A 144179-nucleotide genomic window follows, 5' to 3' on the forward strand; every position below is an offset into this window, starting at 1 on the left:
TATCTCATATGTGATAATGTATTACAAGTTCCATTTGGTTGTGGGTCAAGATAAAATAGCACAGTGTAATTTCAATGAAAGGATGTTTGCTTGGGGAATGGCAGACTCATTTAACACTTGCTTTTCTTTTTATGCACTTTAGTTGTGCACACCCCAAGTTACACAGACCCAGCCTTCCTACCATCTAGCTTACGGGAAGAGGCAGTTGAGCAAGCTGTTTGGCAATCCAGTTCGACTTCTGAAAAAAACCAGGAACCAAAGTGGCCCCTCAAACGGCCACCTTGCCTGACAGTCTTTGAATAACAGTGGGTCTTTTGACAGCCACCTCGGATGTTCTGAAAAGGGGGCAGGTATTCACCACCTGGTTACTTCTCAGAAGCAGCTCCAGGGGCCAAAGCAGAGGACTGAGCTTAGAGAGGTGGTGTTCCCCTTCAACAGACAACCTTCAAAAGGTGGGTAGCATCTCACGCCCACCTGTGTTAACTGTCAGCTGGCCACAAGAGAGAGTGCAGCGGTGGGAATGCCCCTGTTATCTCCAGCTTTCATCGCCTGTGGTAGAGAGAAGCTGCTCTTGTGGGCTGAAAAGGATGGGTTTCAAGGTTTTCTTGGCCTTTGATGTCAACTCTTCACCGCCACAAGATAAGCATGTTCCATCTGTTGTGCAGCAAGGTGTCTAAAAGGTGAGCGAGACAGACATATACAGGTATTTGTCATTGGCACTACATAATGGAGATGAACCTGCTCTCTCCAAAAGAACATTGAGCTCACCTTCTAGAAAGTATAAAGAAAGGCTATTTACTTCTCTTAGTTATAAAAGGTAAATACTTAATTGAGGCAATGGGTCAAACGAGTGTTTTCTTGGATCACCACTGAGTTCCTTGAGGTATTGCATTGACTTCTTTTCCTTGTGCCAAAATCTGCCTCTCCGTGATGTTATAAAGTATTCCTTTTTCCTGCTCCCACATCTCACCTAAGTTGTTGCTGAACATGTGGTAGACCTCAATTGATACTTTGTATTTTCTTACTACTTTCTATTTTGACCAATGATTGTTTTTAAATGTAATGACTATGCTATTTGGAGAAAATGAACATGTGGGCACACTTTTTGCAAAATTTATTTCATCTCTCATTCTAAACTCTTGTAAAGGCATTGAACGGATTATTTATTTGATATAGAGCATATTCGAGCTTAATTTCAGCACAATGAGAAGTAAGCACTTTGGGTGCCATCTGTGTGAAACTCTTTATGAACCTTGCAAATTGAGGACAATAGCTAAATAAGATATAATAGACTTGTTCAGGAGTCATTATGTCAGTGAAGACATTTTCAGAAAACAAACATTATGACCAGCACTGTACATTGTCCCTGACATATAAGGGACTCACATGTCCTTACTTGTTTTTGAACACAGAAGCATCTTAAGTCCAGCACCCAAACCTTCATCTGCAACTAGCACATATCCTTATTTTTTTTTTATCTTAAATTAAAACCCCTGCTCCTGAGCTCTGTGCACCTGCACATGAGAGACCAGATGTTCGGCTGTTTGAACACAAAACAACAACCAACACAGACCTCTATATGTTACACTTACACTTAGTGGATCAGTAAATGGGGAAAGCAGAAGCAGGTGCTATAGGCAAAGCCCACAGGCCAGAACGATAAAAAGGAATAAACAGTGGAGTTAAGACAAATTCTGTATGTTCTTCCCCTGAGAAAGGTCAGCAAACTCAACTTCAGAAAAACAAAAAGGCAACCCAGACTAATCTGTTGAACTTTTTGACATTCGGAAATAGCTGTCTTCACAGCCAGGCACGGTGGCTCACGCCTGTAATCACAACACTTTGGGAGGCCGAAGCAGGTGGATCACCTGAGGTCAGGAGTTCAAGACCAGCCTGACCAACATGATGAAACCCTGTCTCTACTAAAAATGCAAAAATTAGCCAGGCATGGTGGCAAGCACTTGTAATCTCAGCTACTAGGGAGCTGAGTCAGGAGAATCCCTTGAACCTGGGAGACAGAGGTTGCAGTGAGCGAGATTGTGCCACTGCACTCCAGCCTGGGTGACAGAGCGAGACTCTGTCTAAAAAAAGAAAAAAGAAAATAGCTGGCTTCACTACAAAAAATATATATGTACACACATACTATATATGTAGTTTGTATATATGTATTATATATATATATGTACAAAAACACTGAGTCATCAGAAATCATTGGAGTCAATATGTCAAAAACAGGATGACATTCTAACCAAAAATTTAAAGAAAGGCATAAAATATTTTTCAGGAACTGAAGCCTCTTCAGAAACCAGTTGACTTTCATTTTCCAAGGCTACATCCTCTATAAGTGCAAGACACCAACCCTCTTAAACCCAAAGGACTTAAGAAACCATTTTTCCAAAGACATCTGATACAGTGATTTTTTTTTAATGCCTCAATCTGTATATGATTCAAATGGTTTCAAGGCTCTCCCATCCTTGGGCAGGGAGTCGCCTGGAGGAGAGAAGAAAACAAGAATAATTAGTGGCTTATTTCTACCTGGTTGTTAAACACCCTAATTATTTCAGGCATCATTACCACCACTGCTCATAAGCCATCCTTTGAAAATACTTTTCAATCTAAATGAAAATTGATGTGAATTTCTTTTTGAGAATATAGCCAATATTAACACAATTTGGAGAGCTATTGGATTTACTTTTTCAGTCTTAAGAGGGATGTCAATATTCTATGTGCACATGATGGAGGTAAAAATCTACTATCATCTGAACTGGAACCAACCAAAAAATTTCTTCAGAAAGACTATACAATTTTGCAGACATAAAAACACTATAATTACATATCATGTACCATAACCTTCATTACCAACTTGACATTATTCTGACACTAAAATGTCTTCCTGTATTCCTCATGCAAAATGTACTTACACTAGAATTATATTTTTGGGTCTTTTCTTTTCCACTTTTGTACTAGTTAGAATAACTTTTTCTGATTGTTATCTCTATAGAACAACATTCTGGTGCAGCCTGTGCAGACATTTTTCATTAGTTTCTTTACTGTAAATTCAATGGATTAATAAATCATGACATTAATTATCTGTTTCTATAACAAAATGTTAACAAAGAAACCAGACACCAGATAAATATTAGTTGAAAGAATATAAATTTTAATGTGATCCATTTCTGCAGTACTCAACCTGGGTTTTCTAAGTAAATGAAGTCAGAGATGAAAACCACAATGTGCAAGACCCAGAGCTTACTAAGGGGCAAGAGTGAATGAGATTTCGCCTTTGCCCTTGAGGTTGAGAGAAAACATGTACACAAATTACTGCAATACAAAGTGGAATGTGATGAGTGCCAAGAGTGTTACAAAATCATACCAAGGCTCTGCAGAGGATGAAACGACATCTGGTTGGGAGAATCTGAAAGGTTCATGAAGGAAATGACCCCTGGGATGCATCTTAAAGGATGAGCAGAAATTCCCTGGGCAGAAATGAGGGGTGACCATCCAGAAAGAGAGAACAATAAGAAGAAAGGCATTAGGTGGAAGGAAACACTCAGGAGCCACGTGTAGTCAGGTTTGTTGGTATCTTGCGGTGCATGAGAATGAGTCCTTGAATGCTAAATTGATACTTTTTAATAATTCAATAGAGAATAAGCAGCTAGTGGCAGTTTTTTTCTAAAAAAAAAAAAAAAAAAAAGGATAGCTACACAAAGATTCATATAGAACATGCTAGAATTTAGAGAATAGAGGCATTTAGAGACTAATTAGAAAATAAGAAGGCTTCCAAAGGAGATAAGTAAAACCAGGCTGGGCGCAGTGGCTCACGCCTGTAATCCCAGCACTTGGGAGGCCAAGGCAGGCAGATCACGATGTAGGAGTTCGAAACCATCCTGACCAACATGATGAAATCCCGTCTCTACTAAAAATACAAAAATTAGCCAGGTGTGGTGGCATGCACCTGTAATCCCAGCTACTCAGGAGGCTGAAGAAACGCTTGAACCTGGGAGACAGAGGCTGCAGTGAGCCGAGGTCGTGCCACTGCACTCCAGCCTGGGCAACAGAGCAAGACTCCATCCCTGCCGCCCCTCCCCCCCACAAAAAAAAAACACTAGAATTGAGAGAACAGAGGCATTCAGAAACTAATTAGAAAATAAGAGGGCTTCCAAAAAAGGTAAGTAAAAATAAAGGCCTGAATCATGGCAGGCGGAATACAAAGGAGAGATTGAAATCAAAAGGTTATTTTTGCCCCTGCAAAATGGCTCTGGCCACCAATGTGGTGCTATAAACAGGATGGAGGAATATCTGGGTGAGAAAGAGGTGCTGCTTTAGAGTACAATGTTCCGAACATATGAGTGACTTGTGCATGCACAAGGGAGCCCGCTCCAGAGAAGACCCAACACACTCATGCATTTCTTCCCTTTCTCAGTGTCAGAGATCCTAGAACTTACCTAACTACAACTGGGTCATACCTGAGGCTTTCTCCAGCATGATAAGAATACCCAAGACCCTCTTTCAATGCACCCAGTCTCTATTGCTCATTTATTCAGCATCGTAAACTCATGTGCTTTCCATCAATATGCTCAACATTATAAAGGATAAAGCACTGTGTTCATCTCCATGTTCTGATAGTCTAGTCCTGATGCAACTCTGGCAGAGAAGGATGTGTCTGCTTGGTGTTTACCTCTTTTAAAAAAAGGAAATGACTTTTTCTGCAAAGTTAAAATAAGAAGAAATTTAACAAAGAAAATATTACACACATTGCAATAAAAATACACAAGATAAAGTTGAGGCAATCTCAGAAAATAGAGCAAGGAAATCAAAATAGGAAAACATTACAGTAGCAACATAAGAAGTTCAACATCTAAAAAGTGGACATTCTGGAAAGATAATAAAGAGGAAGTGGAAGGAAGAAAAAATTTCAAGAAAATTTCCCAAAACTGAAAGATCTAAATTTCCAGGCTAAGAGGCTACTGAGTACTTTGCACAAAGGATGAAAATAGACCTATGTCAACACATATCACCATAATCAGAATACGGAGAATATAAAATTGAGATCATATAAAATTCCAAAGAGAAAAAGCCAAAAAGCCCTGTGCAATCTGGCCCTGCACACCCCTCTAGGTTCACCTCTTCTCAATCACCTCCTCCTAAGGCCAGTTCCCTTTCCACCCATATTCCCTCAAGTATAAGTCAAAATCACATATCTCTTCTGTTTAAAACCCTCTCATGGCTTACACTGCACTCAGAATACATAAAATACAAAGAAAACAGGGGAATTAGGCTTTAAATCTGCCTCTAAAGTTTGATAACTCTTACGAGCATTAACATTCTTGATGAATGGATAAAGGATTCTGTTTCACAGACAGCTACAAAAATGAAATTGTTCTTCCTACCTACTTCATTTTCCCTTTCTAGTTCTCCTTTGGTCCTAAGTCCACATGTTTTAGTGCACAATGTTGGCAATATTGAAATGGCTCCATTGTCTGGGGAATATACCCTGGCTCTTGGTCTCAGTTGAGAAAAAATTTAGGACACATGAGGAGTGGGTTCAGGAGCAGAAAGTTTAATAGAAAAAGAAAAGAGAGAGAAAATGCTTCCTCATGTTGAGAAAGCAGGTTGAAGAGGGTCTCTTTTGTGGCAGAATGCAATCGGTTTTGTACAGAGGGCTGAAGAGGAAGTGACTGATTTACATAGGCCTCAGGGGATTGGGTTGACCAGGTGTGCCATTTACTTAGCTTAGGAAAAGACTGGCCCACCCACCCTAGTCTTTTATTATGCAAATGCGGTCTGGTGGCAGCCACGATGGTTGTACATATGGTTTTATCTGGAGGCTGCTATGACACCTGGCACATGTGGTGACAGAGAAAAGAGGGTGGGAGATGCCATATTGGGTGGACCTGGCTTTTAGCCATAGGCATTGGCATATCAATGCTCGCAGGTCTGATTTTTCAAGCCACTTTTTGTTAGAAAAGAAATGTTTTAGGGGTTGCTTTTTATTAAAGGAAAATTCCAAGAACGTTCACCCTGTCTAGCTGCCTAAAAATAATTTCTTTTTTTTTAATTTTATTTTTATTATACTTTAAGTTCTAGGGTACATGTGCACAACGTGCAGCTTTGTCACATATGTATACATGTGCCATGTTGCTGTGCTGTACCCATTAACTCGTCATTTACATTAAATATTTCTCCTAATGCTAGCCTTCCCCCTGCCCGCTACCCCATGACAGGCCCCGGTGTGTGATGTTCCCCACCCTGTGTCCAAGTGTTCTCATTGTTCAATTCCCACCTATGAGTGAGAACACGTGGTGTTTGGTTTTCTGTCCTTGCAATAGCTTGCTCAGAATAATGGTTTCCAGCTTCATCCACGTCCCTACAAAGGACATGAACTCATCCTTTCTTAAGGCTGCATAGTATTCCATGGTGTATATGTGCCACATTTTCTTAATCCAGTCTGTCACTGATGGAAATTTGGGTTGATTCCAAGTCTTTGCTATTGTGAACAGTGCTGCAGTAAACACACATGTGAATGTGTCTTTATAGCAGCATGATTTATAATCCTTTGGGTATATACCCAGTAATGGGATGGCTGGTTCGAATGGTATTTATAGTTCTAGATCCTTGAGGCATCACCACACGGTCTTCCACAATGGTTGAACTAGATTATAGTCCCACCAATAGTGTAAAATTTCCTATTTCTCCATGTCCTCTCTGGGCACCTGTTGTTTTCTGACTTTCTACTGATCACCATTCTAACTGGTGTGAGATGGTATCTCATTGTGGTTTGATTTGCAGTTCTCTGATGGTGAGTGATGATGAGCATTTTTTCTTCTGTCTGTTGGCTGCATAAATGTCTTCTGTTGAGGAGTGTCTGTTCACATCCTTTGCCCACTTTTTGATGGGGTTGTTTTATTTTTTTCTTGTAAATGTGTTTAAGTTCTTCGCAGATTCTGGATATTAGCCTTTTGTCAGATGGGTAGATTGTAAAAATTTTCTCCCATTCTGTAGGTTGCCCGTTCACTCTGATGGCAGTTTCTTTTGCTGTGCAGAAGCTCTTTAGTTTAATTAGATCCCATTTGTCAATTTTGGCTTTTGCTGCTGTTGCTTTTGGTGTTTTAGGCATGAAGCCCTTGCCCATGCCTATATCCTGAATAATATTGCCTAAGTTTTCTTCTAGGGTTTTTATGGTTTTAGGTCTAACATTTAAGTCTTTAATCCATCTTGAATTAATTTTTGTATAAGGTGTAAGGAAGGGATCTAGTTTCAGCTTTCTACATATGACTAGCCAGTTTTCCCAGCACTATTTATTAAATAGGGAATCCTTTCCCCATTTCTTGTTTTTGTCAGGTTTGTCAAAAACCTGGTTGTAAATGTGTGGTATCATTTCTGAGGGCTCTGTTCTGTTCCATTGGTCTATATCTCTATTTTCGTACCAGTATCATGCTGTTTTGGTCACTGTAGCCTTGTAGTATAGTTTGAAGTCAGGTAGCATGATGCCTCCAGCTTTGTTCTTTTGGCTAAGGATTGTCTTGGCAATGCAGGCTGTTTTTCGGTTCTGTATGAACTTTAAAGTAGTTTTTTCCAATTCTGTGAAGAAAGTCATTGGTAGCTTGATGGGGATGGCATTGAATCTATAAACTACCTTGGGCAGTATGGCCATTTTCACGATATTGATTTTTCCTATCCATGTGCATGGAACGTTCTTCCATTTGTTTGTGTCCTCTTTTATTTTGTTGAGCAGTGGTTTGTAGTTCTCCTTGAAGAAGTCCTTCACATCCCTTGTAAGTTGGATTCCTAGGTATTTTATTCTCTTTGAAGCAATTGTGAATGGGAGTTCATTCATGATTTGGCTCTCTGTTTGTCTGTTATTGGTGTATAAGAATGCTTGTAATTTTGCACATTGATTTTGTATCCTGAAACTTTGCTGAAGTTGCTTATCAGCTTAAAGAGATTTTGAGCTGAGATGATGGGGTTTTCTAAATATACAATCATATCATCTGCAAACAGGGACAATTTGATTTCCTCAATTCCTAATTGAATACCCTTTATTTCTTTCTCTTGCCTGATTGCCCTGGCCAGAACTTCCAACACTATGTTGAAGAGGAGTGGTGAGACAGGGCATCCCTGTCTTGTGCCAGTGGTCAATGGGTGTGCTTCCAGTTTTTGCCCATTTAGTATGATACTGGCTGTGGGTTTGTCATAAATAGCTCATTATTTTGAGATATGTCCCATCAATACCTAGTTTATTGAGAGTTTTTAGCATGAAGGGCTGTTGAATTTTGTCAAAGGCCTTTTCTGCATCTATTGAGACAATCATGTGGTTTTTGTGTTTCGTTCTGTTTATATGCTGGATTACATTTACTGATTTGCGTATGTTGAACCAGCCTTGCATCCCAGGGATGAAGCCAAGTTGATCATGGTGAATAAGCTTTTTTTTTTTTTTTTTTTGAGACTGAGTCTTGCACTGTCGCCCAGGCTGGAGTGCAGTGGCCAGATCTCAGCTCACTGTAAGCTCTGCCTCCCGGGTTCACAGCATTCTCCTGCCTCAGCCTCCCGAGTAGCTGGGACTACAGGCGCCCACCACCACACCCAGCTAATTTTTTGTATTTTTTAGTAGAGACGGGTTTCACCTTGTTAGCCAGGATGGTCTTGATCTCCTGACCTCGTGATCTGCCCATCTCGGCCTCCCAAAGGTGAATAAGCTTTTTGATGTGCTGCTGGATTCGGTTTGCCAGTATTTTATTGAGGATTTTTGCATCGATATTCATCAGGGATATTGATCTAAGATTCTCTTTATTGCTGTGTCTCTGCCAGGCTTTGGTATCAGGATGATGTTTGCCTCATAAAATGAGTTAGGAAGGATTCCCTCTTTTTCTATTGATTGGAATAGTTTCAGAAGGAATGGTACCTCTGGTAGAATTCAGCTGTGAATCCGTCTGGTCCTGGACTTTTTTTGGTTGGTAGGCTATTAATTATTGCCTGAATTTTAGAGCCTGTTATTGGTCTATTCAGAGATTCAACTTCTTCCTGGTTTAGTCTTGGGAGGGTGTATGTGTCCAGGAATTTATCCATTTCTTCTAGATTTTAGAGTTTATTTGCATAGAGGTGTTTATAGTAGTCTCTGATGGTAGTTTATATTTCTCTGGGATCTGTGGTGATATCCCCTTTATCATTTTTTATTGCATCTATTTGATTCTTCTCTCTTTTCTTCTTTATTAGTCTTGCTAGGGGTCTATCAATTTTGTGGATCTTTTCAATAAATCAGCTCCTGGATTCATTGATTTTTGAAGGGTTTTTGTGTCTCTATCTCCTTCAGTTCTGCTCTGATCTTAGTTATTTCTTGCCTTCTGCTAGCTTTTGAATGTGTTTGCTCTTGCTTCTCTAGTTCTTTTAATTGTGATGTTAGGGTGTCAATTTTAGATCTTTCCTGCTTTCCTTTGTGGGCATTTAGTGGAAAATGGAATCAAGTTGGAAACCACTCGGCAGGATATTATCCAGAAGAACTTCCCCAACCTAGCAAGGCAGGCTAACATTCAAATTTTGGAAATACAGAGAATGCCACAAAGATACTCCTTGAGAAGAGCAACTTCAAGACATGTAATGGTCAGATAAACCAAAGTTGAAATGAAGGAAAAAATGTTAAGGGCAGCCAGAAAGGTCAGGTTACACACAAAGGGAAGCCCATCAGACTAACAGCAGATCTCTCGGCAGAAACTCTATAAGCAAGAAGAGAGTGGGAGCCAATATTCAACATTCTTAAAGAAAAGAAATTTCAACCCAGAATTTCATATCCAGCCAAACTAAGTTTCATAAGAGAAGGAGAAATTAAATCCTTTACAGACAAGGAAATGCTTAGAGATTTTGTCACCACCAGGCCTGCCTTACAAGAGATCCTGAAGGAAGTACTAAACATGGAAAGGAACAACCAGTACCAGCCATTGCAAAAACATGCCAAAATGTAAAGACCATCGATGCTAGGAAGAAACTGCATCAACTAATGAGCAAAATCACCAGCTAATAATGACAGGATTAAGTTCACACATAACAATATTAACCTTAAATGTAAATGGACTAAATGCCCCAATTAAAAGACACAGACTGGCAAAATGGATAAAGAGTCAAGACCCATCAGTGTGCTGTATTCAGGAGACCCATCTCATATGCAGAGACACATACAGGCTCAAAATAAAGGGAGGGAGGAAGATCTACCAAGCAAATGGAAAAAAAAAAAGGCAGGGGTTGCAATCCTAGTCTCTGATAAAACAGACTTTAAACAACAAAGATCAATAAAGACAAAGAAGGCCATTACATAATGGTAAAGGCATCAATTCAACAAGAAGAGCTAACTATCCTAAATATATATGCACCCAATACAGGAGCACCCAGATTCATAAAGCAAGTCCTTAGAGACTTACAAAGGGACTTAAATTCCCATACAATAATAATGGGAGACTTTAACACTCCACTGTCAACATTAGATGGATAAATGAGAAAGTTAACAAGGATATCCAGGAATTGAACTCAACTCTGCACCAAGCAAACCTAATAGACATCTACTCTCCACCCCAAATCAACAGAATATACATTCTTCTCGGCACTGCATCACACTTATTCCAAAATTGACCACATAGTTGGAAGTAAAGCACTCCTCAGCAAATGTAAAAGAACAGAAATTATAACAGTGCAATCAAACTAGAACTCAGGACTAAGAAACTCAATCAAAACTGCTCAATTACATAGAAACTGAACAACCTGCTCCTGAATGACTACTGGGTACATAACGAAATGAAGGCAGAAATAAAGATGTTCTTTGAAATCAATGAGAACAAAGATACAACATACCAGAATCTCTGGGACACATTTAAAGCAGTGTGTAGAGGGAAATTATAGCACTAAATGCCCACAAGAGAAAGCAGGAAAGATCTAAAATTGACACCCTGACATCACAATTAAAAGAACTAGAAAAGCAAGAGCAAACACATTCAAAAGCTAGCAGAAAGCAAGAAATAACTAAGATCAGAGCAGAACTGAAGGAGAGAGAGACACAAAAAGACTTTCAAGAAATCAATGAATCCAGGAGCTGATTTTTGAAAAGATCAACAAAATTGATAGACCACTAGCAAGACTAATACAGAAGAAAAGAGAGAAGAATCAAATAGATGCAATAAAAAATGATAAAAGGGATATCACCACTAACCTCACAGAAATACAAACTATCATCAGAGGCTAATATAAACACCTCTATGAAAATAAACTAGAAAACCTAGAAGAAATGGATAAATTCCTGGACACATACACTCTCCCAAGACTAAACCAGGAAGAAGTGAAATCCCGGAATACACCAATAGCAGGCTTTGAAATTGAGGCAATAATTAATAGCCTACCAACCAAAAGAAGTCCAGGACCAGACAGATTCACAGCCAAATTCTACCAGAAGTACAAAGAGGAGCTGGTACCATTCCTTCTGAAACTATTCCAATCAATAGAAAAAGAGGGAATCCTCCCTAACTCATTTTGTGAGGCCAGAATCATCCCGATACCAAAGCCTGGCAAAGACACAAGAAAAAAAGAAAATTTTAGACCAATATCCCTGATAAACATCAATGCAAAAATCCTCAATAAAATACTGGCAAACTGAAACCAGCAGCACATCAAAAAGTTTATCCACCATGATCAAGTGGGCTTTATCCCTGGGATGCAAGACTGGTTCAACATACGCAAACTAATAAATGTAATCCACCATATAAACAGAACCAAAGACAAAAACCACATGGTTATCTCAATAGATGTAGAAAAGGCCTTTGACAAAATTCAACAGCCCTTCATACTAAAAGCTCTCAATAAATTTGGTATTGATGGAATGTATCTCAAAATAATAAGAGCTATTTATGAAAACCCACAGCCAATATCATACTGAATGGGCAAAAACTGGAAGCACACCCATTGAAAACCGGCACAAGACAGGGATGCCTTGTCTCACCACTCCTGTTCAACAGTGTTGGAAGTTCTGGCCAGGGCAATCAGGCAGGAGAAAGAAATAAAGGGTATTCAATTACGAAAAGAGGAGGTCAAATTGTCCCTGTTTGCAGATGACATGATTGTATATTTAGAAAACCCCATCGTCTCAGCCCAAAATCTCCTTAAGCTGATAAGCAACTTCAGCAAAGTCTCAGGATACAAAATCAATGTGCAAAAATCACAAGCATTCTTATACACCAATAACAGACAAACAGAGAGCCAAATCATGAATGAACTCCCATTCACAATTGTTTCAAAGAGAATAAAATACCTAGGAATCCAGCTTACAAGGGATATGAAGGACGTTTTCAAGGAGAACTACAAACCATTGCTCAGTGAAATAGAAGGGGACACAAACAAATGGAAGAAGATTCCGTGCTCATGGATAGGAAGAATCAATGTTGTGAAAATGGTCATACTGCCCAAGGTAATTTATAGATCCTATGCCATCCATTAAGCTACCAATAACTTTCTTCACAGAATTGGAAAAAACTGCTTTAAAGTTCTTATGGAACCAAAAAAGACTCCGCATTGCCAAGACAATCCTAAGCCAAAAGAACAAAGCTGGAGGCATCACGCTACCTGACTTCAAGCTATACTACAAAGCTACAGTGACCAAAACAGCATGGTACTGGTACCAAAACAGAGATATAGACCAATGGAACAGAACAGAGCCCTCAGAAATAATACCACACATATACAGCCATCTGATCTTTGACAAACCTGACAAAAACAAGAAATGGGGAAAGGATTCACTATTTAATAATGGTGCTGGGAAAATTGGCTAGCCATAAGTAGAAAGCTGAAACTGGATCCTGTCTTTACTCCTTATACGAAAATTAATTTGAGATGGATTAGGGACCTAAATGTTAGACCTAAAAGCATAAAAACCCTAGAAGAAATCCTAGGCAATATCATTCAAGACATAGGCATGGGCAAGGATTTCATGCCTAAAACACCAAAAGCAACAGCAACAAAAGCCAAAATTGACAAATGGGATCTAATTAAACTAAAGAGCTTCTGCACAGCAAAAGAAACTAACATCAGAGTGAACAGGTAACCTACAGAATGGGAGAAAATTTGTACAATCTACTTATCTGACAAAGGGCTAATATCCAGAACCTACAAATAACTCAAACAAATGTACAAGAAAAAAACAAACAACCCCATCAAAAAGTGGGCAAAGGATATGAGCAGACACTTCTCAAAAGAAAATATTTATACAGCCAACAGACACATGAAAAAATACTCATCACTCGCCATCAAAGAAATGCAAATCAAAGTCACAATGAGATACCATCTCACACCAGTTAGAATGGCAATCATTAAAAATTCAGGAAGCAACAAGTGCTGGAGAGGATGTGGAGAAATAGGAACACTTTTACACTGTTGGTGGGACTGTAAAATAGTTCAACCATTGTGGAAAACAGTGTGGTGAATCCTCAAGGATCTAGAACTAGAAATATCATTTGATCCAGCCATTCCATTACTGAGTATATATCCAAAGGATTAAAAATCATGCTTCTATAAAGACACATGCACAGGTATGTTTATTGTGGCACTATTCACAATAGCAAAGACTTGGAATCAACCCAAATGTTCATCAGTGGCAGACTGGATTAAGAAAATGTGGCATATATACACCATGGAATATTATGCAGCCATAAAAAAGGATGAGTTCATGTCCTTTGTAGGGACATGGATAAAGCTGGAAACCTATCATTCTCAGCAAACTATCGCAAGAACAGAAAACCAAACACCGCATGTTCTCACTCATAGGTGGGAACTGAACAATGAGATCCCTTGGACACAGGAAGGGGAACATTACACACAGGGGCCTATTGTGGGGAGCAGGGAGTGGGGGAGGGATAGCATTAGGAGATATACCTAATTAAATGATGAGTTAATGGGTGCAGCACACCAACATGGCATATGTATGCATATGTAACAAACCGCACGTTGTGCACATGTACCCTAGAACTCAAAGTATAGTTAAAAACGAAAAAAATAAAGTTTACATATGACCTTCCCATGCCACATTTTGGATGAATATAATTTATGCTGATTAAATGTTATGTAACTGATCCTTAGGGTGATTGTGATGGCACAACATTCATTTTCCCAAGTGAAAAAAAAAGAAAGAAAGAAAAAAAAAGAAATACCATGCGCTCACCAGAGAAATGGAAGAGAGATGCTTATTGAGTTACTGCCTGCCACGTTTGCCCATCTTTTCTAACAGACCTGTTTCCCTGAGCTGTAAAAATTTCCACACATCACATACACAGAGAACAGTCGTAGCAACCGTGGATAGAAAAGAAAGGAAAATTTAGCAACAGGATAGCTGGAAGAGAGCTGTGAGATTAAAGGACGGATTTGAGATTCCCTCCATACTCACCACTCCAATGGGTCTATCTTCTGTTCTGATCCAGATCCTGGGCGAGAACCCAAAATGAAATGACTTCATTGTCTGGGGTATATATCCTGGCTCTTGGTCCCGGTCAAGAAAGAATTCAGGACACAGACACATGTGAGGATTGGGCTCAGGAGCGGAAAGTTTAATAGAAGAAGAAAAGAGAGAGAAAATGCTTCCTCGTGTTGAGAAAGCAGGTGGAAGAGAGCCTCATTTGTGGCGGAACAATTGGTTTGTACAGAAGGTTGAGGGGGCGGTGGCTGATTTACATAGCCCTCAGGGGATTGGGTTGACCAGGTGTGCCATTTACATAGTCCCTGAAAAGACTGGCCCTCCCACCCTAGTCTTTTGTTATGCAAATGCAGTCTCCTTCTGTTGGCGGCCATGATGCTAGTACACATGGTTTTATCTGGAGGCTGCCATGACAGCTGGCACACATGATGACAAGGAAAAGAGGGCAGGAGATGCCGTATTGGGTGGACCTGCTGGCATGTCAATGCTTGTAGGTCTGGGTTTTCAAGCCACTTTTTGCTAGAAAAGAAATATTTTGGGAGTAGCTTTTTATTAAAAAAAAAATTCCACTGAGAACTTTCACCCTTTCTAGCTGCCTAAAAATAATTGATTACTGATATTAATACAGTATTACATCACATGAATTGCTCCTGAATAGGATTTTCAATTTAGGACGTCATAACAATGTTTCAAAAGAGCAATTGAGGAGTGGGTAAAGTTCCCATGAGAACCATGCTTCTTGGAAGTTGATGGTAAGTGAACACAGTAACATGTGAAATAATGTGACAGAGACAACCTTACTGAGAATTTTCTCAATTCTCTATGGGATTCTGATGAATAAAAGAAAGAAACTTGTTGAACATGGAACGGTTCTGTACAACAGGCCATGCTTTCCAAATTTGCATTGGTCATCAGATTTCATCAGTCTAGGAAGTGAAAAGCTTGTGTATGCCTTGAATACAAAAAGTGCTCAATATACATCCAACCAAATTGAATTGATGAAATGGACCTCCAAATTCTTCAGGCTACTAAGCTTATATTTTTAGGTTTGATTCATTTAGTAAATATTTATTGAACCCCTACTTTACTGCAGGATCTTTTCAGGGGTTGGGTCAGCTGCAATGTAAAGGCAGACTGGGTTCATGCCTTCTTGTAGCTCTTGTTCTAAAGGGAGAGTCGAATAATAAACAAAACAAGGGTGCACAGTGATAGGGATGGAGGCTTGTGGGAAAAAGATTAAACAGGGCTGTCAGAGAGAGACTCTGGGAAGATATATTTCACCTGCGGTCTGAATAATAACAAGGATCCAGTCAAATGAAGACCAGGGAAGACCAATCAGAAGGAAAAACAAGAGTGAAAGCCCTAAGGTGGAAAGAAGGCAGAGTGTTTGAAAAACAAAAAAAATACAAACTGGCCAGAACACAGTAAAAACTGAGGAAGATGGTGCTAGATGAGATTGGAGAGTCACGTAAGGGCTATATGACATAAAGCTGGGTAAGCCATGGTGAGGAGCATGGAATGCTTTTTGCATATGGAGCAATATTTTTCTAGAAAATTCTCAGTAAGGTTGTCTCTGTCACATTATTTCACATGTTACTGTGTTCACTTACCATCAACTTCCAAGAAGCAAGCAAATGAAATGAAAATGTGTTTTTCCTTAACTTTTTCGTATGTTTATTCAACCACAGTAACTTAACACATAGGGAAAAGTTCTTTTTTAAAAGAACTTTTAAAGAAAGAGGATACTGTTCAGGAGCACTACCTCACACCTGTAATCCCAGTGCTTTGGGGGGCCAAGGTGGGAGGATCACTTGAGCCTAGGGGTTCAAGACCAGTCTGGGCAACATAGTGAGACCCTGTCTCCACAAAAAAATTAAAAATTAGCTCGATATGGTGGCATGCACCTGTGTTACCACCTACTCAGGAGCCTGAAGTGGGAGGATCGCTTGAGGCCAGAAGTTCGAGGCTGCAGTGAGTTATAATCATGCCACTGCACTCTAGTCTGGGTGACAGAGGGAGATTTGTGTCTAAATAAATAAATAAACAAAATGAGAATATAGTTGTATGTGTTTGGAGGAAAATAAAAGAGAATTATTGACAAAGGAAATTGAGGAAATTCAATATTGGAGCAGAATTTTTCTTCTTCTTCTTATGCTATGCCACACAAGATGGATCCTGAAAGTAGAAAGATCACTCAGTGTGTCACCATGCTGAACAAGCCAGGACTGGTGCTATAGGCTTGAAGTGATATTTTCCACTTCTATTTAGTTCGTGTTGCAATGGTCACATTATTTAAAGGTACTTTTAAAATTTTTGTGTTCTTCCCTCCCATTTTGGTGTATACACCCAGATGCTTCTCCTTATCTTCTACTCTTTATTAATCTTATTTTCGTTGCCACAACCTAATCCATGTAAGCATTTTCCATCCTTACAAGTACAGGATTACTTGGTTAGGGTTTGCCAACGAGTGTAAAACATACCATTTCCATCAATTTAAGGGACTGCTAAGACTGAAAGGCGGTCATGAAGAAGTATTTGCTAGTTAGGGACAGGGTAATGGTACAATGGAGACAAAACAATTTCATTCAAATGCTTTAAGGGACTCATTTTCCACTGTCACTTTTGCCATAATACACAATTTCCCCTCAAATAATTCAGGGATCAAAAATTGTCAAGAGGAATGAAGCCAAGACATAATATACCAACCCTACAGATAGAAATGTTCCACCTGCCATCTTCTCTGCCTAGTTAAGTAATTAACTACTTCACTGAAATGTAGTTCTTTGTAAACACTTAAAAAGGTGGTTTTGTTTCTTCTATTATAAAACTATTTAAGTCCATAAAATGGAGATGTTGTAAAAAATGATGAAGTCTTGGCCAGGTGCAGTGGTTCACACTTGTAATCCCAGCACTTTGGGAGGCCAAAACAGGAGGATCACTTGAGGCCAGGAGTTAGAGACCAGTCTGGGAAACATAGGGAGACCCTGTCTCTATGGAAAAAAAAAAACAGTTTTAAAAATTTCCAGACATGGTGGCTCACACCTGTAGTCCTAGCTATTCAGCAGGCTGAGGTGGGAAGATTGCTTGAGGTCAGGAGTTCAAGGCTGCTATGATTGTGCCACTGAACAACAGCCTGAGTGACAGAACTTTTGTCTCTTAAAAAAAAATAAAGTCTTTTTTATTGAAACTACCAAAATGCTATATATAGAGAACCAAAAGAGTATCCAATCCTGTGAACAATTATATAACAAGGTTATCTCAAGTCAAAGAGGACACAGATTGCACACTAAGATCTTGTCTTAACCTCACAATTCCTCTCTCATTTCCACATTGCACTAGTCAAAAATCCTTGCTACTTCTGCTCCCAGATCTCATCAAATCTATGCCCTCCACTTTTACCCACACAAACTATCCTTTGAACTTGTCTCCCTATTGACCTATATTCATTTTACCTCTCACATTCACGCTGAAGTTATCTTTCTGAAATATGTTTGATTGTGTTATTCCTCTCATGAAAACATTAAATAGCTCCATATCAACTAGAGAATAAAGTCTACAGTACACAAGGCCTGCAGAATCTGGCTCCAATCTACATTTCTAACTTCCTTTCCTGCAGTTATCCTGTTTATCCCATAAACTAGAAAACTATGGTTTTACTTTAACCAAGCAATAGTTTGTCACACTCCATTACACCTCTGTGCACTATTCCCTTGGACTGGAATGCTTTTCCCCCTCTACTGCCTCAAAAAATCCTACTAATTCTTTACAGCCAAGCTTAAACATCAGCTTCTCTGTAAGGAGTCCCTAGTTCTCCAAAACATAATTTTAAAACTCCAATATGCTTTGTCCCAGTAGCTCTTGGTATACACCAGTCTCACAACAAAGATTACCCTCAACTATGGTGTTGTCAAATACAAATATGCATGCCACATGTGTAATTCAGATTTCCTAGTGGTCTCATGATAAAGGAAAAAAGAAATTGGTGAATTTTAATAATATATTTTATTTAACTATTTAATCAAAAATAGTACCATTTCAACATATAGTAATACAAAAAATATAACAAGAAATTCACAATTTTTTCACTACTAATTCTTTGAAATCCAACACATATTTTGTACTTGCAGCATATTTTAAATTCAGACACTAAGCTGTGATAGTTAATACTGAGTGTCAACTTGATTGAAGGATGCAAAGTATCGTTCCTGGGTGTGTCCGTGAGGGTGTTGCCAAAGGAGATTAACATTTGAGTCAGTGAACTGGGAGAGACAGACCCACCCTTAATCTAGATGGGCACCATCTAATCAGCTGCCAGCGTGGCTAGAATAAAGCAGGCAGGAGATGGAAGAGCAGACTTGCTGAGTCATCTGGCCTTCATCTTTCTCCTGTGCTGGGTGCTTCCTGCCCTCAAACACCGGACTCCAAGTTCTTCTGCTTTTGGACTCTTGGACTTACACTAGTGATTTGCCAGGGGCTTTCAGGCCTTCGGCCACAGACTGAAGGGTGTACTGCCAGCTTCCCTACTTTTGAGGTATCGGGACTCTGACTGGCTTCCTTGCTCCTCAGCTTGCAGATGGCCTATTGTGGGACTTCACCTTGTGATCCTATGAGTCAATTCTCCTAATAAGCTTCTATATTTATATATATATATATGTACATCTTATTAGTTCTGTCCCTCTAGAGGACCCTAATACACTAAGCTGTTTTCCAAAATAAGTGATCTGCATTTACATTTCATAAAATTTATAATTGAAAAAGTAGATTCACATACCCAAATTGTTCTAAATGTACTTGAAAGTTTTCTAATAACTGAATCAAATATCATTTATTCTGAATTAAAATAAAAATTAAATAGCTGAAAATCAGTTTCTCAGTCATAATATTGCAAGTACTCTAGTTACTAAAATGCCGCTAGTGGCTATTACATTGAACAACATAGCTCTATTATAACTATTTGTGTACACATCTCTCTTCCCTACTTAATTGGACCATGTCTAACTTGCCTGTATCCTCCCCACTGCCTAAAGCTTGAACACACAAATGGAGCTTTATGAAAGCTTGTTGAATAAGTAAAAATAAATGTGGAAGTCACTTGACCCTAGGGCAACATGAAATCAAGAGCATTCTTTTGTAAATAACATAAATGGCATTTTTATGAATACTTACACACATTCACACACACACACACACATAAGCACAAGTACATGCATACAAGCACAGGCCTGCAGCATTATTCACAATAGCCAAGATATGGAAACAACCTAAATGTTCATTGATGGATGGATAAAGAAAATGTAGTATATACATAAAATGGAATACTACTCAGCCTAAAAAAGGAAATCCTGCTATATGCGACAACATGGGCAAACCTGAAGGGCATTATGCTAAGTGAAATAAGCCAATCACAGAAGGACGAATGCTCCATGTCCACTTACATGAGTGTAAGTCAAACTCATAGAAGCAGAAAGGAGGACGGAGGTTGCCATGGTTTAGGGGAAGGGGGAAATGGAGAGTTGCTGTTCAGTGGGTATAGTTTCAATTATACATGAATACATTCCAGAGATCTGCTGTACAATACTGTGCATATAGGTAACAAGATTATATTGTACACTTAAACATTTAAGAGAGTAGAGCTCATGTTAAATGTTCTTACCACAAAAAAAAAAAAAAAAAAAGAAAGAAAAGAAAAGAAAAAGAAAACTAATAGTGAAAAACAAAACAAAAAAAATGACTCTGGTGTGGGATACTGATAGCAAAGGAGTCTACGTCAGGGAGACGCAGTGAATGTATGAAAACAGTGCTGTCCTCCTCAATTTTTCTGTGAACATAAAACTGCTCTGAAAAACAAAGTGTACTTAAAGAAGAAAAGAAAATCAGTTAAGTTTAAGTACATTCAATTTGTTACTAATTCCTACAATAATAAAAATTACTTGAAACATATTACTCCCCCTTCCTCTGGGCCTTCATCTCTCTTTTCTCCTTCCCTTAATGCATTTATGGGTATGTTACATAATTAGCATTTCATAATGCATTTTTATATTCTCTAGTTGTTTTGCCTTCTCAAGTTGTATTTTAAGCTTCTGGAGATAGAGCTCATTCCTTGTGTTGTGGGAAGTCAGGGACCCCAAACAGAGGGACCAGCTGGAGCCGTGGCAGAGTAACAATTGTGAAGATTTCATGGACATTTATCATTTCCCTAATAATACTCTTATAATTTCTTATGCTGTCTTTACTTCAATCTCTGAACATAAATTGTGAAGATTTCATGGACATTTATCAGTTCCCAAATAATGCTCTCATAATTTCTTATGCCTGTCTTACATCTCTTAATCCTGTTATCTTCGTAAGCTGAGGATGTACATCACCTCAGGACCACTATTGTACAAATTGATTGTAAAACATGTGTGTTTGAACAATATGAAATCAGTGCACCTTGAAAAAAAAACAGAATAACAGCGATTTTAGGGAACAAGGGAAGACAACCATAAGGTCTGACTGCCTGCGGGGTCGGGCAGAATACAGCCATATTCTTCTGCTTGCAGAGAGCCTATAAACAAACATGCAAGTAGGGAAGATATAGCTGAATTATTTTCCTAGCAAGGAATATTAATAATTAAGATATTGGGAAAGGAATGCATTCCTGGGGGGATGTCTATAAATGGCCTCTCTCGGAGTGTCTGTCTTATGCAGTTGAGATAAGGACTGAAATACGCCCTGGTCTCCTGCAGTACCCTCAGGTTTATTAGGGTGGAGAAAAAATCCTGCCCTGGTAAATCTGAGGTCAGACTGGTTCTCTGCTCTCAAACCCTGTTTTCTGTTGTTTAAGATGTTTATCAAGACAATACATGCACAGCTGAACACAGACCCTTATCAGGAGTTTTTGACTTTGTCCTTTGCCTTGTGATCTTGCTTTACCCTTTGCCTTGTGATCTTTATTGGCCTCAGAAGCATGTGATCTTTGTTCTCCCTTTTGCCCTTTGAAGCATGTGATCTTCATGACCTACTCCCTGTTCATATGCCCCCTCCCCTTTTGAAATCCTTAATAAAACTTGCTGGTTTTGCGGCTCAGGGGGGCATCATGGTCCTACCGATATGTGATGTCACCCCCAGAGGCCCAGCTGTAAAATTCCTCTCTCTGTACTCTTTCTTTTTGTTTCTCAGCCAGCTGACACTTAGGGAAAATAGAAAGAACCTATGTTGAAATACTGGGGACAGGTTCTCCCAATATCCTTGTATTTTGTAACCATTATCACACATGGTTTAATGGTAATAAAGAAATGCAATAATTTAATGTATGACATATCATCAATTCTCAATGCCTTTTTTCAGTAAAGCCTTTCCCAATCAATTCCAGAAGCCAAATCTCTCAACAACACTCACATTGATAGCACTATCTCTGGACCTACCTAGGATCCAGACCTACTTCATATTAGCAATTTTTCTCTAATGTGCTACAATGTGTTTTCATGTGCAATTGTCCTTTATTCTCAAGGAAGTAGGATCATGTTTCTGACCTTTGGTACAGCACCCCACATCACCTAGTGCAATGCTTTCATCAAAATGGATCCTTCCATAGATACTGCTTCCTGTTCCCATTTCCCACTCCCATCTCCTCCAACCAGCCACAAGATGCAACAACAACATGGCAAGAGAGAATTCTGTAAGGGCTGCAATCTCCTTGGCCTTATTGCTCTATATCCCTAATAATAGGTAACTCTGATAAATGAGTGCACATATGTAAATTTCCACAAAGGGAATTATAGTAGGTTTATCTTTTATTCTCATGTTGCTTGAATACGAACACAATTAAAATAAGCACATACACACAAAAAATGCCTCTGTGAATCAGTCACAGGGTTCCTCTAAGTCTGGGCTGGTGTCCTTTCTCTTCTGCTTGCATAACTCTTTGATGGCCTCTATCTCTGCAGAACTAAACTTGGAGGTTAGTGTCACATTGTCATAGTCAAATTCTTCATCAAGTGAGAAGGGTTGAACTTCATCTCCAAGTATCTATAAAAGGTAACAAAGGAGGAAAAAACATACACAATCATTGTAAATGAAGATAAAGTTGAGAAAATTAACTCCCTAGTAATATTTAATTAAACCTTTTTTCAGACTTCAGCACTCTCAGCTGATTAAGCTGTTTTTAAGTAAAGGAATAAATTCAATTATTCAGTTTGACCTAATTTAAGCCTCTTAATATGCCCCATTTATACCATGCTGTATCTGAAAGAATATCATTAACCAGTGCTGCCCAAGGCAAGAATCAGAAAGTCTCCCTTGCATATACTCATTATACATTTTACCACTTGTAGTGTCAGGACTAGAGAAGCATACAGAAAAACCAACAGTTATATTAAAATGTGAGAAAAATATACACTAAGATATTTTATCAACCTTAAATAGATTTTCACCATTTGCCAAAAAAGATCTATATTAATAAAACATAATTTTTTAAAGATAAAAGTACACTACATTGAATATACTTCTTCAGATAATACCTATAACTCTTGGCTAATAACAGTAAAACTTGAAACATAGTTTAAATTTAAAAGTCCAGGATCTCTTTTTTCCTGCCAAGAATTTAAAAATATTAGTTTATCTATAAGTAAAGTAGTTACAAAGAAATGTAATAATTTTGAATCTATTCATAATTTGTGAGTTTTAAAGACTTCCTAAAGGAAGGCAGATAAAAAAGCATATTTTCCAATAAACCAAGAGTATGCCTTAAATCTCTTGTATCACGCCCTAAAAAGCCTCTCCAAAAACAAATGGTGTGTGAGACAATGAAATCATCCAGTGCTTCTATGTAGCTCTACAATATGTATAGTGATGCTGAAAAAATTGAAAACTATGGTTTATGCAAGAATGAAAAAATGTCCCAAAGCTATAATCAGCTTTAAATATTCTTGCATGGAAGATGATCTCATTGAGTGGCTTATGCAATGTTAGTAAAAATGTAGCATGTAGCTCAGAAACTATCTGCTGTTACTAAAAGTGAAAGAAAAAATAATGAGTAGTTATCTCCTACCTGTTCTGCAAGTTATGTTTTGAAGTTAGGTGTGCAGTGCTAATAGCAAACGCTCAGCCATTCATCATCCTTTCTTAGTAAAATCAGCAGGAGAACAACTTCTGGAGATGTGCTCATTTCCTCTTTATTAGAAAGGACCTTAGTGCTTTCCTGACAAAACTGCCACTGAGTTTCCATGGTGAGTTTCCACCATGTGCCAGCCCTGATACTAGGAACCACGTAGCATCAGCAGTGATATTCAAACAACCCTACCGGTAGTCACTGTTACCCCTACTTTATAAAGCTCTGAAAGGTTAAGTAACTTGCCCAAATACAGAGTTAGTAAGGGAGAGAAGCAATATTTGAATCCAGGGTAATCTGCTTCAAATAAAGCATTAGCTGCTCAACAGAAACACCAGCAAGAATTAACCTTGAAGTTTTCACTAAGCCAAGTCATAGCTCTTTGGAGAGAAGACCTTTTCTAAATAAGATGATCAATTCTCACAGCCTACCATTAGAAAACCGTACCCAAGGCTACGTGTAATACCATGACTAGCTTTTAAAACCCAGCTGTATACAAAAAGCAAATCAGTCCGCAAGGCTGATCAGTCCATTTTGATCACTTTCTGAGATCAAATTTATCATCATCACAGCCAAAGTGACAGTGGGACAGTCTTGCTTAGATGGCTCAAATGCAGAAACACACACACACAATGACACAAGATGTTCATTTCCTGAATATTAAGTGTTCTTGCTATCTCCAGCTCTACTCAGCAGTAAGTACTGAGGCCTGCAGGCTTGGTTGGCCACAACCCCATCTGGAGTCGATTCTAGCTGATCCTGGCAAAGCATAAGGAGGAGAACCTGTTTCCACCAATATATTCAGTCTGATGGGAATTTTGCTGCTTTTTCATGCCTGGGCATCACATGTCTATTAAGCTTCAAGCTGCCTATACCAGCGTATGTCCCCTATACTAGGTCTTTAAATTCTACCTTGAAACCTCTAAAACTTGCCTACACCTTACTAGCCATCCTTACTAGATGCAGTCACTTTGTCTTCACCCACCTCTCACTTAGGGGGTAGGAATACAATTTCAAATTAGACAAATCCCTTTGCCATGTTAAAATCTCAGTGACACCATACCATGCCCCCAGCTCCCTCTACAGAACACAAATAACCTCAGTTCCCACCTCCCTCCCCTTACCTCTTCACTCAATAAACATCTATTATATAGCAGATTCTGAGAACATAAAGTGATTATAGCAAAATCTGTGTCTACGTGGTTTCATAACTTCAAGGAGAAGACAGAAATGTAGGAATGATTTCAGTATCACGTGCTGTGCTCTCCAATACAGGAATGCAAAAAAGGGAAACAGAAGCACAGAGAGGAAAGTGCAGAAGCTTCATTTACTCTTCAATTTTTTTATTTTATTTTATTATTTTTTTTTTTTGAGACAGAGACTCCCTCTGTCACCCAGGCTGGAGTGCAGTGGCACGATCTCAGCTCTCTGCAACCTTCGGCCCCCAGGTTCAAGCAATTCTCCTGCCTCAGCCTCCTGAGTTACTGGGACAACTGGCGCATACCACCAGACCTGGCTAATTTTTGCATTTTTAGTAGAGACAGGGTTTCACCACGTTGGCCAGGCAGGTTTCAAACTCCTGGCCTCAAGTGATGCACCCACTGCAGCCTCCCACAGTGCTGGGATTATAGGCATGAGCACCGCACCTGGCCTCTTACTCTTGATTGAGTTTTGCCACTCTCCAGAAAATCCCACTTGCCTCCCCACACATCACTTCACTTATTACCTACCTCATCCTAGCAACCCAGATAAAGTACGTCCGGTATTTTGGACTTGCTTCTAAACTTTGATCAGGGTTCCCATGGCCAAGTTAGTTCTAGATACGGCCCAACCCATTGCCTTCCTAAGATTCTCCCTTCCCTGAGGTCTCAAACTACCCTGTGGCTATAATATCCAGACTTACGGTACTAGAGATATAGAAATGTATTCTTAAATGGAAACATCTTATTTTCCTTTAAGTTTTTTTAAAATACATCTACATTGTTCTCTGTTATGGATGATGATTCTCTTCATCAGTCACTTGGTACCAACCATAACAATAACATGGAATAAAGTTTTCAGCAAGTCAGTAAAGATAATGTCAACACAAAGATTATTCATTTATAATATCCTTCAATGTATAAAAATATACTTAAAATATAAATTTCTTCACTAAGAAATTAAGGGTTATTAACAGCAGCTATTGTTAGATTTTCTAGGCAATCAGTTAGATACTGAGATATTAAAGCAATAAATAAAGAATAGTAATAATGTCACATTTGCAATGCCAAAACATGACATTCAGGACACTCTGAACCATTTTCGGGATATACTGTAATGTGGCCAGTACATCATGTCAGAGGAATAGCCTCCTGCAATCATTCAGATATTGTACATTCTTTCCACAAACTCTACATTCCTATTAAATTCTAGTCACTGTGTTAGGTGCTGGGGATACAAAGATGAAGACCTATGTGAAATCACAAACAAATGAGATGAACTCATAAATCATTAGAGTAAAATGTGGTAAGAACAGGGTGATGGGAACACAGAAGGAATACCTGACCCAGACTAAGTTGGAGGGGATTGGGAAGGAATCATAGAAGGCTTCTTGGAAGAGGTGATATCTAAGCCGACTCTTAAAGGGTAAACATTAGTTTACAAGTTGACAGAGAAGAGCTTTGCTGACGGGGAGTTTCCATGAGCAGACCATGGAAATAAGATGCAGAATTTCACATTTGTGAATCTGAAAGTAGGTCAGCATTGTCAGAGCACAAAGTGTAAGTTGGAGAGTGGCAAGAGACAAATATGGTGCCAAATCATCCTAGAGATGATGAAAAGTCACTGAAGAATTTTTTGAAGGCAGGGAAGACACTCCTTCATCCATTTAATTTTTATTAAGCACCTACAATGAGACAGGTGCTGGAGTAAAAAAAAAAAAAAAAAAAGCCCTGCCCTGTTGGAAATTATATGAGACAGATCACTATGAAGGTTAAATAGAAGGTAGATTTGAGTGGGATAAGCCTGGAGCCAGAAGAGTACTCAAGAACCTGCTAGAGCAGTTCAATAAGACATCAGGAGAAGAGGGGACTAGTAGCAGAGACTTGAAAAATCCGTAGAAAGTGAAATTGGCAGCACTCGATAAGTGACTGAATATGGAAATGTAAGAAAAGGAAGAATGCAGAAAGGGAAGCAGGTAAAGCACAGTTTAATTTGAATGTACCTGAAGGAATCTAGATGAATTGAATATACAAACTTGAAACTGAAAAAAAAAAAAAAGGTCTGAAGCTAGAGATGCCAGTTTGAAGATGAAGACGGATTCAAGTATGTAGGCTGTGAAGAACTGTATGTTAAGCACCGAACCCTAAGGCACACCAACTCATAAGTGATGGATGGAGAGAAAACCCAAAGGAGTCAGGGAAAACACAATTTGAGAAATACGTAAAGAATCACAGAAGAAAAGTGAAGTGAGAACCAATGAAGCAAGAGTGCCAGAGGAAGGTCAATGGTGTCAAACATGGTAGAGAGATCCATTAAAAGGAAGACTGGAAAGTGTCCACTGGATTTGGCAATCATAAAGCAATTGGTGCCTTCATTCTGAAAACATCCAGGCAGGTGACTGGAGCCAAGGATATTTTACAGTATACTGAAGAGTCTAATAACTTTTCAATTCTGGATGAAAAGAGAGAAAAAAGAACAGACAGTAGCCAAAGAGGGGTCCAAGATTAAGGGAAGCTTGTTTTCCTTATTTTGTTTAATTTTGTTAAGGATAGGAAAGACTTAAACCTGTTTACATGTTGATGGGAATGAACAAATAGAAAAGAGAGAATGACCCCAACCATGTTATTACTGTATACCAGAAAATCACTTCCCATTTAGTGGTGAGGTTTGTTTATTTATTTGTTCATTTAATAAATTTTTACTGTATGTCTACTATATGCATGGCACTGTGCTCGGCACTAGTTCTGACTCTGCATGTTAATTACGTAAGCTTATGATGACATGCATGAGTGAATTTAGTCTTCCAAAACAGGAGACACATAAGTAATTCAAAGTGAGCCCAGGTAGGTGCACACTGCAATTCACAAGATATCACTGTGATCTTCTAAATGATAGCTTTGTTTGTTTGTTTGTTTGTTTGTTTTCTTGAGATGGAGTCTTGCTCTGCCGCCCAGGCTGGAGTGCAGCGGCGCGATCTCGGCTCACTGCAAGCTCCACCTCCCGGGTTCACGCCATTCTCCTGCCTCAGCCTCCCGAGTAGCTGGGACTACAGGCGCCCGCCACCGCGCCTGGCTAATTTTTTTGTATTTTTTTTAGTAGAGATGGGGTTTCACCGTGTTAGCCAGGATGGGACAGCTTTTCAAATACAGAAAGGTTGCATTTCTATGTATATATTTCAGTTATTGGCTGTTGTGGCATACTTTGGAAATTCTCTTCTTTCAAATTCAGTTCGTGTTAGGGTTCAAAGCCAAGGTTTTTAGATTACAAACTGAAATTATGATTTACTTCAGTGAAGACTTTGTGCAATGGAGCACTAAGTCCCCTGTTGCCAAACAAAAAACAACTATGAATTAAGTTATTAACTTGTTATTTTTGCCTAAGGAGCTGAAAGAAATATGTGGATTTCAGGTGTCTAATTTCAAATCTAATTGAAACCTTTTTGTAGCCTCTCACGGAATAAAATTTGTGGAGTATTGGAAAACTTTCAGTCCCCTTAAAATTGTTCATGTGACTTATTCTAATAGAGGCACCGCTGATGGAGAGATTGTTTTCATTCATAGTACCACATAGGCAAATTAAAGAAAATAGAACTAATGCTTAAATCAATAATGGCAGCATTTAGCTGTAGGCTACCATACAAAGTAATATGGTAAATAAACTGTCTTTATAGGAGAAAATTTTTAGAGTACCATTATGAATTAGACAAACAGGAGAGCTCCTATTAAAATACTACACAAGTTTCTTCTATGACCTCTTCTACAGTTTTCAGGGGGAGGGGGTGGGTAACACAATTTTTTATCCTCCTAGTAACAACTCTCTTTGTTCTGTAGAGCAGCTTCAGACTTCCAAAGTTCATCAAAATGGAGTAACTAAGGCAAGATAATTCTATACACATAATTCTATACACAATTATGCATGTGTGTAGAACCAGTGGTAAAATTAGGGAAAAAATCTGAACCAAAAAAATGTTAAATGTTTGAAGTGATGGATATGCTAACTACCCTGATTTGATCATACACATATATATGTACTAAAATATCACACTATACCCCATAAATATATACAATTATTATATGTTAATTTAAAAATAAAAAAACTAAATTAGGTAAAACATTGAGTTGGTCCAATTCGTATCAGAAAGTTGATGGATTCTTAATAGGCGATTAAGAGAAAATTAGGAAGGACATCCAGAATATATTTTCAGCTTTTCAGATTGAAATCACAGAAAGAAACTATCATCTCTAATCCCAAAATGGTCTTTCATTAAGCCCTTCAGAACCCATTTGCTATAAATTAATGATTATGCTCTTTTACTAGCTCTGGGTGCTTTAAAATAAGATGAATGTTATCAAACCAAGGCAGAGTTGGTACAGTACAGGTTGAGTATCTCTTATCCAAAATGCTTGGGATGAAGTATTTTGGGTTTCAGATTTTGGAATATTTGCAGAACATATACCAGTTGAGCATCCCTAATCCCAAAATCTGAAATCCAAAATGCTCCAATGAGCATTGCCTTTGAGCATCAGGTTGGCACTCAAAAAGTTTCAAATTTTGGAGCATTTTGGATTTTCCCATTAGGAATGTTCAACCTATACTGTGATTCTAGATGGTTGTGAAAAGTTACTCTAAAAAATAGTAATTAGAAATAAAAATTCCCAACCAAGATATTACTTCAGATATTCAAAAAACAGCAAAAGTTATTCATCTGTGGCTTGTATCATTTTGATTCCAACATTTTTAAATGTCCACATTTCTGGTAAGAAATTTATATTCCTCTTAACACACCATCATATATGGGGTCTCAACTTGAATTATACTGCTATTTGATAGATTCTGTTTTCATTCATAGTACCACATAGGCAAATTAAAGAAAATAGAAGTAATGCTTAATCATTCAGTTTTTTTAACCCATTAACTAAAATCACTTTGTAACAATTTCAATAATTGTACTAGATTCTATATATTCTCTAATTGTACTGAAATAAAATTGTATTTCTATAAAAGTACAAGGTGCCATGTCTACTGGCTGGTCCAATAACTTGTATGGCCACAAGTGAAGTCAACAGCATGAACAAATCTTAAAAAAAAAAACTGATTCCTTCTAGAAATAGCCTTATAATTTTAGCTTTTTACAACTCAGAGAGAGCAATCTATAATTCAAAAAGCATATTGAAAAGTGACTGTCCCTAACAGTTTAGCTGGTAATCAATTTGGGAGTTTATTATAAGCCTGCATGCATCCTGGATACACTTTCATGATGTCAGTGAACAAAAGTACTTATTAGAAAGTGGTAATTTAAAAGTGAAATGTGTGGATTATTTCTGACTGAATGGCTAATTCTATAACAGAATATCTTCTAGTAACAAGACTAGTACCTCATGATTAAATAATCCAAAAAGACCCTAAGGATTTTATTAGAAAGCAATAATAAAGAGCCCTTAACAACTTATTGTGCCTGAACCTGCTTTGTGTTCCAGTAAGGAGGGTAAGAAAGGTCACTACCAGTGCTAGCAACAGCCTCTATTGATACAAGTTTATTAAGCATATGTAGAAGAGCTGCAAAATGATAGCAAAAGATGACTTACAAGTTGCACATTTGCGAAAGATATGCCATAGATTCCATTTTCATAGCTAGGTGACATTTCTCAGCCTCCCCTGTGGCTAGCAGGAACATGTGACTAAGTGGTCACCAATGAAATGTGAGCAGAAATTAAGGACCTTGAGTCCTAAGCCTTGGGGAAACATGCTGTCCCCATGCTCCTCTATTCTGCCCTCCAGGTGTGATGATGACCTGACCTGGAATACGCAGGTGAGGACGATGTCCTAAAATATAATGGACATCCAGAATAGAAGGAACCTGGGTCCCTGATGACCCCCCAAAAAGGAGCCACCTGCTCATTTTAAGGGCTCTATATAGGCTGTTAAATAAGAGAAATAAACATCTATCGCTTTTCAGCCATTGAATTATTATTGGGATTCTCTGTTATAGAAGCCTGGCCTTTCCTTAACTAATTCAAAAGTTTATAGAACCTTATCAATAATAATAATAACAGCCTGTTCAGACTAAAAAGGGCAAGAAAACTGTCTATCCCTTCTATTGTGTAGTCCTTGGGTAGCACAGATCTGTAGCATGGCATACACTGTAAAACAAAAATGGTTTCCACATAAAAACATAATTGTGCTATGTGTTTAAAAAGAAATGTATGCATTTGAGATAGATGGCTGTGAGAGGGACCAATTAAGCAACTTGAATTTTATATTTTCCCAAATCTTAGAAAAATACAAAAGTATACAGCATTTCTTTGAAGGGATGAATTACAAAATCAAGGCAGTGTAGAGAATGACTGAATTCCCTGTAGAGTACCTCTTCCGTCTGTTTGTCCATTCTTTTTACAGCGGGCTTTGGCTTCACTTCACAGGTAGGAGGCTGGGCCACAGAAGGGATACAGAGAGGAATGCTGGTGCTTGCAGCCTGCTCCACTTCTCCTGGAAGAAGCAGCAAATCTGTTGGATACAAAACATTTCAATTGAGCCTTTCGCCAAGTTCACAATTTACCTAAATCGTTTAAATGCCCAAAAGTCAAAGAAAATGAAGCAAATATGCTCATGTAAAGTAGGTCCATTTCACAATGCCTGTCCCCCTTTGGGAACTGGACTCAAAGGTTTGCCCTTTCCTCATAATAGAAGCCATTAGTGCATTTACTTTTATTTTATCATTGCAAACTTACGAGTCCCCCCAAAATGTCTGGAGAAGTACTGCTTTTGGAGTAACCTGACTGTCCCTTTTCCTCTTAACTCAATTTCTACTTTTATATGAAAATAAGGTGGTAAGATGTTACTTTTGCTTCATTTTCCCATATTTTCCTGGAGGGATAAAGAGAAAGAAAATGGAGTGCTGATTTCATCCTGTAACAATATGGCAATATTTCAAAAATATATATTAAAAAACAGTAACGCCAGAAGGAAAGTACTTTAACTTTCAGCAGAAAAATGAAATACTCTGTCATATTCAGAATGCATGGTCTAATTTTCAACACTTGCAAAGAACAACAGCAATGTGTTTCCTCCTTGTTAAGCACAATCTCAAGAATTCAATAACCAATCTTGGAGTTCTGATTGACCCATTATAAGCGGATATGTCTCCTGATTTTTGCATGTGTGACAGTACATGGATGCATCACAGACAACTGATGATCTTCCACAGCTTTCTTCAAGGAGGACAAAAAAACAAATAGAAGCACAACAGGTTTCCTCCTCAGTCTGTTTTCATAGGACCAGAAGGTCTTGCTAGAACTAGCCAATAACTTGGAGCTGACTCTGGATGATGCTGCCCACTTCTCAAGGATGTTCCTAATTAAGGCACCAATTAAGTTCTCAATGGAAGTGATTAATTAATAACAGGCATGACTTGACTGCTGCAAATGGTAGCATGCATAGGGAGATAATTGAGTAGGTATTGCTGTTCAAAAACTGAAACTTATTTGAAATGAATCTCTCAACACTATAGATATCCCCTTCACACACACAAAAATATAATTACAAAATTCTTATGACTCCAGCAACAGAGAAAACAGTCTGGAAATAGAATTGTGGAGGGGAAATGGCAAAGAAGGTAATTCTGCTATGGCTAATTATTGAAATTCTAGACTATGATTTCATTAATTAGCAGAAATAAAAACAATAATAATAGCCAACACTTACATACTCATCATTTTGTATGCTTTAGCTCAGCTAATACTCCCAAAGCTCTATTATTTCCTGTTTTACAGGCAATGAGCTCTAAACACTGACAGCAGCCTCACTCAAGATCCCACAGCTAAAAAGGGCAGAGCTGGGCAGTCTATCTACAGAGCCCATGCTCTTATCCTACAATGCCACATTACGAACTTCTTTTAAATAAGCATTTTCATTACATATTTTATTTTACTGGATCAAATTAAACACTCAAACTCAGAACCAAGAAGTGTCATTAATATAACACATTAGCATGGTTAGGCAACATTAAGTACATTTCCCAAACATTTCATACCCAGAGAAACAACATTTTAAAATTCAATGAGGTTAGTTGGAAGACTGGTTTTCTAATGCACCTATTTATGAGTTCAAAGCCAAACCCACTGAGCGTCCTTGTGTAATAGCCCAGGACTGGTACCAATCTGGTGAGGGACCCACCAACAAGGAAAGCAACAAGAGAAAGGCTTGGGCCTCTCAACATGAAAACCATTATCTACCTGACCCACTGGCTGACAGAGCAAACATCAGTTCAAATGTGAAATCAAAATCAATTCTGCTTTCAGGGCTATTTAAAATCATTGTTCTGGCTGACAGTATTGTGAAGCGAGGAGGATAACTGCAATTTCTTTACTGAAACTTCACTTCTCTAACCTATTTGCCAAGAAAGTAGGATTTTCAACAAAAATGGCTTCTTTCATAATAATTCTACCGCCATGGGAACAATTCTTTCAAAATAACAAGACTCAGTATTCTCCATGTCTTAAATTCTTGTCATTTGTTTCTTCAGAGTAAAAGCGAAATGCACCAATGCATATCTATTAGTGCCTAACATAGCACCTCATACATAGTGAATTCTCAGCAAATACTTGGAGATAGAAAATGAATTTTGTACACCTCAACTTTTAAACTGAACAGCAAGTATCAAGAGTCTGCCTGCCAATAAGATGTTGTGGATGATGTAAAATGAGTATAGCCCTTACCCTCAAAAACTAAACGTTACAGGAATAAGACTTTCATATATAAAATCAAAAAATAATCAAGAAAAAATTGAATGGCTCTAACTCTAAAGATGACAGATTAATAAAAGGGCAAAAACAATATGAATGAGAAGAGCCTGGCAAGGCATATGTTATAAAGAAAACTACTGCAATCATTTAGCCATTTTACAATCATGGGTGGGTTATATATATATTTATATTCTCTCGGGAGAAAAAAATACTGTATTCAATCATGGTAGGAAATGAAATTTCTGAAGTTCTCTGTATAACCTTCTAAAACAGAAATGCTTTAAGAGACTTAATCTGATCATATTAGTTGTTTCTGAAACAACCAAAGGCTTTGTTTCCATCTTAATGAAATGCCACCATCTTGGCATTATAGAGTCAGGGACACTTTCAAAAATGAATCTTGAGGTTGGACGGCAAGACTGGTTGAAGTATTTTAATCTCTTCTTTCTCAACCATATGTTTAGAAATTCTACTATTTAAAAAGTAGCTATTCATGCCATTTGTCTCTGTATTTTGTCAATGATCAGAAAGTCAAAGACTACAGCCATGTAATCAGTATTACAAAGTGAGCAATCTACTTGACATCTGAAATTTTACATACAATAATATTTAATCTGCCTGGCATATTTATAAAATTAACCAATCTGTTCATTTGTTACCACATAAAACAGCCAAAATTTCTTGAAAGTTTGGGCATCCTAACACAAAAAGGATATAGATAAAAAATACTTTAGCCATCCAGGCCACTTCTAAATAGAGCTTCCAGCTATGATAGTCTCGTTCAGTAGCTCTTATTCTTAAAAATTATTGAAGATCCCAAAGAACTTTTGTTTATGTGGGTTATGTCTATCAACACTCACCATATTAGAAATTAAAACTGACAAGTGTTCTAATATTTGTATATTAGAATCATTACAGATAATCAAGTTATGTATTAAAATAAGTATTTTTATTAAAAGTCTATTTTCTAAAAACAGAAAATATTGAGAAGAGAAGCATTATTTTACATTTTTTCAAATCTGTTATAATATCTGGCTGAACAGAAGAAAGTTGGATTCCCTATTTGTTTCTGCATTCAATTTTTGAAACATGCTGTTTTTTAGTTGAAGTAAGACAATCCAGACTCACACAGATAGGCAGTTGGAAAGGGGAGGAGTATTTTAATAGTCTTTTTATATAGTTGTGGATATTTTTCTTTGATACTATACCACCATCTGAAAAATGATAAAGTTTTTCAAAAGTTATTTTCAATGAGCATTCTGAAAACATGTCAGTGAACTTTTTGTACTGCCACATTAAAATCCATTGGTCTATCCTGCACACTGAATGGATCTTTCTCCTATGTATAATTTTGTAAACATTATTAATTGGTCATTTGGAAAATACTGGTTCACTGTGTTATGTAGATCTTTCAAATTTTGACATATTTCATTATACAGTATAAAAATCACATTAGTTAATATCACCAATTTTGCCAGAGAAGCCTTTAAATATTGAGAAGCTGTCAAGCTCACAGTACTAGATACAAATTCTCTAAAAATCTAATTTTCACTTGATCCATTGCCAATTTTATCATTGGCAACGAATACCATTAGTTATTAGCCTTGAAGAGACAGGCTCACTTTATTCATTTTTGAGAAATATAGTTTGTCAGTCATTCTTTCAAATAAAAATGGTGATTCATGAAAGAGAAAAATAAACTAGTTCAGCACACCACTCAATCACCCAAGTGTTTTTCCACAACCACTGTATTTCAGTATGTAACAGAAGTGCCGTATGAACACTTACTATTTTGGCACAAAAATAATTAAAAAGAGGTATACTTAAGAATCAAGATTTAATAAAATTAATAATTTTTACTACATCAAGAAATTTTCAATGAAAACTGGCATTTGTTTTTGATTATAAATTTATAACAGTGAAGATGAAAACTGCTAGTATAACTTGGTGCCACAAACTTGATTCAGACTAAGGTGCCAGCATCTTCACCCGTCATTGTTTTTTCAACTTCAATGCAAACATCAACACATGACCTGCCAACCTCAGGGTTTCTGAGGGATTCCCAGACCACATCCTCAGGAGTCTGCTGGTCTAGCTAATGTCAGTCCAACCCTCCCACCATCAACAACTAGAAAAGCTAGATAAATTACAAAAATCAACTATTTAAAGGCATTGGAGAAGGATGAGGAACCAAGATTTCAGCCACAGTTCTTAAATATTTGTTGAGTAAGCGTCCCTAGTCATTCAGGGGTAGCCTAAAGCTGCTTAAAGTTGCAAATTAAGAAATACCTCTTTAAAAAAAAAAAAAAAAAAAAAGAGGTAACCAATGTCATCATTTGTATGCACTTGCTCATTAATGGCAATTAATCCCATTAATGGACTAAAAATGACTGGACATTGCTATGGTTAGGATATGGTTTGTTTGGCCTTAGCAAGTCTCATGTTGAAATTTGATCCCCAATGTTGGAGGGTAGGGACTGGAGGGAGGTGCTTGGTTTGAGAGTAGATCCCTCAGGAATGGCTTGGTGCCATTCTCTCCTGAGTGAGTGAGTTTTCACTGAGTTCTCACTCTTAGTTCCCAAGAAAACTGACTGTTGAAAAGAGCCTGGCACCTCTTTCCCTCTCTCTCAGTTCCTCTCTAGTCATGCAGTTTCTGCACATGTGACTACCCTTTGACTTCCCCAGAAGCACATGCTGGCTCCATGCTTCTTGCACAGCCTGAAGAAGCACGAGCCAAATAAATCTCTTTTCTTTACTCAGCCTCAGGTATTCTTTTACAGCAACATAAATGGACTAAGGCAGAAGTACAGCACTGGAGAACCTGAAAATAAAAATCAAACAAGGCTGCCAACCTTTGAGCAGGAATCAGTGCCCATTCTCAAGCAATACAATCAGTCACAGCATAAGTACACCCACTGGCCAAGAGATGTGTATAAGACAGCATGAATCTCAGAAGTAGATTAAAAAAAAAAAAAAAAGTCTCTTGAGCTACTTGGGCTGGGCCCACTGAGGAAGCATAAAAATAAAGATGAACAGAAAATCTTCCTATTCTAATGGTCTCAGCACAATAACTAATAACTGATCCAAACAATAATCGTGCCGGGTAAAAGTTTGGGCCAGTTTGTCTGAGGCCTGACAGTCACCAGGTTAACTACCTTATCTCAAATTCAAAAAAGGAAGAATAGGTTAACTTGATATCAAATAAATACAATGCACAAAACTTTGTGGCAGACGCTAACCTCAGAAAACTGCTTAATACCATTGCTTAACAGAACTGACTCCACTGAAAAACCGTCTTCAATCTTTCCACCTGGGCTGCCAAATGATAAAACAAATATCAGAAAAGAATCATGCTCCTAAATCTTGGAGAATATTTATGAGAGTGAATGGGGTGAACAAATAAAGTCAGTGGTAGAAAAACAATATGCAAACCACTTCCTTGTTGCCCCAGGCAAATCTGTTGCTTAAACAATAACAACAGAATCTAATCAGTAAACCTCCCAGCTGCCAAAATTATACAAGCAACTTGACTATTTAAAATGTCACATTTCCCATCTGATATAAATATTTGCCTTCTGCTCACATTCCTGAAGTGTAATACAAATTAGGCCCAAAATAAAATTCACCTTGGCACAAACTATTTAATTTCTTTTTCCTTTAAATGACCCAGATTGTGCATTATGAAAGTTGTAAAGCCCTGGTGGCCTTTTCAGTAATTAGAATAGATTGCTGAAGCCTAGTTTGATTTTCAGCATAGGCTTCGCACATCATTCTATGTGTGGGAAGGTCTTGACTAGTTTATTCAAGTCTTGGTTCAGCCTCAGTAATCTTTTATACACAAATATAAGAAGGCTGTTATCTGATTTCTGGAAAAATCATATTAGTAAGATGTTTTTATCAATATTTTAAAATAAATCTGCTAATTGAAAAATGCAACTTGAAAAAAATATTTAAAGAAAGCAATGTGAAAATACTGGAGAAGGTAAAAAGGCTAATTTAAAAGATTGACGGGCTGGGCACGGGGACTCACGCCTGTAATCCTAGCACTCAGGGAGGCCGAGGCAGGTGGATTGCCTGAGCCCAGGAGTTCAAGACCGGCCTGGGCAACGCAGTGAAATCGTGTCCCTACTAAAATACAAAAAAATTAGCCGGGCGTGGCGGCATGCACCTGTAATCTCAGCTACTTGGGAGGCTGAGGCAGGAGAATTGCTTGAACCTGAGAGGCAGAGGTTGCAGTGAGCTGAGATCATGCCATTGCGCTCCACCCTGGGCGACAGAGTGAGACTCCGTCTCAAAAAACAAAGATTGACATAAGAAAAATCAGATCTCTTGGCTATGTTGGTTTATGTCTATATACAGACTTCTCATATTGGCAAGAAGTGAAAAACTTAAACCATTCACAAAACCACTCAAAACATGTACTTTTGTGCCCTCTTATGAAATTTATTTTATATTGCATATGTATTACATGCAGACTGGAACCATTTGTATCCACGTGTTATCCTCAAATTAATTATATTAATATATATTTTATATTATATATAACATAGATTATATATGTTTATATATTATATATGTTATATATAAACATAATATATTAACACATTATATAATACATAATTATGTTATATTAATATTAACTTATTAATAATATATTATAAAATTATTATATTTTATTATGTATTATTATATTATATTATTATATATAATATAGGAATTCAGGAATTGAACTCAACTTGCACCAAGCGGACCTAATAGACATCTACAGAACTCTCCACCCCAAATCAACAGAATATACATTCTTCTCAGCACCACATTGTACTTATTCCAAAATTGACCACATAATTGGAAGTAAAGCACTCCTCAGCAAATGTAAAAGAACAGAAGTTATAACAAACTGTCTCTCAGACCACAGTGCAATCAAACTAGAACTCAGGACTAAGAAACTCAATCAAAACCGCCCAACTACATGGAAACTGAACAACCTGCTCCTGAATGACTACTGGGTACATAATGAAATGAAGGCAGAAATAAAGATGTTCTTCGAAACCAATGAAAACAAAGATACAACATACCAGAATCTCTGGGACACATTTAAAGCAATGTATAGAGGGAAATTTATAGCACTAAATGCCCACAAGAGAAAGCAGGAAAGATCTAAAATTGACACCCTAATATCACAATTAAAAGAACTAGAGAAGCAAGAGCAAACACATTCAAAAGCTAGCAGAAGGCAAGAAATAACTAAGATCAGAGCAGAACTGAAGGAGAGAGAGACACAAAAACCCTCCAAAAAATCAATGAATCCAGGAGTTGGTTTTTTGAAAAGATCAACAAAATTGACAGACCGCTAGCAAGGCTAATAAAGAAGAAAAGAGAGAGGAATCAAATAGATGCAATAAAAAATGATAAAGGGGATATCACCACAGACCCCACAGAAATACAATCTACCATCAGAGAACACTATAAACACCTCCATGCAAATAAATTAGAAAACTTAGAAGAAATGGATAATTTCCTGGACACTTACACTTTTCCAAGACTAAACCAGGAAGAAGTTGAATCCCTGAATAGACCAATAGCAGGCTCTGAAATTGAGACAATAATTAATAGCCTACCAACCAAAAAAAGTCCAGGACCAGAAGGATTCACAGCCGAATTCTACCAGAGGAACAAGGAGGAGTTGGTACCATTCCTTCTGAAACTATTCTAATCAATAGAAAAACAGGGAATCCTCCCTAACTCATTTTACGAGGCCAACATCATCCTGATACCAAAGCCTGGCAGAGATACAAGAAAAAAAGAGAATTTTAGAGCAATATCCCTGATAAACATCGATGCAAAAATCCTCAATAAAATACTGGCAAACCGAACCTAACAGCACATCAAAAAGCTTATCCACCATGATCAAGTGAGCTTCATCCCTGGGATGCAAGGCTGGTTCAACATACACAAATCAATAAACGTAATCCAGCATATAAACAGAACCAAAGACAAAAACCACATGATTATCTCAACAGATGCAGAAAAGGCCTTTGACAAAATTCAACAGCCCTTCATGCTAAAAAACTCTCAATAAGTTAGGTATTGATGGGATGTATCTCAAAATAATAAGAGCTATTTATGACAAATCCACAGCCAATATCATACTGAATGGGCAAAAACTGGAAGCACACCCATTGACAACTGGCACAAGACAGGGATGCCCTCTCTCACCACTCCTATTCAACATAGTGTTGGAAGTTCTGGCCAGGGCAATCAGCCAGGAGAAAGAAATAAAGGTATTCAATTAGGAAAAGAGGAGGTCAAATTGTCCCTGTTTGCAGATGACATGATTGTATATTCAGAAAACCCCATCATCTCAGCCCAAAATCTCCTTAAGCTGATAAGCAACTTGTGCAAAGTTTCAGGATACAAAATCAGTGTGCAAAAATCACAAGCATTCTTATACACCAATAACAGACAGAGAGCCAAATCATGAATGAACTCCCATTCACAATTGCTTCAAAGAGAATAAAATACCTAGGAATCCAACTTACAAGGGATGTGAAGCACCTCTTCAAGGAGAACTACAAACCACTGCTGAGTGAAATAAAAGAGAACACAAACAAATGGAAGAAGATTCCGTGCTCATGGATAGGAAGAATCAGTATCATGAAAATGGCCATACTGCCCAAGGTAATTTATAGATTCAATGCCATCCCCATTAAGCTACCAATGACTTTCGTCACAGAATTGGAAAAAACTACTTTAAAGTTCATATGGAACGAAAAAGAGCCCATATTGCCAGGACAATCCTAAGCCAGAAGAACAAAGCTGGAGGCATCATGCTACCTGACTTCAAACTATACTACAAGGCTACAGTAACCAAAGCAGCATGGTACTGGTACCAAAACAGAGATATAGACCAATAGAACAGAACAGAGCCTTCAGAAATAGTGCCACACATCTACAAATTTCTGATCTTTGACAAACCTGACAAAAACAAGAAATGGGGAAAGGATTCCCTATTTAATAAATGGTGCTGGGAAAACTGGCTAGCCATATGTAGAAAGCTGAAACTGAATTGCTTCCTTATACTTTATACACAAATTAATTCAAGATGGATTAGACTTAAATGTTGGACCTAAAACCATAAAAACCCTAGAAGAAAACCTACACAATACCATTCAGGACATAGGCATGGGCAAAGACTTCATGACTAAAACACCAAAAGCAATGGCAACAAAAGCCAAAATAGACAAATGAGGTCTAATTAAACTAAAGAGCTTCTGCACAGCAAAAGAAACTACCATCAGAGTGCACAGGTGACCTATAGAATGGGAGAAAATTTTTACAATCTATCCATCTGACAAAGGGCTAATATCCAGAAACTACAAAGAACTTAAACAAATTTACAAGAAAAAAAAACCCTATCAAAAAGTGGGTGAAGGATATGAACAGACACTTCTCAAAAGAAGACATTTATGCAGCCAAAAGACACATGTGGCAATTCCTCAAGGATCTAGAACTAGAAATACCATTTGACTCAGCCATCCCATTACTAAGTATATACCTAAAGGATTATAAATCATGCTGCTATAAAGACACATGCACACATATGTTTACTGCAGCACTATTCACAATAGCAAATACTTGGAACCAACCCAAATGTCCATCAATGATAGACTGGATTAAGAAAATGTGGCACATATACACCATGGAATACTATGCAGCCATAAAAAAGGATGAGTTCATGTCCTTTGTAGGGACATGGATGAAGCTGGAAACCATCATTCTCAGCAAACTATCGCAAGGACAGAAAACCAAACACCACATGTTCTCACTCATAGGTGAGAAACGAACAATGAGATCACTTGGACACAGGAAGGGGAACATCACACACAGGGTCCTATTGTGGGGAGGGGGTGGGGGGAGGGATAGCATTAGGAGATATACCTAATGTAAATGACGAGTTAATGGGTGCAGCACACCAACATGGCACATGTATACATATGTAACAAACCTGCACGTTGTGCACATGTACCCTAGAACTTAAAGGATAATAATATTATTATTATTTATTATTATGCATTCTTATATTAGTATATATTATTATATGCAATGTAATATATTAATATTATATCAATATTAATGTTGATTATTAATAGTGTATTGATATCAATATTAATATTAATATAATATCAATATTGTATATTATTTATTATATATTATATTATATTAATTAATAATATTATATTATATTAATATTATTATAATATTAATTATATATACACCAGTATATATACCAGTATATATATACCAGTATATATAATTATATTAATTAATATTATATTATAATATAAAATGTTAATTATATTAATAATATAGAATATTAACTGGCAATCTGGGGTGTGGGTTAAAATGCAGATCACCAGATGCCACCAAAGACCTTCTGAATTAGATTCTCTATTGGGAGGGAGATCCAGAAATCTGCATTTTTAACAAGGTTCCCTCTCCCAAATCACCCAAAACCCAAAACAGTGTGCTTCCTCTACAAATGTAGCTTCCTAACAAGTCCTTAGTTCTCCCTTCTAATCCAACTGGAGTCCCTATGCTGCTCTTATAGAAATTCAGAGCCACTCAGCGTATTAAAGTTAGAGAACCTCTCCCTAGAGGATGTGATCCCTCTAGACCTCTGATTTCACTTAAACCAAGAAAGTAATTAAAAAATCTGCAACATCTACTGGTTAATAGTGTGTTTGAGAAGCAATCCCTTCATGGAGTCGTGTGATGTTTGAAAGCAGAATAAAAATGTTCATTGCTTCCAATTACCAAAGCCTCTCAAATTCAAGCAGCTGAAGAAGCTAGAGTCAAGGTTTATACAACCAATGTATAGATAGTCACCATCCCCAAACCAACTTTACCCAGTCACTTTAACTTCTGTCTGATTATAAATAAGCCATCCTTCCAACACTAATGACCATAAATCATGTTTATGACTACCTAAAGACAGTAAACAATAGTTAAACATCGACAACCAAACCTCCATGGAAACTGCTCCTTCTGTAAAATTAGGCATTGACTTTGATATATTCTGGCATATTAAATCAGGAATGAGTGTTTAAAAATAAAAACCTCCTGATTTTGAACATATTTCAAACGTCCTTTGAGAAACAAAGAATATCTATGCCTATCCAGAAATGTTAACTAGAAAGAAAAAAGTTTTCCTCTAAATAGACATCAACAGACTAGCATGAAGTCTTTTTCAATCCAGCCCATGTGGAAAAATGCCTCAGAAGAAACATTTACAATATATCTTTAGTATTAAGGGTTTAATTTACATAATAAATATTTTTAAAAGCAAAAAAAAATGGATTTTCTTTTATTTTCTTTCAACTAGCTCACTGAAGCCTGCGTAGATTTTCTGTCTAGGCTTGGCATGTTATTCTACATGTGGGACGGTCTTGACATTAGTTCACTCAAGTCCACTGAAACTTGGTTCAACCTCAGTAACCTTTAATATCAGGCAAGACAGCCTTATTTTTGTGATCAATTCTGATATTTTTATGATTTTTATGATCAATAGGTATTTCATGTGTCCCTCAAAAATAATCTCAGATTACAAGACTGTACTTCTAAGAAATAAAGAGTTGACTTACAATGGCTCCACTTGAGACAATTACCTAAGAATCCTGTGATGAATTGTTAGTGCAAGGGCACACCTTTATTTCATTTAAGACCAAAGATTTCACAATCTTCAAAAAGCTTTGACCTTTCGGCTGAAATTTTTGTTATTGAAAAAAATAGCTCACAACTTTAGTTTTTCCTATCTTAGGAGAGGTGGAGGTAAGAATTGCCAAAAACAGGAAAGCTGTCTAAAGCCTTATTTGTAGTTTCTAGAAAGAGGTCATATAGAAAGGAAATAGAAAGCATACCCTCACTCATTTGGGGTTTAGTCTCTTCATCCATGTCCAAATCTTCTAAATCTAGGAAATTGTCTACCTAGAAAAAAAAGAATTAACATCATTTTTAAGCAGAGCTAAAGAAAAACTGCAATGAAAAGTCAATGAATCCACTTCCACAACACCTAACTGAGCAGCTGAATCCACTTTTCTCATTAACTCTTGAGTCCCAGTTCAAGGCTTTTGTGTTCACTGTGCTTTCCCAAGAGACATCTGAAAGAAGTAGTAAATTTGAAAGCTGGCCTGGATTTTGTAGGCACCATAGTCAGACCTCTGCACTGAATGGGAAAAAAGTAGTCTGAGACTTTTTTAAAAGGGACTTTGTTCCAGATTCTATCCCAGAATATATACCACCATCATGACAGTCAAAAACAGTGTTTCTGGGTTTTGTTTTCATTTTATTGCTTTTGCCTCTCAAGCAAATGGTGGTGGTGGCTCTGGCTACTGTCATAACAGCAGGCTTTCTTACAGCACTCTGAAGAGCCAGAGAGAAGAAACTAAAGAAAACAGGAGAGAAAAGTTCATTCAAAACAAAATCACAAGAGAGGTGAGCAGGGCAAAAACTCAAGTGTTTTCTCTTTTGAGCAAATAAAACTGAAAATTACTTCAAAGGCAAAAAGCAGGGCAAATGACCTTTACAGACACAATAGCAGCATTTAAATGAAAAACTATTCCACATGGAATACTGCTTTCCACTGCAAGCTGACAATGAGACATTTTAGATTAACAAAATGGTAAGATTTAGACAGGAACTAATTCATCTCAAGTGAATATCAAAGAGTGTAAATAAGAAAATGATCTCACCACTGGCACGAATGAGACCTAGTGAAGGAATAAGGTGGCAATGCCTTTTATGCTCATGACCTAAACATGTGCATAACAAAATACCATAAAATTACAAATTTACATTTCATAATTGTAATTCAAAAGACAGGCTGGGTCTTTCTTCCCTCAGCTCTACCTGTGAGACCATAGCTATTACATAGGAATTTTAAATGGTACTTCCATTGCTTTTAAGTACATACCTGCAGTTATTATCTGGCATCCAAGAGAAGCAAAAATTTATCTTCCATATAATAGTTTCACTACTGAATTTTGAAATTCTCTCATATTATATTGTTATTTACTTAGTGGTGTGTGCTAAGGGGGACTAGAGTCATGTTCCTGTATCAAAGCACCCCTTTCATTTATTAAGCTCTAAGGAAAAAAGATCCAGAACCCAGCTGACCAAGAATAGTTTAAGATATTCAAACACCAATGAATCAAAACAAAACAAAACAAAACTTGCAAGGACAAAATCTGCTGAATTCTCCAACTTTGTATAAGGGACAATAAATGAGTCCTGTGTTTTTAGTTTGTTATGTTTTTGGTTTTTGCCAAGAAAATTGAATCATGCCTTACCTTCACCTTTTCTGCCCAATTCAGATCACCTTGAAAAGAACTGCCAACTTTTTGGCCTTCATCCATCACTATCTGAAAAAATACTTTTTGGCCTTCATCTGTCACATATTGATGGAAAAATGAAACAACCGAAAATAAAGCTGATCTTGTAGCCCTTCAGATGACGAAACTCCCCTTCCTGTTTGTTAATTAGCTAAGCATAACAGACCAAATTCAGTAAGCCATAGCAGAGGTCAGGGAATAGGTTTCAGGAGCTCTGATTCTACTTCTGTCCTACAGACTCATCCACAGTGTAAGCTACAATAGACTGCTTAACCTCAGTCTTCTCATGAGTAAAACAGGAATACTTCCCACTCCTATCCCATCCCAATGAACCTCTGATGAACAAATCAGAGAATGCTAACACAACATTTTCAAGTTACTAGAACACAATGTCATTCAACCATTCTTTTTTTCTCACATGCTGGTTAAAGACTCTCTATATAATATAATCCCAATGGTCAGTCATTGCCAGTAAAGAGTGAAAAAAGTTCATATCCCACAATTATCTCTCTGGAAGCAAGTTCTGGAAATAAAGAATTATAGGCATCTGCTGTATATAAACGTATTTCTAACACAGAGATTTTTGTTCCCTTGTAAAAAAAAAAAAAAGAACACAATATACAATTCTGTCTACGATATTGCAAGGAAGACATGACGAAGCAGATATTAGAAACTTAAATGGCTTAAAAAGCAGAACAGTTTCCACTATAATTCCTTGATAATTAAAAACCATAGCTGAGGAGAATGTGAAGAGTCTATAAAGTCTTCAAGATTGGAAAAAGAGTATCTAACATTTACTGACCAAATCTTAGAGAAAAACAAAATAACCAATTCCACCTTGAGTTTGAAAGAGATGAATCTAGGAGAGGTGAAAGAAAGCCCCATTTTACGCAGGTAATTATAGAAAGGAACTCTTTTGTCCCAAATAGAAGAAGATAAGCTAAAAGAAATAATTTCAATAATTTATAGATGGCAGATCCTTAAGAACTTTTTAATAAAACTTGGGGATAACCAATTATCATCATAAACAATAGCTGTCAAAATCATGAAATACATGTAATGATGACCTTCAATAAAGTGGCCCAATGGTACTCCTTCTAGAATTAGGAGTTACAGATCTAACAACTATCTGTGTTTAGTAGGGTCTCTTTTTTTTTTTTTTTTGATTCATGAAGAATTCTTTTCTTCTGAGATTGTTTCTATAAATGTACTGTGTTGGCATTACCTGTTCTTCCAAACACTGTGATGAAGTACAAAGAAAGATGGTTTTATTTCTAAGATGGCAGTTATTTGCTTCATTTTTGTGAGTAACTTTGGCTGAGGTAAAAACGTTTTCTGAAGAATCAGTTCCAAACACTCCCCTTTTGGACACACGATCCTCTGAAATAAGAAGTTATGCACTATTAGAAAACATCCACAACACCCAGTCTGGTTTATTTTGTGTATATTGAGAAAGTTCCTTGCAACAAAAAAGAATACTTTTCAAAGAATTCTACAAACCGAACCCTTGAGGCATTACGCACTCTGAACTGTTAAAATTGATTTCTAAAATTGGATAGAAAGATAACATTATGTCACTCAACATATATTTACTGAGTGCCTATTACATATCTAGCACTGTTCTTGGGCGGTGTTAAAAAGTTAATAAAATACGGTATTTGCAAGACTCTTAGACATGACCTATCCCATCTTTTTCTAAATTTGAGGGATTTTTTCTTTATACGAAAGCAATTTATGGATGATTTTAGAAAACTTGTGAGGGAAAAAAGTAAAATATGAAAATCACTCATAATCCTACAAGCCGGAAAGGCCATAACAAAGTTTTTTCAGTGGCTATCTAAAATTTTTTATGTATCCATACACTTCTAAAAATCCAAATTCAATCATACTGTACATAACTCAACTTGCCAGCAGTATCTCTTTTCAGGTTATTGAACATTCCATGTAATTTTAATAGTTATCAAGAACTCCTTTATATAAATGTAAGATAGTTTATTTAACCAATTCCTTATTCTTGACTGTTTAAAATTATAAACATGAACATATTTGTACTAAATATATATATAAATCCATGTACATTCATAATTATCTACTTAGGCTGAGGAAATCATCTAAGAGTAATCCTAAATTAAGAGACTAAGACAATTATATCATGATGCTATTAAAAGAAACGTGGGGGAAAATAAAATGAAATAATTTTGGTAAAAGATAATGAATCTAGCTTTGGCCATGTGGCATTTGAAGTGCCAGTTGAAACTGTAGTGGAAATGACCGAACAGCAGCTGCAAATGTAGGTTAAAATCTGAGACAGATTTCACAGGAGGTAAATATCTGGTCATCAGTTACACTGAGGTAATAGTTTAAGCCATAACATTATATTAATAGTAATATTAAAATTAATAATCAGGGTTAACATTCATTGAGTGTCTGGCACTCTTTTGTGAGCATCTCATGAATCATTTCATTTAATCCTCAGAATACCACTAAAAGTAGACACTGTTACTATCCTAACTTTACAGATTAGAGAACTAAGGCCTGCAGTGAAAGAGTAACTCACTCAAGGCTATACAGATGGTTAAGCAGCAGAGTGGGGATCTGAACACTGCTTTTTGACTCTAGAACCTATCCTTCTAACCACTGTGTCTTGCTACCTGCATTAATGCAGCAAATGAAAAGAAAAGGTCTTTAGAGAATAGAAGAAAAAAGAAGCAGAAAGGGCAGGGGGTGGCAGGAAGCCAGAAAGGAGACAAAGAAAAATGGCTTACAATAGTCAAAGAAGAACTAAGGGTGCAGGGTACATTCCCAAACTGAAACTTGCTTCTTCTGATAATAGCAAGTACAGGAACCTACGTCAATGATCACTAACAGAGCGATAAAGGAATTCAAAAGAAGTCAAGTGGCAGAAATCAAGCCATTGTTGGATTGGGCAATCCTACTCCATCCCCTTCCTAGCCTCTACTATAAAAATGTTCCAGAGACCCAGCAATTGTTTTATCTGTGAGTTCCTTAGGAACATCCCTAACTGAAGGAATTACAGATAGCCTAACCCAGCACAATGCCCATGTTTGTTTCTCTTGACCGGTCAGTGCATGGCATCAAAATCAGTGAGATTCATGTTGTTGTAATGATCACAACCTGGTACAAATCCAGTTAGCATCATTTGTTTGCTTCTGAATACCCTATCATTGGTAGAATTAAGACTTGTGAAGATATCTTTAGGACATAACACAGATATGCTGAGAGGAAACAGAGATAAGGTGACCTAATCTAAAATACATCATTAATAAGCCAGAGAGGGAAAACACAAATATGAAATGCATCACACTCTCTTTAAAAAGGTCATATCCATAAATAACACCAGTTCAGGCCAGCTCTCTACTACTGCCTACTGCACCAGCACCAGTGACTTCAAACTAGCTACTAGCGGGAGAGGTGGCCCCTGCCTTTTGCCTCAACAAATCCTTGGAAATTCTGGTGTGAAGCACTCAACCTTGGCTTCTGTGGGTGGAGGGCTGGGGGGTGCTGAGCAAAGTGTGGGGAGGGTTGCTAAGAATATGCTGGAGTAACCAGCCCTATACAAGATGAGATAAATGAGGAAGAAATGATCTTAGGCCTTAGTCTCCCTGACTTCTTCTACTTTTACAGCCACAGAGATGTCCTGAATCAGTCCTAGGGCAAAAAGCATTGGTAGCAGAGTAGAGCAAGATAGGCACGGAGACACTTGGAAATAGGAGTTAACTGAGGGATGAAAGGGTTCCTCAAACTTCATCAATGTTGAAAGGAAAGCAGACTTCCTGTGGCTACTGCCATGCCTTAGTGCCCTATTCTAATAAAAGGTGAAACAGTTTCCGTTTTCCCTGCTCATCCTTTAAATCAAGTATAACCTAAATCTAGTAATTACTAAGAAAATACTACGTACCCAGCACAACACTATTGTAATAATCTATTGACTTAAATACTTGAAAAGCACAGCGATGTCTGAAAATCAAAGATGTTCTACAAGGACGAGTTCTATTTGTTCTCACAATCACTCAGTGTACTCTCTACTATTTCCAGTAAAACACCCAGGTTATGTGACAGGTAACCAGATGAAACTCCTCTGAAATAAAGAACAAAATATAATGAAGTCTCGGCTTCTGATCCTGATGTTGGACTATTGTTGGGATCTCAGATCTAACAAAAATTATTTCACTCTTTTAAAAATTCTCCTTTTATAAACACAAAGTTTTCATTTTTAAAAGACTGGATGATGTAGAAAAGAACTTGTTCGCTCTCTGACAAAAGCTGCAGTTTAAGGCTCCTTTCTAAACTTCAAAATTGGTTTCACAAGAATATATGCTATATCCCTCCTAAGACCCAGAAGTGCTCCTTCTAAAGGTTTTTATCATTGTTTTTAAAATCCAGCAAATAATAAATACCTTGGCACAATGAGAAAGGAAAAAAAAGTTATTTTTCAATATGATAATGTCAAAATGGCAGATGCTGGCATAGCCCAGAATCCGAAGTGGCTGAAAGCCTGATTAAAGAGCCAGATGCCGCTTCCTATAGCAATCCTGGTGCAATCCAAAAGTGCCACCCAAGTGTTTGACTCATCTTCTTCTGTTTCTGTTTTTCATCAGGGTCCTCTTCCACCCTTTCATCTTATCCCTAATGTTTCTTGCTTTGAAATAAATGTCAGACATAATACGGTTTAGAAATCTAACAGCAATATTTCGGAGAACAAGTAGGTTATTGAGACCTGAAAAAGCGTTTCTTTGGGCATTTCTGAGTCAAAACTTCAATACAGATGAGACAAAAGTTTTTTTCTAAAGGTTTTTCGAGGTTTCATTATTCTGAAGCAATGGAATTTCAATTTCCTTTTGATACCAAACAGACAAGCTTCCAACAGATCTCCCTTACAAGGCCCCCACTACACCTATAGGGTCTAATTTCAGACCAAAGGAAAAGGTTACACACCTTGAAAAGGTTGAAACTTTTGATGTCTTGATAAATTAAACACTAACCACATATTGATTATCTATCTTCCAGACAAAAGTGATTTTTTTAAAGAATTCAATTTTGAAAGAAACTTTTTTAAAAATTCAAATTAATCTGTAAAAAAGCCAGACTAGTGCCCATGCAATGAGAAGCATTATCACACTTGCAGGAGAATTTTCACAGATCAGCACAACCAACATTAGAATTCACAACCAAATCTGCCAGCAACCTCGGAGTGTCTGTTCTTCCACACTCTGGTCAATAGCAATATAAATCAAGAGCATGTTCTCAGTTGAGAGGAGATATTGAATATATTGCTAGAAGGAAAGGAAAATTCATGGGGGGACAATTCTATACAACACTAGGCAATTGCAAAAAGCCTTCTGCAAAGAGAATTGGGGATAAGCAATCATGCTGATAACAAGGTTGGGTACTCTGAAAGTCAGGGCGTGATTTTTGCATTATACTCCTTGCCTACAGCAATGTTTCTCTGGACAACAATATTTGCTCTTGATTTGTCCAGCCAGGCTACTTCACTCCACTGCTTCTTGATCTCATGCTCCTTGGTATCTGGCCTCCCCTGGAGCGACAGTCGTTAGAACTAAATAAGCAATTTTTAAAACCAATCAATCATAAATCAGAATAAATCCAAAGAAGCTAAATTCGGCTGACAAATGCTTTGTCTAAATTCCCTTTGCAGTGCTCTGAATTCCAACTGTTTTATGTTCCTCATTTGAAAGGGCACGGGGAGGAGAGGATTACCTCAGTCTGGCCAGTCAGGCATAACTGTGCTTTCCCCGAGGCTGGATGACAATTGACTCATTATTCACAGTCATAGTCATCAACCTGCCAAGGCACAAATGCACAACCCTGTCCTGGAAAAATGTATGTGAAAAGTCCCAGATGAGGGACACGATAGCAGTAAGTTGAAATTTTTGAAATGTCCAGTGTTAGGCACTTACAGAGAGAAAAATATGAAGAGAGTGTAATGTTTCTGAAAGCTTATATTCAGACAGAAAAAAAATTCTATGTGGTGGCTGAATTACGGAGCTCATTCAATCCAAAAGTTATATTCTGGTCATCAGCTATGTGCAAGGTGACAAAGATGGTTAACATTCAGTCCTTGTTGTCCTTACAGAGTTTACAAACTAGGAAGTTAAGCTATATGTGCAAACCACCAAAATAGAAGGCACCGATGGCAGATGATATAAGGGAGGTACAAAGACAAAGAATGGTAAAATCATAATTGGTTTGGGAGCATCACAAAAGGCTTCACATAGGACTAAGGCATCTGAGCTGGGCTTTGAAAGACAGCTACAATTTCAACAGGTGAGCACTGTGAAGAGGTCATTTTACACAGGGAAAATTCCCTGAGCAAGGCCCTCAACATGGGAACGCACAAGGCCTGAGGAAGAATCACCGATTATTCCAGGAAGATTTGGGGACACATGGATGGGGTATATTTGGAGGGCCTGACAAAAACTCTGTGCTTGACCTACATCCTGGGGAGTCACAATTAGAGCTGTACTCTAAGAAGGCAAACGGACAGAATGGATCAAAGTGGTTCAGGTACTAGAGACAAGAAAGTGTGGAGCTACCATAGTAACCCAGGTGAGAAGTAAGGGGAGCTTCAGCTATGGTGGCAGTGGTGGGAATAGAAGAGATTTAGAAGAAAAAAAAAAAAAAGAGTTCGCAAGTGAGTTCTCTTTTGTTTTTAGAACAAAAATGAAGGCACTATCTCCAACTGATTATGTTTCCTCTCTCCAGATATCACAGAATCATCACGTTATCTTTCCACTGCAATCTGTACGATACTTTTACATATAATTTGGCATGTCCTTGATAACTTTTTTTTAAACAATCTCTGTGATGGTGGGTGCAAATAACAGCACGATGGCAACCTGTCAAGTAGATAACAGTTTGGTGCTAAGAGGCCACACATACCCATCCCATAAAATGAGCTTACCTTCCCAACTGACTTAGTCAAGACCACAGAAGAGGTGGCCCACACTGGGAACAGATGCAGCATATTTGAGCATAGCCTCCCACAGCTCCAGGATTCCTAACAGAGCAACAGCTGCTGGTGACAATGTCAGCACAAGGGAGAATCTGTTATATCCAAGTTTGTTTCTTTTTGCACCGCAACCCTTTCCTATGCTAAGTTTACAAGTCTATGCATAATTGATTTATTTTCTTAATAGGTAATATTTACAAACAAGTAGGATCCTCCTAGTTCTTGAGCTAAACCCAGGATCACAAAGACACATGCTTATCTGGTGAAGAACCCAGGGAGGATCTAAGTATCCATGAACAATACCCCCACTTCCCCACAGCTTTACTAGGTATAATTTACACACCACAAAACTCATTCATTTTAAGTGTACAATTCAATGATTTTTAGGAAGTATACAAAGTTGTACCACCATCACCACGATTCCATTTTTAGGTCATTCCATCACCCCAAAAAGGTGCCTGGAGCCCATTTGCAGTCACTCCCCATTCCTACTCTCAACTACAGGGAACCACTAATCTACTTTGTGTTGCTATGTATTTGTCTCTTCTAGACATTCCGTATCAATGGAATCTTATGATATGTGGTCTTTTGTGCCTGGCTTCTTTCCCTTAGCATAACATTATTGAAGTTGGTCTGCTGGAGTGTGTATTAGTACTTCCCTTCTTATTGTCAAATAGTTCATTGTATGAATAGTACCAAGTCTTATTTTTCCACTCACTAGTTGATGAAAATTTGGAGTGTTTCCACATTTTATACCCCCTTAATGATGATACTGAGTTTGACCTAAGGACTGTCATCACTAATCGAATTCCATGCTGTCCCACATGACAAAATAAAACCACAGGGTAACTATGCAGTTTCACTTCCCTCTACACCCAATGGAAGAAATGCTGATGCTCATTGAGGCTATAATTCTCTAATCACCTTATCTCCACCATACCATCAGAGTCACAGGATCAGGCCACTCTCTATCACATGGCCTGTTTTCTTCAAATTTATATGAAATAGTCTGAAATTACCATCCTAAATTGTTCATTGCCTGTCTATTCCCACTAAAATGTATCCCTAAGAAGAGCAGGGATCTCACCATCAGGAACTTACTCACAGTTCCTGTAAAGTAAAATATTCATTCTCCACTCTAAAGGATGGGTAACAATTAAGACTGAAACATAGATTGATATTCAGCCCTTCAACCAGGAAGTTCTACACTGAGAGTTCACCATGTGCTTAACACTCTGCTAGGCTGGAAGAGGAGTTAAGAAAATGATACGACATGGCCTCTGCCTATAAGAAACATATCATCTAGTCCCTTAAAATTTTTACCCACTCAAAGACACAACATTTTACATATCTTTCAGTTCACATTTCCATGTTTAAGAATGTATCCAAAAGAAATGATTAAGTACGTGGGTGAAGATTTCACTGCAAATCCAAAAATGTCTGATTTATTCCCTTGAACATTTTTATTTAATCGAGGACATATGTTTTTGCAGATCTTTGAACCAGCATTTCCATGGGTGAAAATGTATCTAAAGGCCATAAATAAGAAGGGTGCAAAGAATGCTGGTACCAAAATCAATCAATAAATAAAGGCCAGAACGCTTGCAAGGACCTACAAACCTATCCATACCCCATCTTTCCCTACCTCCATGCCCTCTAACCTCAGCTTCCACTCCCTTCACCTTTGCTCATGCAACTCCAGCCTCACTGGCCTCCTTGCTGGTCCTCAGCTGGGCAGGTGCTGCTATTACCTGGCCTCTGCACTCACTGTTCCCTGGGCCTCAAATATCTGCAGACTCACCTCATTCCAACTTTATTCAAATTTTACCTTCCCAGATCATCCTATATAAAACCGCAACCCTACATCCTCCTGCCAGCACTCATGATTCCCTATACCATGCTCTGGTTGTTTTACCCCTTTCTAGAATACAAGTTTCAGTTTCCCCCTTCTAGAATACAATTTCTCTGAAGGCAATGATCTTTGTGTCTTTTGTTCACTTCTGTGAGTAACATTTAGTACATAGTAGATATTCAACAAACATTTACCAAATGAGGGTGTGCAATGCAGCATCATTTGTAATAGACAAAAATTGGAAATAATTCAAATCTCTAACAAAAAGAGAATAGCTAAACAAATATCCATACAACTGAATACCAGGAAATCATCAAAAGACGGGTAAATAATATTTATTGCTATGAGGTGTTCATAATATAATGTTACATTAAAAAGCAAGTTACTTCTTATCTGTAGAGTGGTGAGGGGAAAAAAGCAAGTTACAAAAACTATGTGTAGGCCGGGCGCGGTGGCTCAAGCCTGTAATCCCAGCACTTTGGGAGGCCGAGACAGCCGGATCACGAGGTCAGGAGATCGAGACAATCCTGGCTAACACGGTGAAACCCCGTCTCTACTAAAAATACAAAAACTAGCCGGGCGAGGTGGTGGGCGCCTGTAGTCCCAGCTACTCGGGAGGCTGAGGCAGGAGAATGGCGTAAACCCGGGAGGCGGAGCTTGCAGTGAGCTGAGATCTAGCCACTGCACTCCAGTCCGGGCGACAGAGCGAGACTCCGCCTCAAAAAAAAAAAAAAACAAACAAACAAACAAACAAACAAAAAAAAACTATGTGTAGTACGAGCCCACTTTTATAAAATAATTATAATAAATTTGCTGAATATATAAATGAATGAAAATATTAGGTTGAGCCCTTACAATAATTCAGGTACTATAAATATAAATAAATATATTTATGTGCATTTTATATATTTTTATTTAATCCTAATAACTTAATGAGGTAAAAGTTATTATATCTATTTTACATATGATAAAACTGAAGCTCAGAAATGTTAAGTAAGTTTCCCAAGATCACCTAGTTAGAAAGTAAGAGTTTAGATTCAAATCTTGGTTGTCTCCAACTTCCATGTTCTTAACTAATAACTGAATACATATATACATATTAATAAACAGAAAAATTCAGAAAGGATGCATACAACCATGGTTTATCTATAGGACAATAGACTATGACTTTATTAGTTAACTGCATATAAGTTTGCCTACATAAAAAAGACACCTAAAGTAACAATAGCTTAAACAAAATGGAAGTTTATTTCTCGCTCATGCACAGTAAGAGATATAGACAATCCAAGGATAATATGATTGTTCTGCACAGTCATCTGACCCAGGCTTCTATCTTTCTACTCTGCCACGACTACAGCACCAACCTTGGTCCAGGATGACACACCCCCACACCCTTGTTCCAAGCAAGAAGATGAAGAAAAGGAAGAAGAAAGCACATACCTCACTCCTCTGTAATTAGCTAAGGCTGATTTCAGCTACCAGATCAAGGAAGCACAAAAAATAGAGCAGCTCAAACAAGAATTTTATTTCTCTCTCCTGTAACAGTTTAGGACAGGTGGGTAGGATTTGTTCCATGAAATGACCCAGGGATTCAGGCTGCTGGAGTTTTCTATCATCCTAAGCACATGGCCTCCATGTCTGGGTCTAAGGGAGTTGTTCTAATGATTCCCAATTTCCAGCCAGGAGGAAAAGGATAAAAAGCATATAGTGCATGTGTCTTAAGGATCTGACCCAGAAGTGGCACATACCAGTTCCCCTCACATCTCATTGGCACAAACTTAGTCAAATGACCATACCCAGCTTCAAGGAAGACTGGGATGTAATCTTTATTCTGGCTGGCCATAGAGTAGCTAAAAATTCTACAGCTATAGAAAGAGCATGTTTATTGTTTTGCTGTGTGTGTGGGTGTGAGTGTGTGCATGGGTGTGTGGGTGTTGGTGCCTCTGAGTATTTTCTAATTTTTCTACTATGAACAAAAAAACTAAAAACTATACTTATATTTGCAGAGGCAAAAAAACATTTCTTCTAACGAAGTTTCTAATCCTCAATCTAGGGAGAATACCTACATGCATCTTCTTCCTTCTTAAAAAGTTTTTCCTGGAAATAATGAAGAAGGAGGAAAAATATATATATATATACACACATAGATATACACACATATATGTAATTTTACATTTTTTTCTTTTCTTTTTTCTTTTCTTTTCTTTTTTTTTTTTTTTTTTTTTGAGACAGAGTCTCGCTCTGTCGCCCAGGCTGGAGTGCAGTGGCGCGATCTCGGCTCACTGCAAGCTCCGCCTCCCGGGTTCACGCCATTCTGCTGCCTCAGCCTCCCGAGTAGCTGGGACTACAGGCGCCCGCTACCTCACCCGGCTAATTTTTCATATTTTTTAGTAGAGACGGGGTCTCACCGTGTTAGCCAGGGTGGTTTCGATCTCCTGACCTCGTGACCCGCCCGTCTCGGCCTCCCAAAGTGCTGGGATTACAGGCTTGAGCCACCGCGCCCGGCCAATTTTACATTTTTTTCTATTGTAGGTCAAGATTCTCTTAATATTTAACTTTGATGTCCCTCTTTTAAATCACAAATAATTACCCTAATCATAAAATTCTACTCTTGTGTAAGTCTTTAAACCTACCAAGTACCTTTGTGTATGAAATATACAACAGAAAAGTTACCAGAAACAGCGAAATGATTGGAGGGGCATTTCCTGAAAGTACAGGCAATGCGATGCCTCCACAGCCTGGGTGGTCTCCCTAGTTTCTTGTCTGTGCACTTGCTAATGGCAAAACACTCACAAAGAACACAGTTCTGGCAGCAACAGACAGAAGTAGCAAGGACATTCCCCTGTGATGGAGTAGCTTTGACCTATAGGCACATGCACTATAATCCTTCAGAATTGGAACAGAAAGTGTGCTGAACTAAAGCCCACCCTAAAATTCTGTAAGCTATAATATCCTAGCCTCTGTATCAGCAATCAGCAAGATCATAATAAAATTATTCCTATAACCCATCATACTTTTTCACTGTCAAAATGCCTTTTAAATAATGGTGACATTCAACAAAAACGTCATATTTAAAGTAAAATAATTGTTCTTATGCTTTGAGTGGGGTGGGGAGTGTCACAATTTCATGAAAGCTATAGACCTTATTCATAGAAAAAATATCATATATGCAAAAATGGGCACAAAATGTTGAAAAATTCGTTTATCTCCCTAAACTCCTCCCTGATTTCATTTAGAGTAAGAAACTATTTCTCAAAGCTGGTCTGAAAGTCCAAGTTCCTGATCTGCACACTAGTAGAACTACTGAATCTTGGGGCAAGATCCCTAGGAATCTGCTTTTTGATAAGTACCTTCCAGGTGATTTGTATATAAGGTAAAATTCCCAAGTAAAGATTCCATGAAGTAAAGTCTAACAATGGTAATTAAAAAGAAGAATCTGATACTTTATCTTTTGTCGACGCATGTAAATACATTTGCCTGATGATTGTGTGTAGACATAGTATTGCGTCCATCCACCAGAGGCCAGTGTGGGATCATTCCCTGAATTGTACTCTTACATCATACAATATACCACGTACATGTATACAATACAATATGTACTACAAATAGTTGGTTTTAACTACTTTAAGAAATGGGGTATAAACAACTAACACGGTAGACAATATTTTACATTTTTTATATTTACATTCAAGATTCCTTTCATATTTAACCTTGATGTTTTTCTCTTTCATATTAGAGAATTAGAACCCCTCATCATAAAGCTTTACACATGAGTGTTTAAAATTTACCAAATACTTTCATGTATATTTCATCAGATTCTCACCATAACCATTTGAGATATACCAAACAGGCAGAATCAGCCCTGATTTACAGATTGACAGAGTAAGTGACAGGCCTGTGGTCTTAAGAAATTAGTATATGCCTGGACTAGTCCCCAGGTCTTCTGACTCCAAGGATAGAAGTGTCCCTTCCCATTACACTGGCCCTGCCCATAACAAAATGAGAACTATAAAAACAATAAAGTAAATTATTTATAAAACTAAATATTTGCGGCCGGGCGCGGTGGCTCAAGCCTGTAATCCCAGCACTTTGGGAGGCCGAGACGGGCGGATCACGAGGTCAGGAGATCGAGACCATCCTGGCTAACACGGTGAAACCCCGTCTCTACTAAAAATACAAAAACTAGCCGGGCGAGGTGGCGGGCGCCTGTAGTCCCAGCTACTCGGGAGGCTGAGGCAGGAGAATGGCGTAAACCCAGGAGGCGGAGCTTGCAGTGAGCTGAGATCCGGCCACTGCACTCCAGTCCGGGCGACAGAGCGAGACTCCGCCTCAGGAAAAAAAAAAAAAAAAAAAAAAAAAAACTAAATATTTGCAACCTAAAAGATTTTCCTTCACCGTAAGATCATGCCCTATTGCCTACCTGCACAAAGTTGCATCTACTCAAGGCAACCTCTTTAACTCACCTACATTGTGAAAGTTAGGAGTAATTTTTCCCTCTTTTTAGAAAAGTAAATACTTCTTATAAGTTTTCAAACTCTCTAAAGTAGAATAACATCTGCTGAACACATTTGTAATAATATAGGACTCAGACATTGGCATGTTGCATTAGAGCAGTTCAAGAGGAGACCTAAATTATACATGTCTTTCACATTCTCTCATTTTTTTCAGGAAACTCCAGGACAGCCTTCCCCCATCCCCCCCCCCCAAAATAGAGCTTAAAGTAAAATAAGAAGGAAAAAGTCTGAAAATTCACTGTTCTAATCATTCTTATTTTATTAACTCATAGAGTATTTATTAAATCTAAAACTGAGACCCCAAAACCAATGGCAATATTCTGGATATGATGTTAATCAATATTAGGCAAACAGTTGATATTGTCTTACCAAATCAACCTCTAACTATACAATCTATAAACATATAAACATATAGATTGCTATTCTGCCTTCATACATTTAGAGCATTTGGGAATCACACCATCCTTTATAAGCAGATTGCAGCAGGAATGACATATCAGCTGATGAATTTTTCTAGGGTAGGGACCCTGTTTTGTTCATCTGAGTATTCCCAGATTCTAGCTCAATGCTTAAAATACAGAAGGAACCGTCAATACCAAAATGACCTCAACATTAGCAAGAAGACCTGGATTGACACTATAATTAGGGACTAAACTCAACACTCAGAATTAGATGACTCGCTACAACCCCAATTTTCTAAATAGTAGTTAATATACAATAAAATCGAATACAAAAGGCAAGTTAAGTCTGGAAAACACATGAAAATGGTATAATGATTCCTCTCTGTGCTAAGGATGCATGAACTGCAAGAAGAGTGAGCTGATGGGCGTCACTTAAATCTACCTCCTCTGGAATGAATCCAAATTAAGGGGAAAAAAAGACACTAAAAACCACAAACTAGACAGATTGTGGTTTGATTTTCATATAAAGGTTTGGTTAAAATAAAGTTTCCTGTTTGTATCCCTTTGGGTTTAGCTGACCATTTCAAAGAAAATATTATTGTTTCACGGCTAAAAGAACATTTTGCTAAAACCATTCAGATCTGAAACATGCCCATTCAATTGAATCAAAGGACACAGTCTTATGATCACCTCAGTTTCAAGTGGAACAATTGACCCTTTTCCTTCAAGTAATGATACACTTAGCAACAAAGAATAAAAATAATGTCTCAAATTAAAGAGAAATGCATATAAAACAAATATGCACCCACTTAATACTGTTTAAGTTGGCTATTTAAAGATTGATAATGACCACCTTAAAAGTTTATTTAGCTATTAGTAGCTCTCTTCCATTCTGTAAAAGTTTAAAATCCCATTTGTCTACAAAAGTTCAACTCTCTAATTTATATGTACATATAAAATATATCAAATATATATAAATTGAAAAGATGTGTATCTTTTCAAGTAAATCAAACAATTTTATTCTTTTCAAAGAATCAAAGAAAATGATTATTTTATTTGTAGGAAAAATAAATATTTTTAATTCCGATGTCTTCACTGAGAAAGCATATTAGAAAAGATATTTATTGGAACAAAATACTATGCATTAAAAACACTGCCAAAAATAAATTTAATGATTATAATTCAAAATGTCATACTCATTTAAATACATTTTCTTTCCTTATCCAATTACATGTTAACTACAGCAATCACAAAAAACAAATGATTATCTATGGACCAAATATTCATGTTGAAATGAATATGAATTATAACAACTTCAGCTGAAGGTTTATGCTAATATATCTAAAACAAAATGGCTTGATCAGCTCAAAATCTGTCATAATTTGAAAGGGGAAATTTCCTTCTGCAACTGAACCAGCAATTTTTTGTGTGTTTCATAATTTGTCAATTTGTTCCCTAAGTGTAGTGATTTAGTGATGACAAAAGAAATACAGAAACAAATGAAAATTGCTTAATTACAGCTTGCAGATGTTCCCCAAAGAGAAAAAAACAGGTTAATGCTGCTGATGCTGTTTCTTCCACAGGACTCTGCTATAAATTAGTTCACTTCATTCAATATTTTTTTCCTTCAGTGTTCTATGTGATGTTTGATGTTATGTTGTGATAAAGAGATTACATACACATAGTTACTGAATTTATGATCAATATAAAACTATCAACATTTTTTCTTACCCTTTTACTCTTTTTGGCAATACTAAAAAACACATCAATAAAAAGCTTTAAAATAACATCGCTTCCTTACTCGCTCCCTTGGGATGCAAGATTAATTAATTTTTTCTTTATTGCCTAGTTCCTTTTATTAGCAAGTCCTTATGTCTTCTGCAAATTTCTCTCGAGGTAACATTATCCCCATGGCCTATGTCCCATGGCCTATGTCTTCAGTTAAAGTAAGTTTATTGCTATTTGCTGTGATATTTTCAATTATCTTCTCTTTACTGTTAAATTCACATTTGCAAAAACGCTTCCCGAGTTGTCTTTTTTTTTCTTAATGTGGCTAACGTTAAAAAGGAAACAGAAAGGCACTGCAAATGGCCTGTGAACTAAAAACACCACTCAATATTCAGTAGGGAATTAAATGACTGATAACAACAGCACAGCAAATGCGGCTTCAGTGCCACCTGGAAGCATAAAGCTGGTCAGTTCGTTTCCAACTTCCTCTGACAGGCAATCTGCCAGTTGCAAGGGTATCAAAACAATGTTAAGACCTCTGGTGTCTATCTAATACACGACAAAAAATAACTGCAAAAGGCTACACAGCAAGGATTATTTTTCTTGTTGTGTTTTCTTTTATGAGAGAAAGCTGTTTCTATGTTCTACTGAAATTCCTTTCCTGCTCCGAAATTGGTAAGAGGGCCAGCTGCTTTCTATATTTTTCTCTGTGGTATTTTTCTACAGCAGATTTTAAATTCATTCTTCAGATTGGGAAAAGCCTCTCTTTGTACCCTCATGGAAGTTTAAAGATGCATTGCTAATGTTCAAATTCAAAATAGCTTTGGGGACCAAGATGATATGTCAACTTCGGAAATGTGTTGTTTTATGTGCTGTCACCGGTTTCATTTTTAATTATATTTTTTAGAAGCTGTCAAGTATAAGTAGTGATATTCTTTTGGCTGAAATGACAACTCAAAATTTATCAGTCCAGAAGTGTAAACCAAATCCCAACCCAAGATTCTAAGCTCTTGACAGAATGAGTACTCAATAAGGAAAAAAAAAAAAAAAAATTTAAAAGACTCCCGAAATGAGAACTGTGTAACTTTGAAGAAGTCACTTGGCCTCTGTAGGCCACAGTATCTCCCAGGCACAATACTTGTGATTCTTCCTTGATTCTTTCTTCTCCCTAATCCTCTGCCAGTCACCCGTTACTAAGTGCTGTCAATCATTCCTTCACTGGCAGCGTCTCCTAGGCCCTTTTGCTTTCCATTTTCTCCCCCACTACCCTAGTCCAGACCTCCAGCGATGTACTTCTGCTTAGCCCCCGGCTAGTCTCCCTGACTTCAGATGTTTTCTCTACCTCTTTCTTTGCTCTACCTTTCAAAATCACAAGCAGTGTGTATTACTGGGTTTTGATTGCTTGTTTTAAAATTCTACTATGGTTCCCAGTTACATAGTATATCAAAATCCAAACTTGAGCATCATTACACAGCCTCCTTTTCAGGCTCTCCTTTCTGTGCCATCCACTGAATGTGGGTGTTCCTCAGGGTTGTACCTAAGGCCCTCCTGTCTGCCAGCCTGTCATTCTGTATTCTCTTTTCTTTTCATTGCATTTATTCAGCCAATATTTAAGCATCTACTCATTCTGCCCCACCAGGCACTGCTTTAGATACAAGTGTAATAGTGGTGAAAACCCACAAGACACTAGCTGCATGGAGTTGATACTCTAGAGAACACAGGTTAAGTGTATTTTGAGGTAGCACATCCATTCCTGTTGGCATATATTATCTACACAGCAGTGACCCCAGGTCTTGAGAAGAACTGCCCGATGCCCTAAGGAAGGCAGAGAACAAAGTGGTTCAGGGTGTGGGCTTTGAAATCACACTGACTAGGCCCATAGTCCAACTCCATCTCTTCTTATGAGGACAGCAGTCATATTGGGTTAGGGTCCATCCTTATGACCTCATTTAACCCTAATTAGCTCTTTAAAGGCTTCATCTCCCAATACAGTCCACGTTGGGGGTTAGGGCTCCAACAGGTAAATTTGGGAGGCACACAATTCAGTCCATAACAGCAAGTTACTTAACTTTATGCCTTGGTTTCCTCATCTGTAAGTTAAAAATAATAAAATGATAAAAATTAAAACTCACTAGATCATTATAATGATTAATCGAGATGATACATGTGAAGTGCTAAGCATTAATCCCTAGAACTTAATGCTATCAGTAGTAATATTAGACTTGTTTTGTAATAATCTCTCACTCACAGATGTTGCTGTGAGAGAGGTATAATTGTACAGAGGAGGATCAGATGTCTGGAGTTTGAATCCTTGACCTGACCTCAGGCAAATTATTTAATCTATAATGACTTTCAGTTCCCTGAGCTATAAAAAGGAAGAATAATAGCTAATTCTTTGCATCATGGTGGCAATTAAATAAGTTACTCGAGACAAATACTTAGTAAATATATCCATAAGTGAATCTAAAATAAAGAGCACTAGACAGCCTCTGCCAACTCTATAATTTAAAAAGAAACATACTTTAAGCAATTATCTGATATTTTAAAGCAGTACAGACAGTCCTGCTTTTTAACAGACTGCATTATGAGAATCTGTAGCCTAAATCAGTGGTTCTCAAAACTAGTGGTATATCAGAATCACCTAGAGAGCCTAAAGAATATAACAATTTTAGACTCCTTGCTATAGTTTCATTTAATAAGCCAAAAGCCTAGAAATCTATACTTTTATTTTATTTTATTTTTTTTTTTTTTTTTTGAGACGGAGTCTCGCTCTGTCGCCCAGGCTGGAGTGCAGTGGCCGGATCTCAGCTCACTGCAAGCTCCGCCTCCCGGGTTCACGCCATTCTCCTGCCTCAGCCTCGCGAGTAGCTGGGACTACAGGTGCCCGCCAGGTCGCCCGGCTAGTTTTTTGTATTTTTAGTAGGGACGGGGTTTCACCATGTTAGCCAGGATGGTCTTGATCTCCTGACCTCGTGATCCGCCCGTCTCGGCCTCCCAAAGTGCTGGGATTACAGGCTTGAGCCACCGCGCCCGGCCGAAATCTATACTTTTATAAAAGTCTGTCATCACAAAAGTCTTCCTGATATTCAGCCAAGTTTGAGAACTACTTGTCTATAGTAGAGCTGCTTACATATGTGGTTTTATGCTTTCAAGTAGACATGGTAAAAAATAAATATGCAAATAAAATGTAAAGTTAATTTTAATAATTTATTTTATTTAAAGTAATTTTCTAAAATATTATCAGTCAAATATAGTCAATATAAAAATATTAAGATATTTTACATTCTATTTTTATACAAATCTCCAAAATCCAGTGTACGTTTATGCTTATGGCATGTCTCAATTCAGATCGTAAATTTTCGTCAGAAATATTTGATCTGTATTTAGATTTCATAAAATTTACATTTAAAAAAATGGATTCACCTACCCAAGTTGTTCCAAACACCTTTTAAAGTTTTCTAATAAACGAATACCAGTTTTTTTATTTAAATTTAAATTAATTTAAAGTAATTAAAATTTAAAATTCTGTTTCTGGATAGCACTAGCCATGTCTCCAATACTCAATAGTTGCATGTTGCTAGTAGCTACTGTGGTGGACAGTGCAGGCCTGTATGATCACAAATCATACGGTTACTACACCACTCATGAAATCTGTAATGCTGGAAAAGCACTGGCATCGCTCCTTAAATAACTCAATGTGAATTAAGTAAATATAGATTAATTTCTCTATGATTTTACAATATTATTAAAATCTGAGAAAAACTGAAACATATTCAGTGGTTTTGAAACTCTGAGAGTTTGGAACTATCAAAGGCCAGCCCTCCACCAATTTATAAAGCCACAGGCATAGCCATTTGTCCTGAACATTCAGACACACAATGTTCTACCTAATAGGAAAATCAATTCCAATATTAACAAGTATGAAAAGAAAAAGGGAGGTTGAGTTGACAGGAATTTTTTTCAAAGATATGTTAAAAGAACAATAAAATGCTAAAAGCACAAAGTATTGCAAGTGAAATGAGAATAGCATAAAGAAAACTAGGAACGAAATTACACATCAAAATCTGAAATAAAATCTTTGATCTACACAGAAGAAAACAGGTTAAAGTAGACAAATATGGCAGTGAATAGAAAGCTGTTATTATGTGGCAATATAAAAACTCTAGAATCACTTGGAAAGCTGGATGCTAGGCACGTGAGAGAGAAACAGATTTGGAAATAACTACTGTAACTCCTGACAGTTACCATATGTAATAAAATGGAGTTGAAAAGATTTAATGTCAATTTCTAAGTCATTGGCTTCTTAATTATACAATTTCTGTGTGACAGCAACATGAGCAGTAACTACCACTCTAAAAGGTGGGAGCAAATGCTTCGCAAATGGGATCATGTTGTAATCCTGGTGTGGAAGAAAATTAAAAGAAATTGCCTTTTTCTTTCAGCAGTTTAGAAGTAACTCTAAACTTTACTAAAGCAAGGCTACATATTCGTCTTGAAGATGTATTGTTTAAAGGAGATAGAGATATATCAGTACTAAAATCAATGCAACCATGACCCAAAGAACCATCACTAGCGTAGGCATTTTAACATCTTTCAGTTTCAGCTCTTTTCTGTCAAACTTTCCTGGTTCTACTTAATGTCTTGAAGCCCAAGGCAACTTTGGGTTCAGTAGTTATCCCAGACTCATGTCAAGCAGCCCCTCTGATGACTAGACTTTATTGCCCTTCCTCCAACCACAGGCTAGGTGGCCCTCCTATAAACTCTCAGTCTCCACTGTGATACTTATCATGCATTAGTCTAATTTCCTGCTTGCTTATTTATCTCTATCACTGGATTATGAGTGCTTGAGAACACAAACTATATTTTATTTACTTTTTAATCTTCAGCACCTAAAATGATATCTGGACCATAACAAGACACAGATTTAATGAATTAATGAATTAATAAAAAATCAAATATAAGTATTTACATCAGTGTTTCTATAACCTAGAAAACATGATAGCAATATGACAGGCAAGAAGAAAGAATCCTTTTTTCCTTTTAAACAGATATTCTAGAAATTCCCATAAATTAGTTACATTCACAGAGAAACTGAGATACAAAAGATTGAAACTTAGCTGCTTATCTTTATACACAATGTCAACAATATAACGATATCTTTACCAACTATTAAAAAAAAATCTGCATGCTAATTTTCTAATACATATCTTACAATTTGATTTACCCTCCTGAACGGAAGATACTACTGAGAATTCACTTATAATTGGCCGTTTAAAACTAATAATTAATGTCTCTTCAAACATTTTTATAGAACATTGTCTTTACTATCAAACATGTACCACGGTTTAAAAACCTAGTTGCTCTAAAAAAGAAAAAACTACAAAATGTGATCAACAAAAATGTACTGTAGTGAGAATTATGCTATAATATTAACAGTTTCCAAATGTTTTCCAAGAGTCTGAGGCAGTAATGAGAATTTCTTTCAACAAGACTATAATTTAATTTTTTCCAGAGAAATATTTTTAATAGGATTACTGACCCTTTTAACATTCTTGGAAAGAAAATGAATCCCATAAGCATTCTGGTGTATAACTATTACAAAAATAAATAGAACAGTCAATCAGTGGAAATGGTAATGGACTTGAGAAACTAAACTTACTAAAGAAATGTACATAAGTATGCATGGTGATAGCCACTTTAACAGAGAAAAGGCTCAGTGTATATCAACAAAACAACTAAATACACTGAGACAAATGAAGGGCCTGGAAAGAAGCAGGGAAAATGAGAATTTTGGAAATACAGCTTTACTGTCTTTCTTACACAGAACTAACCACATTTACCTTGATCAATTCTGCTGGCTATCACTCAACTCTTAGGCCTGTCCCTAAGTCCTGGTTTCTCAGAAGGTATTTAAATGTTTCAAGGGAAAAAAGGACACTTACTGATTTAAGAGACATTTTTACACCACAACTCTTTGTGCTTTAAGAGGAATTTTTTCAGGTCATTAGTTTATAATGTGCACTGGTGCCTAGGGATATTTTGAAAGAAAAAAAAAAAAAAAAAACTAGTATGCTTGAAGATGCAGTTTATGGGACCTGCATCATCATTTATTTCAGTTCAATTTGGGGCCCAAAACTGAACCCAAAATGGAAGTTATCACATCTACAACAGTTTTTTTCTCAGGATGCAATGATCATACTGGAATTTGAACACAGAGTAAGACCCCTTTTCACAAAAGTAAATGTATTATAACCCCCTAAATATATCAAAGTCCTTGCAAAAAGTTTTTATTCTTCTAGGGTACAAAAATAAAGTCAGTCTTACAAACGATGTCCAAAATAACATGAATTATCAAAATGTCATTAGCATACCAAAATTCATTAATTCTGCCAATTTTACCCTTGTTTCCACCACCCCACCAAAGCCATTCATACTGCTATGTTTAGGTCCAGAAAACGCAAACAAAATTATCAGTCTCGAACAAAGCAGGTATCTTCCTAAACCCAGGTTCATAGACTAAAAGATAATTTGGTCATTCTCAAGATTAATTTGATCTACATATCATGTCCAAACAGATCATTCAGTCAGTCCCAAAGTTAACTAGCTAGTTCCTAAATTTTTCATTTCCACTAAGTATAAACAAAACCACCACATCTATGTTTTTTAAGTGTAAATGAAACAGATATCAATTATATTATATCTTGCCTGATAAAAGAAACAGGTTAGAATCACATTTTCTTTTCATTATAACTACTACTCCTCTTTTATATTTATACATTATAACTATAATTTCATTATAGCTACTACTCTTCTTTTACTTTTCTTTGGTACACATGAATCATTACTCAAATCACGAAGTCTGGTATCTCAACAGTGTCATGACCTCAGAGATTATGGAACTCCCTGTTCTCACCCTTAGGTACACATTAGAAACACCAGAGGAGGTTTTATAAAATACGAATCCCTTGATCCTAGCTGAGCTTCAGAGTGGGCTCTGATGTCGATACATTCTAAAAGCAAGTCAGGTGAGTCTAATGCGTAGCTAGGTAGAGAACCAGTGGTCTCAAAAATGTGGATCAATGACCCAGAAAGGATCAAGGTTGAGAGCAAGCCGATGGCAATCTGAAGCAGAATCCAGAAGGAAGATAACAACTCAAATGCCACTGGAATGAATGAAGCAGACAATGTAAGCACACATTTTTAGACTGTGTGAGTACCAGAGAGCACGACAAACTAAGGAGCTCACTGGGCAAGGGCTCCTGAGCTCTAGCTGACATTGCCATGAGGAAGTAACAGATATTCTCACTGGATCCCACCCAAAAAAAAAAACACAAATCAAGATTTTCATGTAAAATTACCCAACTTTCAAATGTTGGCCCAATTACTAAAACAATAACACTGGATGAGAGAAACAAATAATGAAAAACACAACATGGGTTTGGCCTCATCTCATCCAGTCTAAAGGGTTGTTTCCACTGTACAGAAACCACAACAGGAGCAGCAGCAGCAGCATCACAACAGCAATACCAATACCTAACACTCAGTAAGTACTTATTATGTATTAGTCACTATACTAAGAGTTTCACATGGATTATCTCAATTAACCTTTCTCAACCTTCGAGAGAAGTACTATTATTATTCCCCTTTTACTCGAAAACTACCCCCGCCCATGATCACATGGCCAGTAAGTGGTGACCCCAGGATCCAGAAGTGTGCAATGTAATCCATCGTCTATACTATGCTATTTCTCTTTGAAATTTTTTAAAATAGGCTTTTAACAACCTCTACTCTTTGCATTTGTCTTTCTTAAAAAATAAAAGGATTATACTAAATGATTTCTCAAGTCATTTTTAGTTATCAACTTCTGTGGCTCTGACACCATCACATAACTCTTGGATGTATGAAGACTAGTATTTATATCATCAATAACATCAGGGCATTGGTCACGAGTGCCCTAGTAAGAATTACCTGATAAACGAATGGAATGAATGTTCACTAAACAGTCTTTCTTAAGAGGCAGCAAAAACATAAACTTATAATAAAATTATTTATCTCTATTGCTGCAGAAAGTTTACCTCTCCATTTTACCTTGTGAACGATGAGCAAAAGCGTTCAAAAATTCTTCATCATTTGTTTGCTCATGACAATTAAGGAATTTATCCAAGACTTCTTTGATTAACTGATCTTCATTCATTATTTCCAATCCTGACACATGGGCAGACATTTCTATTCACGAGGCCACAGTATCTGCAAGACAGAAAAATACCAGCTAGAGAGCAACAGGCAATATCAGCCCCTTTGAAAATATTCTGGATGGGTAGGTTGAAAAATCCCAAGGCTCCAAAAGAAAGATCAAGAGAGTTACTAGAGCAACGACCTCTAGTTCAAGAGATCAGAGTTTTATTCATATCTTTGCTGCTGAATTGTTAACTATCACAATTTTATTTTTTTGCTTCAGTCTTCTCATTACTATCTTCTTAATTCATAAGAATGTTGTCATATATTCATAAGAATATTGTCACCCAATTACACAATTAGAAATTCAAAGTCTTTCAAGGAAGGAGGAACTTTAAAGAGTACTCAACTAACCACCCATCCAATGACAATAGCTTAGTGACTTATTTAGCAGTTACTGTGTACCAGGTGCTGTTCTGAGCAATTTTTTTTGTTAATTATCATAACAGTCCTAGATAAGGTCACAGAGTCAACACACAGAAGTGCCAGAAGTCTGATCCTAGAAACCATGCCTTTAAACACTTCGCTATCCGTCACTCTATTCTCTGGGTGACCTGCCCCCGCCCCCCCACCGGCCCCTGCCTTCCCTACTATCGCTGACAAAAGTTGATTTGCCTGTGCATCAACACATCCAGGGACTGGTAACTCTGAACATTCCAAAAAAGCCTTTGCACAGCTCTGTTAAAAACTTTTTAAATTAAGCCTAAATCTGTCTCTCTGAACCCTATCCTAACTGGTTTCTGAGCCCCTAAGGTTGTACTGAAAAATTTCAGTCTTTCTTATACATGACATCTCTTCAAATATTTGAACAAGGTTATACTGTCCTTTGTCAATCTTCTGATTTCATTCACTGAAACAAATTTATTTTTCAAAACTCAGCTCAGAATTCTGTTTCTCTCTGAAGACTTATCCTTCCATCTCCCACTACTGCAGGAAGAGTTAATCTTAATCTATCTGTGCTCATTCTGTACTAGGGTCTACTGTTAAATTTATCGTGCCATATTGGAAATAGTTGTGTACATTTCTCTGTTCTCTACTGGACTCAGAGACATAAAAGACAGAGTCCACATCTCTTCATCTTTGTATCCCAAATGCTTGATAGCTCAGGATGTGGCATAGAGCTGGCAGTCAATCAATATTGAGCTAACATTACTCATTCAGCAGTACAACAGTCAAGTATTGCTAGAAGCTGGCAAAACACTAAATTTTACTTGCTCAATTATTTCACCCGTGCCCTATACGACATGGTTTCAAGTCCTTAAATCCTCCTGATCAATCTATCTGGAAAACATTTCACACTGACTGCACCTCTTTGTATATACCATCCACAACTGAACACAAGACTCCAGATACGATGAGATTAGACTAACTCACATTCTCAATATTCCACTCATGCTATACAGCTAGCGCTCACATTCACACTGGTAGTGGCCATTCCACATTGTCATTCATTTAGCACAGTGTTAACCAAACACCTGTCAGCTGAAACGCAATGCCTCAATCCAAGCACAGTTTGGACTTCATTTTCACTTAGGATATTTCACCTTGTTAAACTCCATTCATTCGTATAAAGTATTCTTCTTACATAGCTTTGAGAAAATCATCTACAGAAAGCAGATATGTAATTACTGCCTAAGTAGCCAGTATACTACATGGGGTACCATAAAAAAGTAGGGGTTTCTCCAATACTGTAAGAAAGGGAGAGCACCAAGCTTCCTTCTATCTGAAACAAGAGTACACATTTGTTAATTTTTTCTCCCACTTTTCCTTTATACATTTACCATTTTAAAAATACGAATAGCATGTGTATGATACAAAATTATAGAAACCTTTAAGTATCTCCTGACTCTGCCAATTCCCAACCATCAGAGGTAAATGCTGTCAAGAGTCTAAAGAATGTACTTCTAAATCTTTCCCTATAATGTTTATAGAGAATAATAGATTTTTTCTAAAAGTGGAACCATATTATATGTCATTCTTTACAGCTTTAATTTAATAAGTTATCATGGACATATCACCACTTTAGTATATGCAGATCTAGCCTATTCTGTCAAACAGCTGTATAGTCACAGCCCAGCTCTGCCACTCACTGTGTAGCACTGGGCAAGTTACTTGACCTCTCTGGGTCTCTGTTTCCCCGTATCTATAAAAAGGGATTACATCCCAGTACTTTGGGAGGCCGAGGCGGGTGGATCACCTGAGTTTGGAAGTTCGAGACCAGCCTGAACAACATGGAGAAACCTCATCTCCACTAAAAATATAAAATTAGCCAGGCATGGTAGCACATGCCTGTAATCCCAGCTACTCGGGAGGCTGAGGCAGAAGAATCGCTTGAACTTGGGAGGCAGAGGTTGTGGTGAGTCCAGATCGCACCATTGCGCTCCATCCTAGGCAATAAGAGCGAAACCCCGTCTCAAAAATAAATAAATAAATAAAAGAGATTACAGCTGTACAGGTCTGTATTTCCTTAACCTCAATTCCAAAATACCAAAAAGCTCAGGAAAAAAAAAAAAATTCATAAGATAATGCCCAAATGCATTTGGGGGCAAGACCTGATTGAATTAACATGAGAGTACTTACAGCTTTTATTCTACTCAGCATTACTATTCATATATTTCCCTGTAGAAATACCAGTGTGCTTGCATATAAGGTGCTTTCCCAGAACCAGCCTAGAGATTTTGTATAATATATGGCACATGCACTGATTACCTTTCTAAACTCCAAAAAGTTCTGATTTCTGAAGCACATCTGACCCTGAGGGTTTAAATAAAGAATCGTGAAGCTACACATGCCTCACAAGATTACTATGAAAATTAAATAAGTAGGCATGGCATCTCAAAATATGTTAGCCAGGATGATGATGATGATGGATCAGTCTTAGGATTCTGTCCTTTGCCTACACAAAGACCTGTTATAACTGTGCCCACTCAACTTTGAAGGCAGTGATATTATCTAAAGATAATTCCACATGTATTACAACCCCAGATAAAGCATGGAGTTGTAGAGGACTGAGTAAAAATTAAAAGTGTAGCTGGGTACCAACTTAAAACAAAAGAAACGGTTTCAAGCTATTTGTACCTAAAAAAGTTAGATATATGAAAAAGCATTGGTTATGGCTTATGCACATTTACTTGTAACACCACTAAGGCTTTAGCCATGCAAAGCTGAATAAATTGTGTTTGCAGTAGCTAGACAGTAAATAATGATGAGTAAACTCAAAAGTGGCTATTATTTCACAACATTAGCATGTATACTTCATTACAAGAATTGCAATGTCAATCTGCTTTTCCAGAATTGGAGCCTAGAAAAATTTCAACAGTTTATCAATCTCTTCTTTAAAATCATCTTTGGTAAGTTACTTCAGCAAACAAATACCAAACAGATGCAGCCAGGTTGTGGTTTCCATTTCTGTAAATGTCTTCTCATAATGCTTTAGGAGTGTTAACAGAAATTTCTTTAAACTTCTTTTCCACTTCTCAAATTGGCATATTTTGAGTACTATTCAACACATCTCAGTAGTACTAAAAGCAAACAATTAACAGATTGTGCCAGCAAAAATTCAAAATCCTTCTAGGCCTTTAATTTTATTTGTGTGGTTATCCCAATACAGAGATGACATGCTTTTATTGACTATTTTATTTATTTATTATTTATTTATTTATTCATTTATTTTGAGACAGAGGCTCACTCTTGATGCCCTGGCTGAAGTGCAGTGGTGCAATCTTGGCTCACTGCAACCTCTGCCTCCCAGGTTCAAGCAATTCTCCTGCCTCAGCCTCCCGAGTCACTGGGATTACCAGGTGCCCGCCACTATGGCTGGCTAATTTTTTTTGTATTTTTAGTAGAGACAGGGTTTCGCCATGTTGGGCAGACTGGTCTCGAACTTCTGACCTCAGGTGATCCACCTACCTCAGCCTCCCAAAGTGCTGGGATTATAGGCATGAGCCACCATGCCTGGTCTTACTGACTTTTTAAAGGACTTCTGGAACATCCAGTTTCACAAACTGTCATTATTTGAAGAGTTTAACAATACCCATCTTCAAATTCAGAACTTGCCTTTTCTACAAAAATACAAACCTAATATTAAAAGTCCCCAGGGACTGACAGAACAGATAACCACTTATCAGACAGTCAAGTGGTTTATGCAAATCCTAGTGGTTTTCTAAAAGGAAGCAATGCATTTTCAATTACCATTCACATACTTTTGTGTTTTTATCATGAAGTATTTTTCTAAAAGAAAAAGAGGGGGAGAGAGAGAGAGACACTTGCCTGGATAAGAGAATTCTTTGTTTTGGTTTGGTTTTTATGTTTTAAGGCTTTGAGCTCCACATGAAAGACTCAAAATGTCTTGTGATAAGTAAATGTGTATAAATATCTGCTGGTAAATCACAAGCAACACTTTCACAATCATGGCCCCCAGAAGGAAATACAGGGAACATGCACTGCTCCTTGGACTATTACACTTCACTTGAAGACCACAGGCCTGGTAAGGAACAGGGTTCACTTTTTACCAAGTCACTGAGAGATAGAAAAATCATATAACCTCCCTAAAGTCTTGTTTTCTGCTATCAAATAATGAAGCTAACAACCACCTAAGCCAGTTAATGTTATGTGCTCTCTGAAAGAACATTATTATGAAATATGGTATATGAAATTGTCAGTACTGATTCAGCACATCTTTGATGTTCACCTTCAGATACTTGTTAATGAACTTACTCAAACAAAATGCAACTTTCAGACACAATAGTCGACCTAAAAAAGTAAATCACCACGAGCTTGCTTCTCTGAAAGTGCATAGCGTACTTTTTAACAGCACTAGGGTTATATGTCTGCAAAAAAAAGCGGGGGGGGGGGGCAGGCAGTGGTTCAAAACTCTGAGAGTCATGCAGGTCTATCAAAGCCCACTTACTCAAAATTGTATTCTTCTGCTCAGTAACAATCTACTGCTATACCAAAAGGTAAGATGGGATATTGTCAGAATATTATCACTTTGCCTAAGGAAATAAAACTATCAACATTTGTACTTCAACAATTGTATAAGGTGTGTGTCCTTTTATATTTGTGTAAATGGTCAAATCTCCAAAAGACCAAACTGCACTCTAACTGCAGAGATTTAGTAAGACTGCACAGATGTGATTAGAACAGACCTAATATGAACTGATGTCTTCCTCCTTGACTGAACTACAATTTTGCATCCTCTAATTTTTTTGTCTTTCAGATAATATCAAGAAGAAAGAAAAACATCCAATGAGAAATTCAGATTCTCTGACTTGAGAGAAAACCGAAGGTTATCTAGTCCAATCATAGGAATAAATGAGTATGGGAAAGAAACTTCATGTGGGGTTTCTGTCAACTAATGACTCTATTGATGAGCAGTAACGGGTAGTTCTCTCATCATAAATAGTAATGAGATGCTCATGATTATGAACTTTAAGGCATATCTGAAGCCTCAGGAAATTGAGCACAAAGCAGCAATCTTACCCTGGCAGGTATATTCATGCCTCCATTTGTGCTCCATACCCTAATGACATTCAAAAGGCCAGAGGCTGAGCACGTATTATACCATTATATATTAGAGACCCATCAATACAAATGAGATAATAAAAGAAGAAACAAAAGGAATAAAGGGAAAGCAGAATATAAAACAAAACATCTCTTACAAAATAGAAAAGAACCTACACTCCTTTATTGTTTTTCATCAAGATGAAATAAAACAACATACAATTAGAGCAAAAGTATACACTGCACTTCAAGTCATGAGCTTTTATCAAAAGCCTTTTCTAACACGTAAAAGGCATCAAACTCTTCATTATCACCAAAAAAGTTGATAGTATAAGCATCTAGACTTCTATATATTATTAAATTCCCCTAGGTATATAGCCCTTTTCAGTGAATATTAAAGGAAGTATTTGGAAGGAGGTAGGAAAGGTTTGGGGATTATTGTTGACTACAAAGCTTTAAGAGACAGATGAATTGCATTCCATGCAGCAGTCATAGAAGTATGTCTTACTAGCTATACATTTCTCCTCGACAAATTCTCACCAAAACGAAGACAGCACATCCATCCTAAAAACTGCATATAATTTTTAAAATGTGGGTTCAGATTATAAACAAAGATACCACAAAGTATGCCTTAAGAAAAACAGATCTAGATTCTTCCCTAAAGAGATTTATAATTTACATATTTACATATTCTTTTTTGTTTGTTTGTTTTTGAGACTGAATTTTGCTCTTGTCACCCAGGCTGGAGTGCAGTGGCGCAATCTTGACTCACTGCAGCCTCCACCTCCTGGGTTCAAGCGATTCTCCTGCCTCAGCCTCCTGAGTAGTTGGGATTACAGGCACACACCACCATACCTGACTAATTTTTGTATTTTTAGTAGAGACAGGGTTTCACCATGTTGGCCAGGCTGGTCTCAAACATCTAACCTCAAGTGATCCATCCACCTCGGCCTCCCAAAGTGCTGGGATTACAGGCGTGAGCCACTGTGCCTGACTGTAATTTACATATTCTATACAACACTCCATTTTTGTAATAGCAATAACTCCGATTTTTATGTTATACTATACTTATGCAAGATGTTAACGTTGCAGAAGGCTGGACCAAGGATGCATGAGACTTCCCTATGCATCTTTGGAACCTTCCTATGCTCTTTGGAACCTCCTGTGAATTCATTTTGTGAATCTATAATTATTTTTTTAGCTTAGAAAGGGGAATGGAAACAGAGACTGAATGATAAGTCAATTAAAACAAAAGATATTTAGGAAAAGTAAATTATCACTAAAACTTTACCAAGAATGTTAGAACCAAGTGTGTTGCTTTCCCCCTACAGAAAACTCTGGGAGACAGACTAATACTGATCTATACAATTACATGCATAAACAGAAACTTTCCTCTTGAAAAATTTGCTTCCCTTTCCTGTTCATTCACCCAAGCTACTTTAATGAGGTTTCTTGAGGCTATCATTCATTAAGCCCTGCTGTTCATCATCCGCAGATTGTATAAGACCGGTTTTATTTCCCCAAGTATACTCTTCCTTCTAGCTGTTTAAGTCAATCCAGAAATGTCTGCATTGACTCACTGAGGCAGGTCAAGTAAGTATTAGACTGTTTTCAGTTACACAGCTATTAATTCTATCAAACAAAGAAAAATGCAAACCAGTGAAGCATTTGAACTCTCCCCACTTACTCCCTATTATTTTTTAAAAACAGATTAACTGTGTACACAGAATCTGTAGGATACACTTATAAGACAAATCTCAGGAAATCCATTGTTTTTGAAATCAGAAAGTCTGCCTTTTCACAACCATTTTTCTTTTTTTTTTTTTTTTAAGAATTTACAGTTGTGTGGAATTACAAGTAAACACCATACCTTCACCCCCTAACAAAACTCCTATAAGCACACTAACTGACCTCTAGACATTTATCAAGAAAAATCTGCCATACACGTATTTCAACCATGTCCAAAACTGATCTCCTAGCCTCAGAAATGCTATCAACTATACCAATGAGTTATGGGCAGTAACAGCGAGTAATTCAGTGAACATTTTCTTCAAGACTCCTGATAAAACTGTGAATCCATAAAGCAGTAGGGTTTCTGAGTCAACTTTATAGCTCTATAATCACACAATATTTCAATCATAAAAGATTAGCTCAAACATAATCCCATCCTCACATAAGATACAGTGTCCCACTAACGGTTACTTTATCTATACTGCATACTATGACACAAAGGCATCCACTCTTAATTAAAGTTGTCCCCTTCTCTCCAACTTCCTGAGCCTGTTAGCCACCTGCACAGCGCACAGGACTTTAAACAATACCAAGAAGTCTACTCTAAAGCAAAACCCACACAGCTGGTTAGGAGCAGGTGTAGACCAACCGAACTAAATCACCTAGGAGTTCATTTCTAAGTGTTTCAAAATGCCAGATCTTGCAAATAAAATCAACCTTTATTTCACTTGGCATTCTCTTAAAATAAGTAAGATTTTAGATTTGCTTCCCAGCTATTTTGAATTATAAATCCCTAAGGCTGTGGAATAATAAATGGGCTGTAAGAGGTAATACAGTGCTTCCCCAGCTTCCAATTTCACTCAATACTTTATTTGCAATTTTGCCTCAATGTACAAAACATAACATACACATGCACATACATATACAAATAATTTCTTTTTGCCAATATGGTTTCTATACTCAAAGGTAGAAATTAAGAATCAGGTCAGGTGCAATAGCTCATGCCTGTAACTCCAGCACTTGGGAAGGACAATAGAGGGGGAACACTTTAGCCCAGTAGTTCAGGACCACCTGGGCAGTATAGTGAGACCTTATTTCTACAAAAAATTAAATAATTAGCTGAGCATGGTGGTGTCCATCTGTGGTCCCAGCTACTTGAGAGACTGAGGTGGGAGGATGACTTGAGCCCAGAAGATGGAGGCTGAGTTGAGACAAGATTATGCCACTGCACTCCAGCCTGGGCGACAGAGCGAGATCCTGTCTCAAAAAAAAAAAAAAAAAAAAAAGAATCGCAAACTCCTTCAAACTCCTTTCCTTCTCTAAAAATAAAATATTCCAGTAAATTTTTTTCTAGCAAGAAAAATTTTCCAGCCAAACTCCTCTGAAATTTTTTTTCCATTTTGTTTTCAAGCAAAGAATCCACCTTAAATCAGAGAGCATGAAACTTTCATAGGAAGATACCAGTCATTCTGGTCAGGTGGCCATATCTAATTAATTGCTTTAAATAAAAAATGTCAAGTCACTTGTCATGTTCTTCTCTTGATATCCATCATACTAACTGTAAATTGCTTCCTTCTATATATTTCCTCTTCCTTCCTCTTTTCTTTGTCAGTTTCAGTTGTGGCTCCTATTATGGAATTCATTCAACAGGTCAAACATCTCCCTTTCTAACACAATTTATCTTACTTCCTCAAAACTCTGCCACTTAGTAAAACAGTAATCATTGTCTATGCTTATCCTAATGCTATGAAAAGTTGCCACCGACATTATTTCAAACGCTAGTTAACTCACTGAGTGATAATGAAGTTTAAGCTGTTTCTCCATTTATAAAATGGTGATAGAAATGTTTGAGAGATGCACTACAGTTCTTGAAATGCACTGTCATGAATTCTGCCTCCCTCCAACCCACCATGTCCACAGATCCCTGCAGCTGTGTTAACCTTGTCAAGTTATGCAAACTTTTCTGACCCTGAGTAGTTTGAGTGTAAAAATAAAGAGATTGGGCTTGAGGCTGGCTTCCATCTTTTTTTTCCAATTATGTTTCCTTTTTGGTCCAATTATTATGCCAGGATATCCCATTACTAAGTTTTTATCTTTCCCATAAAATAACGGTTGTTTTACTCTGTAATTTCACTGACTTGTATTCTTTGATTGTATACTGGTTTTTTGAAATTTACAGAAGGATAAATCAATATGTTCTTGTAGGAGTTTGAATTTGATTTTGCCTCAAGGCTTAAAAATGGGCTGAAAAACTTATAATTGTGATTTCTTAATGAACTTCTAAGAACTTTTAAGAAAAGATGAATGTGGCAAGAATATAAGGCATGTTCATCTGCAACCAAAAGTTGCTTCGTTCTACTATCATATATGTTCTTTAAGGCAGTGGTCCCCAACCTTTTTGGCACCAGAGACTAGTTTCATGGAAGACAATTTTTCCATGGACCACAGTGAGGGGGCTGGTTTCGGAATGAAACTGTTCCACCTAAGATCATCAAGCATTAGATTCTCATAAGGAGCACTCAACCTAGCTCCCTCGCATGCGTAGTTTACAATAGGGTTCACACTCCTATGATGATCTAATGCCATACAGCAGATCTGACAGGAGGCGGAGCTCAGGCAGTAAGGCTTGCCAACCTGCAGCTCACCTCCTACTGTGAAGCCCTGTTCCTAACAGACTACTGACCATACCTGTCCTTGGCCCAGGGATTGGCAAACCCTGCTTTAAGGGCAAGACCTGTGTCTGATATTTTTTCTAATTCTCCACATGGCTTTATACATAGTAGATGCTCAATAAATATAGTTTACTATTTTATATTAGTTTCAATGCTGAGAACTTTGGGAGATCAGGGACCTTGTATGAGATCACTGTAAGTCTAATGCTCTCCTAACGGTATAGCAAGGACTTGGAGTCTTAAAACCCATTTTCAAATGTGCTACTAATTTCTAGTCTCCTCAGGAGACAACTACTCGTTCAGCAACTAATTGTTACGCTAAAAATGGCCTGTTAGTAAAATCCAAAGGCTAAAACATGTCTAAACCTACCCATGGCTTCTATTTTTGCATTTCTTATTTTATATTTACAGTGGAGACATCCAATATATCAACTTTATGACAGTTGTCCTTATTGTTGCTCTAATTTCAAGTATCTTATATATAAAACACATAAATAGGTTAGAGAAATAACCCAACATCCTTTTGCAGATTAAAAAAATCATCATGGAAGGCACTAGAAGAGATGATGATGCTGTTTAAAGGATGGGTCGACATTTCAAATGATGAGAATCAACCAAGCAATTGAACTACACACATCTGTTTAAAAAAAAAATCAACCCTGAAAATATACACGCTAAAATTTTGCAAAAAAAATTAAAGTAGTCATCATTAGGTAAGATTTACTGTATACATTCTATATACTAGACATTTTAATCCATTAAGCCTTAAAACAAGGTAGTTACTACTCCCATCTTAGAGATAAGAAAACTGACACTCAAAAAGATCACAACATTGAAACTCAAACCCCGATTTGCCTACATTTTATCACCTCAGCCATATGGAAACTGATCAAATGACCAACAACCGTGGAAGATCAGGTAAATTATACTGCAATTACTTAATGTAATGTTATGCTACTATTAGAAATTATAAGCTGGGCACGGTGGCTCACACCTGTAATCCCAGCACTTTGGGAGGCCATGGCAGGCAGATCACCCAAGGTCAGGAGTTTGAGACTAGACTGGCTAACACAGCAAAACCCCATCTCTACTAAAAATACAAAAATTAGTTGGGTGTCGTGGCATGTGCCTGTTATCCCAGCTATTTGGGAGGCTGAGGTAGGAGAATCGCTTGAACCTGGGAAGCAGAGGTTGCAGTGAGCCAAGATCATGCCACTGCACTCCAGCCTGGGAGACAGATGGGACTCCATCTCAAAAAAAATTTAAAAAGGTAAGAAATTATAAAGGTAATTTTTTGCTATCCAGATCATTGTGGAATATTAATCTCTTCCTTGGCTAAACACTTTACATACATTATCTCATTTAATCTTTTCTCAACAGCTTTGAAGTAAATATTTCTATTATCATCATTTCAGAGACAGAGAAACAGAGGCTTAAGTATTAAGTATTAAGTATTAAGTATTAAGATGACTTTACCTGAAAAAGTAGCAGAGCTAGCAGAGAAAACCAGGTGAGCTTGACCCCAAAGCCCATTTTCTTAATCATTAAACTGTATTATTACACAGTAGCTGCTGATATTAAGTTGGTAGAGGGCCTCGAATATGTATAACTCTTTCCTTCTGAGTCTTGCATTAAAGAAAATGAGGCCACAAAAGAGCACTTCAAAGTTAAAATGAATAGCACTGGTATTAGTGGTCTCTGCTTTAGGACAAATCATTTCTCATTTGATTCAAAATAGTATTTATTTAAACCACAGAAACTGTATGCATTTCTTCTGTGTTTTTCTAAATGTTTTTAATTTTTAAAAATCAAGTTTTGACCAGATTTCTTTTTATCTTTACAAATAGTGAATTGTGTTGCCATTTTTGCTAGTAGTGAAATAGTTAAATCCTGAGGGTACACCCTGGTGGGTAACTCCCTCAACCATCTAAAGAGAGAGAGAGAGAGAGAGAGAGAGAAAATGGTCACAGTCAGTTACTCCCATTAGATCAGTGTTCATGAGAACATCTGTAGGCACACATACACACTCTCTTTACACTCAGCCTTCTGCTTGCCAGTCATAGTGCGCAGGCAGTGAATCATCCCCAGGTGCTGACAATTAATACCTGGTTTAGCGGCAAAGATTCAGAGAGGCGTGAGCAGCCCCTCTGGCTTTCAGGTAGGTCTGATACCTTCATTTCTACCAAAGCTAAAAAATGGGAGCCTATGTTCACAAACTTTAAGGGAATGAAGATGCCACACTTCGGCAGTGTGTTAGTTACAAATGGATTTGGTATCTAGATAGGGAAGGGATGAGTAGAATTTGGGAAATGTGGGGCTTTCTGTTCTCTGGCAGCTTCAGGGATTTAATTCTTAGGCCTTTAGAGCACTATTATTAATCTTAGTACATAAATCGTTCTCTGGTCTAAGTATAGGAAGGAAGACCTAATCCTGCTTTTACTGCCAGCAAAAATAAAATAATGTATGCCTCAAACCTGATTAACAGTGCAAGATAGTGTTATTCACATATTAAATGCCTGAAGTTACTTGCATGAGGTTACCTGCTACTCTGGAGCAATCAGGAAAACATGGCCAGCACGGATCAGCAAGATTTAATGTTTCAGAGTACAGTATCTTTCTTTGGAAAAGAAAAAGTCGGTTCAGATGTGGGGAACTATAAACCCAGACCTTATACCATGAGTCCTTTTATTATATTCAACTATGCCCTAGCATTACAGTGAATAAATGAAAATCTCCCTGCTGAAGAATGTTAGCATGGGGTTGGGAAAATTGTATATATTTATTGGTCCTATATTTCTGTCCTTTACAAAGAATCTTTAATGTGTTGACCTTGAAACCTCCCTCAGCTGAAGAACACGGTCTTATTTTTTTTAAATCTGTCTGTTTTATATAGCCTATTAAAAGGAAAATATTTCAGTAGGTTATTTTAGATATAGTATAATCATTCAAAAACTCTTTTTAAAAACCAAGATGTGACTAATACAGTCATATTGAAATCATGGAAGAGAAACAACAGTCTACTCCAGTGAAAAATATATTCAAGTCAATAAAGCAAAATTTCAAAAACTAAATGGGCAAAATAATGTGAAAACACGTTCCATATTCCTGTTTATTCTTTAAATGCATACATCATCTGGATTAAAGTGAGTAATCTAAAAATTACTCACACTTGAACTGTGTTACAAGAGGAGGTAATTCATCTTAGCAATAAGAAACTTTACCACTGTTTTTAGGGCCTTGAAATTATGAAATGAGCCAAAAGCAGGGCATCAAAGGGAAAACAGGTCAAAAGCCCTATCTCAAAAATCTTTAGGGGCCTAGACTAAGTTACAAAAGTGGACAATCCTCCTTACGTCTTGCCCAAGAAAATGTTTCTGTGTAATCTACAATAATCATGTTTTCACTTATGAGAAGCCAAAATTCCTACAGCAACCTTAAAGTGACACCAAAGGGCGACAATGAAAACATTGTTTTAAAAGCAAGTGTTCTTGAAAAATCCCACAAAGGGATTTTTCAAGTGGTAATGGAATCCATTACCACTGTATGGCTTGCCTTGTATCTCAGAAGCAGTCACCACAGGTGTTTGAAACAAGCTGGCCTTGGCTTCGGTGTTCCCCCTACCCAAATTGGAACAACTCTCTGATCATAATCACTCAGGCTGAGTGTAATCACCTACGGTTTTCTGAAGTGAGGGTCAATAAGGTCTCCTTTTAGTTTCTATGAATAGCATTTTTCAGTAGTTGCTCAGATGCCTTCACTCATGTAGGCTTGGGTAGGCCATGATATAAATAAAACACTGCCCAGATTATTTTTAAGCAGGACAGGTTGCTGAATGTACAACTGAGGGAGAGAGACTTAGTTTCATAACTTTGATAATAATGCTTCTCAGACACCATTTCCTCACCTGCTTTAATAACCCACCAGATAACTGTTAAAAGATCACCCCCTTAGGAGTCTCCCAAGTAGACTAAAAACAATAACTACAAGAGATTATTTAGCAGTAAATTACAGCTGATCTACAGAAGTTCCTAAAGCAAAAAAAAAAAGAAACCCACCAACATATCATTAGAGTGACCAGAGATTCTAAATAGTTCAAGGAATCTTTGCAGAAGGAAGAAAGATAAATTAGATAAATTATAGTACCAACTAACATTTATTGAGTGTTTATGTGCCAGGCACTGTTCTATTTGACTTACACATGCTATCCCATTTATATCTCAAAACAGCCCAGTGAATAGATACCAAGATTATCCCCATTTTGCAGATAAAAATAACTGAGAGAAAAATAACTTGCCCAAGGTGGTTACACAGCAACTAAGTGTTAGAGCCTAATTTGGACTCAGAGAATTCAACTTTAGGGCCTGCATATTTAATGAAGGTTAGACAAAGGGTGACAAAAAGAATAAAATATTAACTATCTTCTGTTAATAAATTAACTACTACCAGCACCCTCATCATATATGTTTATCCAATTCCAATTCTTTTTAGTTCAAATGTTTATCTATCTGTACCCATTGACCTGATTCCCAGATCCTAAAGCCCCTTCTCATCCTCTCCAACCTTATTAACTGCCATTACTGGCAGGTGCGTATGCACTGGACCTTATTTTTTGGTAAATTTTTTAAAAATCATAATAATAACTATCATCTACTGTGTGCAAATCCCTGTTCTAAGTGCTTTACGTACATTCAACTATTAATCATAACTGACATCAATATACGAGGTTGGTAAAATTATTATCTCAGTTTTCAGATGAGGAAACTGAGGCACACAGAAGTTAAAGAACTTGCCCAAAGTCATGTAGTTAGTGGCAGAGCCAGGATTTGAATCCAGCCAGTAAGCATTCAGAGTCCATACTCTTAGCCATTGTTTATACCGCTTTTGAACCACATTAAGAATTAACTCTTAAAAGTCAAGTATTCTGTACTATTTTGTTTCCTTTAAAATTTGGTGCACAGGACTTCACACTGCAAACAGGCAGTGTATTCCACATCTCTCTAAGGTAAACAATAATAAAATAGAAATTTATCAAGCTTCCTTCATCTAGTAAATATTCTTTTTGTTGTAACACAAGTATGAAATCCTGAATAATTCAAACATTTCGCTTCTTAGTCCCTGCTTACTTACTACAGAATTATTAAAGAATTACCTAAAAGTTTCTGGACTGGAAAGATGTGAAAAAGCCACTAACTCTATTTTCCTAGAATGAAGATGAAAAGGAGATGTGTTTAGGAACCGTCTCTGCTTCCCTAAAAGAACCCTAAAAACAGTAGTAAAAACAGTGAAGAAAACAAAGGGCCTTTAAAGTGCACTCATTAAAACCTAATAACTGTATTTCAATTACTAAATGTAGAAGTGGTAAAAATCATTAACAGGCAATGTCTCCCCTGCACTCGAGGGATTCAAAGACCCATCTTTCGGTTCTGTAAGACAGTTACGGCTTTTGTAACCTCGGTGACCCCTTCAACCTCCCGCCCCAAGCACCTCCGAGGTCCTCAGGGGTGTAATTTTGAGTCGCGCTCCTAAGCATCCAGACAGGCAGTGCACCGTAACGACATCTCTGCCGGGAATCCCTTCAGACTGCGGTCTCCAAGCAACCGCACTCCAACAGAAGCAGTTGTGCTTCCTACCGGGTCACCTGTTCAAAAGTCCCCAGGAGAGGCTCCAACAATACCAGGGTAGCGGTTTGCCCGACACCGCTCCGGGCGCTGCAGCCTTCCGGCAACCCGGATGTTGGGTCGGTGTAGCCACTCTCACCTCCCATTCCCTAGTTTTCCTCCTTGGCTCCCATCTAGTCACTTCGCACCTTCTGCTAGTCTTTATTCAGAGACACATTCCAGGAGTCCCCTCTCCCAGAGCAACAAAGACAGATTTCCAAAGCGACACATCCCAGAGAAAACGGATTCTTGGGAAATGTGGTTCTTTCAGCTGACGCGTGGTGACTCTTTAAGGAAAAGGACTACAATTCCCAGAAATCCTAGGGAGCATAGTTCGTGGCCAAAACATGTCCCAGTTCCTTGGATGGCATGGCAGTAAAGGTTCTGTGGCTCTTTACTGACCTAACTCCTTGGATTTTCCTCATTCAGTCCCACTGCAAGCGTGTGGGAGGACTTTAAAAAATGCTATTTACATGTGAAGGAATCTAAATACGATGATTTATATGAAGCGATCTCTAAGTAATTTTATTTTATAATTCTTTCAGACAAAAATCTACTTGCCATCAGAAAATATGTCTCTGCAGATGGTAACAGTCAGTAATAACATAGCCTTAATTCAACCAGGCTTCTCACTGATGAATTTTGATGGACAAGTTTTCTTCTTTGGCCAAAAAGGCTGGCCCAAAAGATCCTGCCCCACTGGAGTTTTCCACTTGGATGTAAAGCATAACCATGTCAAACTGAAGCCTACAATTTTCTCTAAGGATTCCTGCTACCTCCCTCCTCTTCGCTACCCAGCTACTTGCACATTCAAAGGCAACTTGGAGTCTGAAAAGCATCAATACATCATCCATGGAGGGAAAACACCAAACAATGAGCTTTCAGATAAGATTTATGTCATGTCTATTGTTTGCAAGAACAACAAAAGGGTTACTTTTCGCTGCACAGAGAAAGACTTGGTAGGAGATGTTCCTGAAGCCAGATATGGTCATTCCATTAATGTGGTGTATAGCCGAGGGAAAAGTATGGGTGTTCTCTTTGGAGGACGCTCATACATGCCTTCTACCCACAGAACCACAGAAAAATGGAATAGTGTAGCTGACTGCCTGCCCCATGTTTTCCTAGTGGATTTTGAATTTGGGTGTGCTACATCATACATTCTTCCAGAACTTCAGGATGGGCTATCTTTTCATGTCTCTATTGCCAAAAATGATACCATCTATATTTTAGGAGGACATTCACTTGCCAATAATATCCGGCCTGCCAACCTGTACAGAATAAGGGTTGATCTTCCCTTGGGTAGCCCAGCTGTGAATTGCACAGTCTTGCCAGGAGGAATCTCTGTCTCCAGTGCAATCCTGACTCAAACTAACAAGGATGAATTTGTTATTGTTGGTGGATATCAGCTTGAAAACCAAAAAAGAATGATCTGCAACATAATCTCTTTAGAGGACAACAAGATAGAAATTCGTGAGATGGAGACCCCAGATTGGACCCCAGACATTAAGCACAGCAAGATATGGTTTGGAAGCAACATGGGAAATGGAACTGTTTTTCTTGGCATACCAGGAGACAATAAACAAGTTGTTTCAGAAGCATTCTATTTCTATACATTGAAATGTGCTGAAGAGGATATGAATGAAGAGCAAACAACATTCACAAACAGTCAGTCATCAACAGAAGATCCAGGGGATTCCACTCCCTTTGAAGACTCCGAAGAATTTTGTTTCAGTGCAGAAGCAAATAGTTTTGATGGTGATGATGAATTTGACACCTATAATGAAGATGATGAAGAAGATGAGTCTGAGACAGGCTACTGGATTACATGCTGCTCTACTTGCGATGTGGATATCAACACTTGGGTGCCATTCTATTCAACCGAGCTGAACAAACCCGCCATGATCTACTGTTCTCATGGGGATGGGCACTGGGTCCATGCTCAGTGCATGGATCTGGCAGAACGCACTCTCATCCATCTGTCAGCAGGAAGCAACAAGTATTACTGCAATGAGCATGTGGAGATAGCAAGAGCTCTACACACTCCCCAAAGAGTCCTACCCTTAAAAAAGCCTCCAATGAAATCCCTCCATAAAAAAGGTTCTGGAAAAATCTTGACTCCTGCCAAGAAATCCTTGCTTAGAAGGTTGTTTGATTAGTTTTGCAAAAGCCTTTCAGATTCAGGTATATGGAACTTCTGAACCTATTTTAAAAATCATAACATTGATTTTAAAAATATGTTTTTATTTTTGTTTATTTAAAATGCCTGTTTTCTTTTAGTTACATGAATTAAGGGCCAGAAAAATGTGTTTGTAATGCAATGATAAATAAAGTCACTCTAGAACCTATACATTTTGAAAATATTTTACCCAAATACTCAATTTACTAATTTATTCTTAACTGAGAATTTCTGATCTGACTTTTTTTATTCAACAAAGCTTAAACACCCAGAAGCAGTAATAATCATCAAGGTATGTTTATATTTCTTATATGAGTCTTGGTAACAAATAACCTATAGAGTGGTTATGACAAATTTAGCCAATAATGAAATTAGCACACAAAAGAATTAATTATTTTGTGTAATATAACAATTTGGCAGTTGGCCAAAACTTAAAAGCAAGATCAACTACATCCCACACCAGTGTTCTTTATATACATTCAAGCAACCCCTTGGTTTATGCTTATGAACAAGTTAGTTCCTCATAGACTTACAGATGTAGATATAAATATAAATATACATATACATATACATATATCTAGATAATGTTCTCCACTGACATGAACGAAGAAATAAAGAATTTACATCAAGTTTGATATGTTTTCTTGAATTATTTGTGTGCATTTTCTTTAAGGATTTACCCTCCCCATTATATGATTTATGAATGATGTGCCAAAGTCAGTCATTTTAACTAATTATTTGTGGGCGTTTTCATGGAAAATTGAAGCCCATTGCTGCTTAGTACTCTGGAAAAAGGAAATGAGTAAGAATACAATAAGAAAGGCCCACCAAATAAATCTTGTGGAGAATAATAATATTGATTATTTCCCAAAATAATATAAGTTAGAATTGCATCGCATTTACAGGCAGAAGATTTAAATAGAGGAAAAGAAATGTATTTGTGTGCGTGTGTGTGTAGTTAACATGTGGAGATTGCTGCCAGTGAATATTATAAAATCAGTGATCTTGCCAAGGTTTAATTAGACACTCGCTAGGATGAAACTAGTTGAAATGACTGTTAATTTTAAGGTTTCAAGACATCAATTGATAGCTAGATTACCTTAAAAACAAATTTCTTTCCTCCTGGAATATTTTCCTGAAAAAAAAAATTTTTTCTGGAAAAACCTTAACTTAAGAGCTTCAGCCACAGTTACAGTGAAGACTCTTACTCTTCATTGAAAGTCTACAGTGTGTAAGGTACAACTAGCAAATTTAGGGGAAACATGAATTATACAAGAGATGAAACGCTGGAGCACAAGTTCTTCTGCTGATAGTTCCATGTCCCAGATACTGAAGTTAATGTTGATAAACTGAATCATGTTCACTCTGTTTCAATAATGTTGCTCACTGAATATTCCTGTTGAACAATTGTTGCACGTTGATTTGATCTTTTGTTGTTTCCATCACCTATGTAAAAATAATAAAATATAAAAATCTTCTGTTCATATTGATTTACTCAAGTTATTAAGATATGTTACCTAAATAACGGCAAAATTAAACTAATTTTTTCAGGATCAGTCCACTTTGATTTTTTTTCTATTTGTTAGTAGAAAATGGCACAAGTTGGAGCAAAAATATGCTTTACAGAGTCCAAAAGTGAAATTTCCCCAAGGAGTAGGTATATTCTCTCTTCTTGATTTGTATGCAGTGATTCAGTAGCTAAAGAATTATTACCACATATTTATTTTGTAGCCAATGCATCCACATATGGTAATCTAAGTAATTCAATTGTGAACTCACTGAGTTTCTTAGTCAAACTCAGATCTCACCAGCATAGCTGCTTTTGGGGGAAGGTGTGTGTGTGTGTGTGTGTGTGTGTGTGTGTGTGTGTGTGTGTCAACAGCAGGCATATTGGTTATACAGATTATATATTTGAGTAAAATTAAGTCTTTTTATGTCATCTCAGCAATCAGTTTATTCGATGTGACTTTAAGATAATGTCACTGCTTTTCTAATAAGCTAATGCAAACATTCAAATGAGCCACGTTAGAAGAGCAGACACCTATTTCAATAATATTGCCTTTGCCAAAAATGTTTCAGGGACTCACATTTCAATCAATCACTTTCAGAATCCATGGTTCATTCCCTTGAAAATGTTCAACAGCTGTACCTCTTTCTTCATTAAAGATGGATTTAATTTCTGGAAACAGACAAGTGTCATTTGAAATCTAGCAGAGTGAGATTTTCAGTATTACACTACCACTTTAGGTCAAAAACAAAGTGTGAATATAAGCTAACAAAATGGATTTTCTGATATGGCTTATGAATGGGTTTTAAAGGAAAGTCCCAAAATTGTTTACACAAGACTACAGGAGTAGTATCAAGAAATAAGTATATGGCTTCCCAAGGTAATCATTTCAGGGGACTATGCACGTCTGTAAGTACAGGTGAGTTCAATGTGTTAGGGGAAAGGGAAAGTATAAAGAAAAAGAAATTGCTATTCCAAAGGCTCTGGGGAGAGATGAAGCTTGTCACATTTGAAGAACTGAAAGGTCAGCCTGGTTAAAACACAGTAAACAAGTAGGGGTGGAATGGCGTGAGCCCAGAGAGCCTGGCAGGAGCTAGGGATCCAATTTTTCGTTAGTAAAATAAAATCACTAAGGGCCAAGCACATTATTATAAACTGAAAAATAATGTATACTCTTGTTATACGTGTGTTCAAAAACATAGTTTCATTATTCTCTATCATTGTGAAATAAATGCAGACACTGAGTAAAAATTATTTAAGAGGGTATTTGCCAGAGATTTTACCATAATAAACATACATAATACACATTCCAACTGACAAATACAAAATCTAGACCACACATCATTAAGGACTACATAAAAATATTTTAGGCAGCCTAAGTTCTATTCACTCTTTATATCCTAGTTTAGATACCTCCTCCCTCTAGAAGACTTCTCTGAACCCCGCTATCTTTTACAGCTTAAATACTCAGGGTGCAAGAAATAAACCTGGCTGAATTTTTCTCTAACTCAGGTTACATACTATTATGCATCTCTTTGACTGTATGCTGGAAATATAATTTCAACAATTTTAGAGTTCTACCTATTTTCACCCAACTTTTCATCCAAGTTCCAGGGAGAAATATAATGCTGAGTTGTCAGGAGAGGGGTGATGAAAGGTGAAGTATCTGGTGCTTAGGGTCATCTTTCCTTCTCATCAACTTCAGCTACAACATCCATCGCCATTATCAGACTTGGAGGATGATCCTGAATTGCAGCTCAGTCTTCACTGCAGGTTGTCCTTATGTCTAGCCCTCTCTAAGCTGTTTTCTGGTCTCTGGTGAGCTAACATGATGACAAGGAAATCATTCTGCCTCTTCCTTTCCCAGCATGGCCACAGTTCTCTGTTTGGGACCATCTAGGAACTTGTTTATTTCTGTACCTTTCTTGGGCACATCCTACTACTGTTGCAGCTTTCTGGACCACAGAGTCTCGTCCAAACTACCACTGGCTAAACACACATCACCAACATTTCACCTCTGGATGTTACTTGTTTCCTAGGCTCTATCACGGAAGTAAGATGTACATCCCCACTGCTCCTAACTCCCAGAAACTAATCTGGGATTCCTAGTGCTCTCTCCAACTCCACAGCTCAGCCCAAGGTATATGGTATGAAGAATTCTTTTCCCTGGGACCCACACTGTCTGCTCACTCCATCTTTGTCTCAAATTCACTTCTCAAAAATCTTTATCTAGGCATGGAAACAGTTTCTTGTCATGTTGCTTACCAAATACATATTTATTGCGTGAAAGAATGACTATTGAATGACTGAGGGTGTGACAGAATAGCTCTTACTCATCAGATACTCTTCAAAACATAATGCTAATATTTTCCATTTTTTCCATTTCCCCATGAGGCATAGACTATTTTTCCTTTTTCTTTTTTTCTTTTTCTTTCTTTTTTTAGGCTTCTTTCTTTTTTTAAGATATGGAGGATCACTCTGTCACACAGGCTAGAGTTCAGTGGCACCATCATGACTCTCTGCAACCTCTAACTCCTAGGCTCAAGAAATCCTCCTACCTCAGCTCCCAAGCAGCTAGAGCTTCAGGTGCATACCATCATACCCAGCTAATTGTTTTATTTTTAGCAGAGATGGGGTCTTCATATCTTCCCCAGGCTGATCTTGAACTCCTGGCCTCAAGCAATCCTCCTGTCTCAGCCTTCCAAAGCACTAGGGTTATAGGAATAAGCCACTGCACCAACTTTCTAAGCATAGACTTTTCACACTCAAATCTTGGATAAAAGAAAGATCTAGGAGGAAAACTAGTCAAGTACTATCTCGCAGTATTGTACAACACAGAGTCCATCACATCCTCCTTGGTGCTGCTTCAACACCTTGTAATTATTTCTGTTGTTACACCTAAATGAGTTAAAAACTACTACTTGGCAAGTATTCTAAGTGTCTGACTCTTCCAATCAACTATGAGTTTCATGAATACTAGAACAATGTTTTTATAATTTTTATGTCAAGTACTTAACTTAATGCCTAGTACACCTTAGGTAATGTGTTGTTAAGCTGAATTGAATTAAATACATTACTGAGTTGTATCTGACTTTTATTGCAAGTAACCAAAGTGACGTATACTTTTTCTAGCATAGCACTAATTATGCTTTGTTACATTTGTTATAACTACTTATAACTTATCTTTTCCTCCTCTTATCTCTTAATTCCATCATGACAGAGATCTTAATTATTTATTATTGAATCTCCAGCATCCAGCAGAGTGACTACTGCTAAACATACATGTGTTTATACAGATATGGCATATATACACACACACACACACACACACACACACACACACACACACAAAGAGAGAGAGACAGTAAAAACTTAAAGCAACTAAAGAAGCAAGGGATATGAGCTTAAAGGAAACCAACAAACTTCTGGCTGATGGCAAAGGTAAGAATAAGAAAATATGTATTAGGGTAATTAACACTAGCTGCTATAACGAAAACTCTCAAACACTTCAGTAAGTCATTTAAAGTTTATTTCTTGCTCACGGAAAATCCAATGCAGGTGTTCTTATCAGGTTATTCACCTGAGTGACTGTCCTCCAAGATTTGTCTCAGGGATCCAGGCTTTTTCTATTTGGCAACTCTAACATCTTTATCTCCATCGTGTGTCCTCAAGACTTCAGATACAAAAAGAAAAAAAGAAAGAAAAAGAGAAAATGTGGGGAAGGCACATTCACTTGTAAATATTTCAGCCCGCAAATGATACATCATTTTCTTTGACTTTCATTGGCAAAAGCTAGTCACATGGCCCCACCTAGATGCAAGAAGGCTGGGAAATGTAATTTAACTGTGTGTCTATAAAAGGGAATTGCAAGTGTCAAGCATTTAGCCAGCATCTGACATAGTATACATTTTAAACATTCCAGCTGCAATAGCCCCATTTGCCCTGAAATAGTAATGAAAGGTACTAGAATAGCTCTTGTAGGCTACAAACAAAAGTACATGCTGTGTGATATGGTTTGGCTATGTCCACACCCAAATCTCATCTTGAATCGCCATGTGTTATGGGAGGAACTGGTGGGAGGTAATTGAATCATGGAGCAGGTCTTTCCCTTGCTTTTCTCATGACAGTGAATAAGTCTCACAAGATTTGATGGTTCTATAAGGCGGAGTTTCCCTGCACAAGCTCTCTCTTTGCCTGCTGCCATCCATGTATAAGACATGACTTGCTCCTGATTTCCTTCTGCCATGATTGTGAGGCCTCCCCAGCCATGTGGAACTGTAAGTCCATTAAATGCTTTTTCCTGTATAAATTACCCAGTCTCAGGTATGTCTTTATCAGCAATGTGAAAACGGACTAATATACAACCTGTGTATACTTATTGCCACTGCTTTTATTACCTTTTATTACCTTTTGCAACCTCCTAACTGGTCTCCCTGCCTTCGCCTTGCCTCCTTCCAGTCCTCTAACTGTGCTGAAATCACAGGGAACATTCAAAAATAGAAGTCTGATGTTTCATTGATGAAAACTCTTCAGTGACTTCCCATCTTCCATGAGAAAAAAAAACATCCAAATGCCACATTATGGCAAGATATGACTCTGTAGGCCATCCTTCCCTTCTACGCACACCCCTGGTACTTACTCTCTATCAATGCTGGAAATCCTCCACCTGAAAAGTCCGTCTTCCTGGTTAATAACTATCATCTTTCAAGATTTAGTTGTTCTCTGTAAAGCCTTTGGTTTAAAAAGTGTGGAATACTCACCCCTCTATCCAAACCATCACTTTTCATAGCACCTATCAACTTATAAACATTTATGTATATGCCTGATCTTCAAATAGAGAAGCTATTTGACAATAGGCTTCTTAAAAGAAAGTTTCTCTCTCAGTTGCATGTTCTTAACAGAAGGCATAGAGTCTCGTACACTATAGTTGCTCAATGAATGTTCATTGAATTAAATTAAGTTCCATCTATAGGGACTGACTATCTTTCTGATTCTTTAATACATGAAGGAGGAGCTGTGGAAATAAATTATGTGTTCTAAATATCGTGATCAATTAAAATATCTCACAGAACTTGGAAATCAAAAGTACAGCAAAATTCACAGAAGGTGATGAGCTCTTAGGTTATATTTATTCTCCTTTCTGGTGAAAAGAGTTCACACAGGATTAGAATAGATATCATGGTAAATTTTGATAGAATAGACAACCGTTGTAATACACAGTGACAAGAATTCCACATTACTTATATGCCACAAAGTTCCACTCTAGCATAGAATATTGCTTTTTGGCTTGGACTTCACCATAGATGATAACACATTTTCCAAACCTAATTCTGTCAAGAAACATCTAACACTGCACACTTATTTCTAAGAAAACCAATTCTTCACCCTGTCTCCAGATATCAATCCAAAAAAATGTGTGTATTCACTTAAATCACAATTTGTGAGAATAGAAAAGTTATCAGTACTACTCCTTTTAAGAGGATGGTTAAGAATAAAAATCTCCTGAATCCATGGCTCAATTCTTCTACCAGTAGGCTTATTCAGGGTATACATCAGTAAGCATTTATTGAAAATCCAAGATTGACATTAAATATTATGAGACCTGCAAAAGAAATATAAAACGTAAGCCTCACCTTTAGTGAATTTATACTCTCACTATAGAATGGGGAAAAGGGGTAGGACGAGAGAGTTGTGGAAAATAAAATAATAGACTCAAATGTGAAACTGTGTAGTCCAGGCTGTCCGTGCAATAACAGTTCATTTTTTTCTTTAACTTGGGATATACTGGGAAAATTAAGAAACTGGGCTAAAATATTTCTAATTGTTTTAAATTTAAATTGTTTTCTTTGGCCCTGCTGAAGAGATGTTGTGATCAAGATAACTGGAAATGTAGAAAAGACTATTTGAAATGCTATGCAAAATGTATAGTGATAACTTAAAAGAGGCAGGGTTTGTGTGTGTGCAAAAGATGGCTAAATCATCAATTTTCAATTACGAAAAAGTTTTAGTTGCTTGAGGAAAAGATGAAAAAATGTCTATGTGAGATTAAGTATTTATTTAGACCTGGATCAGACCTCAGTATAAAAACAATTTGCAGGTCTTGGCCTCCAAGTAAGTTGGCATGTATTTTGCGATGGCACAAATATGTTGTCATCATCAAAAAGAAGAAAAAGATTATGTAAAGGCCAAAAGGGGGGAAAAAGAAAATTTCCAAAGAAAGAAGGAAAAAAGTCAGGGAAAGAAACACTGACTTCGTGAAAAAACAAACAAGGCTATCAAGGACTGAGAACCTTCCTTCATCTCCTGCCTAGAGTTGGGCACAATCATCTAAAGAAGTGAGACATGTGAATCAGTAGGCAGGTATCATTGAGGAGAAAAAAAAATACTTGAAATTGCTACCCCATGATTTAGCTTCATTTGCATAACTCTTCTCAAACTTGGATCAATTCCCTCATACTTTATAGCTTCCAAAAGAATTTCACTCGTGCCCCACTGCTGTTGTGGTGTGGATTGCCTCATTGGCCCACCTCAAACTCTTCAGTGGTTTTATTCCTTTGCACTTCTGATAGCACTCAAGTCCATTCGGTCCTGCATTATAAAACGTCTGCCTGATTCTCCAGAGCAGCTCCTCCTTCAGGTTGCTCCTGAACACTTACCTTCCTTCACTTCCTAAACACTGACAATTGCACTCCCCTCACAGAGTCTTTCCACAGACTAACTTTACTCCAGGTCTCTCACTCCAGGTAACCTACCTGATCTCACCCACTCATTTTCCCAGTCTCCACTGAAAAGTTCCTTTTCCCTAGATGCTTTCTCTGATACTGCAGGTTAAATTCTATTGTCCTATTGTACTTCATACTGCACCTATTGTGCTCTGATCACATTTAGTGTTTTTCCTTCATGACACCTACTAGAGTGTGTGGCAGTGCATTTAGAGTCCTATTGTTGATTTGAAGTCTATCTCTCCCCAGCTGTTTGTGAGCAGAAACTGTCTATGTTCTTCACCACTGTTTCTCCTCTGCCAAGCCGACATTGCCCACAGAAGGCATCCTACAAATATGTATTTAATATATAAGCTGAAGTAACTAGAAAGGGTGAGAAGGATGCAGACTTTACCTGGGTCTTAAAAGGTAAGAAGGTGCTACATTCTGAAAGGTAGAGGTAGCATTCAAATATTCAAATGTTTAAAAACTCAGGTCCAGAGGCCTCCAGCAGTGCTGCAAGTTACTTGCTGGATTGTGGAGCGATCCACAGTTCCTGAAAGATAGAGTAGGGCTGTGAGAGTAGCAAAAGGGCACTTGGGTCTTGGGCCACAGGCTATTTACCTACAAACATATTTCAATATGTTTTAAAAATGGTATAGCTGTAGAGAGACAGCCAGACTGAATCTAAGCCTTGACTGGAAGGGAGCTAGGAAACCTCCAGCTAAGGTGGGTCTATGGTACTTAAAAATGTGTGGATGTGGCTCTGCCATTTTCTAGCTGACATAAGCTTCAGTTATTTCAAGTGTAACCTGGAGATAATAGGAGTATCCACTTCAAAAGGATCAAATAAGAAATTGTACGCAAAGTGGTTAGCACACAAAAAAGTTTGGTAAATGATAGCTATTATTACTATTATTTCTTATTATTATTAAAAGCACTGACTAAAAGCACTTGGACTGTAGCCAGTTCTGCTGTTTTCTGAGTGACCCTGGAAAAGTCAACAACACTGACCAAAATTTTGAGTATATAAGTGATGCTGTTCGGATGTTTGTTCCTCCAAATCTCACCTTGAAATGTAATCCCCAGTGTTGGAAGTGGAACCTGGTGAAAGGTGATTGGATCACAGGAACAGATCCCTCATGAATGGCTTGGTGCTCTCCTCATGATAATGAGCAAGTTCTTGCTCTAAAAGTTCATGCAAGATCTGGTTGTTTAAAGTGTGGAGCACCTTACTCCCACCCTTGCTCCCACTTTCAGTATGTGACACCAGTGTCACGCTTTCTGAACAACCTGTAGAACTGTGAGCCAAATAAACCTCTTTTCTTTATAAATTATCAAGTCTCAGATGTTTCTTTATAGCAATGCAAGAATGGCCCCATACAGAAAATTGGTAACAAGGAGTGGGACATTGCTATAAAGATACCTGAAAATGTGGAAGTGGCTTTGGAACCGGGTAACAGGCAGAGGTTAAAATTGGAAGAGCCTGGAGGTTCAGAAGAAGATAGGAAAATGAGGGAAAGTTTGTAACTTATTAGAGACTGGTTAAATGGTTATGATCAAAATGCTGATAGAGATATGGATAGTGAAGGGTAGGCTAATGAGGTCTCAGAGGGAAATGTGGAAGCTACTAGGAACTGGAGTAAAGGTCACCTGTGTTATTCCTTAGCAAAGAGCTTGGCTGCATTGTGTTCACATCCTAGAGACCAGTGAAGGTTGAACTTAAGGGTGATGACTTAGGGTATCTAGTAGAAGAAATTTCTATGCACCAAAGTATTTAAGATGTAGCCTGGCTGCTTATAACAGCCTAAGATCAAATACAGGAGCAAAGGAATGACTTCAATTTGGAATTTATGTTTAAAATGATAGCAGAATGTAAAAGTTTGGAAAATTTGCAGCTTGACTTTGTGATAAAGGAGGAATTCAAGCAGCTACAAAGCAACCACTGGCTTCAGAGATTAGCGTGACTAAAAGAAAGCCAAGTGCTACTATCCCAGACAAAGGGAAGGTCTTGAAGGCATTTCAGAGATCTTTGAGGCAACCCCTCCCATCACAGGCCCAGGGCCTAGGAGGAAAGAATGGTTTTGGGGGCCAATCCCAGGGCCCTGCTACCTTGCACAGCCTTGGGACACTGCTGTCTGCATTCAGGCCACTCAGCTCCAGCTTTGGCTCAAAGGGCCCCAGATACAGTTCCGGCTGCAGCTCCAGAGGGCACAGCCATAAGCCTTGGCAGCTTCCACATGGTTTTAAGCCTGCAGGTGCCCAGAATGCAGGAGAGAAGAAGGCTTGGCAGCTTTGCCCTAGATTTCAGAGGATGTATGAGAAAACCTGGGTGCTAAAGCAAAAGCCTACTCTATGGGTGAGCACTTGCAAAGAGCCTCTACTAGGAAAATACAGAGGGGAAATGTGGAGTTGGAACCCACATACAAAGTCCCTACCAGGTTATTGCCTAGTGGAGCTGTGGGATGGGACCACCACCCTCTAACCCCGAGAGTGCTATGGCTACCTGCAACTTGCAACCTCAGCAGGGAAAAGCTGCAGTCACTCAACTCCAACCCTTGAGAGCAGCAATGCGGGCTGCACCTTGTGCAGCCATAGGGGTGGAGCTGCCCAAGGCATTGGAAGCCCACCGCTTGCAGCAACATGCCTTGGATGTGGGACGTGGTGTCAACAGACATTATTTTGGAGCTTTAAGGTTTAATGTCTGCCCTTCTCGGTTTTGTGTGGGGCCTATTACTCCTTTCTTTTGGCCAATTTCTACTTTTTGGAATGAGAATGTCAGTCCAATGCCTCTACCACCATTGTATCTTGGAAGTCAATAACTTGATTTTTATTTTACAGGGTCAGGAAGAAATTTGCCTTGAGTCTCCAATGATGCGACTCTAGACTTAGGACTTTGGGACTTTTAAGTTGATACTTGGAATGAGTAAAGACTTTGGGGTACTGTTGGGAGGGGATGATTGTATTTTGCAAAGTGAGGAGAACATGAGATTTGGAAGGCCAGGGGCAGAATGCTATGTTTTGGATATTTGTCCCCTCCAATTCGCATGTTGAAATGTAACCCCAATGTTGGAGGTCAGGACTGATGGGAGGTGATTGGATTATGAGGGCAGATCCCTTACGGATGGCTTGGTGCTATTCTCATGATGATGAGCAAGTTCTTGCTCAGCAAGTTTACATGAGATCTGGTTGTGTAAAAGTGTGTGGCACCTCCCCACCCTTGTTCCCATTCTTGCCGTGTGACGCTCCTGCTCTCCTTTCCCTTTGTGCCATGATTGTAGCTTTCTGAGGCCTCACCAGAAGTTGAATTAGATGCTAGTGCCATACTTACTGCAAAACTGTGAACCAATGAAACCTCTTTTCTTTATAAATTACCCAGCCTCAGGTATTTATTTATAGTAATGCTAAGAATGGCCTAATATAATAAGTATGTGAATTTTCTGGAGAATAAGTCTGTATTTTCACTAGTCTCAAAAAAGTTAAAAAACAAATAAAAAGATTTACCATTTATCCTATGTATCTGGGGGAAAAAATTGTCTCATCTCCATTAGGATAAATTTTTCACATAATCATTATTTGATTGTCCTTTAATCCAAAGACCACCAAATTTATTCTGTATTTCTCTCAAAGTAAAAGATATTAATTTTTAAATGCTACACTCAATATTATTATTAATATTTGAATAGAAATTACAAAACATACTATTTTCAAATCTTAAACTTTTATTTCAAATATTCAAATGTAAAATTGCCGACAATAACCATAATATGAATGAATGGAAATATTAAAATATAAAAATAAGTATTGAAATTCATATTTCTTTTTATTTGAAAACATTTGACATGGAAATACAGGTCCCCTGCATCAAATAAATCCATTGCATCCTGGTACCTGAATTTTCTCTGAAATAGAAAAAATAAAAATAAAAAAGGCTCTTGGAAGCCATTAAACAAAATGTAAGGTTATTTGTAAGAAAATAAACTGAAGTGCAATTCTACAAAACAAAAAATATTGCCAAAAATGATCTCTGAGGTATATTTATGTAGATTACTAGTTAAAATAAGAAAATGTAAAATGGGTACAAAGTATCTACTCTTACTTAAAATCTTTTAACATGTAAAGAATACACCATCTGTCATACAATCACTGAAGACACACACATATCTGCAATCAAAAACCACCTGCATCCAAATGATGGTTTATTCCTCCCAACTACCACTGGCGCTTACATATCCTGCCTCTTATCTGTGTGGAATTTGAATTGTTTGATGTAATGCAAGACCCACACTCTCAACCAAAACAATCTTTATCCTCATCTATATCTTGTGGGAAAAAATTTGAGGCAAAACTAAATTCCAGTTCACGTGGAAGAAAAAGACATCTTTTTCTCCTCCTCTTGCTTCTCAGGGCATGTTTATTAATCTGAAGGCTCCTTTTGACCTCACCGACCAATCATCAGTTTTCATCAGCCATTATCACTGGTCCCTGCAATGCACCTGAGTGGCTTGACAGGAAAACTTGTAGAATCAGGTTTCACAGGAGAAAAATACATTGCACTTCCGAAGTCCCAGTATATACTTCACACACACACACACACAAATGCTCCATTCAGTGTGGTGAATTTCCCTGGAGTATGTAATTGCACTTGCAATAGGCATTGTTAAAAATAAAACTCTAGTATAAAACTAGGGTCTAGCATATTGCAATCTCAACAATAAGGGCAAAAAAAACATAGGCAGCGTTTCTACATATTGAAATTCCTGCAGCCAGATGTTCCCAGGGTTTATCAAAATGTGATCTGATTAAGGGATTATTGGAAAGGTTGTGCTATAAATCATGCTCTTAGTCACATGCATTCAAAATAGCTCCTACAGTGTTAGAAAAGGATAATTTGATATGGGAAAGTATTTACAGTGCCACCAATAGAGTAAAAGAGTAGAAATGGGAAAAAAAAAATCTATAAACCAGCACTACCACGCTTTAGGGAATAGGATAATTATGTGAATTTAGCTGTTTATTAGTGCAGGGACATACTGGAAGGATTAAGCAGTATGAAGGGAAAGGGTGGCTTAGTAGCCCATTCATTTCCAAAAAAAAACAAAACCAAGAGTTTTCAAAAAAACTAATGTTAAAATATGTATGTGTTTTTGACAACTAAAGTAGAAGTGACTTTGATATTCTGCATATAAAAAGCAAGGAAAACTGCTGTATTTGTTAATGAAAGATACTGAGTTGAATCCCTGCAGAAGCACCAAATGCATACCATTTAGGATAATGTCACTGATGCACTTTTGACAACTAAATTATCAAGCTCTTTAATATACTGTGTATGAAGAGTAGCAATTATGGCCAATAAAATCAAAGGAAGAAAAAAACTAATTAACACTAACATATCATTATGACTCACTAGCATATAAAATTCCATGCCTGCTCTACATTGCCAGCAACCGGCAAATCCCAAATTCCTAAGGATGCAGATAATAGTTGCCAAATAACTGGAGCCACAAGAGGATCAGGGGGCTCTTTGGAGCTTTTGTGTTGCTTTCTTCTATCAAAAGGGCCAGAGCACACAAATGACTTAAAAACTTGCTTACTCCTGCCCCATAAAAATGTAATCCCAAGGTCATGTGCTACAGTGATTAGTTGTGAATCCTAAACAAATTCTGATGTTACCTTATAAAATAGTGATTAATTTGTGGTGGAAAGAAGGGCTTTGGAGACAAAAGAGCTGTGTTCAATTTCCAAGTCAAGTATTTATTACCCCTAAATAACTTTCAGCAAATCATTTAAACCCCCATCAAATGGAGAAAATAACAACACCTACTCCTCAGAATTGTTGTAAGGAAAAATGAGTGTGAAAACATTCCTCAAAAAAAGCACTGTGTAAATGTTAACTCTTCTGCTGTACTGCATTTGGACTCCATCTAAACTTAGCAGATGGAAAAATACAAGGTTATCCTGCTACATAATTCTGAATCCACTGAAAGTAAACTGATCATTATAGAAAGAATAATACATTGCAAAGGAGAGGACTCTATGAAACCTAGATTTAGAAAAATTGATTCAGGTTTCATTTGGAGAAAGTCTGGCAAAATATTTCAGTAAGATATGAAATATATTTTTAGACATCAAGCTAACCTATATTCTTACAAGCCTCTGTGGCTTTAAGATTGTATGCAGAAGGTGTAAATTTGGAAACTCTAAATTACATGAAATTAAAAAGCAAAAATAAAGAATCACACTCTGATAGCTAAGTAAATATATATTATCAAAACATGTAATAACTAACTGTAGCTAGCAGGTGTATTCTAAATTCATTATTAAAAAATCCATGACAGCAGATGACCTCCTAAACTCTGAAGGTTATCATAGATACATAATTTAAACATAAAAAAGGACTGATTTTCTCAAAATTGTCCTGATGTAAAGTAATTCTGCATAAATATAACAAATGGTAAATGCATTGAGAGCACTTTGTAAAGGTCATTGTGCTGTACAAATATAAGATAGTATTAGAAAAATTTAAAAAGCTCTTTTGAATCTTATAGAACAAGCCAAGATATGTAAAATTTTAAAAATGAAGAATTATTCAAAAATGAAATAGAAGGCACTTATCATATCTCAATACAAAATATAATAAATCAAGGGGGGAAAATGAAAACCACAAGAGCAGTTTCTTTCCTGGCCTCGCAGGCTGTTCTTTGATAACCTTGGCTTTGATTTTCACGACAGCTCCCCAGCACACACAGATCTTTGTTTACTCTCGTCCCCTGCAGTTACTCCTGTTATGAGTTATTGAGCTTTCAGATAACTAATTTTTCCTGTTGCTTTTTGGAACTCACTAAAAGGCTCAAGCAACCAGCTCATCAGTTTCCATTCCTGACTTGAGAGCGTCTGTAGCATCTCGCTCCAACCTACCACCTCTTGGGTGGTGAAGCCCCGTACACAGCAGTAAAGGGTGCTAGGAGAAGCCCTCAATGCAACCCAGAGGGAAACTCAATTGCAAAAACCAACTCATAAGTGGTTGCCCTACTTAAAATTCCATTGAATCTTGGCTTTCCAGAGAGTCCTCTATGCCTAATGGGTCCCCTAAGCTTGCCTGAGAGTCCATGTTAAACCCAGAGGTTTTTAATGCATTATGAGCATTCATAAACTTCTGGAGGTATTTGGAGGTGTACAGCCAGTGGTGTTTCAGGACATCTTCCATCTCATAGCATTTGGACTGCCTGGCATTCATTTTCCGGAAGCGCCTAAACAGTTTGTTACCAGACTCATTTCCCTCACTTGCCCATGCCCCAATGGAGCCATCCCTCTCAATAATTTCAGGAACGTGTGCCAGAGTTTTGTGAAAATAATTGGTGATTTTTCCCTCATACCTATACTTGAACTTGGTAGAAAGGAGCTCAGCAAAACGCTGTGAATTGAAACTGTACTGGCAGAGGGATTCTGGGCACTCTTTAGCAGGGCATGATGACCGCCACACCGGTTTCATCTTGAGGTAAAGATCCATCAGCTCCCTCAGAGCCTCGTGCCTCTCCTCCGAAGGAATTAGCTCACAAACTGCATCCACAGTCTCTTTGGTCATGAGCTTCCTGGCAAAGTTGCCATTCATCCTCATGATTGGTTTGAGGTTCATCTTCTTCCGGAGATGCTTGTCCAGTGTGGCCTGCCACCTTTTCCTTTCCTCTTTGGAAGCATTGGGATTCTTATACACCTCCCCTATCTCTAGCTGGAAGATCTTGTAGAACTCAGCTGCATTACCAATGTCACAGTGGAGTGCGTCTATGGAAGGGACTGTCTCAATGAAAGGTTTGGCTGAGACCCCTTTCACCCGATCCCGCAGTTCTTCCACAGACTCATGGTAAGGATTGGAACGCCAGACCTCATAACGTTCCAGGTTCTCAGCATGGCTTCTGGTTATAGAGTGGAAGACAAGATTTTGAGAGGCTTCCAGACGGGTGGCGTCACAAAGAGTACAAATGTAGACTGAGCCAGAAGCCTCGAGGCCTTCCACTTCCCGCACAAGTTTTTCATCATATCCGGTACCCCTGAAGATGAACTTGAAAGTCCGTAGAATGCCTCCCAGCTCAAGCATTAATTCACTGCTCTTTATGGCCTCCCTCTCGGCAATGAGAGGGCTCAGGATGGCAGTCAGGGTCTCGTGGTCAGACTCATCTGCCAGCATAAGGCACAATGGCTTGCAACACAGTTCAGAGTTAGGTTTGGCTTCCTCAAATACTTTCACATTCTGAGAGCTGTGGGCGATAGTAATTTTCATGATTGTGAATGAAAAACGGACTGCCTTTTCTGGAACTACTGGCCCACTCCCGTGCTTCTCACTCACATCTCCCATTCCATCACAAGACTCCTTCACCACCACTGTGAAGGGGCCATTCAGGTAATCATCAATGTCTTGGGATCTCATGCCTTCCAAGATGTCTTCTTCCATGTCCATCAAAGCAGACACCAAAGCTGAATCATAGCGGAACCTCTTTGCAATGGTGTCCACTGGGTAATCATCCACAGAGGATGATAGTCCAGAGAGCCCATCAATAATGCCAACATCAGTGCTGGAAGACACATTCTTCAGAGGTGGCTGCCACTCAAAGTGGTGGTAGCCCGGCAGAAGTACCTTCTCAGCATTCCGAAGGGCATGCAAAGGCTGAAAAATCTGTCTCCCTGTGATGGCTTTCACAGTCCTGTACATCTTGTGGTACTGACTGCAGCTGAGGAAGGTGTTGACACGGATGGCCAAGCAAACAGCTGGTTGCAGCCCAGAGCCCTTTCCCTGCATGATGGCCTCCAGCTCGTCGGCTTGCCTGTGCTCATTCCTCGCCCTCAGAGCCAGCAGGAACAAGGTCATGCACACCGACTTCACATCTCCACCTTCTTCTTTGTCAGCAAAGGCTTTGACTTGCAGCTTGAGCTCCCTCAGCCGGTGCTTCTGAGCTCTCCGAGTCAGCGACAGAAGATGTTGGCGGGGCCGGCCCCCTTTATTAATGTGCACAAAATTCTCTTTTGATTCCTTGTGACTTGAGACATGGTGATTATATTTTTCCAAACTGATCTCCTGATTGCACTCTTTTGCTGGACATTTCACCATCAGGGAATTCAAGATGCTCAGAAAGGACTTCACTGGACTCTCCAGGTCAGTAGGGAAGCATGGATATCGGCAAGAGGGACAATAGCTGCCCACGACTTTGAGGTATCTGAGAATGCAGACTCGGCAATAGACATGCTTACAGTTGGTCTCCACAGGGTCGGCCAGAATGTGTTCACAGATCTGGCAGGAGATGGATTTCACGAAGTGCTCTGGGAAGTCCACTGCAAGGAGCTTGGTACTAAGATGTATCTTACTGCAGTTGGTGATCTTCTTCATGACATCCTTGCTGTTGGTCCTTGCCTGAGCTCTTCTCTTGCGCTGACGGGCTTGTCTTGCTTGGTCAAGCACAGTTTTGAGTTTTTTGCTGAGCTGCAAGTTTGGCTGAAGACTCTTCCTCTTGAGTCCCCGACGGGCAGTGTTGCAGATGTCACAGGATGGTGTGTGGGGGTGCCACTCCACGGTCACATTCCTCGGGAAGTAAACCTCACAAGGGGCACTGCTAAACTTCCTGTGCATGATGCTCCAGCAGTTATGGCAGAACTCAGTGGGGTGGATCGAGTCAACATCTGCCTTCACATCAATCCGGAAAACCTTAGTAATGAGGTCTGGCCAGGAAGTAGCTCTCTTTTCCTTCTTTCGTAAAAGGCCTAGGGTTTTACCATCCACAGGACCATGAACTGGATATCTCCTGTTGTGCTCATCAGTTTTAAAAGAATTCCCACAGATGCGGCAGAGATGTCGAAGGTTGGCTTGATGGATGGCTTTAACTCTTGCTTTCCCACTGTCATGAAATTTCTTTGAAAACTTAGGATGGGCTTTTAACACTGGCTGATTTGGGACCAGCTTCTGACCATCAGCCTTGTCCAGGACTGCTGGAGATTGCTCCAGAGAGGGTTTCCCCTCAAAGGAATCCTTCTTTTCCCTTTGAGCTTCTTCAGGTGTCTTTTCAAAGGATCTCACCCGGAACAGCTTAAACTTCCATTCTGAAAATTTAATATGTGGGTGCTGAATTTCATCTGGGGCAGAACTGAGTCCCAAGGTGGGTGGGAAAGAGGCCGCCATGCTGGCTGAGGTACCTGAGAACAATGAAAACAAAACATATTAAGACCAATATCAATATCCCACTGATGTATCTTATAAATAATAAAAATAAATACATTCAATTATTTATTCATGTATTCCAAAAGATATGTATTAAATCTTCTATCTTAATATATCATGTTAGGTGCTGATCATAGAGTTATTTCCTGTTCTGACAGTGTTTACGGTTACTTATACCTGTTACACACATATAAATGTTTAGATACATACATGTAAAGTTTTATTTCCTTCCACAAACACCTTAAGGTCTTTGAGGACAGAATCTTTGATTTATCTTTGTCTTCCCAAGGGTCCTAGTATACATTAGGTGCTCAATAGTTATTTGTTCAGTAAATGTAAAGATGAACTGGCTACTAACACCAAAGAAAAGTAATATTTTCCACATTGTATTAGCCTCATTGCACTAGCTGGACAATATATTTCCAGCTTTTTAAAGCAGTCTTCCGGGAGGTTGGTTGTTTATTTCTTCCAAATGGGTCATAAAAGGATGATAAAGCTGCAAACCCAAAGAAACTAATTATTCACTACTTGAAAGGATCAAGTGAATTTTGAGCTTTATGAGTGCAAACTAATAATAAGTATCATGGATAGTAATTATGCTTACAATTTTAATTAGTGAATGCTGTTGTAAATTATAAGGCTGTGTCTACATTAGAAACAAAAAACACAGAACTCTAAACCTGCAACAAACCAGTGTGTACATCAACTGAGATTCTGAGGGACTTTTAAGATGAAAAATTCACATGGTTTCAGATAAAACTCACACAGGTCATCCTGAAAGTCATTGTCGGTCGATGGTCATTAGCACTATAGTTTGTAACACAATAAGAAGAGGTGGGAGTATTGTTTCTCTTCTGGTAAAAAACATTTTGGCAATTGCATATGCCAGGAAACTCTACTGATTTCAGTTGTAGTGCACAGATCACTAGCGATGCAGAAAAAAAGCCTAACAATGCCATGTGAGGTGTACTCTTTAAACCCAATTAGACCAATCTTTCCCAAATTACTTAGTACATAATTGTAAAAAGAGCAACTATATTTTCAATCCATCATCCCATCCACCTATCTCAAATTTGCCTGGGTTAACTCTTTCGACCCACCAGTTATGTCAAGTAACATATATTTTCTCCTCAACTGATCAACTAACAAAATCGATGAGAATTTTTATAGTCACATAGTTATGGAGACAAATTCTCAGATGAACACACTTTCAGCAGGGGTGGGATTAGGGGGTACAGAGGGGCAAGGGCTAACCTTGACAGCTGCTACCAAAGATTCTTTTCAAGTCCCTGCTTTACTGAAGTTTGTTCCATCTTACAAGCATTACGCATCAGAAATTGGTGTTTTGGGGCATGGGTGCAGTGGTTCATGCCTGGAATCCCAACACTTTGGGAGGCCAAGGTGGTCAGCGTGAGACCAGCCTAGCCAATGTGGTGAAACTCCGTCTCTACTAAAAATACAAAAAACAATTAGCCGGGCATGGTGGCAGGCACCTGTAATTCCAGCTACTCAGGAGGCTGAGGCAGGAGAATCGCCTGAACCCGGGAGGCAGAGGTTGCAGTGAGCCAAGATCCCACTACTGCACCCCAGCCTGAACAACAGAGCAAGACTCTGTCTCAAAAAGAAGAAATGGGTGTTTTTCATAAAAATTAAAAGCAAATTTCTAAGACTTGATTAACAGAGAAATCCTATTAGATTGTTACTTATGCAGGACTATGCAAGAGTTAATACACAGCCATTTCAAATTTCTCATTAACCTCAAAAAATATTTCAACTGCAGCCCAACGAACACCTCAAAATTGCTTATAGTTCCATTCAGCTTCCTAATTATCTTTTGTGGCAGGTGCTAGGTCTTTCCCTGTGGTTTCCCTGCCTCTTAGGTTGAACTCAACCCCAAATACCTTCTCATTCTTTTAGCATTTTACTTCCCAGCCTATTCTTAAATCACTTGCTCTCTGGTATTCCAAGATAATATTTTGAGTAATATTTTGAGTAATTCTTTTTAAAATGCATGACCGTCTCTAGAGTTCATCAAGTTTAATACTGACTTTCAAATTGAGTAAGTCAATCATAAGGCATCGTGGTAGGATCCCTGGAACTCTCTCACTTCCCTATACATTTCTCCCCTGATTCCCACTGACCTGAATTACCACACCAAAATCTACCAAACTACATTTGTTTAAATACTCCTGTGGAATGCAACCAAAGCAAAAATGGACAAATGGGATTGCATCAAGTTAAAAGCTTTTGCACAGCAAAGTAAACAATCCACAAAATGAAGGCAAAATCCACATGATGGGAGAAAATATTTGTAAGCTATGCATCTGACAAGAGATTAATAACCAGAATATATAAGGAGCTCAAATGACTCTACAGAAAACAAACTAATAATCCAATTTTTAAATGGGCAAAATATCTGAGTAGACATTTCTCAAAGGAAGACATACAAATGGAAAACAGGTATATGAAAAGGTGCTCAGTATCACTGATCATCAGAGAAATGCAAATCAAAACTACAATGAGATGTCATCTCATCCCAGTTAAAATAGATTTTATCCAAATGACAAGCAATAATAGGAATGTAACTTAGTACAGCCACTATGAAGAATAGTATGAAAGTCCCCAAAAAAACTAAAGATAGAATTATTACACGATCCAGCACTCCTACTACTGGGTATTTATCCAAAGGAAATCAAATCAGCATATTCAGAGACATCTACACTCCTGTGTTTATTAATGCAGTATTTTTTATCCTTACTTGTGATTTTTACTCCCTAAAATAGACATGTATTACTTTTGGTAGAAAATAGAACTTTTAAGAACTAGGTTTAGATTAGATACTTTTTATCTATTCAATTAGCAAAGATTAAAACTACTTATATGGTTCAGCATTAATGAAGGCATGGAGAAATTAAGATATCTCCATACATTCTTGGGAGGAGTATAAATTGGTATCAAATGCCTACTAGACAATTTAGCAATGTCTTTAAAATTTTTAAATATATTATCTTTGGTGCAATAAATCTCCTTTTGGGAAGTTATCCAACAGAAACATTTCCACAGGAATACAACAATATTTATATAAAGACAGAGAGATTTGTTTCAAAAACTGTTACTTTGAAAAAGCAGGAAACAATATAAATAATTACCCAAAGGGCATTACTAAATAAACTATGGTCCAGACATACAGTGGAAAAACATGCAGAAAATTTAATTTTCTGTATGCACTGATGCATATGTGCAATTTCTGTATGCATCAGTGACATGGAAAGATGCCCACATGAAAAAGGAGAGAATAGAATGACAATAGCAAGTATAGTAGGATTCTGTTTGTGTATATATGTTTGTATTTGTACATATATGAAATCACAGAAATTCTGAAAGGATATGCACTAAAATCTTAACAGTGTTTAATTTCTGAAAAAAATAGAATTGGCATTGATAAGAGGGCCTCTTGCACTTTTTATTTTATTCATTTTTGTATCATTTGAATTATTCAAAACAAGCAAGTACTATTTTTATTAACTTTGTGATACATTTATTCTGGATAAAACTGTTTTAAAGACTAGATTTATATGTGCTTATAGTCACTTTTCCATATTTTCTTCTAAATTTCCCCCAGAAAAGCTTAAGATCTGGCTAATTTCAAATCTGAACACCACCCTTAGCTTCTCATTCTTTTCGGATAAACATGTAGAAAGAAGGCTAAAATATGGACCTGTAGACAGCATGAAGTTAGGATTGTGAAGGAGTTATCTTGGACTCAGGTTTTGACACTCAGAAACTTTGCAAATGCTTGATCTCCTCTCTTCTAACAAAAGATCTCAGCAGCAGACCAGCCTCAGGATCTCAAAGCCTGAGTGGTTGGTGCTGGCTCAGCCCTGTCCCCACCATGCACTGCCATCTCAGCATTGCCATCTGACATCAGAGGTGCAGGGGTGCCTCCCTCCACACAGCACAGATTCATTTTGACAAACTAGTTTGGGGTGGTTTGGACACTGCAGGAACAGTAGTTTCCGGTGAGTGATATCATTAGTTCAGGAGGCTAGGGCACAGCAGCAGCAGCAGCCCCCCATTTCCATCCCAGCTGCCCACCCTACACACACACATACACCCCATTACTTGGCCCACAATCTTCCCTCCTAACGTCTTCAACTTAGTCTGTACACAATTTTCAAGTAATAACTGTGTGCTCAAGTGTGACCTCTCATTATCACACCTGTTCCACTTATTCATTCACTCTGCAAATACCATCGTCTGTCTTTTGTCAAACATCATGCATCAAAAACGTGACAAAATACAAAGGCTTTTTGTAAGTCTCAAGTATCCACAAAATAACACTATAATCCTTGCTCTTCCTTCAGACAACCTTTTGCATAAACCACTTCAGAAAGTGAAATTTATCATCACAATCCCTGGCCAGGAATCCTGACTCAAGAACAAAACCTCAAAGCAGGATCTCTACCATGGCAATTCTCTAAATTAATACAAATCAGAATCATGAGTGAACTTGTTTTTAAAAAGAAATGCAGATCATCAGGTCCCAAAGAGTCTGGCTGTTAGGGAAGGAATCCAGGAATTGCATTTTTAAACATTCAGTGATTCTAAAATGAGCAGATATTTCGAGAAACATTGGTCTCCTACTTAGGCCAATCTAGTTCAGGAAATGCCTGGTAATACTTGTTCATACCTGGGAAACCACACATTTCCTCCCACCCTAGAACTTGCGTTCCTGACTATTTTTCTTGCCTGAACTAACAGTATTTATTTCCAAGAGTCTCACACCTTACCTTCTGCTGATTTGTACACATTCATTCAAGAAGCACTCCTTAAACCCTTCCTCTGACAATAGCATTCATTTATAGTAATTCAGATATTTCGCATCTTTCTATGAACCTTCAGTGGCCCTAAACTTGGCCTCTTATACCTTTTTTATTTTCATACATTAAAAAAAAAAATTGATGTAGCTTTGCTCATTCCATCCTCTCATCACCTGGAAGGAAAAAACGCTCAAGCACTTCTAGTCAGAAACATAAAAATGTAATAAATATTTTGGCTCAAGGCATGAAAAGTATGAGTGTTACCTTGCTCAGCAGGCTGCCTGGCCAAAGTGTTGAGATGTCTGCAATTTGGTTGATATTACTCAATACCAAAGAGAAGGCAAAGTGTGTTCTCTGCTCTCTCCTTGCTCTCGTTTCTCAGAACATGCTGCTGAGCTGTTTATCAGCTTCCACTGTCCTTCCCAGCCTCCCCCACCATGGAGGGCTAACCACAAATGATGGCAGCCAATCACAAGCCAGGAGACCCCAGCTCCAGCTGCCACCTGGCTCTTTAGGAAGCTTAGCTCAGAGGAGGCCTGAGTGTAGAACGATGTGTGAGTTTGCTGGGGCACTGGCTGCCAGTTCCCTCCCTGAGAATGTCTGGGTTGGAAATGGTCTTGTCAGTCAGTATAAGCCCCAGCTTATGCCAGGGTTTTATATCTTCTATATCTCAAAGGAAATGCTAGTAGTGTATACCTCAAAGAGTCAATAATGTTACACGATGAGAGTTGTTATAGGAAAATACTTGAAACGATGCCTGCCTCTTTGTGAATGTTCATCAGATATTAACAACACTATGGGATTTTTTTTATTATTATCTTGAAATGGTATCCAAACAATCTCAGAATCTTTCAACCTGATCAAATCTTGCTGAGGAAGGTTGATGCTCCTTGCAACTACTCTAAGTTTAAACATTATTCGAGTATGGAAGTCAACAGACCTGGATTTAAATCTTGACTTAGGCCTTTGATTCATTGCTTAGACTTTATGAACCTCAATCTCATCACCTGCAACCTAAGATTAATAATATTAGTCCCCATTATTGAGAGCAATGGGCCAGGTTTCTAAGTATTTTATGTGTCATTTAATTTTCACAACAATCATACGTATTTGATAGTATTATCTCTAAAAAGAAGTGACAAAAGTTCAGAGCAATGGAGTGACTTGCCCATGGTCACACAGCCACTACTTAGTGAAGGTGAGGTGGAATTCCAAAGCTCATGTTCTTAATCACTCCATTATGCCATGAAAGGAGAATAATGAAAGCCACTTTGTAGTAGTAGTCTAAGGAAAACTTAAGAATGAATAGGTATATACACACCTCTGTCTCTGTTTCAAAACCCCTTTATAATTCTCAGACCAGCTTTATCCTCAAAGTCTTTCTGTGTTCAGCTAATAAGTGAGAGATTCCTTGCTTGTCTGATTCTCAAAAAAACTTTCAAGGAGGCAGGTGCAAGGATTTCACTGGTCTGTGCTGCCCTCATTAGACGCTCCTCTTACATCTCCACTCTTTTGCATTTGGACCTGTCTAACCACACAACAGACCTGGAGCCACAGCTTCTGCTCACTAAAGACAAGGCAGAAGCCACTGCAGTAACATTGGGGGAGAGGAGAAACTGGTCTGTGGCTTCTAGGTGCTTCAGTGTGTTTTTCCCTAAGGATATGCAGCCTTACCTGAGGGTCATATTTAAGGCAACATGGCGAGAAAAGGCAGCTGAGAGCTAAGAATTTCCTGAAGACAGTGTTCATGTCCAACAGAACCATCAGGAAGCAAGCTTTGTGGCCCTGGGCCCTCCTTACACAATGAGGTCAAGTAGAGAGGAGTCATAACATGACTTACATGCAATAGGGTGTCCTTCCCACCCATCTTCCTGCTCCTTAAAATCTTGCATCTCCAATGGACTTACAGAAAGAAAAAGAAAAGGTCAGATGTTCATGCTTCCCCTTGAAGAAAAGAGCAAAACAATAATATCTCACATTATTAGAACAAAGCACCAAGTTCAAGGATTAGGCTTCAGTTCTGTAGGTTCACTTGGAAATTACGTGAAATTAAGGTGACAAAATGCACCAGTTTGTTTTGGACTTTCCTTGGTTTAGAATCAAGAGTCTAAGGTGAACAGAGTTGGTAGGTTGCCCGTAACCTCCAAACCAGAGTTAGAAAATTTCCCTGAGCTGAAAAATTTACAGATGGAATCCTTTTCGATTTTTCTTGAAAAAGTAAGCTGGTCAAATGTACTCATCAAAGAACGGTGGGGGTGTGAGGTTCAGACCAGATAATGGAGGAGCTTTCTCTTTCTCTCTTTCTCTCTTTTTTTAAATCATATTTAACACACTGTATTGCTGAATTTTTCATCAGCTACATATACTTTTATAATTAGGAAAAATCACAATATTTACAAATAATGTACTCAATGAATTTCAAATGAGACATAACAAAATACTGGGTGCATATGAAGATACAGTTTTCTAAATGTTTTGTTTAATAAAAGTCTGGATTTGTATACATCACCAGTATTTCCATGTTTCTCCCAATTTCTCCCATCCATGTTGAAATCAAGGCACTTGTCTCCTGCTGAGACGTGAGACCTCCCTTGGATCACCTGGAAAAACAAGTTAAAAGATGCCCCATTGTCCCTCTGCCTGGACACTAACATTTTATTCACTGTCTTTATTTCATATGTTTTCCACGTGACAAGAAAACCTTGACTTGCATCATAAAATAGCAAAGTCAGAGCTGCCTAGGATGCATGTTGCTCCAAGCAAATTAAAAATAAAACACAGCCGACATGTATTGGCCAATTGTTGCAAGAGACAAAGAATGAAAAGGGTGAACTAGAGCCTGGACAATTTGGTGCCAAGTTCCAGCCCTGAGTACAGACCTCCCAGACTAGTGATTAGCTGTTGTTAGTCCTGGAAGTGCCGACAGGCCCTTCACTGGCCCTGCTCCTCCAGGCAATGTGCTCCCTGCATCCCCGCTTTCACCTGCCTCTCCATCCAAGCCCCAATCCCCCTTAGCAGGTTGCCTACACTTACTCCCCTTGGCTCCCAAAGGCCCTTTTAAGTAACCTTTCAAATTCAATTTCTTCCCAGACAGCAATGAGTTCCAATTGCTGATAACAATCAAAATCTACTCCTGCAGCCATGGTCTGAATGTGTGAACGCTGCATTTTGAGCTCTTATCATAATTCAGCAGATGCTGTTTACAGACATTGAGATTACATACATAAGCATGTATCTATACATCTTTAACTAGCAAAACTCTTGTCTTCTAACATCACCAATTTGAAAGCCAGAACTAGAAGGGAACTTAGAGGTTACTTGCCCCAATGCATGTGTTTTATTTATTCCTGAAGGGCAAAGTGTTCCTATTCAATGTCACAGAAGGGAATTAGTAGCAGAAATAGCATTACAAATCTGATCTCCCAGCTCCCAGGACAACGTTCTTTCCACTACACTGAAAAGGGAACACCCCTCCCTAACTCGCCCAAGATGCGTCTTAGATGGTAAAGAAACTCAAGCTGGCAATGGAGCAGAACCTTAACAGGTCATAGCTAGATCAGAGCCCTGGGTGAGTATGCAAACTCGCCACCCTGCACTGGTGGCAGAGAGACAGCATCTCCACACACTCATTTCTCCCCCTTTCTCTGTCTTAAAATTGTTTTCTAATTAACTCAATGTGAATTACCCCTGTTAGTAAAATTTCTAATGCGTTATTAATTGCTCTAAACATCAACTGCAGCTCACTCTCCATGCTTTCAGGAGTGCTTCTGCGGGCTTTCTGATTTTAGCTACGCTGTTTTCTAAGCAGCTAGTGCCATCGTGTGGGCAAAGAAAAGTCTGTATTCTTGACTATCAGAAAAAGCCATGAGAAAAAGTCTCAGAAGTTGTTGAATCCATGAACTGGTTAAGAATGAATTATGTGTTTGTTTCTCTTCTCTTCTCTTCCCTCTTCCCCTTATCCCAACCTCTTTTCTCCCTACCCCCCGCTTCCACCATCACTTACCTTTGTAGAAATCCCCCACAATTCCTATAGACTAGGAAACAGAGCCAAAAGCTTAAAAGGTCAAAGTTACTTGCACAAGACCCCACACTTCATTAACTCCAGTCTTCCATAAAGGTCAAGAGACAACATAGAACTCCATTCTCATTGTCTTGCTAATCCTGACCAGTCCCAGAAAACATGTAATAAATACCTTCTCCTTATTCCTCAAACAAGAGAAGACATGAGGACCATGTCTTATTTCATAAGTTGAACAGTTAGTGCTTACGAACAGTTAGTGCTTCTGGAGAGAGATAGAAAAGGAGCATCATTTTCTGGTTATTTTTACACAAAATCTGCTTTTAAATTGTCTATGTTTCTCAAAAAAATAGTTTCTGATTTACAATGCGATTTAAATGTTTGTCTTGTTATACATTTTTCTTGGCACATTCTTTTCACTCAAAGCATGCATTTCCAAAAAAATCTCACTTTGCCATTATCATTATAGAAAAAAAGTCTTCCTTTCCACCTGTGAGAATGGCTAACAGGAGTCGTTATATAAATTTAAAGACCCATCTGAATTAAATATAAAATAATTTATATAAATTTTTATAAAGACCCATCTGAATTCTAGTGATTCTTGTCTATAAATCAGTTTCAAAAAGTAACTTTGCTATGTAGCAAATAAGAGGAGACTAGTTGAGCTGTGCTGTGGTTGAGATTTGCAGTCCTTTACGCTGCTATCAAAAGGGATTTACCTTTATTATTCTCAGGCCTCCCTCGACCTTTCCAATCTCTCCAGTGACCTCTCCAAAAAGTGATACAATCACCAACATAAAAACCTATGATTGTCCTTAATTAGCATGTATCATGTGTATTATCAGGAAAAAAAATGTTCTCAGCAACATGGCAAGACAATGTGAATAGTCCTCAGGCCTCCGAAGCCTCTTTGTAACTCCTCTGTTGCTCATGGGCCATACTGTCATGTAGAGACTGTGTGTAAGATACCAAGAGTCAATTCTAGGTGCAGTGACCTTTTGGCCACCTAGGCTCATAACCCCCTGTCTCCATAAAAGCTATCTATCTTGATAATAATAATAATAATATAGTATATAGTTACAATAATTTGTGGTTGCTGTCTGTTGACCCGAAGGCAGGTGTTAGAGGTGGAACTGTTTCATCTCAAAATTTATATATTAAAGCCCTAACCCCCAGTACTTCAGCATGTGACTGTATCTGGAGATAGGGCCTTGTACTAGTTAGGATTCTCCAGAACAACAGAACTATGAGAAAGAGAGAGAGAGAAAGATTATTACAGGAATTGGCTTACACAATTTTGGAGTTCGAGAAGTCCTACAATCTGCTGTCTTCAAGCTGGAGAACCAGGAAAACCAGTAGTGTAATTCAGTCCAAGCCCAAGGTCCTGAGAGCCAGGAGCATGGACGTCTGAGGACAGGAGAAGATGGAAGTCCTAGCTCAGAGAGAGCAAATTAGCCCTTCCTCCACTTTTTTGTTCTATCTGGGCCTTAATCACATTAGGTGATGCCCATCCACATTGGTGAGGGTGGATCTTCTTTACTCAGTCTACTGACTTAAATGCTAATTTCTTCCGGAAATATGAACACAGACGTACCCAGAATCATTTTAGTAGCTATATGGGTATCCCTTCGCCCAGTCAAGTTTACACATAAGATTAACCATCACAAGCTTTAAAAGGCGTGATTAAGATGGGGTCATTAGAGTGGATTCTAATCCAATCTTACTGGTATTCTTATGAGAAAAGGAAATTTGGACATACACACAGAAACACCAGAAGTGTGTGTGTACAAAGGAATGACCAGGTGAAGACACAGTAAGAAGGCAGCTGTCTGCAAGTCAAGGACAGAAGCCTCCCAAGAAATTACACCTGCCTTATGGAAATTGGATCACACAATTATGGAGATTGAGATGTCCCACAATCTGCTACCTTCAAGCTGGAGAACCAGGAAAACCACTGGTATAAATCAATAGATCAAACTTTGATCTTCTACTTCAATCCTCCATACTGTGAAAATATACTTTGTTGTTGTTTAAGCTACCCAATCCATGGTATTGTGTTATGGTAGCCCAAGCCAACTAGCAGAGTGGGGATCAAGTCTCTCATCTTGGGCATTTCCTTCATCCACCCACCCAAGGAGGAAGAAGAAGAGGTCAAATTGGAAGATACTCATTGGGCTTCGTTCTTAACGAGCAAGTATGATTATCATGACCATTATTATAAATCTAATGTTGAGCTGTGGTGTGGGATACTGGTTAAACACCCAGGCATTGGAGTGCCATAACATTGGTTTAAATTCTAGCCCCACCTCTTGCAACTTGTGTGATTTGGGGCACATTTCTTAACCTCTCTGACTCCATTTTCTCATTTGAAGATGAGGATAATAATATGAAGCTGGTAACGTTCTTGGCAGAATTAAGTGAGTTAAAACATTTGAGGTGCTTAGCACACTGTTAAATACAATGTTATCTTGAAAACTCACAATCCTCCTCAAAAACCCACTTCTCTTATAGTCTTTCTCACCTTGCTTAATGGCAACTCTACATTTCAAGGCAAACTCTCAGAATTATATTTCATTTATCTCTTCCTCTAAATCCTCATGCCCAATCAGTCAATAAATTCTAATCTTGTTAAAACTATAAGTCAAATCACTTTACTTCTCTAATCAAAACCCTCCTATGGTTCCCCACCATGGTTAGAATAAAAGTGAAAGGCCTCTCAAGGGTCAACAGGGAACACGACTTTCCCTGCCTTTTCCATCTCTTTTCCCACTTACCCGCAGCCACAGTAGCCTCCTTGCTGATCCTCAAAATGTCCAGATATGCTGACATTGGCTATTCTCTCTGCTTAAAATATTACTTTAGACACATTAGGCACTGCTTTATAGTCGGAGTCTTCAGAAAAACAGAGCCAATAAAATAGAGAGATGAGGAACTGGCTCACACAATTATGGAGGCTATCACACTCTGCCATCCACAAACTAGAGGGAAAGTCAGTGTTATAGTTTCAGTACCAATCCAAAAGTCTGAGGACCAGGAGCACCAATGGTTCAAGTCTTAGTTTAGTCCAAGGCCAGGAAAATAATAATGTCCCAGATCCAGCAAGTAGAAAGAGGAAAAAAGTTTCCATCAGGTAGAAAGAGGAAAAGAATTCACTCTTCCTCCTCCTTTTTGTTCTATTTGGTTCTTCCATGAATTGCATGATGCCCACCTCATAGGGGAGAGCAATCTGCTTTACTCAGTCAACCAGTTCAAATGCTAATATCATTCAGAAAAACACTAACAGACACACCCAGGAATAATGTTTAGCCAAATATCTCTGCACTCTGTGATCCAGCCGTATTAACATACACACAAAAAATGAATAAACAAACCTGGAGTAATTGGTAGGGCAGAAAGAGCTAATGAGATTGTGAATCAAGAGTGATGAGATTGGAATCAAAGGCTGAAGAGTAGCTCATCCAAAGACCCCCCAGTTCATCCTCAGTTCCCTCTGTGGAATTCTGGGGAAAAGGAAGCTGTAGGAGACCATGCTCATCCATCTGCCTACAAGGCCTGGAGAACCAGGCACCCTGTACAGTGTGGTAATGAAGGTGTAAAGAAGCCCCAAGAAAATCCATCTTTTCCTTCCTTAGCCCCACATTGTGCTCCAAGTGGATGAGCCATTTGGACTGTATCACCAGAAGGCCCTCAACCTCCAGCTTCCAGTTTAATCCAGCCATTGGGCAATACCATAAATACGTGAGTATGGCAGGAGGAAGACAGTATAATTGTGCCTCAGGAAGGCACATGGGAGATGTTGTCAACAAGATGGCTGCCTAGAAGTGTCAAAGCTCACCTCCTCCACAAAGAAGGACCAAAACAACAAACAAATAACTACACTTTGAGTGTCTAAGACAGAACACTGGAATTCAGTAAGGAAGTGATGAAGCCCTCTGAATCAAGGAGACTCAAGATGGCAGTATAAAGAAGGAAATGAAGCACCCAGCCAAGATCAGCTCAGAGCCAAGAGGGATTCCCTATAGTAGGGAAAAGGGGGAAATGTAATCAGGAGATCCCTAGCAGTCCTCATTTCCACTGCAGATGCCTGAAATCCTAGCTACAAAAGACCCTCACAGTCCCTAAGCCCAGTATACAAAATCTGCCTGGAGTCTACACAGCTCCATTGCTCCACAGTAGGAAATCATGCTGGGTTCTCCACTCCTCAGGACCCAAGCTGCTATGGAACTGCATCATGCTGAGAACAGAGCCACCGATAAAGTGAATCCTGTTTTGGAAGTCAGTGTCCTGGCATCGCCACCTACCTGGAGCTCTGCCGTCATTCCACCATGATCAGGCAAAAGACTACAAAGCCAGGAATCCAAGACTGTATCTAGATTCAGTGGTTCCACTGTAAACCCTGCACCTAAGCCCACACAGTGACATGCACCCCAAGAAACAGGTGGTCTAGAATAGGAAATAAACCTCCCCCAAGACCAGGGGCACTGCCATGCATACCCCCATTGCCCAAGGACTGATCACCCAATGCTTGCCACCACTGACAATACTGTACTGAAGAACTGCAGAGCCGCTATGCCCAACACATGCCCTACCAAGGCCTTAGAACCAGTCCACCTGTCATTCTCCAACCCCAGCAAAATGACGTCACTGTCTCTACAAACACCACTGATATTGATTACAGTCAAAGAAATCACATGGATACTACACTACTGCAGCCACTCAGAACCAAATCCAAACCACTTTACCCAATCAACACTATAGGACAGACTCACAGGAAAAAGTCTTTCTCTACAAAAGCTAGTGCATAAAATTGGAAGAGGCAACTGCTCCAGCAGATGCACAGATGCTAACAAAGGAACACAAGGAACATGAAAAAAAGCAGGGAAATATAACACCTCCAAAGGAGTTCTCCTATAACAGACCCTAAAGAAGCAACTCTATGAAATGCCTGAAAAGGAATTCAAAATAATGAGTATAAGAAAACTCAGCAAGATACAAGCAAATACAGATAGACAATACAGAAAAACAATTTATGATCTTAATGAGAAATTCAGCAAAGAGATAGATACCATTAAAAAAAACAGAAATCTTGGAGGTGACGAATTATATAAATTGAATAAAAAATATAATCAACAGCTTCAACAACAGACTGGATCAAGCCAAAGAAAGAACTTCTGAACTTGAAAACAAGTCTTTGAAATAACCCAATCAGATGAAAAAGAGAGAATGAAAAATAAAAAAGAATGAAGAAAGCCTTGGACTTTATAAAATACCGTTATGTGCACAAATGTTTAATTATGGGAATTCGAGAAGAAGAGAGAAAAGGCAGAGAAAACTCTATTAAATATTAGCTGGAAACTTTTCAAGTCTTAGGAAATATGTACACATATGAACTCAAGAAGTTCAAATGCTCCTAAACAGATTCAACTTTAAAAGGTTCTCTCTGAAGCACTCTATAGTCAAACTGTCAAAATTCAAAGACAAAGAGAGAAGTGTAAAAACAGCAAGAGAAGAGTGTCAACTCACATATACGGGAATCTTCATTATACTAACAGCATATTTCTCAGCAGAAATCTTGTGGGCAAGGAAAGAATGTGATAATATAGTCAAGGTGCTAAAAGAAAATAAAAAAACTGTCAGCCAAGAATGCTATACCCAGCAAAACTATCCCTCAGAAATGAAGGAGAAACAAAGTCTTTCCCAGAGAAGTAAAAACTGAGGAAATTTATCAACACTAGACTGATCTTACAAGAAATGATTAAGGGAGCCCTCTATCTGGAAGCCAAATGGCAATAACTTCCATCAGGAAAACAAACAAAAGCATAGAACTCACTAGTACAGCAGATACACAGATGAGAAAGAAAAATTAACTAAACTTTGTCACCAAGCAAACCACACAAAGATAAACAGTAAGAGAAAAGAAAAGAGGAAGAGAAATGCAAAACAAGACAACAATAAAATGACAGAAATAAGTCCTCACCTATCAATAATAACATTGAAAGTGAATGAATTGAATTCCTCAATTAAGAGATATAGACTGTTGAATGGACAAAAACAAACAAGACATAACCATGTGCTATTTACAAGAAACTCATTTCAACTACAAAGACACACATAGACAAAAAGTGAAGGGATGGAAAAAGATACTCCATGCAAATGGCAACCAAAAGTAAGCGGGAGAAACTAATGCTTGTATCAGACAAAATAGACTTTTAAATCCAAAACTGTAAAAAGAGATGCCAACATTATGTAATGACAAATGAATCAATTCAGTAACAGGATATAACAATTGTAAATTTACATGCACCCAACACCAGAGCACTCAGATATGTAAAGCAAGTATTAGATCAAAAGGGAGATACAGACTCCGATACGGTAATAGTTGGAAACACCAGCAGCCTACTGTGTCAGCATTTAACAGATAGTCACAATAGAAATCAACCAAAAATGGATTTAAACTGCAATATAGACCAAATGGACCTAACAGACACTTATAGAACATTTTATCCAATACCTACAGAATGTATATCCTTCTCATCAGCACATGAAACATTCTGCAGGATAGATTATATGTTAGGCCACAAAACATGTCTCAACAAATTTTTTAAAACTGAAATCATATCAAGTATCTTTTCTGACCACAATAGAATAAAACTGAAAATTAGTAATAAGAGAAACTTGGAAACTGAAAATTTTAAATGTTATTGAAACAAATGAAAATAGAAACACAACATAGCAAAGCCTCTGGGCTTAGTAGGTATTTAATAAGCATTAAGTGTTACATGGGAGTAATGAAAAAGTACCCTTCCCTTAAAAATATTGGAATTAGGTTCACCTCCTGAGACTTACACTGTAAAATCAATATACTATAAAGTCTGATCCATAATAGATCAGAACAGACATATGAAAGATCATATTAAAAAGACAAAATGCAGTGGTTTCCAACTTGAACAAAACTTGAGTATAGATATTAAAATATGAAACAAAGATATTAGCCAAAGTGAGATGGTTCATTATGTTATGGGTTGAATTGTGTCCCCTTCCTATAAATTCATATGTTGAATTTCTAACCACCAGTACCTCAGAATGTGACTGCATTTGGACTCTTTAAAGAAGTAATTAAGTTAAAACGAGGTCATTAGGTGAGCCCTAATCCAATATGACTGGTGATCTTAGAAAAAGAGATTAGAACACAGACACACACAGAGGGAAGATAATGTGAAGACACAGAGAAAAGATGACCATCTACAAGAGACCTGTAGATAGACACATACACATGCCAAAGGAAGGGAGTCATAAACCCAAAAACTGCCACTTTCTTATCATTGAGGCAAATACAGCTAGAAGAATACCTCAAACTATTATTGTCTGAATTTACTGCACTGTTGAATTGTCCAACTAAATCCATTTGCTTTGATTGCATTCTCACCAAGCAACATTCTGACTACAATTTGATTTTCTGTAGGTGAGTTGCCATCAGTTCCTTTCCCATCTGTCCAATACTTTTGCCAACTGAGAACAACCTCTTCCTTCATAGAAATCTGATGTTGCTATCTGTCATCTGGCCCTGACTCCTTCACCGAACCAAGGCCAGCCAATCAAAAGTTCCCAATTCCTTAGATAAAGTGATGGATCCAGGGTTAGTCATATGACTCAAGTAGGCAGAGTACTTCTAGGGGATTGATATGAACAATGGAGAGAAAGGACACTTTTTTCTCTCTTGTTCTGTGATACCAAAGGATCTCATATGCCTGGAGCTGCCAAAGTTCATCATGTTATCTTATGAGAAAAACCTACATGAGAATGAAGTCCAACTAGGCAAGAGAAGGAAAAAGGCACCGAGAAAAGACTGATGACATCATTTAAACTCTTGGACACAGATATGCCTGAAATAAACTCCAACTTCACATGCTTCTCGTAGTAAAAGCCAAGCAATTCCATTTCCTGTTTAACCTAAGTTGTATTTGGTTCATCTAACCATCAAAACCTTAAGTCCTAACTAATATATGTGAAGATCTTTTCTTCTGCCATTGTGAATGATCCCTTGAAACTAGGCCTTTCTAAAAATGTGGTCATCTCATAAGGAAAAGTTCAGTTCAATCCATGGTATGTTTAGAATTTTAGAGCCTCTTTGATGTTCTAAATAAGTCTCTTTTTTTCTCTTAGGGTAGGTCAAATTTGGATTTCTGATTAAAGCAAGTATCTGACCATCTTTTGATTTGGTACACAATTCTTAACTGGAAAACCAAAAACCTTTTTTTATTATTATTATACTTTTAAGTTCTAGGATACATATGCAGGACATGCAAGTTTGTTACATAGGTATACACTTGCCATGGTGGTTTGCTGCACCTATCAAGCCATCATCTACATTAGGTATTTCTCCTAATGCTACCCCTCCCCAGTTCCCCAACCCCCAGCAGGTCCCATGCATGATGCTCCCCTCCCTGTGTCCATGTGTTCTCATTGTTCAGCTCCCACTTATGAGTGAGAACATGCAGTGTTCAGTTTGTTGTTCCTCTGTTTGTTGCTGAGAATGATGGTTTCCAGCTTTGTCTCTGCAAATGACATGAACTCATCCTTTTTTATGGCTGCATGGTATTCCACGGTGTATATGTGCCACATTTTCTTTATCCAGTCTATCATTGATGGGCTTTTGGGTTCTTTCCAAGTCTTCGCTATTGTGAACAGTGCTGCAATAAACATATGTGTGCATGTGTCTTTGTAGTAGCATGATTTACAAATCCTTCGGGCATATACTCAGTAATGAGACTGCTGGGTCAAATGGTATTTCTCGTTCTAGATCCTTGAGGAATCGCCACACTGTCTTCCACAATGGTTGAACCAATTTACACTCCCACCAACTGTATAAAAGCATTCCTATTTCTCAACATCCTCTCCAGCATCTGTTGTTTCCTGACTTTTTAATGATCACCATTCTAACTGGTGTGAGATGGTATCTCATTGTGGATTTGATTTGCATTTCTCTAATGACCAGTGATGATGCGCTTTTTTTTAATATGTCTGCTGGCTGCATAAATGTATTCTTTTAAGAAGTGTCTGTTCATACCCTTTGCCCACTTTGTGATAGGTTGGTTGTATTTTTCTTGTAAATTTGTTTGAGTTCTTTGTAGATTCTGGATATTAGCCCTGTGTCAGATGGATAGATTGCAAAAATTTTCTCCCATTCTGTAGGTTGCCTGTTCACTCTGATGATAGTTTCTTTTGCTGTGCAGAAGCTCTCTAGTTTAATTAGATCCTGTTTGTCAATTTTGGCTGTTGTTGCCATTGCTTTTGGTGTTTTAGTCTGAAGCCTTTGCTCATACCTATATCCTGAATAGTATTGCCTAGGTTTTCTTCTAGGGTTTTTATGGTTATAGGTCTTCCCTTTAAGTCTTTAATCCATCTTGAGTTAATTTTTGTAAAAGGTGTAAGGATGGGGTCCAGTTTCAGTTTTCTGCATACCGCTAGCCAGTTTTTCCAACACCATTTATTAAATAGGGAATCCTTTCCCCATTTCTTGTTTTTGTCAGGTTTATCAAAAACCTGGTTGTAGATGTGTGGTATCATTTCTGAGGGCTCTGTTCTGTTCCATTGGTCGATATCTCTATTTTGGTACCAGTATCATGCTGTTTTGGGTACTGTAGCCTTGTAGTATAGTTTGAAGTCAGGTAGCATGATGCCTCCAGCTTTGTTCTTTTGGCTTAGGATTGTCCTGGCAATGCGGGCTCTTTTTCGGTTCCATATGAACTTTAAAGTAGTTTTTTCCAATTCCGTGAAGAAAGTCATTGGTAGCTTGATGGGGATGGCATTGAATCTATAAATTACCTTGGGCAGTATGGCCATTTTCACGATATTGATTTTTCCTATCCATGAGCATGGAATCTTCTTCCGTTTGTTTGTGTCCTCTTTTATTTCGTTGAGCAGTGGTTTGTAGTTCTCTTTGAAGAGGTCCTTCACATCCCTTGTAAGTTGGATTCCTAGGTATTTTATTCTCTTTGAAGCAATTGTGAATGGGAGTTCATTCATGATTTGGCTCTCTGTCTGTTATTGGTGTATAAGAGTGCTTGTGATTTTTTCACATTGATTTTGTATCCTGAGACTGCTGAAGTCGCTTATCAGCTTAAGGAGATTTTGAGCTGAGACGATGAGTTTTCTAAATATACAATCATGTCATCTGCAAACAGGGAAAATTTGACCTCCTCTTTTCCTAATTGAATACCCTTTATTTCTTTCTCCTGCTTGATTGCCCTGGCCAGAACTTCCAACACTATGTTGAAGAGGAGTGGTGAGACAGGGCATCCCTGTCTTGTGCCAGTTTTCAATGGGAATGCTTCCAGTTTTTGCCCATTTATTATGATACTGGTTGTGGGTTTGTCATAAACAGATCTTATTATTTTGAGATACATCCCATCAATACCGAACTTATTGAGAATTTTTAGCATGAAGGGATGTTGAATTTTGTCGAAGGCCTTTTCTGCATCTATGGAGATAATCATGTGGTTTTTGTCTTTGGTTCTGTTTATATGGTGGATTACATTTATTGATTTGCATATGTTGAACCAGCCTTGCATCCCAGGGATAAAGCCCACTTGATCATGGTGGATAAGCTTTTTGATGTGCTGCTGGCTTCCATTTGCCAGTATTTTATTGAGGATTTTTGCATCGATGTTCGTCAGGGATATTGGTCGAAAATTCTCTTTTTTTGTTGTGTCTGTGCCAGGATTTGGTATCAGGATGATTCTTGCTTCATAAAATGAGTTAGGGAGGATTCCCTCTTTTTCTATTGATTGGAATAGTTTCAGAAGGAATGGTACCAACTTCTCTATGTACCTCTGGTAGAATTCTGCTGTGAATCCGTCTGGTCCTGGACTTTTTCTGGTTGATAGGATATTAATTATTGCCTCAATTTCAGAACCTGTTGTTGGTCTATACAGAGATTCGACTTCTTCCTGGCTTAGTCTTGGGAGGGTGTATGTGTCCAGGAATTCATCCATTTCTTCTAGATTTTCTAGTTCACTTGCATAGAGGTGGTTATAATATTCTCTGATGGTAGTTTGTGTTTCTGTGGGATCAGTGGTGGTATCTCCTTTATCATTTTTTGTTGTGTCTATTTGATTCTTCTCTCTTTTCTTCTTCATTAGTCTGGCTAGTGGTCTATGTATTTAGTTGATCTTTTCAAAAAACCAGCTCCTGGATTCATTGATTTTTTTAAAAGTTTTGTGTGTTTCTATCTCCTTCAGTTCTGCTCTGATCTTAGTTATTTCTTGTCTTCTAACTTTTGAATTTGTTTGTTCTTGCTTCTCTAGTTCTTTTTACTGTGATGCTAGGATGTTGATTTTAGATCTTTCCCGTTTTCTCCTGTGGGCATTTAGTGTTATAAATTTCCCTCTAAACACTGCTTATCTCCAAACTAGCACAACAGGCCAACATTCAAATTCAGGAACTACAGAGAACACCACAAAGATACTCCTCAAGAAGAGCAACCCCAAGACACATAATCATCAGGTTCATCAAGGTTGAAATGAAGGAAAAAATGTTAAGGGCAGCCAGAGATAAAGGTTGGATTACCCACAAAGGGAAAGCCATCAGACTAAGAGCAGTTCTCTCTGCAGAAATCCTACAAGCCCAAAGAGAGCGGGGACCAATATTCAACATTCTTAAAGAAAAGAATGTTCAAATCAGCCCAACTAAGCTTCATAAGCAAAGGAGAAATAAAATCCTTTACAGACAAGCGAATGCTGAGAGATTTTGTCACCACCAGGCCTTCCTTACAAGAGTTTCTGATTGAAGCACTATATATGGAAAGGAAAAACCAGAACCAGCCACTGAAAAAACATACCAAATTGTAAAGTCCGTTGACACTATGAAGAAACTGCATCAACAAACGGGCAAAATAACAAGCTAGCATCATAATGACAGGATCAAATTCACACATAACAATATTAACCTTAAATATAAACAGGCTAAATACCCCAATTCAAAGACACAGACTGGCAAATTGGATAAAGAGAAAAGATCCATCCATGTGCTGTATTCTGGAGACCCATCTCCAGTGCAAAGACACACACAGTCTTAAAATAAAGGGATGGAGGAAGATTCACCAAGCAAATGGAAAGCAAAAAGAAAGCAGGGGTTCCAATCCTAGTCTCTAATGAAATAGACTTTAAACCAACAATGATTAAAAAATACAAAGCAGAGCATTACACAATGGTAAAGAGATCAATGCAACAAGAAGAGCTAACTATCCAAAATATATATGCACCCAATACAGGAGCACCCAGATTCTTAAGCAAGTTCTTGGATACCTACAAAGAGGCTTAGACTCCCACACAATAATAGTGGGAGACTTTAACACCCCACTGTCAGTATTAGACAGATCAACAAGACAGAAAATTCACAAGGATATTCACGATTTGAACTCAGCTCTGGACCTAATAGACATCTGGACCAAGTGGACCTAATAGACATCTACAGAACTCTCCACCCCAAAATTCACCACATAATTGGTAGTAAAACACTCCTCAGCAAATGCAAAAGAATGGAAATCGTAACAAACAGTCTCTCAGACCACAGTGCAATCAAATTAGAACTCAGGATTAAGAAACTCACTCAAAACTGCACAGCTACATGGAAACTGAACAACCTGCTCCTGAATGACTACTGGACAAATAATGAAATTAAGGCATACGTTCTTTGAAACCAATGAGAACAAAGACACAACGTACCGGAGTCTCTAAGACACAAAAAATAACTTGTTTTTTTAAAGTTTATACTGTTAATTGCAGCATGGTTTGTTACAATCCGTTGAAAATAGTCTAAATGTCTGCCAATAGAAGAACAGAAGCTGGAAAAAGTACAAAGTGATCCAACTTGTACGGACAGCAATTTGGCAATAATTGTCAAAATTACATATGCACTATGTTTGCCTTCTAGGGCTTTTGTGACAAAATATCACAGTCTGGGTGGCTTAAATAACAGAAATTTATTTTCTCACAGCTCTGGAGGTCAAGGTGTCAGGAGAATTGGTTTCTGGTGCGACCTCTCTCCTTGGCTTGCTGATGACCATCTTGCTGTGCTCTCATATGGTCTTTTCTCTATGACTCACTTTTTGGTGTCTCTTTCTCTTCTTACAAAGACACCAGTCACATTGAATTCAACCCACCCTTATGACCTCCCTTAATCTCACTTCCCTCTTCATAGATCCTATCTTTAAATACAGACACACTGGAGGTTAAAGTTTTAACATGGGAATTTTGGGGGGACACAATTCAATCCATGCGCTCACTGTTTGATCTGCAAATTCCACATCTGTTTAATTTATCCCAAGAATATTCAGATACATTTTAATGCAAAAAAATATATGTGTAAAAAAATATTTATTGAAGTTCTGTTTGTAATAATAAAATATTGAGAACAGCTGAAGTTGTCACTGGATAAATTCTAATCTATCTTTTCAATGGAATGTAATGCAACCATTGTATTAGTCCACTCTCACACTGCTATAAAGAACTGCCTGAGACTGGGTAATTTACAAAGAGAAGATGTTAAATTGACTCACAGTTCCACATGTCTGAAGAGGCCTCAGGAAACTTACAATCATGGCAGAAGGCAAAGGGGAAGCATGGTTGCAGAAAAGAGAGAGCGAGGGGGGATCCACCACACACTTTTAAACCATCAGATCTCATGAAAACTCATTCACAATCATGAGAACAGCATGGGGGAACCCCCGCCATGATCCAATCACCTCCCACAGGGTCCCTCCCTCGACACATGAGGATTACAATTCTAGATAAGATTTGGGTAAGGGCACAGAGCCAGACCATTTCAACCATTAAAAAGAAAAAGAAAACTACTTAAATGGAACGGTCTTCAAGAGCTGTTGTTAGTGGGAAAAAGCAGGATACAAAACAATGTACATGACATCATTTGGGTGAAAAGAGAGGGAAAATACAAAAACATATTTTTGCTTATATATGCATCAGATATCTCTGGAAAGATGCAGAAGGACCTATTAACACTGGCTGTCTTCAGAAAGGGGAATAGACTAGAGAGAAATTCTTAGATTCCTCTGGTACCATTTCAATTTTGAAAGGTTCTATGGTGGAATTTGTTCCTTACCTCCAGCCCCTAGAGCTGCTTTCTTTGTGTTCTATCAGAGTGGCCACATCACTCCAGTCTCTGCCTCAGTGGTCTCCTTGTCGACCCTTCTATGTTAATAATGCCCCTTCTTCTCTGATAAGAACACTTAGGATTGTATTTGGGGTCCATCTGGATGATCCAGGACAACCTCCTTAACTTAAAATCTTTAACTTGATCACATCTGCAGTCTCTGCCACATTTATACATCCCAGGAATTAGGCCCTGATATCTCTGAGGGCCATTATTCAGCCAATTGTACCTACCCTAAAAAAATGGTTAAAGGAAGTTTACTGGTTCATGAATTCTGGAAAATGTTCCATACAAATATAAATGTTAATAGAGGAAACCAGGTAGGGTGTATATGAGAATTCTCTATACTATCTTCTCAATTTCTCTGTACCTTTGAAACTCTTTTTTAGTGTCTATTGAATTAGAAAACACCAAACACGCAACTAACATAAAACCAAGGAATTGTGCTTCTGGCCATTTATCCCAGAGAAATGAATACTATGTCCACACAAAAACTTGTCCACAAATCTTCATTGCATCTTCTAATTAGTCTGTTGACACTCATTACACAGAAAAGAAGAAATTCCCCCCAAAAAAAGATTGATTTGCCTTAACCCGGGCCTTCTGAATTTAGTGTATTCCATAAATAATAAATTTGGACTAAGAGGTAAGTCATCTTATTCCCCATGTGATCAATATTTCTTGAGCTAGAGAAGTAGGTTAGAAGGAGAGATGGAAGGGAGAGGCCAAGTAAGAGAAAGGCTGGTAAGAGCCTCCAAGAAGGGCCCCTGTGCCCAAGCTACACTTCTACCTCAGTCAAGAGCAGGGTAAGTGCCACAACAGAACCACCTCCCAATAAGTTTTGGGATCTGAGGGCGGAGAGGATCTGACTTCCTGGGTAGAGCCTGGAAAAGTGAGCAAATCCCACAGTTCTGCTATGGCATGCCAGCATGTGGCCTGGCAGCCACAGAGGCAGTAAAGCTGTGTGGGGTACAGGGCATCAGAGGGAAGAGGCAAGCATGCTGTGGGTTCTCTGATGCTGGACTGGTGAAAAAGACACAGAAGTAGTTGAGAGGCAACCTCACATTTCCAAAGAGGAGGAGGAGGCAGAGGTACAGTCAGATGAACAGGGTGATGTCCACAGAGACTGGGGTCTAATCAAGGCTGTACCTAAGACCCTGAGAAGGTCAGCTAGGGTCTGAGACCCTGAGAGGATGTCAGCCAGTTCCCCATCTGCCATCCCTGAACCATAATGTCAGAAATGTAGGAGTCACCAAAGAAGGAGATGGGGGAAGAAGAAAGATCCAGTAGTAACTAGTTCAATCTGAAGTGACAGAGAAAACTAAGCATTGATTAGATTAATTTTTCCTGCCTTTGAGTTGATGGGGATTCCTAATGGAGATTCAGCTGGCTTAGGAAAATTAAAAAATGGACTTATTTGCACAACTGAGATCTGTAAATACTTTGCATGTGAATTTTACATGTACGGGTTTTTTCTATTTTTTTACACTGGAGGTATATAACATATAGAGCAATAATTATGTGATTGATTAAAAGGAAAAAATTCAAAACATCGTTTATGGCCCCAAGCTCAACAACCATTGACACCAAGCTTTATTGCCTTCATGTGGCACTGCTAGTTCATGTGACTGAAAGTCCTGTTTTCTGTACCATTCAATGCCACACAAGCCACACTCTTGATTCTCCTCCCACTGTTCTTCTCCCTGTCTTCTGGGAACAAGCAAAGGAGTGGCTGGTCAGAGACCTTTTCTGTGCAGCAGGCATGGTCCAGATCCATAGAGGTGCCAACCTCTGGTTACTTCTGGGGCAGCCTCTCTTCCTCTTGGGCATCTCGGTGATAACAGATGCCACTAGTTCACTGTCTATCCCAACTTTCCCAATTCAGGCCTCTCAGCAAAACATTCCAAAAGAGGCCTCAGTTTGTGTGTAGAAGGAAAGGGGAGGGGAGAGAGGTTGATAATAAACTATGTCAGCATCTCTGTGTTACCCTGTGTACCACCTTCACGATCATTCCCTTATCCAGATATCACCTGCAGCATTATGTGTTTAATATTTGTCTTTAAAGAGACTCACTTTGTTCAGCTAAATTAATTTATATAAAGAAGGACTTTTATATGATATGAAATGGTAGTAACAGAAATACAATGTAGGAGAGAAAATGCTCTCTTTATTAGAGGGGGAAGATAGTGAACGTGAGAAACAAACTCACCCATCCAAACCCAAACAATGAACTCAGAGGCCTCAAGAACAATGAAAGTGAGACTTTTAATGACAGTCTTGCAAGATCAGATGTCTGATAGGCAGGCACACCCAGCATAGTTTCAACAAGCAATTTATCCCCTAGTGCACAGGTCCCTCTTGCTGTTCCTTATAGGCTAAGTACTATGGGGTCACAATCTTCCCAGACGTTGCCTATTGATTGTTGGGTAGGGGCCATAGGTGGGTTTTTTTAGGGTTGTCTGGCTGCATTTTGTTGCAGCTGACAATGTATTGCAATCCTAGTTAGCTCAGAGGCTCTTCCAGTATTTGACTTATGACCTAAGTAGCTGGGCAGGCTGATAAGAACAGACAAAACAAGCTATTTTGCAGGCTAGTATGCTTTTTTATTAGACTAAACTTCTGGTTCGGGTGAGGGCAACTAAGAGTGGGGGCAAGAGGGAGAAGGGAGAGGCCAACAAGCAGGCATCGGCTATCCAAGCAGGGGCCCAGTATATCCTGTGTCTTCTGTAGTTTGCTGACCTAAGCCAATTCAAGGCACTTTGTCTTGGATATGGACCACTGTATACATTATTTCCTTTAGTGAATATAAACAGAAGTGTCAAAAGGCCTACCAGCACTAAACAGATACTTCCTCTATCCCCAAACCAAAAAGATGGAAAGAATGTTGGAAATGCAATTCAGTGTTAATGTGTGTTCAACATTAATGTGTATCCATGTAAAATCATCTTGTGTGCCATTTGAAGTCATTCTATGTGCCACAATAAGACGTTGTGAAGCACCAAAGAATATGACATCTAAGAATCCTCCTAATGTGACCTGCCTGTGTTACGAGTCATTTCAATCTGTCACTGATCAGCTGACAATGGAAAGTCAATTCCGGAGTACGCCCAGTGGGTGGCAGGACTGAACCGAATGCTGCAGATGCAGGACTTTCTTAATATAGCTCCATTGTTTACAGCCCGCAGCTGTTGTTTACAGCCCGCAGCTGTTGTTTACAGCTCAGCGCCACCCTTCCTCCTCACCTGCTATTTGTCTACATCTGCCTCTAGGTCCCTGAGGAAAACAACAGACCAGCATATCATGTCATGTGGAAACCAGAAATGGGGACTCCTAAATACTCATGCTTGTTAGGAGAGGGCCCCAGTCCCTCTTCCCTCACACCTGGTGGAGTTTGAATTCACCTCTAAACCTAGGTGGGAAACAGAAAGGATCAAGATCACTGTGCCCCGGAGTCCAATTTGAGGATTTAAACCAATGAACTGTCGAAGTCAAAATAAAAAATGTAAAGACGAATCTCTGAAGTGTAACATTTTATTTGAGAAGAAAGAATTGCAGTTCAGACCATATACGAAGACTGGGCGGTCTTCGGTATGTCCAAAGAACAAAGAGAAGATTGGAGGTTTCATTTTAAAAAATGAAGAAAAGAGGCAGGGCGCGGTGGCTCAAGCCTGTAATCCCAGCACTTTGGGAGGCCGACGCGGACAGATCACGAGGTCAGGAGATCTAGACCATCCTGGCTAACACGGTGAAACCCCATCTCTGCTACAAATACACAAAAACTAGCCGGGCGTGGTGGCGGCCGCCTGTAGTCTCAGCTACTGGGGAGGCTGAGGCAGGAGAATGGCCTGAACCAGGGAGGCGGAGCTTGCAGTGAGCAGAGATAGCGCCACTGCACTCCAGCCTGGGCGACAGAGCGAGACTCCATTTCAATAAATAAATAAATAAATAAATGTTAAGTATTGCTCTTTGAAAAGTTCACTGGCACTAGTAAGGCTCTAGGGGGCTGGCAAGCTTCAACTGGTGAGTGACATCGGTGAGTAAAATTAATCTTAGAGCTGTAGCAGGTTGTCTCAGAAACCATTAGACAAAACCGGTTGAAGATAACAGCAGGCAATTTCAGTAGGCAGGTTTGCCGAGAATTACATTCTTGGAGCAATGTTGTATGTTCTGAGTACTTCTCCCCCCAGCTTCTCGACTCTATTTTAGTTAGGTATATAACAAGAATGACTCAATTTGTAGGATCAGTGTTCCCACCAGTCCTCCAGCACTTTTAAGCATAAACATTGTGCTAGACAGGAATTATAGAACATAATAACCTGCTGCTTGCAAGCTACAGGTTAATTGGGCAGATGATATTAAAGCTATTGCTATTAATGGATGGAACAAAATAGAACATAACTGCTAAGTGGCATGACAGAAACTAAAAGAAAAGTTTCAGAATTCTGAATTCTGAAATGAATTCTTCTTTCCCAAATGTCCCTTCAAAATACCTGTGATTTACATTTAACAGGAGAGAAAATTCAGCAGTACTTGATATTAGTAATAAAAACGAACCGGGTGTGATGGCTTATGCCTATAACCCCAACATGTTGGGAAGTCAAGGTGGGCAGATCACCTGAAGTTAGGAGTTCAAGGCCAGCCTGGCCAACATGGTGAAACCCTGTCTCTACTAAAAATATCAAAATTCGCAGGGCGTGGTGGCAGGTGCCTGTAGTCCCAGCTACGCAGGAGGCTGAGGCAGGAGAATCCCTTGAACCCAGGAGGCGGAGCTTTCGGTGAGCTGAGATAGCGCCACTGCACTCCAACCTGGGCAACAGAGCAAGACTCTGTCTCGAAAAAAATAAAAACAAACAAAAAAACCTGGACATATGGCAAGATCCCCAGAAGTCTCTAACAATTAGCAGATGATGGGTAGACAGAGTCTATATTAGTCAACTAGGGCTGCCATAACAAAACACCACGGACTGGGTGGCTTAAACAACAAGCATTTATTTCTGACACTTCCAGAGGCTGGAAGACAAAGACCAAAGTATTAGCGGGCCTGGTTTCTCTTGAGGCCTCTCTCCTTGGGTTGCAGATGACTGCCTTCTCGCTGCCTTCTTCCATAGCCCTTTTTTCTGTGCATGCATCCCGGGTGGTGTCTCTCTTTCTTTATAAGGATACCCGTCTTATTGGATTAAGACCCCACCCTTATGACCGCCTTTAATCTTAATTACCTCCTAAAAGCCTTATCTCTAAATACAGTAACACTGGGGTTGGGCTTCAACATACAAATGTGAGGGGTACACAATTCAATCCACAAGAGTCTCAATCCATTCATTGATTTTTGCAGAGAAAATTGCCTGGAAGAAAAACAGAAGAAAAAGACTAAGAAGGAGAGGAGGGAGGGAAAAAAGAGAAAGTGTATTAATGATTGAATTGAGGCCTCTTCCCGAGCCACAGGACAGCCCCATGGACAGCTTCCAACTTGGAGGTGGGTGGGAAGGGAGGTGACCCTGATGAACTGGGCAGCCCAGAGCAAAAGGGCTTTCGAGCATTAAGCTGAACTGAAAGTCTGCCTGAGATAAGAAGCTGTCACAAGTATTTGAGAAGCAGACTTCAAAGGCAAGAATAAAAATTTATTTCAGCCACACATCACTGCACTAACCAGGAAATCAGCCAGAGGAAAAAGGTTAAAGACCCCTCAAAAAAACCGCTCTAAAACTTCACTGTGCCTTTTTGTAACTGCAGCTTTAGAGCATGTAAGATTTATGCTGAGTTCAATGAACATGTATTTGTTTTACTATCTAAAAGAAAATGCATGGAACTAAAAGGAACCTGCAAAATATACAACAAACCAAGAACCTACCCCATTAGCTCTTATTCTTCCAAATAAGAACCTATTGAATAGAGCAAGAACAATTTCAATGCGAGTTTGTTTGCTTTTGCATTGAAGAGCTTTGCATTTGGAAAGAAAGCTAGCACTGCCTTTCCTATATGTGGTAGATTAGGGTTTTACACCCAAGCAGGAGCTGCAGCTAGCATTTGGGACTGCAGCTGGACCCTGGACGACACCCCGAATAGTGATGGAGAATTAGGCAGCATAACCGCTCTTTAACACTACTAGCTCTACATAGAATTCTCCTCTTTCTAGGATCAATAATAGAACAAAGTCTACGTGATATCTATGAAGAAATTCTACAGCAAAAGGAAAAACATTTTTAATGATCAAATAATTTAGTAGAAAAGGCTTTTTCTAAAACGGAAGAAAAGTTGCAACATTTTTTCTTTTGTTCCTATAAGGACTTGCCTCAATTGAACAAGTAAGGGCCTTGGTAAGAAGATCAGTCAAGAAGAAAGTACAATGAAACTAACACCCAAGCAAAAGGGGTAAAATAAATTTATGCTTTAAAAGACAATTTTACAGCTTGGTAATGCAGAAGATAAACTGGAGAAATAATCTAGGATCATATAAGAAATGAATAAAGAGATGAAAATAATCAGAGAAAAAGATGGAAATAGATACTATAGGATAAGTGAAATGGTGAAAAGAAATCCAAGAAATGTTGGGTGTTCCCCCCAAAGATGACTGAATCAAATCAAATGAAATGGAATGCAATCATTATTCAACATACAATTAAAGTCAGTTTTCCAGAGCTAAAACAAAGCTTTAGCTTTTTAGGGCTTATCACCATACTCTCATAAAGATAATGAACAGAGATCTCCTCAAGGTATAAGCTATTAAAATTTTAAAATTTAAAGAATAACAAAGGATCTTGAAAAAATCTTTTTCAAAGAAAAATAGTTAACTTTGAAGCACAAAGGAAGTATGATAATATAAAATGACGTTTTCTATGCTATTTTTTATTTGATTTCTTCTGTTTAAGCTTCACTGATGTATAATTGATAGACAAAAAATACAAATTGATATACAAATTGATACTCAAAAATGTATACATTTGATGAGTTTTGACATGTATATACACCCATGATACCATCACCACAATCAAGACCCTAAATATGTTTATCACCTCTGAAAATTTTCTTATGCTCTGTTACATTTTGTTTTCTTTTGCTTTTGTGTGAAGAACACTTAACACAAGGCCTAAACATATTTAAACATATTTTAAAGTGCACAATACTATCTTGCTAACTATAGATACTAGGTTATAGAACAGATGTCTAGAACTTACCCATCTTACATAACTGAGGCTCAATAGGTATAAAGATTTTTTTATTTCTACTAAAGTTAGGAAAATTATTTCTGCCTCTGAATTGTTTTATTGTTGCTGTTGTTGTTTGTTTTGTATTTAAAATAAATACATTGACTTCATATATGTAGTCTAACCATAATTTTTTATTTACTTTATAAAAATATAAATATTTTATTTACTTTATATATCCTCATCCTTTCACCTACCTATGCTATTTTTTCTTCTTTTTTTTTTTTATTATACTTTAAGTTCTAGGGTACATGTGCATAACGTGCAGGTTTGTTACATATGTATACTTATGCCATGTTGGTGTGCTGCACCCATCAACTCGTCAGCACCCATCAATTCATCATTTATATCATGTATAACTCCCCAATGCAATCCCTCCCTCCTCCCCCCTCCCCCCTCCCCATGATAGACCCCAGTGTGTGATGTTCCCCTTCCCGAGTCCAAGTGATCTCATTGTTCAGTTCCCACCTATGAGTGAGAACATGCGGTGTTTGGTTTTCTCTTCTTGTGATAGTTTGCTAAGAATGATGGTTTCGAGCTGCATCCATGTCCCTACAAAGGACACAAACTCATCCTTTTTTATGGCTGCATAGTATTCCATGGTGTATATGTGCCACATTTTCTTAATCCAGTCTGTCACAGATGGACATTTGGGTTGATTCCAAGTCTTTGCTATTGTGAATAGTGCCGCAATAAACATACGTGTACATGTGTCTTTGTAGTAGACTAATTTATAATCCTTTGGGTATATACCCAGTAGTGGGATGGCTGGGTCATATGGTACATCTAGTTCTAGATCCTTGAGGAATTGCCATACTCTTTTCCATAATGGTTGAACTAGTTTACAATCCCACCAACAGTGTAAAAGTGTTCCTATTTCTCCACATCCTCTCCAACACCTGTTGTTTCCTGACTTCTTAATGATTGCCATTCTAACTGGTGTGAGATGGTATCTCATTGTGGTTTTGATTTGCATTTCTCTGATGGCCAGTGATGATGAGCATTTTTTCATGTGTCTGTTGGCTGTATGAATATCTTCTTTTGAGAAATGTCTGTTCATATCCTTTCCCCACTTTTTGATGGGGTTGTTTGTTTTTTTCTCGTATATTTGTTTGAGTTCTTTGTAGATTCTGGATATTAGCCCTTTGTCAGATGAGTAGGTTGCAAAAATTTTCTCCCATTCTGTAGGTTGCCTGTTCACTCTGATGGTAGTTTCTTTTGCTGTGCAAAAGCTCTTTAGTTTAATTAGATCCCATTTGTCAATTATGGCTTTTGCTGCCGTTGCTTTTGGTGTTTTAGACATGAAGTCCTTGCCCATGCCTATGTCCTGAATGGTACTACCTAGATTTTCTTCTAGGGTTTTTATGGTATTAGGTCTAACATTTAAGTCTCTAATCCATCTTGAATTAATCTTCGTATAAGGGGTAAGGAAAGGATCCAGTTTCAGCTTTCTACTTATGGCTAGCCAATTTTCCCAGCACCATTTATTAAATAGGGAATCCTTTCCCCATTTCTTGTTTCTCTCAGGTTTGTCAAAGATCAGATGGCTGTAGATGTGCGGTATTATTTCTGAGGACTCTGTTCTGTTCCATTGGTCTATATCTCTGTTTTGGTACCAGTACCATGCTGTTTTGGTTACTGTAGCCTTGTAGTATAGTTTGAAGTCAGGTAGCGTGACGCCTCCAGCTTTGTCCTTTTGACTTAGGATTGTCTTGGCAATGCGGGCTCTTTTTTGGTTCCATATGAACTTTAAAGCAGTTTTTTCCAATTCTGTGAAGAAAGTCATTGGTAGCTTGATGGGGATGGCATTGAATCTATAAATAACCTTGGGGAGTATGGCCATTTTCACGATATTGATTCTTCCTATCCATGAGCATGGTATGTTCTTCCATTTGTTTGTGTCCTCTTTGATTTCACTGAGCAGTGGTTTGTAGTTCTCCTTGAAGAGGTCCTTTACATCCCTTGTAAGCTGGATTCCTAGGTATTTTATTCTCTTTGAAGCAATTGTGAATGGAAGTTCATTCCTGATTTGGCTCTCTGCTTGTCTGTTGCTGGTGTATAAGAATGCTTGTGATTTTTGCACATTAATTTTGTATCCTGAGACTTTGCTGAAGTTGCTTATCAGCTTAAGGAGATTTTGGGCTGAGACGATGGGGTTTTCTAAATATACAATCATGTCATCTGCAAACAGGGACAATTTGACTTCTTCTTTTCCTAACTGGATACCCTTGATTTCTTTCTCTTGCCTGATTGCCCTAGCCAGAACTTCCAACACTATGTTGAATAGGAGTGGTGAGAGAGGGCATCCCTGTCTTGTGCCAGTTTTCAAAGGGAATTTTTCCAGTTTTTGCCCATTCAGTATGATATTAGCTGTGGGTTTGTCATAAATAGCTCTTATTATTTTGAGGTACGTTCCATCAATACCGAATTTATTGAGAGTTTTTAGCATGAAGGGCTGTTGAATTTTGTCAAAAGCCTTTTCTGCATCTATTGAGACAATCATGTGGTTCTTGTCTTTGGTTCTGTTTATATGCTGGATTACGTTTATTGATTTGCGAATGTTGAACCAGCCTTGCATCCCAGGGATGAAGCCCACTTGATCATGGTGGATAAGCTTTTTGATGTGCTGCTGAATCCGGTTTGCCAGTATTTTATTGAGGATTTTTGCATCAATGTTCATCAGGGATATTGGTCTAAAATTCTCTTTTTTTGTTGTGTCTCTGCCAGGCTTTGGTATCAGGATGATGTTGGCCTCATAAAATGAGTTAGGGAGGATTCCCTCTTTTTCTATTGATTGGAATAGTTTCAGAAGGAATGGTACCAGCTCCTCCTTGTACCTCTGGTAGAATTCAGCTGTGAATCCATCTGGTCCTGGACTTTTTTTGGTGGGTAGGCTATTAATTGTTGCCTCAATTTCAGAGCCTGCTATTGGTCTATTCAGGGATTCAACTTCTTCCTGGTTTAGCCTTGGGAGAGTGTAAGTGTCCAGGAAATTATCCATTTCTTCTAGATTTTCTAGTTGATTTGCGTAGAGGCGTTTATAGTATTCTCTGATGGTAGTTTGTATTTCTGTGGGGTCAGTGGTGATATCCCCTTTATCATTTTTTATTGCATCTATTTGATTCCTCTCTCTTTTTTTCTTTATTAGCCTTGCTAGCGGTCTGTCAATTTTGTTGATCTTTTCAAAAAACCAACTCCTGGATTCATTGATTTTTTGGAGGGTTTTTTGTGTCTCTATCTCCTTCAGTTCTGCTCTGATCTTAGTTATTTCTTGCCTTCTGCTAGCTTTTGAATGTGATTGCTCTTGCCTCTCTAGTTCTTTTAATTGTGATGTTAGAGTGTCAATTTTAGATCTTTCCTGCTTTCTCTTGTGGGCATTTAGTGCTATAAATTTCCCTCTACACACTGCTTTAAATGTGTCCCAGAGATTCTGGTATGTTGTATCTTTGTTCTCATTGGTTTCAAAGAACATCTTTATTTCCGCTTTCATTTCGTTATGTACCCAGTAGTCATTCAGGAGCAGGTTGTTCAGTTTCCATGTAGTTGAGCAGTTTTGATTGAGTTTCTTAGTCCTGAGTTCTAGTTTGATTGCACTGTGGTCTGAGAGACAGTTTGTTATAATTTCTGTTCTTTTACATTTGCTGAGGAGTGCTTTACTTCCAATTATGTGGTCAATTTTGGAATAAGTGCGATGTGGTGCTGAGAAGAATGTATATTCTGTTGATTTGGGGTGGAGAGTTCTATAGATGTCTATTAGGTCCGCTTGGTGCAGAGATGAGTTCAATTCCTGGATATCCTTGTTAACTTTCTGTCTCGTTGATCTGTCTAATGTTGACAGCGGAGTGTTGAAGTCCCCCATTATTATTGTATGGGAGTCTAAGTCTCTTTGTAAGTCTCTAAGGACTTGCTTTATGAATCTGGGTGCTCCTGTATTGGGTGCATATATATTTAGGAGAGTTAGCTCTTCCTGTTGAATTGATCCCTTTACCATTATGTAATGGCCTTCTTTGTCTCTTTTGATCTTTGATGGTTTAAAGTCTGTTTTATCAGAGACTAGGATTGCAACCCCTGCTTTTTTTTGTTCTCCATTTGCTTGGTAGATCTTCCTCCATCCCTTTATTTTGAGCCTATGTACGTCTCTGCATGTGAGATGGGTCTCCTGAATACAGCAGACTGATGGGTCTTGACTCTTTATCCAGTTTGCCAGTCTGTGTCTTTTAATTGGAGCATTTAGTCCATTAACATTTAAGGTTAATATTGTTATGTGTGAACTTGATCCTGCCATTATGATATTAACTGGTTATTTTGCTCGTTAGTTGATGCAGTTTCTTCCTAGCCTCGATGGTCTTTACATTTTGCCAAGTTTTTGCGATGGCTGGTACCGGTTGTTCCTTTCCATGTTTAGGGCTTCCTTCAGGGTCTCTTGTAAGGCAGGCCTGGTGGTGACAAAATCTCTAAGCATTTGCTTATCTGTAAAGGATTTTATTTCTCCTTCACTTATGAAACTTAGTTTGGCTGGATATGAAATTCTGGGTTGAAAATTCTTTTCTTTAAGAACGTTGAATATTGGCCCCCACTCTCTTCTGGCTTGTAGAGTTTCTGCCGAGAGATCTGCTGTTAGTCTGATGGGCTTCCCTTTGTGGGTGACCCGACCTTTCTCTCTGGCTGCCCTTAAGATTTTTTCCTTCATTTCAACTTTGGTGAATCTGGCAATTATGTGTCTTGGAGTTGCTCTTCTGGAGGAGTATCTTTGTGGCGTTCTCTGTATTTCCTGAATTTGAATGTTGGCCTGCCCTACTAGGTTGGGGAAGTTCTCCTGGATGATATCCTGAAGAGTGTTTTCCAACTTGGTTCCATTTTCCCCCTCACTTTCAGGCACCCCAATCAGACGTAGATTTGGTCTTTTTACGTAATCCCATACTTCTTGCAGGCTTTGCTCATTTCTTTTTCTTCTTTTTTCTTTTGGTTTCTCTTCTCGCTTCATTTCATTCATTTGATCTTCAATCGCTGATACTCTTTCTTCCAGTTGATCGAGTCGGTTACTGAAGCTTGTGCATTTGTCACGTATTTCTCGTGTCATGGTTTTCATCTCTGTCATTTCGTTTATGATCTTCTCTGCATTAATGAGTCTAGCTGTCAATTCTTCCACTCTTTTTTCAAGATTTTTAGTTTCTTTGCGCTGGGTACGTAATTCCTCCTTTAGCTCTGATAAGTTTGATGGACTGAAGCCTTCTTCTCTCCTCTCGTCCAAGTCATTCTCTGACCAGCTTTGATCCGTTGCTGGCGATGGGCTGCGCTCCTTTGCAGGGGGAGATGCGCTCTTATTTTTTGAATTTCCAGCTTTTCTGCCCTGCTTCTTCCCCATCTTTGGGGTTTTATCTGTCTCTGGTCTTTGATGGTGGTGACGAACTGATGGGGTTTTGGTATAGGTGTCCTTCCTGTTTGATAGTTTTCCTTCTGACAGTCAGAAGGACTCTCTGTTGGTCTGTTGGAGATTGCTTGAGGTCCACTCCAGACCCTGTTTGCCTGGGTATCAGCAGCAGAGGTTGCCGAAGATAGAATATTGCTGAACAGCGAGTGTACCTGTCTGATTCTTCCTTTGGAAGTGTCCTCTCAGGGGTGTACTCCACCCTGTGAGGTGTGGGGTGTCAGACTGCCCCTAGTGGGGGATTTCTCCCAGCTAGGCTACTCAGGGGTCAGGGACACACCTGAGCAGGCAGTCTGTCCGTTCTCAGATCTCAACCTCCGCGTTGGGAGATCCGCGGCTCTCCCCAAAGCTGTCAGACAGAGTCGTTCGTGTCTGCACCGGCTCCCGCTACTTCCCCTGTTGGTCTTCAGCTGTGCGCTGTCCCCAGAGGTGGAGACTACAGAGACAGGCAGGCTTCCTTGAGCTGCTGTGAGCTCCACCCAGTTCGAGCTTCCCAGCGGCTTTGTTTACCTACTTAAGCCTCAGCAATGGCGGGCGCCCCTCCCCCAGCCTCGCTGCTGCCTTGCGGATAGATCGCGGCAGACTGCTGTGTTAGCAGTGAGGGAGGCTTCGTGGGCGTGGGACCCTCCCGGCCAGGTGTGGGATATATTCTCCTGGAATGCCTGTATGCTTACAGCGCAGTATTGGGGTGGGAGTTACCCGATTTTCCAGGTGTTGTGTGTCTCAGTTCCCCTGGCTAGGAAAACGGATCCCCTTCCCCCTTGCGCTTCCAGGTGAGGCGATGCCTCGCCCTGCTTCAGCTCTCGCTGGTCAGGCTGCAGCAGCTGACCAGCACCGATTGTCCGGCACTCCCTAGTGAGATGACCCCAGTACCTCAGTTGAAAATGCAGAAATCACCGGTCTTCTGTGTCGCTCGCCCTGGGAGTTGGAGACTGGAGTTGTTCCTATTCGGCCATCTTGCTCCGCCCCCTTTTTCTTCTTAATTTATGTCTTTTTGACAAACTTTGAAATACATTACACATACAAAATGTTTTTATGCACAGTATGATGAATGTTTGTAAAGCAAATACCCAGAGAACTACCACAAAAATCAAGAAATAGTACCTTAGATGCTCCTTTTTACTCACATCTTGGAGTAAATATTTATTGGTTTTATTTTAGACTTTTAATATCTAGAAATACCTCCCTAAGAGCAAGGTTTCTGAAGTTTGTGTAAATAAAAGAGCAACACATGTTATTTTTTCTGGCTTCTTTCATTCAACATGATGTTTAGATTCAGCCCATTTGTTGTGTATAGTTCTGTTTTAGTCGGTTTCATCGCCATATTCTATTGTATAATACGTCAAAATTTACTTAAGCTTTTTACAGTGGGTAGCCATTTGAGTTGTTTCCAGTTTTAACTAATAGTACTTCATTTCATTAGGTTTTTCATAAGTTGTTTACAATTGGATTTGGTGTTTTAATCCTATCCTTCCCTTGTAATAGGTGACTTCCATCCATTTGTATTTATTATTACAATTGATTCACTTGTTTCTATTTTTTATTACTTTAGCTACCCTAACAAGTGAAAGACTCACGTAATTAACTCTGTAGGAGAGAAAGAACTTGATAGATATCCACCTGGTCTAGCAGATCTGAAAGAGATGAATGCATGATAAGGACCAGAAATTAAATTATACACAATCCACAATGATGAGCTAACAATATCTTTCATGGGTTAATGATATAGCATTGAAATGTTTAAAACAAAAAGAGGCTGGACGCGGTGGCTCACACCTGTTAATTCCAGCACTTCGGGAGGCCCAGGCGGGTGGATCACGAGGTCAGGAGGTCAAGACCATCCTGGCTAACACGGTGAAACCCCATCTCTACTAAAAATACAAAACATTAGCCGGACGTGCTGGTGGGCGCCTGTAGTCCCAGCTACTCAGGAGGCTGAGGCAGAAGAATGGTATGAACCCGGGAGGCGGAGCTTGCAGTGAGCCAAGATTGCGCCACTACACTCTAGCCTGGGCGACAGAGCAAGACTCCGTCTCAAAAAAAAAGAGAGAGAGACTATAAATGGACAGAAATTCACTTGTAATAAGAAAGCACACTACTATGTAATAAATTATATGTGTGTATATATTTTACTTATTTATTTGAGAGGGAGTCTTGTTCTGTTGCCTAGGCTGGAGTGCGGTGGCTCTATCTTGGCTCACTGCAACCTCTGCCTCCCAGGTTCAAGTGAATTCTCCTGCCTCAGTCTCTCGAGCAGCTGGGATTACAGGCACGCACCACCATATCTGACTAATTTTTGTATTTTTAGTAAAAACAAGGTTTCACCATGTTGGCCAGGCTGGTCTGGAACTCCTGAGCTCTGGTGATTTGCCCGCCTTGGCTGCCCAAGTGCTGGGATTATGAAGCCTGGCCTATATGTGTGTATATATTTAAACATTGCATATATTATAATTAATGTGTTGAACTAGAAATAGACATATCTCAGACTTTGCATCTTATTTTTAAAAATGCTGACAACTTCTTTCAGGAATCCATGGAATTGTTGAACTTGAAATAGATATATATCAGACTTTACATCCTTTACATTTTTCCCTAAGAAGTGAAAGACTCACCTAATTAACTCTGTAGGAGAGAAAGAACTTGATAGATATCCACCTGGTCTAACAGATCTGAAAGAGATGAATGCCTGATAAGGACCAGAAATTAAATTACACATAATCCACAATGATTGTGATTAGAGTGTACTTTTCATGAAAGCCAACAACTTCTCTCAGGAATCCATGGAATATTTACAAACATTGATCACATGATAGACCTTGATGCGTTCTAAAACAACACAATTATATGGAACAATCCTCCAGTCAAAATGTAATATAATGTAGTCAAAGGTAAAGATAAAATTCTGATGATTTGAATGTTTTAAAACTTAACCCTAAATGGCTATTAGATCAAAGAAAGAAGTAAAATTACAATTTTAGTCTATTTGCAGGGCAATAACAAATAAACTACCACATGTTAGAACTGCTAGGATATACCAAAAGCCTTACTAAAATATAAATTGATAGACCTAAATGTATATGTTTTGAAAATATAAATGAAATAGGCATGCAACTGAAAATTTGTAAAGGTTTAAAAATTAAATAAATTTTAAAAAAGAAAGAACAATGAAAGGAGAAAATAATTGAGGTAGACAGATTGATTGCAAAACAGTCACAATTCTTCACCCTTCCCTACATCTTTTGCAATGTAACTTTGCATGTCCTCTCAACAAGAAGTAGAATCTATTTCCCCACTCCTTGATTCTAGATTGGCCTTCTGACATGCTTTGGTCAATAAAATGTGGCAGAAGAGAGGATTGCCATGGCAGTGGAAAAGATCTGGTATGGCAAATTATACATCCTAAAGTGATACATGTGACTTCTGCTCACGTTTCACTGGGAAAACAAGTCATGTGACCATACCTAACTCCAAGGGGGCAGGAGAGTACAGCCTTCCCATGGCCAGAAGGAAAACTAGAAACATTTGGTGAGCAAAACAGTGTTATTATTGTATGAAATCATCTTTGTTTCTTGTTGCTTTTTTCTCCCTCTTTCTCCACTAGAGTGTACTTTTCATGAAAGCAAGGATCTTGCCTGTTCCTCCTGTATCATACAAAATTAATTGGTAATGAATCTGAAAATTTTACTAATGCAGAAAAATTTCTAAGACTATAATTTGAAACATAAATTGCTTAAGAAGTAGCCTATCCAAAGAGAGCAATTATGGAATAATTACAAATATGAAATAGATCTAAATATTTAAAAATTACCTCCAAAAAG

At 38.3% G+C, this 144179-nt stretch overlaps 3 protein-coding genes across 14 annotated transcripts; 1 reads left to right on the plus strand and 2 right to left on the minus strand.

Moving 5' to 3' along the window:
- Positions 1 to 22172: 22172 nt before the first annotated feature.
- Positions 22173 to 84446, minus strand: C15H11orf74 (chromosome 15 C11orf74 homolog). 10 transcript variants are annotated; one of them, XM_030918894.1, is made up of 7 exons: positions 83964 to 84102; positions 83629 to 83679; positions 68428 to 68586; positions 46079 to 46233; positions 43384 to 43450; positions 31090 to 31229; positions 22177 to 22444 (listed from the first exon to the last, which is right to left on the minus strand). In XM_030918894.1, exons 3-7 carry the CDS (start codon positions 68561 to 68563, stop codon positions 22280 to 22282), a joined length of 663 nt encoding a protein of 220 aa, XP_030774754.1. In that variant the 5' UTR covers positions 68564 to 68586; positions 83629 to 83679; positions 83964 to 84102; the 3' UTR covers positions 22177 to 22279. The 10 variants fall into 10 exon arrangements, with proteins under 10 accessions (XP_010356712.1, XP_010356713.1, XP_030774757.1 ...); XM_010358406.2 differs by lacking the exons at positions 83629 to 83679; positions 83964 to 84102 and adding an exon at positions 84286 to 84446; XM_010358407.2 differs by lacking the exons at positions 83629 to 83679; positions 83964 to 84102 and adding an exon at positions 84237 to 84385.
- RAG2 (recombination activating 2) lies at positions 80462 to 86941 on the plus strand. 3 transcript variants are annotated; one of them, XM_010358413.2, is made up of 3 exons: positions 80462 to 80637; positions 83684 to 84072; positions 84682 to 86941. In XM_010358413.2, exon 3 carries the CDS (start codon positions 84709 to 84711, stop codon positions 86290 to 86292), a length of 1584 nt encoding a protein of 527 aa, XP_010356715.1. In that variant the 5' UTR covers positions 80462 to 80637; positions 83684 to 84072; positions 84682 to 84708; the 3' UTR covers positions 86293 to 86941. The 3 variants fall into 3 exon arrangements, with proteins under 3 accessions (XP_010356715.1, XP_010356716.1, XP_010356714.1); XM_010358414.2 differs by having other exon boundaries at positions 80505 to 80637; positions 83878 to 84072; XM_010358412.2 differs by lacking the exon at positions 83684 to 84072 and having other exon boundaries at positions 80505 to 80637.
- An 11283-nt stretch (positions 86942 to 98224) lies between these two features.
- RAG1 (recombination activating 1) lies at positions 98225 to 109917 on the minus strand. Its single transcript, XM_010358405.2, has 2 exons — positions 109809 to 109917; positions 98225 to 104699 (listed from the first exon to the last, which is right to left on the minus strand). The coding sequence occupies exon 2, from the start codon at positions 104683 to 104685 to the stop codon at positions 101554 to 101556; it is 3132 nt and encodes a 1043-aa protein (XP_010356707.2). The 5' UTR covers positions 104686 to 104699; positions 109809 to 109917; the 3' UTR covers positions 98225 to 101553.
- Positions 109918 to 144179: the final 34262 nt, after the last annotated feature.

The sequence above is a fragment of the Rhinopithecus roxellana genome, chromosome 15, assembly GCF_007565055.1.
Source record: "Rhinopithecus roxellana isolate Shanxi Qingling chromosome 15, ASM756505v1, whole genome shotgun sequence".
Classification (NCBI taxonomy): Eukaryota; Metazoa; Chordata; class Mammalia; order Primates; family Cercopithecidae; genus Rhinopithecus; species Rhinopithecus roxellana.

Excerpts from the sequence above, each read along its gene's own strand:
- C15H11orf74 (XM_010358406.2), bottom strand. The coding sequence starts at position 68,563 with ATGTCTGCCCATGTGTCAGGATTGGAAATAATGAATGAAGATCAGTTA. Across the intron at positions 43,451-46,078 it reads CACAGTGTTTGGAAGAACAG|GTAGACAATTTCCTAGATTT; the intron begins GTAATGCCAACA and ends TTTTTTTTCTAG. Across the intron at positions 22,445-31,089 it reads TGGACAAACAGACGGAAGAG|ATACTTGGAGATGAAGTTCA; the intron begins GTACTCTACAGG and ends TACCTTTTATAG.
- RAG2 (XM_010358413.2), top strand. The coding sequence starts at position 84,709 with ATGTCTCTGCAGATGGTAACAGTCAGTAATAACATAGCCTTAATTCAA.
- RAG1 (XM_010358405.2), bottom strand. The coding sequence starts at position 104,685 with ATGGCGGCCTCTTTCCCACCCACCTTGGGACTCAGTTCTGCCCCAGAT.